The sequence below is a fragment of the Parasteatoda tepidariorum genome, chromosome 1 (assembly GCF_982258835.1).
Source record: "Parasteatoda tepidariorum strain Cologne lab strain chromosome 1, Ptep-v5.0, whole genome shotgun sequence".
NCBI classification, from domain to species: Eukaryota; Metazoa; Arthropoda; class Arachnida; order Araneae; family Theridiidae; genus Parasteatoda; species Parasteatoda tepidariorum.
In genome coordinates, this window is record NC_141755.1 from 37,357,865 (window position 1) to 37,502,043 (window position 144,179).

At 28.6% G+C, this 144,179-nt stretch overlaps 2 protein-coding genes and 2 long non-coding RNA genes across 12 annotated transcripts; 2 read left to right on the forward strand and 2 right to left on the reverse strand.

Moving 5' to 3' along the window:
- Positions 1-29,516: 29,516 nt before the first annotated feature.
- LOC107442766 (ferric reductase SjCytb561) lies at positions 29,517-60,997 on the reverse strand. 9 transcript variants are annotated; one of them, XM_087161886.1, is made up of 6 exons: positions 60,712-60,997; positions 37,312-37,350; positions 36,129-36,377; positions 34,470-34,672; positions 32,974-33,128; positions 29,517-29,792 (listed from the first exon to the last, which is right to left on the reverse strand). In XM_087161886.1, the coding sequence occupies exons 1-6, from the start codon at positions 60,725-60,727 to the stop codon at positions 29,639-29,641; spliced, it is 816 nt and encodes a 271-aa protein (XP_087018012.1). In that variant the 5' UTR covers positions 60,728-60,997; the 3' UTR covers positions 29,517-29,638. The 9 variants fall into 9 exon arrangements, with proteins under 9 accessions (XP_087018012.1, XP_015911889.3, XP_071036100.2 ...); XM_016056403.4 differs by lacking the exon at positions 60,712-60,997 and adding an exon at positions 51,744-51,915; XM_071179999.2 differs by lacking the exon at positions 60,712-60,997 and adding an exon at positions 49,147-49,189.
- Positions 60,998-68,009: 7,012 nt separating this feature from the next.
- Positions 68,010-72,459, forward strand: LOC147816388 (uncharacterized). Its single transcript, XR_015433282.1, has 3 exons — positions 68,010-68,259; positions 70,464-70,605; positions 72,277-72,459. It is a non-coding gene; the product is annotated as an uncharacterized LOC147816388 (long non-coding RNA).
- Positions 72,460-76,335: 3,876 nt separating this feature from the next.
- On the reverse strand, positions 76,336-79,804 carry LOC147816389 (uncharacterized). The gene is made up of 2 exons (XR_015433285.1): positions 79,727-79,804; positions 76,336-76,856 (listed from the first exon to the last, which is right to left on the reverse strand). It is a non-coding gene; the product is annotated as an uncharacterized LOC147816389 (long non-coding RNA).
- Positions 79,805-82,977: 3,173 nt separating this feature from the next.
- Nt5c (5' nucleotidase C) lies at positions 82,978-115,190 on the forward strand. Its single transcript, XM_087161919.1, has 14 exons — positions 82,978-83,300; positions 86,350-86,525; positions 87,032-87,106; positions 88,862-88,917; positions 99,750-99,840; positions 100,131-100,259; positions 102,226-102,283; positions 106,971-107,073; positions 107,612-107,713; positions 108,600-108,684; positions 108,871-109,011; positions 109,970-110,056; positions 110,137-110,195; positions 111,894-115,190. The coding sequence occupies exons 1-14, from the start codon at positions 83,114-83,116 to the stop codon at positions 112,096-112,098; spliced, it is 1,554 nt and encodes a 517-aa protein (XP_087018045.1). The 5' UTR covers positions 82,978-83,113; the 3' UTR covers positions 112,099-115,190.
- Positions 115,191-144,179: the final 28,989 nt, after the last annotated feature.

Sequence of the window (144,179 nt, forward strand, 5' to 3'; positions counted from 1 at the left end):
CGATAAACGTTAGATTTGATTAGTAGAAAATCATTTTCGCGCTTTTTTATTGAATAAAAACTAAAACTGCTTCTTTTAAAAAAAATAAAAATTGCATTGAAGGTGATTCGAAATATTTAAAATACATTTCCCTTTTAATTTATAAATCAATTATTTTTTCATAGGCTCAGAAAAAAACTGGTTTTTACGATGAATCATGCTATGGGTATCTTTCTTCCTATTAGGGTACATATTTGCTGCAACCTTAATAACGAGCTAAAGTAATAATAATAATAAATATGAGATTACAAAGCTTAAATAGCTTAATAAGAGCTGCATTTCATTTTAAGTTCAAACATAAAATCATAGCATCAAATTTAAGAGGTACGATAATATGGTTTGATTACGCATCATATAACGGATACTTGAACAATATTATGGTTTAAAATTCTCTAAAATTTCTATTCGAGTGGATCAAGCTAGTTTTGAAACTTCTCACTTCTCAAAAAAGACCGATTTCACAGATTTAATTTCATTTTATAGACAGCGTTAAACAGCTGACCCAATTCTGAGTTTACGAGAAGCACTGTTGAGCTCCGTTACCTTGTAATTTTGAATCCAACTCAGAAGACAAGGGAATTTCTGGATCAAGCATTTGGGCAAACTGGCTTAAATGGAGAACTTTTTGATAACATTAATCCGCGTTTACGATACCTGGGTAGAGAAACCAAGAAAACCTCCCACAGTTAGCCCTACGGCAAGAGGATTCTAACCTATAATCCGCCTACCACTGAAGATATTTTACGCCAGCGCTATGGTCGGTGCGAAACAGGAGCAAAATTTTTATCAATCAGCCACAGCAGGGATTCGAACTTGGGTTACCTCATTGGAAGGCGAACGCTCTATCCCCTGACCACTGCGTCTCGATTTCACTTTTTTTTTTTTTTGTTATTTTTTGAAAACGTTACGTAGAAGCTATTTCAATCATCATTTTTTTCTTCCAATTTTGAAAAAAAGTTTTATAGAACTCGCTATATTCATTTAAAACTTTTTCTATAAATAAAATGTACATGTAACTTGTATTCTCTCCTTCAAATAATTTCATTTTAATTAACTAATAATTATAGTAATCAAAAGAATTCGTTCGAAATTTTAAACTCTATCCAGATAAGAATTCCTTATTATAAATTCATTTTGTCATAACAAATACTAATATTGTCGCTTTATTTTTGAATGAAAAGACAGAATTTTCGGATATCAGTAGCTCTAAAACAAGTCGATATCAAAGGATTGTTTGTGTTTCTGTCAGATTTTCTAAAACTGAAACTTCATACGATTCTTTAAACAAAAATATTTTTGTCGCGGAATACTTTTACATTCAAAGGAATAAAATGCTCTAAGCAAAACTTTTACTTCTAATAGTTTAAGATTTCTTAATATACGTTGAACTTCAAAAGGAACAGTTATGAATAATAGAATAGACTTTCATAAATCTATATTTTGGCATTATGTAGTTCTTGAAATACGTTACAGAATCCAACCTGTAATGCAAATCTGAACTCAAAAGAATCGTTTTATTTTTGAATTGTTGAATGAAGTCAGAAATTATTTTGTGTCCTCATTCCTTACTTTGCCTAGCAAAGGTTTTAGAAATAAAACATTTTACTCAGAAATATGATAAGCCGGGGAGTGACATTTGTTTCCGGAAAATCTAAAAATATTTATATTAGTTTCATTATTACTTCAATTATTACTTGCACGATGTTCCATAATAACCAATCTTAATATATAGGAAAGAATGGGATTAGACCAGGTAGCAGGATGAGAACCCGGAATCGATTGCATCAAAAATTAGTACTGGTTTTTAGCAGACAGGCTCTGAATTACTCTTTATTAGTCGAAAGTATCATCAGTTGAGATAAAGTGGCTCAGTATATCTAAAAAAACATAGCTTATTTAACTAAAAAAGTCAAATGAAAATTTTGTTGAGTGAATAGAATTGTAAAGCGAGGAGTGACCAACAATGTCAACCTTCATCTATGAAAAAGTACCCCGCCATAGAATCAAGTTAACATGTCTTATATACTAGTGAACTAAAATTATATTTTTGTAGTGGTAGATACACTACAGTACTCTCCCACCAGAATTATATATGTGATAGAATTCGTTGAACCAATACCACTAGTTGATTCTCTGCTGTTTTGTGAGAAACCGGGAGAGCTGTATTAAGATCACTGTACTTTTTGAGTGCTGAACTTGACAGCTGTATTAAGTTCACTGTTGTGGTCGCTCCTGTGCTCCCATTAGCAGACGAGTGAATACATTGTACGTTGTGTAGGATCGAGACTGAGTAGCAACAGCGCGAGGAGGTGGATAATGCCACAGTCAAAAGTTCTCAAGTCAACTGTTCAATGTGAACCCTCCATCGAAGTAGGCGTGTAGTGGGCGTTTCTACCAAGGTAGGCGTGTTCACATCACGTCCGGGTCACCAATGTGGGGACAGTAAATATCGACAATTTCAACCTTCATCTATGAAAAGGTTCGGAAAATTCTAAACTGCAATGAAAAATGGAATTCTAGGACTTTTAGCAAAGGGCTGTTATATGTGTTCGACTTTTTCTTCTTAAATTCTTAATCGTGGTATAAATTCATGTTTCCAGTTCATTTGGTTCCTCCTTGATCATTATAAAATTTCGTCATTTGGAGTTTTTTTTTCCTTGAGTGCGATGCGTTTCAGACACATTGTACTGCTGAAATGAAGAAATGCTGGGGGAAAAACTGTTGGTACAGTGAAACTAAAAAGGAATATCAATGTTATGTAGTGAGCAGAAGAAATAACTTTCCAAAGGAAAAATTATTTCTGATCGCTGAAAACTTAATTTCTAATTTCGATACAATATACCGATATTCTTTTCAATGACGCTCCGTTGGTAAACATTTTAGTTGGAATACATTGTAACTATTGATAAAATTTATATTTTAATGGAATCACGATTAAAACCAAACAATTTGATTGTATTAGTATTTTGAGTCAGAAGCACAAGACGAATCGAACCTCACTTTGATAAGATTCAATCCTGTGTTGCCTCATTGGGAAGTTAGTGTTTGATTCCCTTAACTATTCTGGCTTAATTACAAAAAATATTTTTTTAAATTCATTAAATATCTTGCTTGAACTAAATTAAAAACATAACAACTTGACTTATATCTATACTTCGGTTTCCTTAGTCGTAAAACAATATAAGATCCAAATCTGCTATCGCTGGAATTAAATATTGAAGTTTTTGATTAAATAACCAGTGTTCTATTTTCAGAAGCACTCTGACTCTAATACATATAGTATTATCTAAAATGAAATTAATAATAATTTAATGTTTTGCTTGAACTAAGTTAAAAACATAACAACTTGGCTTAGGCCATATCTGTCAACATTGGAATTAAATCATGAATTTCTTGAATAAATTACCAATGTTCTATTTCCAGATCCATCCTAGCTCTAATACATGTAATATTATTTAAAATGAAACTGATAATAATTTAGTATTTGACTTGAACTAAATTAAAAACATAGCAACTTGACTCATGCCAGTGCTTTGGTTGAGTCATAAAATAGCATAGGAAATCTGTCATCGTTGGAAATAAGTACGAAGCATAGGAAGTATGCTGAAGTAGGTGAAGAAATTAAGTATCAGAAAGAAAATAATTGATTTTGGCATAATTTATTGAGATTTTTTTTAAATTTGAAGAAACTGAATTAAATCAAATTTTCGAACGTGATAAAATCAACTATGTTTACAACAACATCCAGAACGAGTTCAAAGTTTCGAAAAGATTTTGAAAGTTAATTTTCTTAATGGATATTGCAAAGAAAGGCCCTCAAGTCCCCACTCTTTTGCATCATATTTTTATAATGTCCAATTTTTCTGCATCATATTTAATTAATGTTCAGATTGTTTCACTTACCATAAATGGTTTCGCACTAAATTACATAAAGGCACATCTTTATGAAATCAATTTAGAAGTAAAGCTATGTAATTAAATCAGATTAATTCATCATTATCCACATCATCACTATACACATAATTATCCATTCATCATTATCCACATCATCACTATACACATAATTATCCATTCATCATTATCCACATTATCCACGTCATTACTATTCATCAGTATCCACCACGTATTTGTACTTCCAGCTATCTCCCAATCTCTTAATAACATTTTTTTATTTTATTTTCGAACTATTGTTTCAACTGAATGAGATCTTCCATCGGACCCCGTGTAGCCACATCGATCTTAAGTCACCTTGTCTGGAGAAAAAAAATATATTGGTCTAAACTGTAACTATTGCATATAAAGGATTTTTTAAGGAACCCTTTTAGAATTTTCATTCTAAAATAACGGTAAAATTAATCTTCAGCAGCCTACCCACATATCCAATTAACCGTAGAACTTAGAAAGTAATTTTTTTTACCTTTACAGTTTTGAAACCGTTTACAACTAGCGTTGTTAACAAATATGAATGCAGAACTATACGATTTTGTACTCATTTACAACTAACGTGGTTAATAAGATATTTAACTGAGCATTGGAGCTAGGCATTTCATCAGTTAACGGGCATTTGAGCTAAGTTGTGGTTGAGTTGTGTTTTCTCAAATGAACCATAGAATGTTGTTCAATTAGTATATCTGGTTGTTTCACCTATCGCAAGAGATGGGAAATACTATACCTTTCGTGATAAAAAGGTTTATGGTTCTGCGATCTATGCGTGAATATTTTAATTACCATAATCACAAGTTGAAGATTGTAATGACACTGGAAAATCTTCACGTGTTGAAAAGAATGGGGGAAATTTTGTGGTGTTATCGCTGGGGATTGGCAGAATATCCCTCTCGGCTATGACATGTACCCAACTGCAGGAAACTAAAATTTGAATACCATCTTATTCATGGTTATTTAACTGTTTTGTTTGAAATGTTTAATAAATTATTATTTAAATATTTTTCCGAGAAATTTCCAACTCTGAACTAAATTGAAAATTCAACAATGTTTGACGTTAGTCGCAAATATTAAATTTCGCTAACATCCATTCCTATTAAACTAAACCACCCTTCATAATAAAGATTCAGTAAAGGTTTTGCTTGAGGGCTGTTTTCGAATGACGAATCTAGTATTCTCCCTGCGAAATACTTCCTTGAATCCAGTTTGTGATTACAGTGAATTTATATGTCAGACATCATGTATTTGAAATAAATCAAATGATTGGGTAAAAAATGTTCGTGTATTGAATAGAACGAAAATATGTCACTGTGTTCTGTTGACTTTTATTACAATTGAAGCCAGAAGTATAAAAGGCAGTATTTTTCCATGAAAAATGTATTTTCCAATATTTTCTTTATCACTCAAAGGTTAAAACAGCAACTTTTCTACTTATTTTCATCTTTCTATAAAAAATTGAGTTTTACTTTATTCGATCAGAACTTATTATTAATCACAAACGTGTCTAAACTTATATAATAAAACATTAAAGAAATTATTGTAATTTTAATATTTTTTTTTCAATTAATCTTAAAAAATGTATTATGTTTTTTTTAAATGCAAGATCTATTTTTATATATTTGAATAGATAAGTTACTTTTGCATATGTTATGCAGCAAAATATCTTGATCATGTTTTAACATATTTTTGATAATTTGTGTTACTTTTAACCGATTATTAATGTCTTTATTTCTTCCTGAAGCGCTGCGACGATTGTTCTAAAAAATTATTTTAATAAAATCTTTTATTTGTTTTTTAAAACATCTAGAAATCAAAATTTTAAGACATCTAGAAATTTTCTTATATTTAAGAAATTAAAACAAAGCTGTTTTCGTTATTTGCCTGACAGGAAGTAGATAAGTTAAAAAGATTTTTAAAAAATTCTATGTTGAATTATGAGCCAGTCTTACAGTTTCATCCTGCTGGAAAAAATTGTTCTTATACTTTACTTAATAATGATTAGATGTAAAGCTAAAAAGTTGGATCCTTCAATATTATGTTTATTAGCTACTGATGTTGAAACTCTAGTCTACCTGGCCACAACTTCACTGCAAAAAATTAATATTCATTTATCACGAAACTTTCTTTGTTTTGACTAAACCATTTAACGCTATATACTTTGAGCAGAACTTTCCTCAATGTGACGAAATAACTATCGTCACTTTTTCAAGGTAATAAATTTCACCAAAATTAAAGAAATTTTTCGTCAATCTATTTTTTTCCAGAAAAAAAATATATGGTGCCTAACGTATTTATTAATCACAGAGTGAGTTCCATATGCGTGGAACAACTCAACAAGGACAGATAGATCCGAGGGATAAATTACACTCATGCCCGTAGCGGGATTCAAACCTGGTACGTTCATATTCACCTCGTTCATATTTCATATTTACCTGGTACGATATTTGGCCACCATAAGGGTCTAGTCTTTATTCTAGTTTCGTCTTTAATCTTCGACAATATACTACGATTAGCCTTCGGGTTGGGGAAACATTTTCGTCACATATTTGAGTGTTCACATTTCAGCACAAATCACGCGATTTCATGTCGAAATGATTCGCAACTGCTCAAGGATTGCTGAATCGTCGAAAGTGAGAGTTTTATTTCTGATAGTGCTGTTATCATAATCGGTTAAAGTTACAAGCTTTATAAATAAGACGTTTATCATAATATTTAATTTTTGTTACGTTTGCGTTATCTATCAACAAATCTCAAAATATTTACGGAAATAAATAAAACAAAATGTTTAATATTTTACTTAAACAAATATTACTTATAAAAAGCACGAATAATTACGTTAGGGAGTAGAAATATTTACGTGATTCTGAGACATGAACATATGATTTTGTAACGCATTTATTATTTTAATTAATATTTTTTAGTAAGATGCTTTTCAATAGGAAAAATATACGAATGAAAAAAAGAGATAGTAAAAAATAGGGGGGGGGAGAATATTTAAATCTTTTCTACAATTAAATAAATGATTTTTAATAAACGGTTTTTAAAGAAAAAGAGGAAAAATATTAGTCACAAATTAAAATATTTTATTTATTAAAATTCAGGTAAAATTTTATAGAGTGTTCCGTGTCTGAACTAATATTTTAAAATTATTGCAATAAAAAAATTTATACAAGTTTGGTGTCTTAAGAAATCTTTAAGAAAATTTTTTTAATTTGCCTTATTATTTGTGAAGAAAGCAATTTAATGGTTGGAAAAACTTGGAGGTATTTTTAATAATCACTTTTCAACTTCTCTCTATTTTTCCCCGACAGTCAAACATATTTTGATGTTTTCAGTCCCTACATTCTTGATAGAAATTCATAAGGTTTTGATAGCATTTTGTTTTTTCCTCGCATAGATATTAATGCGTGACTTCTAATGAATATACTTTTTTCCAGAAAGATTTTTAAAAATAAGGGAAGATGGGATAAGAGCTAGTATACTAGCTCTTATCCCATCTTAGCTATAGCTAAGAATCGAAAATCAGTTGGAGCTAAATTGTTCGACCCTGAAACCGTGAGATTCAATCAAGATAAATTCAGTTTCTTAGTAGTCGTGTATATTATATCATTATTTAAAATGTCATAACTGTACTACTTTTTACATAATTTTTTTTTCTCGCAAATGTCAAATCACTCGATCTTTGTCCTGTAAGAACGGGTGCATATGTAAACTTTATAGGAAGTTCAGAAATGCTAGAATCTCAGTGAAAATGTCACAGAACATTTTTATTTCAGAAGTAAAGTTAAGAAAACTATGTACAAAATGCACATAGGAAGTAATTGAAGATCAAGAGCAATCCTTTTTTTACAGAAATAGCAACCGGATTGCCATTTGTTGCAGTTTGAAAATTACTATGCTCTGACAAATCAATAATGTGAAAAATCGGTTCTGCTCAAGAGTTATTACTCAGTGAATATGGGTCGTACTGTGAAAAACAAATTCTACCATTCCGCATGCGAAATAATTTTTATGGACAAAACAGCTTTTTGCTTTACAGACATAAACTTTATGGACATAGTTTAGGACATAATGCTTTGGTTTTATGAATATATATTCCTTAACGATATAAATCATTTTTTTCTAGTAGTTTTCAGTTATCTTCTTCCCCTGCTCCTCTGCAGCTTTCCATTATGACTCAAACAAACTTTCTCCTTCTTTTAAGCTCTAAATAACGTCATTATAATCCAGACAATCAAAATCAGGTTAATTTTTATCGTCTTCATCAAAAGGAAACATATATTTTTGATTTACGTTTTTTTTTTTTTTAATAAATCTGTTTTTGAAGTTATACTTCTTATGCGACTTCCAACAAGGTTGCGTTAAACGTTTAACGCTACATTTTTATTGGCCGGGAAATCACGTGGTAGGATCCAGTTTTCCCTCATTCATTTCCATATTGTTTTGGTTCTCACTAGCATAAAAATAATAAAAGTCATAAAAGTATTCGCGATCGCAACGCTCGAGTACGCCGTCTAGCGGGAGCCTGTAAATATCGGACATTAATTTATCACGTTTTCATTTAGTTCCATCAAAGTCATTGACTGAATCAGACGCCATTTTTTAGCAGCAAATAGGAAACAAAATTTCCCTAAGGAAAAGGCCGAAGAACTTGAAAAAAATCTCCAGAATATTAGTAAATCTTTCAGGAACAGAACACGCCAAACATTTGAAGAAAAATTCTTCAATAATTTTTAATTTCTATTATCAACAAACTTGCAACTGATGACTTTCGATTTCGGATACTGTTACAGATGTGTGTATTAAGGTAAAATGCATTTCTTCTGTCTTCAATTCATTACGAATTAAAGTGAAGTCAACAATTCTTTCGTCATTCCAGTGAATAAATATGAATTCAGAACATACAGAATTGTAATAGTTATAGAATAGTATATATTTCTGTATCCATATAATTCGGAAAACAACAATAAAAAATTATCCAAGTTACTTGAAATAGTGCCATTTCTGCTGATTCTTAATTAATTTAATTCGTTTTCTTGGTAAGTTTTTTTTAATTTTGTAAGAATAAGTTCAACTAGAATTCAGCTGTTCTGTTTTTAGCTACATATTCAAATTCATATCAATTATAAAATTTTGCTGCGTAGTATGTTATCTAAAAGTAATGAAGGTATAAACTATGTATCTATTATTTGAGAATAAAGTTTTCAAACAAGGAACTTATCATTTTGGAATTCTCCGGGAATCATAAATCAGGTAAGTGCAATGATTTTTACAATAAAAAATTTGCTTGTAAATATTTTTTTTTCATTTGATGATGGTTCTCTACACTACAGAATGGGTTTTTACGTCTGATTAAGAACTATAAGAATAATAAAAAAAGAAACAATATGAAAGTTTTTATTTCAATGTAAAGAATTCTTAAAATCGTTTTATCCTAAGAATTCTTTATTTTCCGTTTTTTAGTTTATAATTTTTTGATAAAAATTGTTCTCAAAATACTTTTTTTGAAAAATTAAATGGTATAACATTATGTGTTTATGTATACTTCTTGTATATTCCAATTTTTGAAGTAATATGATTCAGAAAAGTATGGAATAAAAATTCGGTACTAACGTATTAACGCCACCGCCGCTACAGATTTGGCGGTTTTTAAGAGCCGCTAATCTACACTTAAAATTTTTGCGACAATTCATAAAATAAAACACTTTATTTAAAATCAAAATAGTTAATCGGATTTCGGTGGAAAATGAGCCGATATAGAGTTTAGCATAGATTCAAAACAATCATATCGCCATATGAACTCTGATGAATAAGATTCCAAATGAAATAACATTTCCAAAGCGTACGTTTACCAAGATAAAGTTTTATGTTGTGGGAATTGGTAAATTTTCGTTTTTCCGGTAAAATATTTCCCTCCTGAAAAAATAAAATTGCATCTTGTTTTGTTTTTGGCAAATCCCAAAGACGAATATTCGTAGCACTAAAAATGGCGACAAAAAAGAATTGTCTTTTTTTTTTTGTTTTTGTTTCGTCAGCATTTTTTATTTTACGTTTCTTAGTTTCTAAATAATGATTTTTATTGAAACTTGAAATTTTTTGATAAAAATTGTTGTCAAAAAACTGTTTACAAAATTAAATTTCATAAAATTATGAGGCTTATGTATACTTTTTGTTCATTTTAATTTTTGAACTAATATGATTCTTAAAACTATAGCATGTAAGGTTTAAATGGGCCTTTCATGTTATATCATTAAATTTAGTAATACTATTTCTCGGGCATTAGGTTTTAACTCTTATAAGAATATACATATTTTTTTCTGTTAATGTACAAATATTTTTCCGATGTGTTTTGGATGTTCCTTCTCTAATAAAAGGAGATACCATTTTGTTTTCGGTTGTACAAGAAAGAAGATCAAGCATTTTTCTTTTTTAAATTTAATAAGCCACATTAAAGAAGGAACGTTGCAATGCTACACGCTACATTAACGACGTCTCCAGAGTAACTGAATGACGGTTCATATAGAAATCGCAGGTAAGCGTCTCATACAACAACGCCCCCTATAGTTCGTTGCGATCGTGAATTGTTTTTCTATAAATATTTTTTTAGTTTGATTTGATGCACATATAATTTAATAGGATAGTATTTTTTATTTTCAAATTTAGTGGATAACAATTGTAAAAAATGAGTGAAAACCATCCCACGGACAATGCGACAGATTTAAGGTTATGTCAAGGTACGTCTCTTGTGAATATCAATTGATTGTTAGGTTTTCTCTTTTGAAATTACATTATGACGCATTCACATGCATTATTAATACAAATACATTTTCCATGGCGAGACTATGAGGCAACCACAAGCACTTCCACTGGTTCAAGAGGTCCACGAGGGAAAAATGCACAATATTACCGTTATTACAGAGCACTGAAGTGAGCGGAACAGGAAAAAGAGTCGTTGAATAGAACTAGTGATCCTTCTATGACTGCTGATTCTTCTACAATTAACATCACAGGTTACGAAGCTTAACTTCTTCCGCGCGGAGGGACTCTACGCACTATTTTTTTTTATATTGGTTCTTCATACACTTCTCTTTTTGATCCTTTTGTTTTAAGCTTTTTCTTCTTTTTTTTGCCACAGCAAAATGACTTTCTCTTCCCTGCTAGAACATTTTTCTAAATCTTCTTTCTCCTGATATTCGGTTTTATAAAAGGAGGGTTGTACCCTGTCATACCCCAATTTGCCGTGCGCCATCTTACCTCGAGAATAGATGTTATTGTAACGAAATTGAACCATGCTACTACTGGACTAAACCATCATTGTTTCTCAAGGTATGAATCTTTAGTAAAAGTACAATAATCTGAACCAAATAAAGTTTTTATGACTGTAATGACCAAAAAGGAAAGTTTAAAAACAAAAGAAAATTAGAAAGTGAAACAAACAAAAACCATATTATCAATATAAACACTATGAATTTTACAGCAACAACACAAATGAAGACTCTCTTTCAACTGATAAAGGTGGCATTGTATTAATTTTTTTAATTATCCATAAAATTACAACTTATGTATAATATTTATAGTTATAGGGTTTTTTTAAATTATTTTATAACAGTAAACATGCAAACGCCTCACTCCCATCATTTTAAAACCATTGCATAATCAATTTAAAACCCGTTTTTATATCTTTACTTTCTGGCTTATAAATTATTCAAAAAACAATAGAATCATCACAAATAAGCTTATGAATAATAACCATAAAAAGCTTACTTTAAAAAAGCAAAAAAACTTCAATCAGTTCTGTCAGTGTTTTTATGTTTTATGACTTGCAGTAGGATTTGCTTGATGATTGCGAATAAATAATTTATTTTTGTTCCATTTTTTTTTTTTTTTTTGCAGCTAAAGGCATTTCTACAGCTGAAGTTAAAGAAATTACCTTTTGCAACTTACATGGAAATAATTATTCTAGCAACTTGTTTTTTTTTTTTTAAAATCGAAGTGTATTGTCCAACCGTTACAGCTTGTTTCATAGCGTAGTGATACCGCTCTGCCAAGAAGGTTTTAGAAATCTCAGTTTTCTTTAAACTTTTCTTTAATGATTCAACAATGTTTTCAAAATTTATGTTTTAATGTTCATGTTTTCAAACAAGATTCTCACAGCGGGGAAATATTTAATTCTATGAAAACAGAATTACCTTTTAGGAGTAAAATTAAACACTGGTAACCTGTAATAATATTAAAAGTAAAATTGTCGAAAAGGAAGTAGCATAAAGCCGTCACACTTCCTCACTCTTAGAAAATTCCTTTCTCTTAACAAATAAATATCGAAAGAACATTTTTCGCAATTTATATATATCTATATTTAACGACTTACAACTTTCTTAACGAAACTAATTTTCCTAGTTAAAAAGTCTCGGAACAGTAGTAACTGGTCTTTGCAAACCAACCACACAAACCGTGTTGCTTCATTTTATTTTCTGTTCTTTTTTTGTGTTTGTAACAATTATTGATCAAATTTTTTTTCTTTTTGTTACAGCTTTTAAATGATTTATTAAACTTAATTTAACGACAAAATATATGTACTGAGGTTTTATTAGGATATAAGTCGAATATTATATCTTAGAAATTGCTTTCTAAGCAAAGTTCAGAATGATGTTTTAGCACTGATTCTTAAAGAGGCCCATTTTTAATGTACTGCTACTGCTTTCTTGGTTTCCCTTTTAATTCATTTTAAACACTACACCAATTATGAATCTATAAATCATTTATTACCGCAGTAGTTATTTAGGTACATATATATATATATATATATATATATATATATATATATATATATATATATATATATATATATAGATAGATAGATAGATAGATAGATAGATAGATAGATAGATAGATAGATAGATAGATAGATAGATAGATAGATAGATAGATAGATAGATAGATAGATAGATAGATTAATAACAACAATAAAGAGAGAATGAAGAATAAAAGAAAAGAGAAAATTACAAAGAAAAACTCGAAGTTTAAGATTTATGAAGTCTTATTGATTGCGCATGAGCTGCAAAGAAACATTGAGAAACATAAATTACATGAGAAGAAATAATCTTGTACTCAACTCACGCGATGACATCTTCAAAAATATGTCAAATTAATTGTAGCTCTGTACTTCTGTCATAATACTTATTCTACAGTCTATTTGTGCTTTAATTTGATATTTTGGTAATCTAGTAACTTAGTTGCGGAAATATTTTTTAATCATTTTTGCAAAATGTTCGTAAATATATGACGTCCATTCCTACGCTTTATGGCTATATTAATACAATATTAGAAAGCACTACTTCTAGGGGTATATTTATTCAAAGATTATATCTTTCCGTTGTTTTATTTTCTAACTTTAATTATTTTTTTTAAATTTTTAATAATTTCTATTTCTTTTACTCTTATTTCTTTAATTTCAATTCACACACAAAAATTTGTAAACATTTAAAAAAAAACTTAAAGGTACATGCCAAATAAAATTAATGAAAGTTTAAAGTTCGTAGTTGTTGTTGTTCCTATTACGCCTTGAACAAGCAAAGCTAGCCAGCCATTTGCCTTTGCGAATTAAGTCAGGAAGGTGTGCCTTTCGTTTGAAAAGAGACCACTGTAAAGGTGAAAATACATCCTAACTCAGAACCCCACGGAGCGATGGCGGATTCACTTATTCGTGAGACCACTTCCTCAATTTAGACATGGATGAAGGAGAAGGAAACTTTCTCCAGATCCCTGTACCACACGTATATGGCATGCGCTCAGTGGTTCTTAGCAGAGTCGAGGATCAAACTCCGGTTCCTGAAGACTGGAGTTCAATTCTTTAACCACTGGGCTACCACGGCGCTTTAAGAATCATTCAGTAATTAGATCGAAAAATTTACATGAACCCTTTTAAATATGAGCCAACGATGACTAAGTCAAGATAATTACTTAGTAATAAGCGGAACTTAACAAGCCTAACTTGCTACGTTCGAAAATCTTCAATCATCTTTAGGTTTTGCATTCTTTATCTTAATGTCAGGATGAAAAAATAAGTTTAATAATAACAATAATACTATTCGATGTAAAAGTTTTGAATCTATAGTATATATTTAATATTCTCAAATAACTATCTCTCTTTTCGAGATACTACGCTGTTTTGATACGACATATTAAAACTTTTACAGTATATGTTTATTAACCCTTCTTTTTACTTTCAACAGTGAAACTTGCTATTGAAGCTTCCACCTCTTCCCGACTTGCTAGAGCACTCAAAACTATGAAGGATTTTATACCAAGTGGTACATAGAGTTTCAGTCGTTTCCTGACAGTAACAAACCGAATTTTTTGTGATACTATCACCAACAAAATTGAAATTCATTCAAAATTGTGTTTGCTTACCTTCTAACTAGTATACTGTAACTCTAGTTTGAGCTGGAACCAAATACTGGTCAACAGTCCAAATTCAATCGTTTTTAGACTGCAATAAATAGAATTTAATTTCCATTTTAACAACAAATAGAACTTATCACCTTTCCATATTTCGATCATTTTTCAAGTAGCTTAAGAATTAATTGTTCAAATCTAGCTCTGCCTCTAATGAGGCCGAACTGCTCACTTCACCACCAAAGAAAAATTATAGTCAATCAAAATTTCGACAATTTTCGACATGCTGGAGAGCTCGAATTTCAACTGAATCTTTTTATCTGATTGCAATAAAAGCATAATTTCCAAAATATTGTAAACAAAATTCATTATTAAAGTCTCCAGCCTCTGTGCTTGATTGCACTAAATGTCATAATAGCTCTCAAAATATTTCCAATCTAGATTGTTCAATGGTGCAAATTATCTATTTTCCACCAAGACTATCCACCAAAAGACAATACGTGAATATTGTACCAATCGCTACCATGATAAAATTCTTGTTCACAGGCATCATTTTCCAGGCTGTCAAACAAACTGGCTTCTTAACTACAGACAAAAGTTTGTCTTCCAAAACTGTTGTACGGGATTTTTTCAAATGCATTGAAACCCAAACTTTTTCATAAATATCAACTGAATTTTCATATACTAAGGTTGCTGAAACTGTGATGATTAGAAAAGAAGTCAAAACAGGAAAAAACAGCATAAATGATGATAAAAACATAAACAATGTTCCATCATGAATATATGCAGTCATACCACAGAATGATACTACAGCACAATCTAGCATCGAGATCATCATCAAAAGTGATACATTCGAATCTATCATCAAGCCATCAGTTATAATGCATGTGTATAATGATATTATTTCCTCTTTATTACAATGATCTACAGGACTCAATTTACTCTTTACTTTTTCTAAAGCAAGGATAAGATGGCGGCTGACTGTATAGTAAAAAGCTGCAAACATGACTTGGTTAGAAAAAAACATTGGATCTATAATACAATTAATAACATGGATTGTGACTTTATAAACCGGTTGGTGCATTTTCATTCCAAATGTATAAACATCTTCATGTAATTCATTAAAAAAGATGCTTAAAAAGTTTAATGCGAATATATTACCAAAACAAATTAGTAGCCAAACCTTCAGGAGTAATGTCTCCAAGTTTCTGTATGACAGTTCGTAAAGCTCAAAGCGATGCATCAAGTATTTGGCAAGCCTATAAAGTTTGTGAAAACGAATACAAAGTAACCACCTCATAAAAAATGCGATCAAAGATATTAATAAAATGTTATTACCGTATGAATCATTGTGTTTTTTTTTATAAACTAAAATGGTGGTAAGAAAATATATTGTTGAAAGTATGTTTAATAGTAATAAAATCCAATAATACTTCAGGGGTTCTTTGGTTCGATTGAAAACATCAAATATTCCATAAAGCTTAAATAGTTTCAATATTTCCAAGCAAGAATTATTCCTTTTTCTAACTTTCACTTTTGTGGCCATGGTGGTTAAAGTAAATAAAATTTTTAACACATATAGTAAATCTTAGTATGTATTTTGAAGAAGAATTACTACAACTCACAAAAACCAAGTTTATGAACTTCAAACCCTCATAACTTGGCCAATCTATGCATCTTAACTTCAATTATATATCTACTACATTATAGCTTCTTAGCACAAAAAAGTGATAACGTGATTTCATTTCTGAGAAAGCAATTAAAAATAATTTTAATTATGCGTGAAAATGTTCGTATTTCAAATCTTATCATATTGTGGAAATAATTTTATTAGTATTGTGATAGCGTATCGATAGTTATAAAATATTTATTTAAACTCGATATCTGGAATAAGAGTAGCATAACTATAGCAACTATAAAGCAATATTTCAAACAAGGCTGATACATGAAATAAATTAATTGCAAGTACATGTTATTTTCAAATTGATTTGTTTACTAGTTACAACTCTTTTTTTCTGAATGAAAATAAATTTTAAAATTACATTGTCTTAATTTAATGTAATCTATTTCTCTTATACCTTCATGTATAATTCATAAGAATAAATTGCAAACAAAATTGGCTATGTTTTTTAAGAAAAAAATTCTATTATTTCATTCTATTAAAATCTGATAATTTGGGAAATAATAATACCTCCGTTACAGAAGTATTATTATTTTACAAATTATCAAATTATAAAGAATTTTTGACTATAATACCAACTTTACGTTGGAAGAGGATAATTTCAAAGCCAAACTTTTTCACAATAACTTTCCAACTAATTTTGTTAATAGTCTTTTGGTTCAATTTCAAATTATATTATGATGTGAACGTGGACTTGGATTTAGTTTGGTTATGCATTGATTACAGATTTAAAATAAAATTTCGGTTTTGTATTTCCATTATCTTTGAGCTCATATGTTTTTATTGCTTGTGTAGAGTCCAGCCAATGAAAACAAGGCTTACAGCTTTTGCTGTTTGCCACGTTGTTGTTACGAAACCCTATACTTGTATGTATGTAATTTTGTTGTTAATTATATAATATATATATATATATATATATATACATATATATATATATATATATATATATATATATATATATATATATATATATATATATATATATATATATATATATATATATATGTAGTAGTAGTAGCAGTATAAATATATATATATATATATATATATATATATATATATATATATATATATATATATATATATATATATATATATATATAAAATATATATATATATATATATATATATATATATATATATATATATATATATATATATATATATATATATATATATATATATACATATATTTATACTGCTACTACTACTACTGGCAATTAAAGTTGCTTCAGCAGTGAAGGAATGCTGATTACAGTATGATATTTATTATGTAAATACATGATGGTAGAAAAAGCAGAAAGTTAAATTTACAAGAAATTAGGCAGTATATTTCCTCAAAAATTATCACCTCTCTGGCATAAATAACAGCCTTTCTCCACCATAATAAGTAATCAAACCAAGATTTTACATCATTTTTGGGAATCTCGTTCAACACCATTTAAAAACTGAGCTGCATTTCATTGAAAATAGTAATCGGTGAGGAGTGATGAGTCGGCTGCTTGGCAATCATTAACCAAGGAATATACATAGGGGAAGAAGCTTAACTTTTATTGACATAATGTAAGCCAGTCCCCTAAGGTCAGGTGTGGTCCCTGTGTATAAAGGAAAAAACGACATTTAGGAGCACAACAACTGAGGTTCTTGAAACGGATTTGCATCCTCTTCTCCTCCAAACCAATAGTGGGATTGGGATGAAGAAGAAAAATTTTCACTTTGCACTGCTGATAAACAGTACTTTACTGTTAATTAAGATATTTCTCTGAAAATACTTTTATATCATCCATGTTAATTAAATCAGCTAACGCATTTTGACATAGAAAGAAAGAATAAAATGGCACTTGGCGGGAAGCAACGTACCCAACCTTGCATATAAAGTTGTCCAACAACCGGGTGACAGCTTCTTTTGCGCATGCGCTGGATCTTATTTCAACTGACGCTTTACTAAATCCGACTATGTTGCTCACCCTGTAAGTAGTTTTCCTAATATAGAATACCACACCGAGCAGTTCCTCGCTTTTATTTCGTATTCGAGGATCTGAACTTCTTCTTTCTACATTCTTTGCATTAACTACCCGTTTCCAGTTGCTCAGATATCAGAAAAACGTGCTTGTACCGGTAACAAGTTGACATATCAAGACAATACGGGCAATCTGTAGGCGTGCACAAACTTGCTCTTAAATTGTCACGTTAACGTAACGATACAGGTCTAAACGTTCCTGAAATGTAACAGATGACATTAGAAATATGAGGATACCATTTGGACAATGTCAAATGCAAGTTGATAGCATGCGCTCTTTATCTTGCCACCAAATAAGGATGTAGCAATCGTGGCTCTTAACGCAAACGTGATATTGGTCAATAAAAGTGCCGCCATTCATAGATCCAGGTTAGAGTGATTTTGCTTATGATGCAGCGTCGAGGATAGCAGAAGCCTTCATTTTCTACACTAGCGGTTTGTACTACTGCAATCGTTGTCAAACTTTAGAAGCACAATCTTGCTTTGCAAATGACTACATTTCCATACTCCTAAATGTGGTTGTGCGATACCTATTAACCAGGTGGGGAGGATGTCTTCCTTCCTGTCTATTTGAGATAAGGAAGAGCATTTAAATCTAGTCCGATGTTCCGAATGACCACCATTAACCTATCGGTTCAATATTCTGTGGACATTTAAATGATATTAGCCAACATGAGCGTTATTAAACTAGCACGATAAACCATGACCCCAGTAGTCTATAATCTTTTTTTAACGGAAGTCAAACCTGTACTGGTAGGCTTTTCTTCTGCTTACCGTCTGCGCTACAACTATTTTTAAGCGAAAAATAACGTTCAACTGCAAAATAAGTATGAAAAAATTGCTGTTGAACCTCAGCTTTCGGATACGTTATAGTTGTCACCACTACCACCTACTTTACATGAAAGTACTGAAGATCTAATCATTTGCATAACGTATTTTTTTTCATCTGCTATGAAAATTTTAAGAGTGAAGCGTGGCATCTTCCTGGTGTAACTTTTTAATGTCCCCTAAGAGTTCTTTTAAAACGAAACAAAAGACGATTACCATGCTAATTTCAATACTTAAAATTCAATTAAATCATTAAGGAATATATTTTTGTCTTAAAACATTTAATACTTTTTTCCCAATTATTCCAATTAAATTTAAATTACTTAGTATTCAGGGATTTATTTAAATAAATAATTCCAGCTTAACAGAAAAGTTTGAATTAATCGGACAATCTAGGGCGCAGTTTTTTATTTTCATTCAAGAAAGCCTCAATAAAAATATAAAAAAATAATGACTTTTATGAAGAATCAATTGATGATTAGAAGACTCCTTGAAATATAAATCAAAGGACTTTCTGTTAAAAGTCTTTCTTTGATATCGAAAGTATCTTCCCAATACACTATCGTCTACCCCACAGTATAGTACTGTTACCAGAAATAAAATCAGAAGAGCCCTGAGATCAAAAGAATACAGTGAGAGCTCTTCAATTCCAAGAAAACAAAAGAAGACGCTCACAAGAGTATGTCATTAAAATTTAATGATTGGACTTCCCAATTAATCTCATTTTACGTTGTAGGACGAAAAGAAAAATAATAACTACAAAGATGTAGAATTGTGCATAATAACCTCTTTTTAATCATAAAAATGCTGGTTTTGGAATACCCTTAATGCGTAAGATGAGTACTGTAGAATGTTTTAATAGGATTATTGTAAGTTGTGTGTGCTTTGAGATCAACAGGCCAAAGTTTTGATAAAAGTGAGTGAAGTTAAAATAAAAATATATATGTATAACTTTCAGTCATACTTGATTTTCGATAACCTATCCGCTTTGTGTGGGGAGCTTTTTATGAAAGAAATTAAAGACATATACATTCGAGTTGTTTTTCGTAAATTTATATTTGATTCAGTGTAAATATTTTCAAGTCTGAGTTTCTTGAATTAGTACGACAATGAGCCGATTTTTATCGATCAGGTGGGAGGTTTTAGAAAAGATAACGAAGGTTATGCTTTAGCCTTTCATTTTTGTTTATTAAAGTCAGTTTAAATAACTTTAACTAACGCAACACACCACACGTGAATTTTTCAATCATGCAGGGACTTCTTAAATGTTCATCTTGTTTTGCTAGAATTCATTCAATAAAAGCAAAACGCTGTAAATCATCTTCCTCATCTTTGTTGGTTAAAAAATATTAAAAATTATCCTTAACTAAAATAATTTAAGTAATAAATTAAAATGATGGTTATAAAACGATTGTTAATTATTTTTAACCATAAAGATATTGATCGAAAATGTATCACACTCTCAAAAATGAATCTCTCCTTTTTGATGATTCAAATATCCTTGAGTTGTTTTCAATTACTATTCGCAACCATTTCATTGTAAAATTATGTGCTTTTCGACGAAACGTGAACTGTCAAATACTTGAAGAAACTGCTTCCTCAGTCGAGTTTCAAATTAATGCATTGTGCAACTTTATATGTAGGTAAATAATTTCAATTGTTGGTAATACTATTCCCTCTTGGGTGAATAATATTGCAATGTTGCGTTAAATTTTAACAGAAAACTATGTGGGTAGATATACGTCAATAAAAAACTCACCGTAGCATTCTTTTCATAAAATATGTTCTTTAACTTTTTTTTATCTAACTTAAATATCTTTTATTCTATAAAATAGGTAAATACAGGTTCCAATATATTCTTCAACTTTTTTTCATCTAACTTAAAATCCCTTTGTTCTGTAAAATAGGAAAATACAGGTTCTTATACGTTCTTAAATATTCTTTATCTAACTTAAAATCCCTTTGTCCCGTAAAGTATGCAAATACAAGTTCTTATATGCTCTTCAACTTTTTTATCCAACTTAAAAAAACCCTTGTCCTGCAAAATAAATAAATACAAGCTCCAATATGTTCTTCAATTTTTTTTTTAAACTTAAAAACTATTTGTCCTTATCATCATATTTATCTCATTTCATATTGCATCCCCTAATAAATTTTGCTTAAACAATATGCATTAAGCCTAATTCTTATACACATACAATGAAACTCTTATACTGAAGCAAGTAAAGATTGTATACTTTCTTTGATATTGAATAATGTTCATTCAGGCATTTTTAAGAAAACCGGGTCCTGTGAAAACGAATCAAAACTTAAAAACTATTTGTCCTTATCATCATATTTATCTCATTTAATATTGCATCCCTTAATAAATTTTGCTTAAACAATATGCATTAAACCTAATTCTTATACACATACAATGAAACTCTTATACTGAAGCAAGTAAAGATTGTATACTTTCTTTGATATTGAATAATGTTCATTAAGGCATTTTTAAGAAAACCGGGTGCTGTGAAAACGAATCAATTTTCTTTAAATTAGAGTAGCCATTTTTTCATATCCACTATCTTCTTCAAAGCTAATTATTCTCTATGCAACTTTAAATCTTGTAATACTATGAAACATGAATATATCTCCAAAGAAAAGAGAAATTTATTTTATTTATTTTTCGTGTGGTTCAGATATTACTGTTTTTATAATCGAATTACACCAAGAAGTTTCCGTCATTAGTATTTATCACATAAAATTTTCAAAATGAGGCTAATGGATTTATAACATAAATAAAGACATATTGATTTAAAAGCGTGTGAAAACGAATAAATTTTCGTAAAATTAGAGTAGCCATTTTTCCATATCCACTATCTTCTTCAAAGCTAATTATTCTCTAAGCAACTTCAAATCTTGTAATACTATGAAGCATCAATGTATCTCGAAAGAAAAAGAAAAATTTATTTTATTTACTTTTCGTGTGGTTCAGATATTAATGTTTTTATAATCTAATTACACCATAAAGTTTGTGTCATTAGTATTTATCACATAAAATGTTCAAAATGAGGCTAATGGATTAATAAAATAAATAAAGACATATTGATTTAAAAAAGTGTGAAAACGAATAAATTTTTGTAAAATTAGAGTAGCCATTTTTCCATATCCATTATCTTCTTCCAAGCTAATTATTCTCTAAGAAACTTAGAATCTTGTTACGCTATGAAGCAATGTATCTCAAACGAAAAACAGCAAAATATTTTATTTTTCATGTATTTCAAATATTAATATTTTTACAATCTCAATATACCATGAAATTAGTGTTCATTAGTATAAATGACGCAAATGGATTTATAAAATAAATAAAAACATATTGATTTGAAAGATAAACATGCATCTTTGTATCATTAACAGTTACACAAAAAGATAAATAGATGCATTATAAGCATGACATATTCGTTTTAATGTAATTGCTTTATAAATTATTCATATATTTCTCTAATCACGCCACCTTACGCGAAAATCATAGAAATAGCAAACTGAACTCAATAAATAAATTAAAGAGAAACGCAATAGCTTATAAACTTTTACGTTATTAGTGCTATCTATCAAAAGTCTGCTATTCAAAAAACATTGTATATTCAAGCAGTTTAGCTGGTTTATTAAGTAATTAATTCATGTTTTTAATCTTTCGTGAAAGATGGTAAACGAAAAAAAGGTATAAATGAATATCGGGCAGGTTTTGAATTTCAGTTAAATCTAAATGTGTCCGAATAGCCAAATATTTAATTATAAATGTGTGATGAAACGAATGTCAATCTTGGATTTACAAGCATTCACTTTAAACAAAAAATTTTTAAAAATTTAAATACTATATCAATGACAGTATTAATAAAAATTAAATCAAATAATATTTGTTTCCTAAAGAATTTTGTCTTAAGACTAGAAATAAGAAAAGTTTAGAAAAGTATGAGTGGGTGGACGGAGCAGAATGGCTCTTAAAAATTTCTTTAAGGTATCCGAACACGTTCGGAGGATTTTTTAAAAAATATTAAGTTTCAGAACACTTTAATTATGTTTTTATATTTATTATATGTAAAAACTAATATTAAATAAGAGAAATTAGACATTTATATTATATTTTGTTTTTAAAAGCTAAATAACAAGAAAAAAATGATGTTTTTTTCATAAAACTTGTGAAAGGATATACTTCACCAAAATTATTGTATCAAAAAAGTGTTATTATCAAAATAAAGAGCTGAATTTTGTCTAGTGATTTGACTACAATCATAAAAATATTTGGAAAATTAAATTTTTTATAGAGAATTGAAAACTTTTTATGAGATTTTTGTCAAATTTTTTACGCCGTATTTCGCATTTTAGACCAATAATAAAAAACTATTAAGTATTTTTAATCAATTGTAGCACAAGCACTAGAAAACATTATACATAATACACATACAAATTTTTATTGAAATATATCAACCACTTTTTTAATAATGAATTTTGAAAGTTACTATTTTTGCGTGAAATTACATTCTGAGAAAAAGGCATTTAAAGTATAAATTATATCATTTCTATTTTAAAAATGCTTCAATACTTCTAAAATTCTCCCGATTTGTATGTGATACCTTCCTTTTTCTCAATTTTACAAATTTTTTGTTTTTTTGCAACCCTATTTTTTTCTGACAATTTTTACATTAGTTAATCAATGGCGTTGAGACTCATACACACGCTCAAAATCAAGTTCTGTAAAACCTTTTAAAGTTTTATAGCCACGGCTGACTCTAACTATGTCGAGTATGCTTTTCAGTCCCAGAAAACCTTTATTAAACTGAATAACAGCCAAATACACACCAAATTGTAATGTTTGCAATTCAACGAACACCTCCTTAGGGACAAATTTCCAAATAATGCCATTAAAGCTACTAATATAAATGATAAATTGAGAGGTTCATTTCTAACAACATTAAAATAATAATTATTTAAATTAAAGAAAGATAATTATCCCAAAATAAAGATAAATATAACTGTTTTTGTCCCACTTCCGGTTTCGGAATGCTATTTTCGGTTTTATTTTTTAGTCATCGACTAATATTCTTTTAATCATAACTTTTGTTCTAATTGACGCACAGTTAAAATTTAAACTATTTTGAAAACTAGAATAAACGGAGATTCGTAATATAAAATGAAAAAAATTTGTCATTTTAGGCTAAAATTCACTTTTTCAACGTGTACGGATACCTTAATACTGTTAGTAATATTTTTCAGACAAATCAAAATGCTGCAAACAAACAAACAAAATTTTTATTGATAATAAAGTCACGTTGTGGCTGAAAGGTCTTAAGAGATTTTCATGGTCTTCCTCTTTATGTAATTAACATGCACTGTAAAAAATTGATACTCAAATTTTGCGAAATTTTCTTCGCTCCTGATGAAACCGCTTCCTGGTATATCCTCCGCGCGAACATTTCGTCAAAGTAAAAAAATATTTCGTTTTTTGTTATTCTGGTTTCGTCAAATTAAGAATTAATTTCGTAAATGTAAGGTGGTGAAAGAGCGATGAGCTTTCAAGTTGAGAAAACATTTTCGTCACACATTTGAAAATTCGTGTTTCGTCAAAAAATATGTGATTTCCAAAATTAACGGTTCTATAATTAATAAATGGTTCCATAATAAACGAAATACAATTCATGAATTTGTGAATAGTCGGAAGTGTGAGTTTTATTTCCGAGATTGAAGAGGGCAGTAATTGACAATATACTTGTGCTCGTGCTTAGAGCCAAATCATTGCGAAAATCGCATGGATGAGATTATCACAAGTTTATTTCGTCAATGATATTCATTTCAGTGTCAAATAAAAGTGGGAAAAGTTGTAGTATTGTGATGCTTGGGTAACCAAGAAGGATTTTAAAAGCATCAGTGCCATTAATCTTCAAGAATTGTGATTATGATTGTGACAAATCTTTTCTTACTCATTAATATTCAAGAAGCTACTCATGATCAAGTGTTTTCAAATGATATTTATCCTCCTTCTAAAATGTGTTTTGAGAAATCTAATAAAGTAAAGTCACCAGAAAGGGCAAAAATGAAGTTACGTACTAAGTACCAGTTTACGGGAAAATTTATAGCAAGACAAAATCAAAAAAAGGTGCATGCATTATTATATCACTTTATTCATCAAAACTGGTTATAAAAAAGTAACAGTAACATCTCCAGTGCTTATTTTTGTAAATTGCACACTGCTAAAAAAAAAGATCACCTAATCATAATGTTCAGGTACTTTTCGGTTGGCTAGGCGAAAATCTCGCTAACTATTTTTTTGGCGACTTTTATCTTTATTTTTTAAAAATTTATATATATGGGTCATTCTCACGAAAACTGTCATTTTTTAGTTCATAAAAACCCAAAAAAGTAAGTGAATAAAAAGCTCTGAAACTTTTTATATTAATAGAAATATGTAATGGCATTAAAAAGAAAGTATATATCCTATAAATTATACTTAATATTTAAATAAATTAATTAATTGCACTGTTTAAAAAGTGAGGGAATGACGCTAATAGTGAGAGAATGATATTTTATTTTAATATATGCTTTTCTCTAAGTTACAGCTACCTCAAGTTTGAAAATGATAACATACTAAGTATATCTAACATTTATTATAATTTAGTTTTATATACTCAAAAGTTTTTAAAGGTTTGAGAAATAAAATTGGCTGGCACGATTGAACAAAAAAAATTTAATAATATACTCATCTTGAATCATTCCCTCACTTCAGGATCATTCCCTCACTTTATACACTAGTGAGGGAATGACAAATTTATTAAAATTTAAGAATAACAGTTACGCCTAATTAATTTCTGAAATCAATCACATACAATTATATTCATACAAGAAAGCAACATATAACTATCCACTTTCTCGATGAAGTTGTATTTTATTTTACTCTAAAAAACGACATGAGGGAATGACAAATGTAAAAAAATTTTCCAGGTTTGATTCATTCAAATTTATTCCACAGCGAAGCTTCTTTAAGTTGAAGATGGAAACATACTGCAATTTTGTTCTATGATGCCAGTTGTTAACTGCTGAAGTTTTTATTAAAATATTTTTATTCTAAGATGATTGCAGGTGATAAGAACATTGTTGTGAGGGAATGACGCGAAACACTGGGGACAAAGTTTAAAATAGTGCTGTGTTAATATTTTTATCGGAAATCTAAATTTAAAATTAATTTTCGGAATTCTATGTTTCAATATTCTGAAATAAAATACACGAATTTGTAAATTTTTTTATTTTTATTTCAGAAACAATTTTTTTTTTAAATTAACAGTGGGGACAAGTGAGGGAATGGCATATTGGTATATTTCAATTACCTAAAATAAATAAAAAATAAAAATTGATAATTTTAGTTTCATTCTTTTGTTAGCCTGCATTCTGAAGGTCACTTTCCCCGAAATTTTTTTTTTCGTAAGTTGTAAAACAAACATAAAATATACTGGGGACATGAAAATGACTGTTTTTGTGAGAATGACCCATATATATATATATATATATATATATATATATATATATATATATATATATATATATATATATATATATATATATATATATATATATATATATACAACAAAAGAATGAAAATAAAATTATCAATTTTTATTTTTTATTTATTTTAGGTAATTAAAATATACCAATATGTCATTCCCTCACTTGTCCCCACTGTTAATTTTTAAAAAAAATTGTTTCTGAAATAAAAATAAAAAAATTTACAAATTCGTGTTTTTTATTTCAGAATATTGAAATATAGAATTCCGAAAATCAATTTTAAATTTAGATTTCTGATAAAAAATATTAACACAGCACTATTTTAAACTTTGTGCCCAGTGTTTCGCGTCATTCCCTCACAACAATGTTCTTATCACCTGCAATCATCTTAGAATAAAAATATTTTAATAAAAACTATATATATATATATATATATATATATATATATATAATAAATAAATACAGAAAATACGAAGGAAGTTAAGAAAAACAATAAGTTTCGTTTATTGCGCTCAAGCAGCAAGTAAACAGAACTCATTAGATAAGTTCAAAATGAAGAATAAAACAAAGAAAAATTATAGACATATAAAAAAAGGGGGGGGATAATAAGTAAAAAAATAACAAACATCAGTTCTTTTTGAAAAAAAAAAGAAAAAAGGATTAAATTTTATTTAAAAAACCGGAAAAAATACCAGAAAAAAAAAGATATGTTTAAAGATATGTTAAAAGATTGTTTAAAGATATCAAATAGATTCTCTTTACCTTTAGGTATGCTAACAGAATGGAAATGGGGAGTTTATTATCACTTTAAAAACCTTATTTTCAATAATAAGGATAATTTAAATAAGAATAACAATTCAACAATTTTTTCCTAATATTGTTCAATCAATTAAGCAACTTCCAAAAAATTTTGTAATTACTCCCATAGACAAAGCTAATTATGCTATATTCAATAAAAAAATTTATGCTGAACTTTTACGGAATCAAATAATAGTAAAATAGAATAGGAATGCGGAATTAAAAAATAGTAAAAATTTTGAACTTAGTAATTTCAATAATAATATTGTCATTAAAATATTTTTAGCTTTTTTGCAAGAGATTAAAAATTAATATTAGCAATATACAATTTCCTTACTTAATTATCAGTACTAAATTTCATAAAATTCCAGTAAAATTTAAAACTATCACATGTGGGTCTAATACTTATTTAACTAAACCTGGCACCGTTTTCTCTAACTACTTAAATAAGATTATTAACAATATTACTAAAGAAGGTTTCTCTTGGATTATCACTAATAATCAACCGATTTTAGATTTCATTAAACATAATAAAATTAATTCCTTCTAGACATAATAAAATTAATTACGACTTTTGATTTCCAGGATCTTTTCAATAGCATTCCCCTTTCTAAACTAAAAGATGTCCTTTTGAATTATTACTATGATTTTAAAAATATCCTTTGTTGCGATTTTGTTTATTGGGAAACTCTAATTAATTTTTGTCTTTATAGTAATTATCTTTACACTAGAAAGGATATTTTTCTTCAAATTAATGGAATACCACAAGGATCTAATTATTCATCTCTCTTAGCTAACTTATTTTCGCATTATTATGAAAAAAATTATCTACTCTTAGTATTAAATTTGTTTTTAGATATACTGATGACTTAATTATCTTTAATTTCCAAGATTTTACTCTTTTATTGAATGATATATACCCTGAGGAATTAATCTTACTTCGTAATCATGATGATAATATTAATTTAAATTTTTTGGATTTGGGTATTATAAAAGTTGAAAATATCTGCTTTGTTGATTTATGCGATAAAAGAAATGATTTTAATTTTAATATTAATAAACTAATTACTTGGAATTCTAATGTTTCTAGGAGCATCTATTTAAATACCACTTTTAATGAAATGAACAGAATTAAAAGAATTTGTAGTAATATTTATTTATCCGAAAAACAAATCGGCAAACTCTTTCAAAATTTGACAAAAAAACAATGGATACCCAACTAAAGTAATAAAATTTTATATAAAATCATTGAAATAATCGAATATTTTTGTGGATAATTTTTATAATTTTCCCGTGTGCAAATCCATTTCGGGTAAATCCATTGCCAAAATTATTTACTAAATAATTTCTTTGTTAATTTGTATAATTTTTCCATGTGCAAATCTATTTCGGGCAAATCCGTGGTTAAAATTATTTACGAAAAATTCCTTTACTAAATAATTTCCTTTGTTTATCTATACAATTTTTCCATGTGCAAATCCGTGGGTAAAATTGTTTGCTAAAAATTTCTTTATTAATTTATAAAATTTTTCCATGTCCAAATCCATTTCGGGCAAATCCGTGGCTAAAATTATGTACTAAAATTTTTTTCTTTGTTAATTTTTTCATGTGCAAATCCATTTCGTTGATAACTAACAAATCAATGCACAGAATAACAAATCACTTCAGCAGTGCAGTAAGAATGACACTTTAAAACCCTCTTGTTACACTCAATTTGCGCTTTTGTTTTCATATTTTGTAATCTGGCAATCTTTCTGCGAAAACATTTTTAAATCATTCTTGAAAAATTTCCCGTCCATGTAAGTTGATCTGACTTCGCTACTCGCTTTATAGTCCATTTTTATACTGTTTTTTCTTTTTCTTTTATTTTATTTTCTGTTTTTACATGTTATTTTTACTTATTTTTATTTTTTGTGTTCTTTTTTATCTGCTGTAATTTTTATAAAAAAAATTTTTGAGTGCTCCTCACAATATTGTATTAATATATTTTGCTTTGGCTTTATTGATACAATATCAGGTAGCACTCTGTTTTGCGGATATAATTGTGTGGGCTGATGAAAAGATTATATCTTTTTTTCCGGTTTTTTGAATAAAATTTCATCCTTTTTTTTTCTTTTTTTTTAAACTGTTGTTTGTTATTCTTTTACTTATTATTCCCCCCCTTTTTTTTCATATGTCTACAATTTTTCTTTGTTTTATTCTTCATTTTGAACTTATATATATATTTATAATGGTTTTGCAAATTGATATTTTGTATTTCATCAAAAAAAAATAAAGTACTTATAAAAAAAGGAAATAGTTTATTTCAAATAAAAAAAATGTTGTACAAATATTTCTTGCAACCTTAACAATGAAACACGCATAGCTTTGATGAGTTTTAAGATGACTTTGTTTTAACTTGTTCAGTTTGTTGTGAAATTGGGTACTTCATTTGGAAGAGGTTTTCTTTTGTAAGTACTATGCGTTGCCAAGAATACAATCAAAAGCGAAAATACAAGAATCAATAAACCAATTAAGTTTCCAATAATGCCTTGAGCATGAAGTTTCGAATAGCCCCTGTAAAAACAAAATGTATCAAAATTTTATTAGTTTATCATACGAAAATTTTTCGTCTTGTAACATTTAATTTGCTCATTATATTAATCTGTACTGAAACAAAAAAACAACAGTTTAAATATTTCAGAATTGTTCAAAATCATTGATTAAAATATATTTTAAAAAACTATGACAATATTGATAATCGATATTGTAATCAAGACCTTACAAATTATAAATACGTTTGTTAACTTACCCACGATAGAGGCTAAAATTATTCTGGGATTTAGAATCAAGTGAGTACTTGCACTTCAAGAAGAAATTCACGGATACCCACTCATGTGAACAGTGACGTCAGTGCCAGCTGATCGTTTATAAGCGTATTAAAGTTGAGCTAAGTTTCTCCATATAAGTTAGAATGTTAATTAATGTGAAGTTAATTAAATACAGTGCGTATCGCACATCGAATTCCTTGAAATATAATTCTTTCTCGCCTACGTCATTTACTTAACTTAGATTTATTAATGGTTCATATATTTTATTGTAGCCATGATATATTTTTGGTTTGTGTAGATGGCAACTCCGATGCATAATTAATTTGTTTATATTCTATATGACTTCGTGTCTGTCTTTGTGTTAAGTAAAAAATATATAGTGAAAAAATTGAAATATTTGTGAAAAAATCTTTTTGAAAACATATAAAATGTGCCACTCAAGAAATTAATACTAGGCGGGCTCAGCTTTCTCGAAATAGAATGGAAATAACAGTTGCTAACGTAAACAAATGCCACGCTTCAGCAACCAATCAGAATCGAGATACCCAAACTACTTCACTTGCAGGCATCTCATTAAATCAATTTTTAAATTTAGGCCAATTTAAAATACCTTTTAATTTTTTTAACGTTTAAATCACTAGTACTTTGGATTCCAACTCGATTGCAAGTGTACTTAAAATTTCGAACATGCTAGCAAAAAGCGTTACTTTATTCCTCTTATAACAAACATAAACAAATAACTTTCAGTTTCCAGCAAAAATTAAAGTAGCTAATTTTAATTTCACTATCTCAATTATTGACAATGATACGTTATTTCCTTATCGATTTCAAAATTCTACAATTCACGTGATATTTTTAAGACAATTTTAGACTCCATTTTTCCTGTAATTGAGTAAAAACTTTTCCATGTACAATTTTCCTATTAACAATGGAGTGTGATAAGGTTATGTAATTTTCTACCCTGAAGCACAGCAGTTGATAGAAAAGTTAAGCCAGTCCAATGTCTTGGTCAGGTTGTAATTTTCTCAGTTTAGTGAATAATTTAAACTTATAAAAAGTTGTTCGTGTGAATTCATATATTTAAATGAAAATCGTTATATAACTTTCGATACGAATTGATTAAAATAAAATAAAATATTTTCACTAAAAATCAAGCAATCAATCTATCAAACAAATCTATCACTAAAATATTTTTAGCAAATCGCTAGGAAACCTACTAGGATCCGCTATTCATCTACTCATGAATGATGAAAAAATAGAGAAAATTTTAAAACAGTTTTGATTCAATAACTGAAATTTTATAGCCATTGTTGAATAGCCGACACAATTACGAGTTTATGACTTTCAATGTTCAACTCCATATCCTAGTAATTCTCAACCCAATCCAGGAGACAAGGGAACTCCTGAATCAAGTATTGGGAGTAATTTGTCTTCATGGAGGCCTTTTTGATTAATCCGCATTTGCGTTATATGGAGAAGAAAACCACGAAAATCCCTCAGTTAGTCCGACTGCAAGGAGACTCACATCCATGCTCTGTTTATCACAGAGGATTTTTTACGTCGGTGCAAGCGGGGCGCGGAATTCGTTTCGACCTGCCATTGCTGGGATTTCAACCTGCGTTACCTCATTGAGAGTCGAACGCTCTATCTCCTGAGCCACCACACCACGGCTTATCACTAATTGAAATTACCAAAATTTTTTAAAATGTGTATTTCAAATTTATAAAAAGCGTATTATAAATAAAAAAACTAACAAAAATTTTATAATAATCTACAATCATTTTAAGATAAATTACCATATCAATCAACACTAATAATTATGATTTAAGAGCTTTGGACACCAGGTAGCCGACTAGTTTCGACAACTTTATTTTTTAAATAGTAATATAAAATTTTAAGAAACTTGCTTATTTATTATGTGTAAAAACGTATAAAACTAGGTAAAAAAATTCTGATTTTTATTATTATTACATTAAATAGCCATTTTTATGTAAAAATAAGGTATTTTTTAGCATATACGCTAAACACTGTAAAAACATTTCTATCACCTAATACAAAAAATCCATTGAGGATTTTATTTAGAAAACTATCAACTATGTTTTGGACTATTATCTAAAAAGCAAGTTCATATACTACTTATTAGGGGTCAATGTAGTTAAAAAAAAAAAGCAAACTTTTAAAAATTTCCGCACTTGCCTTTACGAGAAAAAAATGCATAAAAAATTAAATTCTACTGTTTTCCCTTAGTCTGTTGTTCAAAACATGTGCGCTATAATCATAAACATTCATGAAAAATCGTAAACAGTTATTTTGAAAGCAACATGAGATATCGTATTTAAGGTGATGTAAAATGTTAAAAAATTTGATTTTGATATAAACGCATTTAAAACTTATAATCACCAGTTTTATCACCTTACACAAAAACTACTATAACTTTCTGAATAATAAGAGTGCAAACAAAAGTAAAGTATTTTTAGAAAGCTAAGAGTATAGGAATCCTAAATTTATAATAAACTCATTTTCAAAATGTTTGCCCAAACTCGTATTTTTAAGCTAGTCAGATACCAAAGCCTCTAATCACACACTTTGATTGCCCCAGAAATGTCATATTTGTTCTGATGAAATTTATTATCGGTAAAAGAAAAACTAACCTCTACAATCAAAGAATACAATGACACTCAAAAATACTCACAAAAAGAGACATCATCATAGATTGTCAGTTTTTACCGCAAGCATTTTAGGACTTGTTTTGTTGCCACTTTTGAATCTATTACGGGAAATGCTTAACGAAACTGAAACACCAGAACTAACTAACAGTTTACCGTTTTCTGGACATGTGATAATGTCCGAAACTTCTAACTTTTTTTCCCTGATTGAAACACCCATGGACAAAAAGAACTTTCAAATAATAAAACATTGCTACTTACGAGGTCCAAAGTAGTTTTTCTGTAAGACCCATTCCAGCAGCTGCAACAGACATAACGAAAATTCCCACTCCGAAAAACAAATGAAAAGGCATAATTTTTGCACGCCAGTTAGCTGGTAATCCAGGATACAAAAATACCACGAAGCCTCCAATGTACTGAAAATAGAGATTTAAATGACATTAAGAAATATGGACATTAAATGTTACATTATAGCTCTTAGACTATGTTGATATTTGATAATTTTAGTGAAATATAAAAATAAGTTGTATCCCTTCTACCAAATATCAGGAAAGTGACCGTTAATATAAAAAAAAAACTATTTAAGAAAAAAGATTTGCTAAGTTCTGCTTAAAAAAATAAGTTAGTTTTTTTTTTTTTTTTTTCCAAATTTTAATATTAGGAATAGGTGGCGCTGCTGACAGGAAAGCCGAAAAGCTATGTTTTATGCTGCATGCCCAACCACTCCAACTGAAATATTTGCCCTCAGATTACACATGTAGTTTCTGCAAATGGTGTTCATTTTGAAAACATTGTTTTATATTTTTAATCATCTATCAGTGTCATTTGTTCAGTAATTTTAAGCTAGATTGTTAACCTCTATTTACATGTCTTATAACAATAGAAAAAAGGACTGCTTTGTTGAATAAGGATGATGAGTATCAGTAATGCTTGTATAGACATTAAATTTTCTTTACAAGAAACATAATTGCATAAATAAAAATAGAATAAAAATAGAAATCTTTGTAACTTGCAAAAATCTACAGCTACAGGTTCAAGATATTTGTTAAGTGAAGAAGTTGTGTGGTCAAATTGAAAAAAGAAACTGATTTTTACCATATCATACAATTTTAAAGTAATTGTTTCCTTCCAAATCCTATCTTTTAAATTGCCTTCTTATAAAAAATGATGGATATTTTCTCTATAATAAATTATTCCTTCACATTTCAAGTCTGAAATGTATTAAAATTAGATTTTACGAATTACGTTGTTTACAAGCTATTTTTAGAGCTAAATTTTGTGCGCGAAAATGTTTTTATCATTAAGCCATAAAGTTATAAAAAATGAGATTAGAAAATATCTGATGAATCTTGGAATGCTATTGGTTGATGATTAATTGGTTGATTATTTTGCTCTTTTGACGCAGGAATGCAATCTGCATAGATACTAGTATATATATGTTGCATATTAATTTTATATTTTACTATGCAAGTAAAATAATTTCTAGAATAAGTAGAAACCTGAAATGCATAAAAGAATAATAATTGAATAACTAAATTTCGATTTATTTATTTTTAATTTCACGAGCATTTATGAACAGTTTGGCGAGCTTCGTTTAGAAGAAGAATAATGGCACCATATCTTCTGGCTCGTAAGAAAACGTAGTAGTACTATAAAATATCAGAAAGGACGCATCCAGGACATATTTAAGTATATTTTACAAATGAGAAATAAAATAAAACATGATTGATGTCCAATTCAAAATTGCCATATTTTACCTGAAGGCAAAAAGCTCCAAAGGCCAGAATGCCTATCCAGCTGTGGAGAGAATACAAGTCATCCATTTTTAATCTTCGGTGATTTTCAAAAACAGCAACTAAGGCGAGAGAGGAGAAAACAATTGCCAAGATGTGAAGAGCTGCGTGAATGATCTTTAGTAATGGTTTAGGCAGAAATCTCAAGACTCTGTATACAATAATAGCTGGAATAAAGAAGATATTTCATCACATCAAAAGTTATGATATTGAAACATTAGTGTTAATTTAAGGCGTTATTGTGAAAGAATCAAATCCCAAATGAGAAGAATTTTAAAAATAAATAATTGGTGGCAAATTTAAAAGTAAGATACTACGAAATGCTATTATTAAGGATTAGTATAGTGGATAGTATCTCATTTTAAATACCACTTCAATTTTTAAAAAAATCAACACAATTTTCAAAATAAAATTATTATTAGGTAGTGATGGCATATACAGCCATTTTGATTTAATAATAAAATGCTTTGTAAAATAGTCTTATTTATCTGTGTGGTAGTTTATGAGATAGGTGATAATTATGACACAAAGTTAAGATATATAAAGCATGGCTATTAATTTCCTGAACTGATTTTCCTGAAAATATATGTGAATTAATTACCCATTTAATATGTTTCAAAATAACATACATCTGTTACTGTAGTCTTGGCTGTGAGAGTTTGAAAAACAGTCCATTTTTCGAATGCTACTCAATTTTGATGTGCTTAATGTTTCCAACATCCTTAAAGTTCATTTAGTTAGAAATTTATTTTAGTTTTTGGAACAAAAAGTTAAAGGATTTATCCGAAGAGTTTGATGAATAATCTATCTCAACAAGCTCAGGAACCAAAACCTTTTCTAAGTGAACTAGGTTTAGGGATATTACCTGATTAAAAACTATGTTTAAGAATATTACCTGATTAAAAACTATGTTTAAGAATATTACCTGATTAAAAACTATGTTAAAGAATATTACCTGATTAAAAACTATGTTTAAGAATATTACCTGATTAAAAACTATGTTTAGGAATATTACCTGATTAAAAACTATGCGCAAGAACGTTGAAGTAATTAAGAAAGTCGGAATGTCAGAATTAATAAGCTTCCCAAACAAGGACTTTTCTTAAAACTTTTACATCCAAATACAGAAGTGCATTTAGTAGGTGGAAGTTATTTCAAAAAATAATAATAAGTGTCCAAACATTTTTAATGGGTGTGTAATTCACGTAATACTTTTTAGGAATTATTAAATTCTTGAGTCCTGGAAATTATTAGATGCATTTCATATCGATATTAATATTTTAATAATAAAGGCTTATTAAAAAGGTGTGTTTATATTAGAAACATGAATTATCATCACCACTAGCGAACGAGTCAATTTGACAACTCTTGATGACAAATGGACCTCTTTTGAATCGTAACATTTTTATGATTATAAGTAATGCAGAATAAATCGTGTATTATTTGGGTATCTTGTGTTAATTGTGGTATCTGTAATACACTCGCACAAACTGAAGTATTTATACCTGATACGCCACTAATTATTGACATCATTCTCAAGCAAATTTTACTGAAGAAAATTTATATGGGGAGAATGAAAAACTTCAATAAAATCTTAACTATAAAGAATAATATGAAACATACCATCTCCATAACAGATGACTAATCCAAGAACCATGAACAGTGGGTGATAATTAAAGATTAATTTCGGATCTGTTGCAACAAAACCACCATATTTGTTACCCCACACTACCAATAGGACGATGAGTGCTACGCCAATGATTTGCGAAATCGCTACTGTAGCCCAAAAGATGATTCCGTATGCATTGTCTTCTTCTAATGAATGACTCCGCCTTGGACTCGCAGATTCCGAATAAGATTTCTGCTTTTCATCTGAAAACAATTTTAAAAATTTTAAAGATATGAAACACTTTGATAACCTTGAAATTGCAGGTTTTTTCCGTAAATTTTAAGTTTGCATAAAAACTGATTAAAAAGCTTTGTAGAAGAACACCTTGAATGAAATTTTAAAGAGCTCTTAAATTTCAGGTACTTTAAATGAATGGTTGTTAGAATAGAAAATTAGTTTCTTTTGACAAGTTTTTAGATAATGTAGTTCTAAATGTAAAGAAACTGTTTTTTAAGCGGATATTTTTCCGTTTGTATTCATTTTAAAGTAGCATTCATCAAATTAATCAAATTGTCACCTAAAACTGACCCTAAGCCCTGCCATTCAGAAAACAATTCTTATTTCTGCAAGTGACAGTACAGTACAGTGACAATACAGTCTAAAGCAAACTAACCTCTTTTTCCCGTTATTTTTCTTTTTTTCTTTTTTGAGGTTTTAAAAAATGTAATTACACTCTTATGCTTAAAACATGTAATTATAAATTTATATTAACCTTTGTAATACGTGGATAAATACGTAGCCGGTAGCATTGTTTTAAAGATACACCAGTTGGTGTTAGTTTTGTAAAAAATAAACTTAAATGACACCAACTTAGCATCTAACCATTCATTTTCGCTGAGTTAGTCAAAAACCTTGTTTTTTGGTTACATAAGAGACGTGATGAAGGTTTGCACCTGTTTGTTGCTTGTAACTTAGTTTTTAAATAACGCAAAATCGCCACTTGCTTGTATTTCATGGAATTCTTTTCTTTGTACAAATGAATGCAAATTATTTGCGAGAAAAGTATGCAATTTCTGTAGTCAATAAACTTCAATAAAATAAGTTACTAAAAATGCAATTTACATTTTTCAAAAACAAAAAAAAAAAAAAAAATAGGTAGGAAGGGAAAGGGTACAGAAGAGTAAGAAAGTATCTTACCTTCTCCCTTAGGATTATCTTCAATGATGCGAAATGCTCCTATGAAACAAATAAACTAAATTTATTCTTGCTTTTTCAAATTTCTCCACACAGTTCAAAACACGGTTATGGAGGATTTAATATTTGATAGTTTAAAACGGATTAACTAACTTTCAAACTTCAAATAACCTAAATGTTTTTAAAAATTAAAAAAGACCTTTTTAACCACAAATGTTAAAGGAATGTAGCAAATTTAATCTTTCAACAAACTTGTAACATCTAACTTGCTCCCAAATGAATAAATAATCAGTTAATCTTTGATCTGAAGGTTGAAAAGTTATTTTTTTTTCCTCTATATGATACACTCGTAAATTTACCGTAACTTGAATCATCACACAGGAGTTAAACTTCTGAAAATTAATCTTTTTCTTTTTATTAAATTTGGTTTAATAATGGTTGGTTAATCTAGAGACTGAAATATGAGATTTAAAGTTTCAATTGAAATTTTTTGTTACAAGGAGACTTACTTCGATCAAAATACATCTTGCTCAAAATTGCATTCTCTTACTAGAAGCCTTTTAAAATATTTAATTAAAAAGCATTAACGTACTAACTAATTTTGTAGCTAACGTAAGATTTATTTAATGAAAGTAAACTAATCTAATAAGTTTCATTTATTTATTCTTCATGAGATGTTACTGTTTTAGAGTAATACAAGTATAACTTTTAATCTAACGGACGTATTTCTCCATCTACATAATTAGAAGATTATGTTTTCTTCTTAACTATAAATAAGAAGCAAAAAAGTATTTAATCCAAGTTAAGACAATTTTATGAAACGGTAATTTGTAAAAATATTTATGCCAATACTTTAAATAGGAGAGAATTTTAAAGCTAGCTGTTATTTTTACTTTATTTGGATATGATCATAGACGAAAATTTGCATTTATTAGAAACTTTATTTTGCATAACTAAAAGTTCTTTTTATTTAAAGATAATTTCGCAGAAAAATAATTTATAATAAATAATTACATTATTTTGTTGTAATTGCGAAACAACCCTTTCAAAGTATAACCTTCTGTCCTGAACAATATTTATTATTACTAGCCATGGTGACCAGCTTCTTCCTTTATGTCATGAGTGTCGTTTTAATTAATATGGCATTTCAATAATTAATTTTAAAAAATTCAATGGGCACCTGGATTTTTAAATTTAACTCTAAATACTGAAGAAACCCTTGAAAGTTCGTTCACAGAGGATTCTGTGGCTAACATCTTAGCGTTTTGCAACCTCTGCGCAAGAGCAGAATAGAGCGGCATAGACTTTTGAAAGTTTTTAAAAATATATACTGCTCCTGCGCTGTAAACGCTATTGAGATACAAACTGTAAACCGTCTTAAAAAAATTTTAAATTGCAAAGAAAAGAGAAAAGTTAAATGGCATAGCTAGATGTTAGGCATAGCAGTGACGGAACTCGTTCAAAAGTTTAAAAATAATTATTTTACATGAATTTAATATTTTTAAACAGACTACAAATAAAAATTACTCTATTAAAAAGTTTAAATAAGAAATAGATAGTAAAATAATTGACCATATTTATACAAGACTATTTCATACTTCGTCACCAAGTAACGAGATTATTTAGTATATAGCTCATTATGTTATTTAGTATATAACTTATAATATTGTTCAGTAAATAAATTATTACATTATTTAGTATATAACTTATAATGTAATTTAGTATATAACTTATAATATTGTTTAGTATATAACTTACATTGTTATTTAGTATATAACTTATACTGTAATTTAGTATATAACTAATAATGTAATTTAGTATGAAACTTATAATATTGTTTTGCATATAACTTATAATGTTATTTAGTATATAAGTTACTATGTTATGTAGTAGGATAACTTATATGCATGATACTTTGATTGAGTACTACTTCACAAATCTTTTTAAATTTATCTTAGCAGCTTTAAAATCATATTGTGATATTCTTGTTTGCACAATCGTGTAATGCCACCATATTTTAATTCTTCAATTCTGCACCATATTTTAACTTTACTTCAAAAATACTTATGGCAAAATATGTTATCAATAATTGTATTTCAATCTGTAAGAATTAATAAAAATTTATTTTCTAGGTCCAGGTAAATTTCTAACGAAATACCAGAAATTTTTAACCGTATCTTATCTATTTACCATCTCATTTTATCGTTTTAAAAGTATTTACAGATCCCACGCATTTATCAAACTCAAGTGTTGCCAATTGCGATAAGGAAATAACTACAATTTTAAAGGCGTGTAAAACAAACATATAAATGGATTTTTTTTTTTTTTAATCCTTCAGATCACCCGTAAAATGATATAAAAATTTCTTCCTTCATATCAACAGAAAAACAATAGGAAAGAGGGGCTAGTGTGAATATTTTTAAAAATTTGTTTAAAAAAAACATATTAAATTCAATTTTTAACACATTAAATATATTTTAACAATACTTTAGAATCTTTCCTGCATTCTGGTTTATATTTGGAATGATAGTTGTATTTTGACACTTGTGACTGTTATATTTAGAATGAAGTTGCCTCCTTTTTTCATAATAATGCTTTAAAAAAAGGTTGTATGTCTACATTAACCCTACTGGGCAAACTATGGAGCTAGTCTTAACTAACTTGATAACTTGTTAAGTAGTCATTTATTTCAAATCAGAAAGGTATATCTAAAGCAAAAATAGAATTAACTTCAATCTAAGCTTTATTGGAAAATAAAAATTGGCATTTTTAGTTAAAATAAAGTTGTAATAGAGCACGTCAATATACTAAGACATTTCCAACGCAAATCAATATATTTGGAAACCATTATTCAATTTGGTTTATTTAATAAATATTTTGAAGTAGCTAACTTATAAATATACTGAAGTAGCTGTACTGAAGTAGTTTAATGCATGCTTGTCCACATTAGTCCCAACACCATGGTTCTGCACTAGCTCCACCTTGACATATGTTTGTTTATGCTTAAAGCTGATTAATGGAAATTATGCGGAACAAAAGTTAAAATTAAAATAGGTAAAAAACATTATCATTTATCACATATTTTTACCTTTAGTTTAATTTCTGAATTTAAAATATGATAATAAAAGATTAAAGAGAAAATTTATAAGTTACTTTTGCACCTTAAAAGCCTTCTTTTACTATTTTTTAATTAAGTATTCATAGCGTGATAGTGCAACTGCACATGAAAGTGTTTACCAGTGTTGCGAATTTACGATATCTCACACAGGAGATTCGACCAATAAATAAAAAGTCATTCAAAATGTCACCTTTAAGCCCATGACTACACTAGCTCCCATTTCCTCAACTTACGAATATATTTTGAACAGGACATTAATACAAGAAAATTCGATTAAAAGAGGAGTAATTTTTTTCATTGTGATTTTTTCCCGTGTATGCTTGTGAATTTTGTGAAAATGCAGGCTCATGGTTATGTTAAAAAGACCAAATTGCATTTAAAGTGCATTGACTGCATAAATTGGTGTAATTTCAAGTTATATTGTAAGCAAAAAACAGAACATTAAAATTAGACGAAGAAAAAAAACCTGGGTTATACTATTACGTGAAAATGTATATTATATTTACACAAAGATTTTGCATTTTTAAAAAATTATTCAATTTTTTAATTTAAATTATTTTGTTATTTTTTGTCTGGGGTGTATGATTTTTGTACAACTTTTAACGAATGAAAAAGAAACATTTATTATTATTGTGACTGTGTATATGTATTTTTTATTTTACAGGATTTGTAATGAAGATGCCTGGCAAACAAACCAATATTTTTAAAAGATATCATTAAAATAAATTAATTTGTGTGAATCTTTCATGTTTCAAAATTGCCTATTTTCAAGAGAGAAAAAAAATTAAGGATCTTACTGCAAACATATCAACTCTCCCTTCCTATTTAAAGTGCGAGTATTTTATCGTAAAATTCAGTTTAGCATTTTACAAAGATAAGTAGAATATAATTTATAATTCAGAAAAAAACTTTGCAATAAAAAATTAATTTGACTACTTTGGCTAGAGACAGTTTAAGTAAAACGTACAATTTTTTTTAAATGTTTTAAAGGGGATAAAACAAGAGTTATTTGCATCAGATGAAAAGTGTTCGAGTAGTCGTACTCGTACATTCTTGATAGTTAAAACTAGTCCGATTTTTATTGGTTTAAATTGGACGTAAATGATCTCCAATGGACTCCAATATACATACCAATATACAATACACATTTGCTCAATCCCTACACTAAACTACTATATATCTAAGTAATATTTAAAAGTTTAAAAAGAATAAAAAAAGACACTTACGAATCTCTTGCATGGGTAACATTTATAATAGAATTGAGTGCTTTTTTAAAAAAAAAAAAATTATGATTCAGCTAAACGCAGGAAAATTCCATAAATTACATTACCTCAACATTAAAATGAGCTCCGCGTAAATTTACAGATAATTAGCAAGATAAAATTCATCAAGCAAGATAAAATTCATATGACATGAATCTGATATTGAACTTGCGATTCCAATAGCCTCCCATGAAAAGATTAGATTAGAAAACAAAAATTTCCAAAATCATGTACTTTCTAAACTTATCTATCTATTTTTATTTATAATTTTTATTAGAGTATAATTAAAACACTTTTTCAATCGAAAACGAAAAAAATAAATAAATAAAGGGATGCAATACAACAAGGATTAGCAAAATGGCCGATATCGACCTCTGGGATTCGATGTAGTTAGGGGTTGATTAGGAGTCGATGAATAAATACAAATTAAATACAAATAAAATTTAATAAGAGAATTATAAAGAATTATAAAAATTTTTGGGTGTCGATGATCAAAAAAGTTTGACTATTCCTCCCGTTAATCATTGTTTCTCAATTACTCAAATTCGTTTATCCAAACATAATTACATACAAAAATTAACTTTTAGTAAATATTTAATTTTTTTTTATTATTTTTTTCTAATAATAGTCGAAAAATTTGAATTGTGGAACACACCATTTTTTACACCATTTTAAATAATATTTTAATAATGTTTCTAATACATGTAATGAATGAAAATTTTAATGTACTGAATAATGTGCATCATTTTAAATAACGTTTAATTTACTTGGCAAAATACAAAATTTGAGCGAAATCCGTCGAAAAGTTCCTGAGAAATTGTATTTTAAAAAAGGTCTTATTTTTTTAAAAAAGGTCTTATTTTTTAAAATTCGACTCTTATACCGATTTCCCTCAAATTTTGTATTTTGTCATATTAAATTACATTTGTTAAAGAGATGCAAAAAATTGTTTACCAGAATATTTACGCAGAAAGTATAGCATTAACGGGTTCATACCTTGGACCTTTCTCATGGCTAAACTATTGGGACCACTTTTGCGAGATTACGGGAGATTGCTCCCTTCTATAATTTGGGTCTGAAATAATATATGCTTATTCAGAGAAAGTACGTTTTTGTGACTGAGTTCGTAACTTCAAATGTCGTCTACACAAATTAATTAGCATATTTGAGGTCCATCCTCGAACCATAAAGATTGAGTCCAAATACGAGAAGATCCGATCATTCGACCAAAAGTTATTCATGGTGGTCCGTTTATTCTATTTGTTTATTTATAATGCGCATTATACACATGATAATATAAAAACTGCATTTACTGTAAAAATTTATGAAGGCAGTAAAAGTCAATATGCCTCGAGCACCCAAAAACAGAGGAAGATTCATTTCGAACATTAATTAATTATAAAAATTTTGTGTATGTCATACTTAAATGAGAATAATAAAAGCTTAGAAAACAATTTAGTTCCAGTTATTTAATAAAATAAAATTTTATGTAAAGATTTAATACAACTTCACTAAAAAAAATCGAACTATTTAAAAAAAATTTAATATTGTTGAAATTTAATTTTGTCAGAAAAAAATATCCTGATCGAAAGCAAGGGTAATACCTCTATAAATATTCTACATCAAAAGGAACATAAAGAATACTTTAAACAAAACAATGTCTAAATTATTGTTTACCAAGTAAAACTTAAGTTTCTATTTCATTTATAATGCCTAAATAATAAAAATAACAGCTTTAAAATTCACATATTCTAATTCTTTTTGCCAACTCAATTTTTTTCATTGAATTTTAAATACGTTTTCTATAACCATGGGGATAATTCTGTAGTCTGATTTATTAAAATTTGCTAATTAAAATTAAAAACTAATTATTATATGTTATTAATTAATAATAATGCATTAATTGAATTTATCATTCAAATTAATGTCATTAATTATTATTAATTATTTTTATTATTTATCTATTATCAATTGTTATAATTTGTTAATTAAATTTATAAATTAAATTAATTTTTATATTAAAAGCATTATGTTCTCACAAATTTTGCTAATAACCATGGAAAAACAAATATTTTATTATGGAACGAAAAACTATAGTTGAAAAAGAAAGAACGATGTTTACGTAAAATTTTCTCCTAATATCTAGTGGCGACATCTAGCGATTCGTTTTGCAGGCATATAAACACATTTCCTTGGTCATTGTGAGTTCTCCAAAAGACAATGCTCCACCAAGAAGCTCGTTTCCTTAGAGTGAAAATTTTTATCAAATTACATCGTATTAATTAAGTGAAAAAATAGAAAAAATTCGAGACCTCAATATTATAACTGTTTTTTAAGACTACAGCCGGTTATGTTGATAAAATGGCTTCAGCTTACTTTTTGAAGTTTTCCCTTTCCTTTGCACAATTTTCTTTTCCATTAAGATAAATTTCAAGAAAAAACAAGCTTGCTGAAGTACCCAAAATAGTCCAATTTAAAATTAATTTCAATAATAATTAAGAGACCTTTACTCCATTCACAGACTTAACTCAATGGCGATGACGTCAGCTTTAAAAACAAGGAAGTTACGTTTTTATTTGATTTTGATGAAAGACGAAACGGGGTTGCCAGCAACAAAAAAAAATCGCCAAATCAAACTCTCAAAAAATTGCAATATTTAATTTAGTAATCAAAAGTCGTTATTTTCCAATAATTTTTATTTTATAACATTAAATGGAAAAAATAAATTAGGAATAACTAAAAAATCATTCTGTTAAAAAATTCATTTTTATGTCTGCCTAGACGCTTTAACTGTTAATAACAACTATTAATTAGGTTGTTTTATTTAAAATATTTACAGCAGCTGTTAATAACATCCGTTGTAAATCTTGAGGAAGAGGGATTGCTTAAATCTTTATTTGAAAGTATTTCTCAGCTTCTCAAAATCCTTTTTGTCAAATTGATAGTCAAAAATTTATATTTTTTCTAATTTGGAAATTTCTTCTTAACAATAAATTTCTCAAATTATAATTTACATTTACGAATTTCTTTATTTATAATCTCTTAGAAATTCCACCCCAAGTATTTTTTCGGCTTCTAGATATAACTAGTTTTATAATAATATTTTATCCTAACTATTGTAAAGATATTTGTGTATTCAGTGTGCTTCAATCTAAAATAAATTCAATCTATGTTTAGTTTTATTATACCGTTTAAGAAAAAAAAAAGAATGAACAAAATGAGAAATGAGAGGGGAACTCAGTTTTAAAAAATAACCACTCTTATCAGAATATTTATTTGAGTAACCGGTACTCCATATTCGGCTCGCAAGCTTTGCGTTTGATGTGTACGTTCTTAAGTTGTTGTTTTTTTATTCGATATTTTCCGAGACAAGGTGAGCACACATTTCAGTGTGCTTAATAAAAGTAGTAATGAAGTAAAAGCTGAATCAATACTTTTTATGATACTCTATGATGATAATGATGAAAGACACTTGGAAAATATCATATGAATTTATATGGCTTTGCAACTTTATTCTCACTATATAAGAACGAAATCAAACTTACATTCAAAACTAGTTTATTAAAAAAAAAAAAATTAAGTATATGACCCCTGTTTTAACATTCATTGTACTCTAGCTTTACTCCCATTTTGCGTACGGGATGAAAAAAAGAGTTAATAACCAATAAATCAGTGCTAAATAATACTTAAATCATGCAAGAAACTGAAAGTCATAAGCCAGCATAACAGCATTTCATAAACATTTTAATTCAGTATTATGAATTATTCATTCAGAGAAGCTTATCAAACAGAAAAACATTCTTATTGAATTAAATTATAATTTAGTAACTAACTGTAAAATGGTCTTCACAGCAGTATAATGCAGTAGTTGCGATTTTTTTTTTTTTTTTTTCCATCGCGTTTGATGGCTTTGCACCAAATTTGTCTAATTCTCTTTATGGTACACTAAAAAATAATTTATTTAGCTTGTTTAACGTAGCACTACTGCAACATGGTACAATGCAACACTTGTAGTTTTTGCTTAGCCATTTTTCAAAATTCATACTCGGCTCACGTGCTTTCGCCGTTTCGAAACTTGATGGGAGTCTTGGTTGTACTATACTGTGACGTCATCAGAGCGGATGGGAAACATAGCAGCGATTTCGGGGGCGGGGCTAATCGAGCGATTTTAACCATTAATAACAAAATAACTAGTTATCGCACTGGTCTGAAATTGGTGTCTATCTTCATAAAATGGCATGATGTTTCATTTTAAAAACAGAAAAAAAAGCATGCAGGTTCCTAATTAATAGAAGTAAAATAATTCCAATGCGAAAAAAATTAATCCAAAAATCTTTCAATGACTCCAAAAAGAATAACAAGTTCATGGTGCGGTAAAGGTAATGGTGCACTTGCGCCAAAAATGACAATAACACTGTTAAAAATTCTGAGCCACCTTGAACCAAAAATTGGTATTCATTTGCTGGCTACATAAAATGGAGCTCAATTATACGATATTTTGGTATTTTTACTTGCTTCAAATATCAATAGAAGGTTTTGGAGAAATAAAGCACCTATTTTCAATTTCCTTGTTATTTTTTTTCTTTCATAAAGTCTGAGGAAGGTTGCACCATTATTAGGTATTTTTAAAGAGCTCAAATGCAGACCAAGGTTGTTGCTATTTACCGTAACAAAGCCATTAACCGTAAGCAGGTTATTTTATGACATATCTCTAACCATTTTATAACCCAATCAAATTTAAAAAGAGAACATAAAAGAAATGAACTTCAATTAATGCAAATAAAACATTTAAACCGCATCAAAACAAATAATCCTACCTAACTAAGTTGATACTTGAAACAACATTCATTAGTCGACCCGATACACCAAGGCCGAGTTGTAAATGAAACATGTCATCGTAAATAAATGGTTAGATAGGAGGACATGTTATGTCCTGGTGTGGTAATGTCTGTTGAAGTGCAAGAATTTAAAGCCAATGTACTGGCTGCTGTGGGAATCTATTGTAAATGGCCAAAAAAAAAGAGACGAAATATTCTACCAGAAGGAAAACGCGGTGAAAAGAACTGATCCTCCTGTACTAGTTGATAACAGAGGACTTAATAAGTTTGCAGTTATGTGTGAATCAAAAGTACCTGAATTTAAACTGCTGTTTGTAGAAAATGCAACACCATGAAAGAATCATCAGAATCAAATGAAATTTAATGCAGAAACGACTTGTACTGATACAAATAAATGATGAAATTTTCAAAACAAAAGAAACAAATTAAGCGTCCGAAATCAGTATTTGGTGCAGCCACCACGCGCTGCAATAAGTGCTGCTATACGACGTGGCATGGAGTCAAACAGATGTTGAATATCTGCTTGAGGAAGAGAATTCCATATCGCTTGTATGCGCAACCAAAGTTCGTCTTTGGAAACTGCAGGACGCGGATCACGAGTGAGACGCCGACCAACCATATCCCACACGTGCTCAATAGGCGACATATCCGGCGAATAAGCAGGCCAAGGAAGAAGTTGCATGCGTTGTGCTGAACAGAAGTCTCTAACAGTCCGCGCAACATGTGGGCGTGCATTATCCTGCTGAAAGATAGCTCCAGGGATGCCTTGAAGGAAAGGAACGACTTCGGGCTGTAGCACTTCACGGACGTATCTGTTGCTATTGAGATTACCCTCAATTCGTATCAAATTGGATCGTCCATGATACGAAATCGCACCCCAGACCATAACTCCGGGTGTTCGACCACTATGTCGTTCAATAATACACTCAGGAAGGCAGCGTTGACCGGCATAACGTCTAACACGAACACGGCCATCATGGGTCCACAAATTGAAGCGTGATTCATCTGAAAAGACAACTTGGTGCCAATCAGCTCGCCAGTCTCTGTGCTCAAGAGCCCACTGCCGACGCAGCCGTCGATGATCCGCCGTGAGGGGAATCCTGTATAATGGCACCCTTGCACGCAATCCACGGCGCAGCAGACGACGACGAATTGACGAAGCCGACAATTGTACACCTGTAGCAGTAGACCAATGTGCTGCCAGCTGCCTGGAGGAAGCTGTGCGATCATTCACCGCCATGCGGAGCAGGTGTCGATCATCGCGCTCTGACGTCACCTTCTGTCGTCCAGTGCCTGTTTTTCGAGTTGTTCGGTGCTCGTCGGTCCACTGCTTCCAAACTCGCATCACTGTGGAACTGTTCCGCTGCATACGAGCTGCTATTGCGCGATAGGAAAATCCTCCTTCTCGAAGGCCGATTATCCTCCCTCGTTCAAACTCCGTAAGTTGCTTGAATTTCTTATTCTTCCGTCGTGGAGGCATACTCAGGTCTCACTAAACGTTTGCCACTAACAAATAATCATAGACTATTTTCAACGTCCCGCTACAGCACTTTATTTATACGCTTTCAGCATCAATTCAGAGGGCGCTGCGCGCGCCACGCACGCGCGATGGCTCTGAAACTTTATTAATTTGCATAATATCCTATAATTGACATTTGCTGCGAATTTCATTTGATTCTGATGATTCCTTCATGGTGTTGCATTTTCTACAAACAGCAGTTTACTTCATGTACACTTTTTCTCCTTGCACTATACTGTTTAAATAACTTAGTTTGCATTTGTACATTATTGGAATAAAAGTTTGATAGAAAGGGAATTTCGTAACGTAAGTTACTGTAACGTAAGTTACCCACTTAAAAAATTATATTTAATTTAACTTTTGAAATAAAATTTTAAATCTAGCCATAATAAATATTTAAACATATCAGAAAAATGATACATATAATCTTAATCATGAAACTTTTGTATAAGAACAGAATTTTGCCTTCAAGCATATTGCAAATTTATGCCATTCCTATTTCGGTAACGTAAGTTACCACACTAATTTTAGATTTTTACACTGTTTAAATTGAAAAATATTAATTATTTTAATTAGATTCCTTTTGGTTTTGATTGTAATTTTAAGAAATCACTTTATTTTAATATGTGTATTAGTATTATTTGTTTGCTAAGTTCTCAGTGCAATAAAATTTGTGTGAATGTAACGTAAGTTACCGTGGAATAGCCCCTATTCGATAAGAAGTGAGTGACTATTATTAAAAGTCTAATCCATAAAAATTAGCTATCTTTTATTAATAGAGTCATTGGCCAGAAAAGTAAAGGCATATTAATAATTGCCTATTAGATAAAATGTAAGCGTTTGTTATTAAAAACAGCTCAAGCATGACAAATTAAACTTACATTATTAAATGTTTTTTATATAAAAATTATTAAGCCCCTATTAGTCCAAAACATTAGATGAATATTATAAAATGCCTTTTAGATTTTCAAAAAAATATGTATTCTTAGAAGTTAAATAAAAATTAGACACCAATTATTTAATGCCTGATAGAAAAAAATTAGACGACTATCTTTAAATTTGTAATAGAAAATATATAATCACAATAATTAATATACATACTTCGAAATTTCATAATTTTATTTTCCATTTCAGAGAACTGGTTCCAGACCTGTATTGTTTGGGGAATCAAAATATTCGAAACGATCAGAATGAATGTTTTTAGAAAACTGGTGTGGAAGGGTAAATTATTGATGAACTTGCGTGCTATTATTCTCTTGCATTCTGTTGCATGTGATTCAATTCTTGTATTATTCTCTTGCATGTGATTTAAATTAAGCGGCACACGCTATAGTATGACATAAATCGTATAGCTTTAAACCCTAATAAGTTCATAAAAGTATGTGATCCATCGATTAAACTGGACACAGTGTTCTTCTTTCAAGTGTTTTTTTTTTTCAGAGTTCTTTGACCAAGAAAAATAAATAAGCCACAGATTAAGCACCTTAAGCTCGAAACAATTGTTTAATTTTAAAGCACATAAATTAATGTACCATACAGAAAATATTTATTTGGGATTTAGAACGGACTAATACCTTAAATAAAGTATAGCAAAAAATAAAATTAAATAATACAAAAGAAAAAATAAATAAAAAAAAAAAAACGAAGATCAATTAAGCACTAATAGTTGCAGTTCTATTAACAAAAAATTTCCTCTGTGTCTGAATACCAAATGAGGTAATAACTGGTGTGACCACAAAACAACTTAAGCTTAAATATTCTATTTAAAAAAATCGCCTCAAATTGACGGAATTAAAATGAATTAACGACGAAATGAAATAAAAATAAAAATGAATCGCCAAATTGACGAAAGTAAAATGAATAACAACGGGGTGAAAAAATAAAGGTACTTCAAAGCCATCTATTAAGTACCTTTCTCTTGAAGTAGAGATTGATTTTGTGCTGTATATACTATCATACTGTGAAAAAACATTAGGACTTAAAACTGGACCTATATTTCATGTATTTTTTTAAGAAAACACCAAACTGGCGAAATTTTCAGACATAAATGAAAATAATTCAAATCAATCTCAATTTTTGCAAATTGTTATGAGTCTAGATAATGAAGTGAATGACTTTTCAAATGCTAAAAACTAAGATCACAAAGTTTTCGTTTTCACAAAATTACACGTTCTCTACAAATTGCGTTTTTTATAATTAGAACAGAGACCATAAGCTGAAGATAATGAAAACTTAAAACTGTTACAAATTCACTTATATTTAATAATAATATTTACTCTGAAATACTAGTTGAAATATTTATAGAAACATAATTACGAGAAGAGGCGACTCAAAGGATAGAGCGTTCGCCTCATAAAGATGTTTCCTAAGTTCAAATCCCAGCGGTGGCTGGTTGATACGAACTATATTACTGCTTCGCACAGTCCACATGGCACAGTCCCTTGCACCGTCCTCAGTCATAGACGGTGCAAGGGTTAAAATCCCCTTACCGTCGGGCTAATTTTTTTCCTTTTTCCCTCATCATGTAACGCAAATACGGGTTAGTTCCACGAAAGCTAGCTTGTTCCAATTCTGGTCCAGGTGTTTCCCTTGTCTTCTTGCTTGAGTTCAAAATTACAAGGCTACGGAGTTGAACATAGATAACTGTAAACCCAAATATGGATCAGCTGTTTAACGCTGGTTATAAAATAAAATAAAAAACATTCAAGTATTAAAGTATCCAGTACCTTATGCTTTTGTAAGATTATTTTATACACAAAATGTAAAGCTCTCCATCAAGTTTAATTATTTTTGAAATTCACAATCGATTTTTTAAAAAAAGGAAATTTTATTGACAGACGCAAGCGCTTGTCCCTTACCAGAAAAATTAAAGAAATCAAAAAAAAAAACAAATCCTTATAAAATATTTGAACGACCCACAATAACATTATCGTTATATAATTTATTCAATTCTTTCTAAAATTATCAATGTTAAGTCACACATCAAAACAATCAGTCGCAAAAAAAAGAAAGTTTGATACAAAACAACTGATAAGCATTTGAAGGTTTTGTCTCATTTGATTTCATTGTTTATTGAAAATAAATAACAATCAGTTTCTTAGGTATAAAAAAGATCCCAACCTCTTATCACTAGATTCCGTGATAAAAAAAACAAAAACTTTGTTATGATAATAATAAAAGACAAAAACCAAGTTAATAATCACAAATTGAAAAGTTGAGCTTCAATTTTTCTCTTTCTAACATCTATGATGGATTTCAAATTTAGAACTTTCGATAATTTTAACCTTTATTTTACACAAAGTAATGTAGTGGTTATATATATATATATATATATATATATATATATATATATATATATATATATATATATATATATATATATATATATATATATATATATATATATATATATATATATATATATATATATTGCTGATTCACGTGGTCGTACGTAGCGTGTTAACATTAAAACTTTGAGACGTGTTTGTTACCACGCTGAAACAATTTTCGGACCAGATTTGATAGAATACCTGAAAGTGACGTTTCACGAGTGTGTCGAACCAGATTGGCTAATGCCCACGTGATGTATCTTACAGGCATCCAATCATAAGCCTTAATATAAGTCATTATTGGTGTTATTATTTTAATTAAAAAATAGACCTTTATAAAGGTGAAAAATATTGGTAAAGGTTACTCACCTTTCATTGCTTATGAGGTTTTCAATTAGACCAAAGTTGAAAAACTAATTAACCAACAAATCTATATTTCTTTTTTTACATTCTAAAAGAAGGCAGAAGGAAGCAAAAAGAAGAACAGAAGAAGAAGCCTAGACAGGATGCCTTAACATTGCATTGAAGCTTGAACAATTACAGAAATTATCTAGCCTATACACCTGTCGCAAATAAATCTTTTGTTTAAGCAAGGCTTTCGGGAAAAAACTTTTCGAGAAATTAAACTAAGAAATAAATGATTCAATGTAATCATGATAAGTTTTTTCTTACATTCAATTATTGCGAATAATTTTGCCAAGATTTCCATCGCATTAAATTTTTTACTTCATTGTTCTTAACAATATAGGTTTCTTATTAAGTCATTAAAAAAAAACAATTTTCAAAAATGAATTAAACGATATGGTGAAATATTTTTCATGTACTATGAATTTCAATAAAAATAGTTAGGAGGAAAGAAACAATGTTCTTGGAAATTATTTCTTCTCACAAATTAAGGATTTCAATGAAAATTATTTTAAGACAAATTAAACAATGTGGTGAATTTACTAGTTAAACATGAATTTGTATTGGTGAATTTACTAGTTAAAAGAGAATTCAGCAATGCAATAAAATTACTTTCATTAAAAAATTTCAAAGCAATATTTTTTATATGTATTTTTATTTTAACATTCTGATATTTAAATTATCACTGCACTAAGGAGGGTTCTGTGTATGAAACTTTTAATTTTTGAATAATGCTCTGTTACGTAGCCCTTATAGCTTCATGTGAGAGTTAAAGTATTTTTGTAAATATAAAGTAAATTGTGTGTCAAGCAATGCCACGTGATTGGTTGGTTTTAACCAAATCTGAATTCATTGACCAAAACTGTTTTGCTCATTGTTTTTCTACGCAGTTACTTGCAAGGTATATTCCTCAACAGTTACTCCGGAGACGCATAACAACGCTTTTATTCATTCAATTGGATGCCTGCAAGTGACGTCATCGTAGATGAATCGTGGTATTTGTCGATTCAAAAGTCAATCGCAGGAGACCATACACGCGTTACGTCACTTTCTAGTATAAAATAAATTCCGATTTAATTCACACGATTAGGCAGAATCATTTCACTTTTTCTCGATTCACAATTACGCCTGCACTTAAAAAATCTCTCTCCCAAAAAATAACTGAAACTAAGTGACGTTTCATTTAACCTATTTAACTGATTATAGTTTTGGGGGAAATAACTTTTAAATCAAATTCGTAAAAGCATAAATCATATATTTTAACATAAATTTTTCTACCACTGAAAGAGTTTGTCTCTCAAAGCGGATGACATCTTTGAAACTATAGCAAAAAGATTAATTTATAATGTAAAGAAAATTAGCATCAAAAGCATGTCCTTGTAAGCTGAAAAACGAGAACCAGTTTGGAATTATTTCAAACCTCTCCATAGCGCGTGGAAATGCGTTTTACCCTGATTTGTCCCTCTCGGTGCCTGTGGTTTTTCCTTCTCTGTTTTTCATATTTTTTTCTGTTAGCTACTGAAGCTTTTCCAGTTGTCGCTCGAACCTTAATTCTTTCATTTTTTGTTGGTAACTTTACGTTTTATATTTCAAAATACACCTTTGCTTCTTCTCATTCACGTCTGGCAAGTTTTGATAATGGGCGCCTTTTTTTAACGCTTGAAATATATCGACTGTTATCTCCTATTTGTTTATTTTTGAAGCAAATGAAGTTTCTAATCAGGTATGTCCACCACACTTTTAAAATATGATTTGGTTTATAAAAAAATTCATTGAAAAAAACTGTCGAGGTTTAAGGTCTGGTGCAGTTTTCATTTATTAATTTATCGATTAAAAATTTCAAATATTTTAGTATATTGTAAAACATATGCGAGTATAAAAGAGACATTGCATGTTAATAAATAAATGTTTATAGATTTCAAAAAAAAAATTTCTTGGATAGCATAATTGAACTTGGATATGTATGAAACATCATTTTAGAGAAAATAATGCATAAAAAAATCTTAATATTTTGTGACACACTTCAGTAGATGACGTGGCACAAAGGAAAATACTTCATTACAATCATGTCAAGAAAATTATTGCTCTTTCGTGACGAACTGAATATAGTCAAACAATTCTCATTTACATATGCGAAGTATTCTTTTTTTATTATTATTATTCATAGAATCGTGAAAATCACAAAATAAATTCTATTTTATTGTTTGTTTTTTGTAAGAAACTTTTTTTGAGCTTTTAAAGAAACCGAGTGAGGGTTGAACTGAAAAACAGTTCTTTGAGAAGTTATGAGTCAATTCCATAAAGAAGACATTTTTATCATTTTTCCATTAAATATTTTTTCAATTGTTAACATTTAGCGATTAATATTATGAAAGACTAGAGTTCAGACATTGCATTTCAAATATCATTGTTTGTATTTTTATCGAAAAAATACAACATATTTTTTAAGTTTTATTATTTTAATGTTAAAATTTTTATCATAAAAACAAGAAACGACCAGAAAAATTTTCAAGTTTGCGATCAAAATATTTAACTTGCTTGTTTGGAGTAGATTTTTGAAAAATAATTATTACTTCAGAAGAATGAACTGTTAATAAAATGCTTCGCTCAAGTGATATTTCAAACGGATACATAAACTAATGGAAGAAATTGGTGAATGGAAACAATCAACGGACTCAACGGTAAGTAATAAAGAGCAATGCTTCTTTTATTTTCTAACCTTTTTCATTGATTTTGATACATTTCAAGAGTTTATATTAGAATACAGAGCTTGAAAGAGAAGTGTTTCCAGACATGGAAGATTATAATTGTGTATATAGGTTAATTCTGTGAGTTGTTTGTTCCAAACGTAGTGTCGAATTACCAATGAACTGTATATTAATCGGATCATTATCAGGGATGCCAACTGCTTCGGAGACACCAAAATAATTTTTGAAAAAAACGGTAAATAACTAAGAAGTTAATTTTGAAAATATTTGACTATTTTTGCTTGCTTTTTAAAAGGTATAGCATGACATAAGTACTATAAAGTGGTGAATTATATAAGCCAACGAATTATTTAGAAATAGTGGCGAATAAAAATCTACTAAATTGGATTTATTAAACTTAAGAATCACAATTGATAAACTACCACTTTAAAATATATCTTTGTTGTCCGCAGCAAGTTGGCATTTCTGCATTATACTTAAAGATTGAATCAATTGTTTATACATTAAAGGTTTCACGGGATGTATATGTAGCAAGTTTTTAAGAATTTCATTTTAAAAAGAGTATCAGTATACATACAAAACTAGACTAAGATACCAAAGTATCCAAAGAACAAGCAGAGCAAGCTCATGAGGCCCTCTATTTTCATTTTAAATATTAGAAAATATTATAAAATTGTTGTTATAAACTCTGACTAATTACTTTTAGCTTTCAATTCTTTAAACGTTATAGATGTAACAAGCAACATATATTATTAATTATGTGTGGTTAATGTGAGCTATACCAAAAAGTTGAGTCTTTGAGATTTTAAGAATAAAAGAATTATAGCAAGACAACGTTTTGTGTCTCATAAAATATTATCTTATATTACTTAAGTTCAGTTTATAATGCAAATAATGCAAATCACTGGAATATTATGTTTCGAACTACTCTCGATTAATTATTTATTATTTATGCTTGTTTATTATCATGCTCGCGGCTAAAAGAAAAAAGAAGAAAATAAAGAAAGATAAGAAGAGACCCTAATTTTTTTAATATGGAAATTGAAGAAAATCAAATTAGCCAATTAAGAGGCAAACAAATATTAGCCTTTTTATTGACTGGCAGAAAAAAAACAATACAAGTTATTATAATGGATTATACATCAATAAACCATTAATTTAATTGCTACTATTTTCATTCGGTTAATTTTTACGCCTTGAAATAAAAAAAATTTAAAAGTACAACGTAGTAATAAAATCATAAGAAAGCACATGACTTTTGTTTCAATTCTAGAGATAACTCTTAGTAAAAAATTTCAAAACGGAAATAAGATCAATGTTATCGATGAAAATGAAAATCATCCTAAATAAAGAGGAAAAATTAAGGTGATAAATCTATTCAATTTTGTTAGTTTAAACTGGTTGTAACAATATAAGCGATATATTTAACTCTTAGCATCGATAAATAAAATTTTAAAATAAATGATAACGACCCTTACTACCGCACGTAAAACATTGTTAATTTAAAGTGTGTGTGATGGTTATCACTGTGAGGACAAAAGGTTAAAATGGTATCAAATTCATTTCTAGATAGTCACGTACAGTACACTTAAAATAATAAACAAATAAAAAAGACATTTTGAATAACTTTTGTTTGAATGATCGGATTTTCACGAACTAAGAGTAAATCTCAATGATTCAGATGGGTGACCTTAAATATGATAATTAGTCTGGTAACATTTTAAGTTGCAAAATCAGACATGAAACCGTACTTTCTCACCTTTACCGTACAAACCTTTTTATCGACAAGTATGGGTTTTTGACCATCAAAATATAACCGCAATCTAAAAAATATAGTTCATATAGTTTGCCAGAAAGCAGTAAAAGTTTGGTGTGTTTAACGCTAATTTCACCTTTTACGCAATTCGCTATATCTCTAGAACTAATGAAGCGAATTAAAAATATTTTGCACGCAATTATAAAAGTTGTTTATTGATAATTCCATAAAAATATAATTTTAATAATTTGTTTTATTACTTTAACTGATAATGGTCATAAATTTCTGAATCGTTAAGTGCATAAATTTTTCCACAATTTTGAACCAGGTAGTATTAAAACAAAAAAAAATGCAAAATTTGAACGAAATCGGTCGAATAGCTCCTGAGTAATAGAATTTAAAAAAAAAAAAAAAAAAAAAAAACGGGCTTTTAAACATTAATTTCTCAAAAACTGAAAGGGCGAAAATCTAAATCCGTCCAAAATAAGAAGAATGTTTATTCAAAGAGAGTATCTAATTCAGTAAATTAAAAGATTGTCTGTACTAAGAAATTAGCATCTTTATAGTCACCTACTTGAATCATAAAAATTTACTCATAGTTCATGAGAATCTGATTGATAAAAAAAATTAGTTAGGGTGATATCTAGTTTTCTCGTGCTGATTTAAAAACAAATCTTATACAAAATATAACCGGAAGATTACTTAGTATTTATTAAACAACATCAAATGATAAGATTGTTCTCATGCCTTTAGACATTTTAATTTATTATTAGTTTACCGTTTCCTTGTCTATTAAATGTTTGAAGGTCTGTAAAACTAAAATAAAATACTTTCCAGGGAATAAAATACTTTCCAAATTAAATAAAAGCAAAAACAAATCCTGTATCAACCTTTATCACCCAATGTGAACCAGTGCGATAAAAACTACGAAAATGACAAAAGGTTAAATGGTATCAAATTTATTTCTTAAAAATCTCATGCATTAAAACGAATATTACTCAAGATAATACCGAAATATTTCTTTTTTATTTATTTAGTTCGTCAAATGATACAATTTTTCTTATATTTGTATCAAATTTCTACTTATTGTTCATTGAGTGTTTACTCAACTGTTAAATTTTTCATTAAATTAAAATTTGCATGATTATTTTATTTAAATGATTATTTTACTTGAATGACTATTTTATTTTAATTTCTTCCTGAGGTATTCAGTTTAAGAAGAATTTTTCGATTTTACTAATTATTTCATATTTTTACACGGCTTTACTTTTGCGTTGTTGACCCGAATTTTAATATTTTATCATGGCGATTCGAGCCATTTACCCCAAACAGTTTCGAATATTAAATTTGTTACACATAATTTGTTACATATAAGTTTGTACATAAGTTACATTTGTTAAATTTGTTACATATAACTATTATTTTGACTATTATTTAAATTAAATTCTTAGCATTATGGTACATTTATTAAGTATTCGCGACACATATTGTGTTTTTTTGTAATTTCTTACAAAAATAAAATTAACATTTGACTATATTAATCAAAAGTGTATTAAGAGAAGTCTTCATTAAGTTTAAAAAAACAATATCAATATAATTTACATTAGTTGTTTGTTAATTTTTTTTTAATTTAAAAAAAAAAATAAGCTGGCATTTTAGAATGGGGAAAACATTCAGTTTTTTCAATTCCTCCCTCTGAAAAAGACTTTAAGATTTTTAAAGATTAATTAATTATCGTCGAAATTACCTTTTAAAAGTATGGCTGTCATCGTTTAATTTGTTCCTGTTTTTCTTAGAAATTACTTTAAAAACATTATGCACAAAAAAAACAAGATAATAGCAAGATCTTAATCTCAAAAATTTGTAATCTAGTGGTGTTATGTGTCAATGAAACTTTTAAGGTATCCCTCTGGAAACAATACTGATGAACAGTATAATGTAAAACTGTCACACTTAAAAAGATTTAGCTTAACTCTATATTTTCGCAAGCCCTTCAATTTGAATATAGACTCGTTTCCTCCAAAAGAAGTTGAATTTAGCTTAGTTTGTTTCATAGATGCCAAAATTCAAATACTCTATTACATGAAATTTGCGTAGCAACCATATTGATATATACCTATTCAATGGGAGAGATGTTATAATAATAAAGTATAATAGTTGTTATTTTAAATTGGAAGTCTAAACATCGATTAAGTTGCATGAGAGCAATTTTGTTAAAGCTAAAGCGTATGGTTTAGAAAAATTGCATTGTAATTATTAATTACTTAGTTTTTTTTTCATTCATTCATGTATTTCTTTTGAAAAATATAGAGAATAATTACGAAATTTCTTCTTATAAAACGTTTTACTTTAATAAAGACTTCAGTAAAATAATTAAATATTTGAAAATAAAGAAGCTTTTAAAAGCAATATCAGAGAATTTTAAATTATTTTAGTACTGAATGTTTCTGAAATCAATACGAATAGATCACTAGAATAAGAACAAGGTGGGGAGTGGAACCAGGCATCATATCCCTAATATTAAATAAGGCAATGAACTATATAGCTCCGTATGTTTGCATACGAGGCGTTTGTTTCATATTCTGAATTCGAAATAGCTCCCACTGCTACTTTTTCGTGTTCCTTTCAACGTATGACACCACAGTTCCTGGCCATGTGGATTAATAATTTGAATTCATTTTACAAATTGCATTGAAGAGCTGATTCACTTAGGCTTACTGCTATTAATGCTCAACTCCATGGCATTGCAATTTTGAACGCAACTCGTAATTTGAAGGAAATTCCTGAATCAAGAATTGGGGAGAAAATTGTCTTTGTGAAGGATTTTTTGATGGAAATGACACACATTTGCGTTTCATGATGAGGAAAACCACGAAAATCTCCCACGGTTAGTCTGACGGGAAGGGGGCTCTAACCCATGATCCGTCTACCACTGAGAATACTTTACGTATGCACTGTTGACGGAGTGATCCAGGTGTAGGATTAAGCTTTGGGAAAATTCTTCTTCTAGTCTTCGTGGAATATTTTTTGATGGAACAAACCCGCATTTGCTTTATTTGGAGCGGAAAATGTATTATAAATAAATAACCATTTGTCTGAAGAAGAGTTCAAGAACATTTATCGTATGATCTTGGACCACGCATACATTGCTTTATAGGAAAGGCGTAGATCTTGGATTCCAGAAAATGGAAATTATCTGCATACCGTTATTTTCGATTGATATCTATTTCAAATAGCACGAAATTGTGCAGAGTTCTGGAGCAATAAAATGGTTGTTTCTTATGATAACAAACCTTTAAACGGAGTACCTTAAGAAAAATATTTGTTGTAATCCATGAGTGTAATCCATAACTGAAGATCCTAGTTAAACTTTGAAATTTACAAAAGTACAAGCAACCTGATATAGTCATAAAATGCAATAGTCTTGGGCTGGCTCGGACATCTATTCCGATGTGATAACACAAATCATGTTTCTGATCACTATCTGATTCGGTTTGCGATCTGATAATAAAAAAGCTCACTTTTAATAATCTCATGGGAAACAGAAAACGAGGAAGACCACCAACTTGGTGGCTTGGCTCGGTGGAGAAGGACATTCATATAGCATATAACGGAAACTTGATGAGCCTTGCTGCGAATAAGACCAAATAGCAAAGACTACTTGGGACAGCCTTGGCCTGTAATGGGTTGTAGTGCCTTGAAAGAAGAAGATGAATGTTTATTTAAATTTTGTTCGATTTTCGGCGATCACCCATTACGAAATACTTGATACTAATTCATTAGCAGTGTATTAAACGAAACTCAAAGAAAATCACCAAGTTTCGTCATGAATGCATCATATGATTCCTTATTTGAACTTAGAGGAATTTAATTTTTATTACTTAATTCACACTCATGAAACTACGCATACATAGAAAAAGATAGTAATGAAGTTATTTAGTTTAGAGTTATTGGAGCAAGAGCCAGTTATGGTTATTATCGCACCTACAATTAAGTTTGTAAATAACAATAAAAATGCAATTTAAAAACTAGATAAATTAATAAAAACCTATGTTTTTGAGATAAGAAAAAAGGTTGACAAAAAGATCATCTCCAATTAATAAAATTAATGATGTATTGAAGCTACCAATATGGCATTGTCTCAGAAATTTAAATTTTTTATACTGTATGAAAATGTAACTAATGAAATAAAATCAATTAATTAAGGTCAATAATTTAATAGCTCTAAATAAGTAAATAAGTTTTGTTATAACTTTCTTTATTAACTTAATGCTTTGAAAACTTGGTGACCGTTAAAACTTTTTATAATGTAACGCATTTGGCTTTCAATTTGGATGTAAAAAAAACGTTTCGCTTTCACATAATTGTTTTCCCGTAATAAGGCGTAAAATTTATGTTGATGTTGTATAACTACCCGATATAAATTCAATTGTAAACTATGGGTTAGTATTCAAAAATGTATATTTACCGTTTTTTGTGTCCATAGTAGCGGCAGGTTCGGCTTGCAGCTGGTACTTGTTGTTTGAATCTAAAAATGAACTATCTCATGCTAAACCGCGGTGTAACAACTCCAATTTATTGGTGGCAAAAATTTAATATTTTCAGCAAAACCACGAGAGCAAAATTAAGCATGTGTTTTAGTCGATAAAAAAAGGATTTGATTTTCTTCGGTCATATGAATCATGTGATATCTGTCAGCAGAAAGCTATTTTTAATTTTTATAGTAAAAGAACGAGAATGAATTATCTAAAAAGGGTAAGGATTTATCTACAGTTCTGCTTCATAATAGTGAAGGTATCTTATCTAAATTTTATCATGAAGTTATTACGAATCAAAAAGTTACATATCATGGTGTTTTACTCACAGGATGTAAATGTTTGTGAAACAATGAGTTATATTGACATTTTTTTTTTTTTTTTTGAAAAAAGAAGTCCTTCATAAGGTCTCATTTTAGTAACTGGAGATTTCTTATTCAACTGTGGGGATATGGTAATTAATTCAGTGATATTTAGGCCCCAAATTAAAATAGTTAAGAAAATAATAGTGAATAAAAGTTACGTGTGAAAAAGTGTAACTTAATAATGAAGAGAAAAAAGATAGCCAAAGTATACGTATAAGCTCAAAATAAATTTTTCGAGAATTTAAATATTCAGCTAAAAAAATTAACTATAATAATTAAATTTTTCTAAATATGCAGACCCGTAGTGACTCAGGGGATAAAGCGTTCACCTCCCAATGGAGTGACTGACGTTCGAATCCCAGTGATGGCTGGTTGATTGAAATTCTGCTCACGGCTCGCACCGACCATTAGCTATGTATTAAATTATCTATGTTTATATAAAAATGGCGTATGAAATGTAACCAAAAAATAATGCCTCACTTAACTTTAATAGTAAGTAAAATAATATCATACAAACTAATTCTGAAGAACAAATCATGTATGAGATAAGGGTTTGCCTCGCCTCCAAATGATGTGAACCCGGTTCGAATCCCAAGGGTGGCTGGTTGATAGAGAGGCTCCCTGCTCGTGACGACCACAGTCCTGTGACGTAAAATGCTCTCAGTGATTGACAGATCATGGGCTCGAATCTCCTTGCCATCAGGCTAATCAGGAGAGGCTTTTGTGGTTTTTCTCTCCGTGTAACGCAAGTGGAGATTAGTTCAATCTAAAATTCCTTCTCGACGCCCAATTTGGATCCTGGAGTTTTATTGTCGTCTGGGTTTTGTACAAAACTAAAAGGCTACGGAGTTGAATATCGATAGTCGTAAACTCAGAATTGGGTCGGAATATTAACGTCGGTTGTAAATTAAAATAAAATAGGTATATACAAGGTGTTCCGAACAGAGTATATAGTAATACAAAAGAGAGCACTTGATTAATATTTTCGTAATGAATATTTTGTAATAAATATAATGTCTAAAAAATTTGCAAATTAATTTCACAAATTAATATTTAAGCCAGAAAAAAGAAGAATTTCGAAATCCAACGAATCACTACAGAAGAAGACAAGACTGAAAACATCAAATCCTATTTAATTGTTGGAAGAAACATTGATGATTTGAAAGATGATTACTAGAAAAATCCCTAAGTTTCACCATGCCTCCAAACTGGTTTTGATGTTTATTATTCCACCTTACTCACTAAAAATTCATTCAGTCTCAGTAGGGTATTTTTACTGTTTAAATATTAATTTTTGCCCCCTATTGTATATGTGTACACTTTTTTTAAAATGATTCATTTATTTATTGATTTTCGGCTGGAATGCAGAATTGGGTGCCTCTTGTATCAGAACTAGTACCTTGAAATTTTTACTGCTCATAAAATCTTTCATTTTCTTACTGTTTCTATCCTTATTTATAATTATTTTAAATCTTACTTATTAGTCATTTTCCAGTTTTCTGAAAAAACATAAGAGAGGCCTCTAATAATAAATTTTTACCTATTTGTGGATGAATTATAAAATGTATATTAAGTGTAGTCATTACGGAACACCATATGTAACCTAAGGATATTATCACAGTATATTTTAAAGGATTAATTCTTGAAATGAATTATAAAATGTATATTAAGTGTGGTCATTGCAAGACACCCTACACTACCCTGCAATAATGGAAGAAACACTTACAAGGTGTACACACACTCAATAAATACTTAAAGGATTATTTTATAACTTTAGAGACATTTAGTTCATGCTATTTTTCATACTTAGCAATAAAATTCAAGATTCAGAGATTTAGGAGGTCTACAATAAATTACGAATGAATACAAGTATTTTTTATCAACATACAAGTATTATCCTTATGGAAAAATACAAGTATTATCTTTATGCCAAAAAATCAAGCAATAAGCTTGTAACTTATATCGATTAATTTATTTGCTATTTTAAATAGCTGCATAAAATTTCATAAACCTAGAATAAACATTTATAGAGATATGGAAAATTTTTGAAAGAAAAATTATTTTTTGCCATACTTGTTTTTTTCTCGTTATGACTTTGTATTTATTCAATAAAATTAAGCAAAATATTTTGTGCAATTTAAAATTAATTACCAATTTATTGATTTAAAAATTTCAAAAAATTCGTTAAAAATTGCTCAAGATATAAATATTTAAAGTAGTTTTCTAATATTGCGTATGCGCAGTTCTTCATAATTTTGTAGTGAATTGTATTTAGAAATTAATGAAAAAGTTCGGTTGGAACATCTTAAAAATTTAGAAAGTTTTTTCTTCAAAATTTAAAACTCAATTTTCTAAAAAGGTTTTGTATTTTTTAAGAGATAGCTCAAAACAATCAGAGGTTTTCCACAAATGTTGTTTTGTATAATAAGAAAAAATTTAATAGCGAATGATAATACCTTACAATAATCGTTTAGAAACCAAAATGTTATAGTATAGGAAAAGAAAACATACTTTTATGGGGGATGACCCCCCCACAATACCGGTCACATTTTTATTGTATCTGATTTAATTGTACAAAATGAAATTTGTGGAAAACCCCTTATCATTTTAAGCTTCCTCTTAAAAAAATACAGAAACTACTTTGAAAATTACTTGAAACTTTTTAAATCCTTAGGATATATATACAAATCAAACATTTTTCATTAATGCAATTCACTACAAAATTATGAAATAATTTTTTTGTAATTTTTTCTGCACTTGCGCAGTATAAAAGAATTACTTCAAATACTGATATTTTTCGGAATTCTTAACTTTCTTTCTTTAAATTTTAAATCAATAATTTTGTAATCTGTGCGCAAAGTGTAGTGTTGTCATCAGAAGGTTGCGTGTTCAAATCACGTCCGGGTCACCAGTTACAGGATAAATAATCAGACAGGAATGCAGGATAAATAATCAGAAGACATTTTTCAGAGCAACCATTTTTATTAATATTTTTTACCTGTTTTTTTCTCTCGTTGCCATTCGCAACTCTCTTAAAAATAAGATGAACAGACATGTGACAATGACATTCCTGCAAATCTCTTACTATATATAAAATTCTAATGATGGTGTCGCAGTTTTCCATTGTTGTCGGTGCATTTTTAGTGGCCAGAAAATCACGTGGTAGGATCCAGTTTCCCCACATTCATTTCCATATTGCTTAGGTTGTCATCAGCATAAAATTAACAAAAGTCGTAAAGGTATTGTTTTTCTTTAAATATTTTTGTATCCCTAATTTAAAGTTATTTTTCAGTACTGCTATTATTAGTGAAAATTTTAAATTATGGTTGTGAACTCATCAAATTTGTTTGAACAATATAATGTATTAAGAATATAAATGTTATTTTAAAAAAATGATGATTAAAAAAACACTTCTGTTCACCAAGAGATTTAAATGTTTATAATCCTAATAGATAGTAATATTTAGAGGTGGGAAGTAGAGGCGCAAGAGCGTAAGTAAACAGAAATCCTTTTAGTACATAGATGTTAAGTGAATATTTTTAATTTTAGTAGAAAAACTGTTTTCTGGCAAGAAAAAACAACTATTGCGAAGCAATCATCGGGGTTGGTGAGCGGTAGCGAACAGGGGGCTTTGCCCCCTAGTATGTATATAAAAATGCATGTATGTCCTTTATAGACTCCTAAACCATCAGAGAGAAAGCGATGAAATTTGCCATACAGATAGTTTCAAGCACGAGGAAGGTCACTGTCAACTTTAGAACATTTTGCGACAAATCGTTCTTGCAGGATGAGCGAAAAACGAAATGGAATTTTCTGATTGGTTAGGCGTTAGCCATTGTTTCAAAATTTAACGATTCAATTAACACATATTTTAAAGATAAAATCAGTGATAATTGCTAGCATATAGCTCAGTTTGAACAAAAAGTAGTTTATTGCAAGTATTTAATTATTTTATATTCACTATGTCAGATGAATTCAATGATCATTACGTGGTGAGTACGCGTGGTTTTCGTCATCAAATTTATACTTTGTCTGATGCTACGCGATTTTATTTTATTTATATTAATTCTTTTAAACATGTTTCTAAAAAAATACTTATTTGAAATCAACGGTAATGCTATAGAAAAAAAAAATATTTATGTATTCAAAAGCGAAAATTAATAGAAAAGTGGTACTAATTCGTTTACTAGAAACATGAAAACTCGACGCTAATGAGTCTTAATTACGCCAATGATGTTTAATTAATAAGAGTAATATATGCATATTGAAATAAAAGAAATAAATGCTCGTAGCACTTCACAATTCTCAATACTTAATAAAAGTAATAAACTATGCACTAGAAAGAAAAAGAAGTGGAGTAAAGGTATTTATTTGTCTAGAAGAACCGAAAGAAGTCGTCTTACTATCATTTACGACAATGGTGCTTAATTAATGTTGATAATATGCATTAATTGAAATAAAAAAAAAGTAATTTCTGTACTAAAAAGCAAAAATAAGGTGAAAAGCACTCTGGATAAACTTAAAAAATCTGCATATTATTATTGACACTAATGCTCAATTATTATTGATGATGTGTATTAATTGAAATAATATAAAATAAGCTATGTGTTTAAAAAGCCGAACCCATGGTAGAAAAATTAATGGGAAATTCGCTTAAAACATTAAAATATCGCCATTCACAGATGACGCTTAATTCAAATGTATTCCTGACTGTAATATGTACTACTGGTATTATGGTAATTGGTGATTTAGTATTGATAAGAATTCTTCAACAAGTTTTCCGTAGTTTCAGAATGTATTTTTTTCCAGTGGTAACTAAGATAGTGTATTAATATTTTTTAATGAATTAGAATTAAAATAACTTTTCTCCATCACTACTTTTAATTATTTTAACAGTAAATTAAAGGTCAGGTTGAAAAATGATCATGCTCCAAAACCCTTATCAAGATCCATTTTTTTTTTAATTAATGCAGCTTTAGTTGGCGACCACTGACAAATACGTATAAACTCAAATGTTGAAGGATTATGTAATAGGTACCAAATATACTTACATAGGCATAAAATATCTATCTATATTATATAAAACGCTTATACGTACGTATGTATCAATAAAACCGATGATATTTCTTTTCTCGCGTTGGCAACAGTTTTCATTTTTAATTGATAGGCTTCGGCACGCAAGAGCACGTAGTGATCATCATATGGCTAATCTACATTATGTAAAACGCTAATACGTTTTAATTGATAGGCTTCGGCGTGCAAAAGTACGTAGTGAGCATCATATGTCTAATCGGGTGAATTCTCACAAAATTATCTTCATCGAAGCCGATGCTTTACATCCGGCTTTCAGTACTATTTCATATTGTTTTACAACAAATGGTTTTAGCCCTCTGGTGGGAAAGACTTTAAAACAAAACTTACAACAGTTACTTTTCTCAACAACTGAAATTTAGAATAGTGTGATTAAGAAAAATATGTGAACTGTTTACAATTTCCAATTAATATTGAAATGCACAGGTTTAGAATTTTCTACAGTGAAAAGTTTTCGTAACTTCAGTGTTCAAAAAAGTATACAAAAGCTAGACGTTAAGAACTTATCCAATGAGCAAGCAAAGCGAGCATCGGATTGCGAAGCAATCCGAAACGAACTGCGAAAGCAGTTCCGGGGGATGGCGAGCGCCAGCGAGCAGGGGGCGAAGCCTCCTAGTATTGATATATTTGGTAATTATTAAAACTGCACCAATCAGTTTTAATACCTATACTTAGGAATTAAGTGTTTATGAATGACATGGTATGACTTATGAATGACATGACATGGTTTATGAATGACATGACAAGTAATTATGAATGACATGGTATGAATTACAAACAAAGAGCTCTTCTTACATCAAAAACGTAAGGCCACCAAAGATTACAACATATAACGTTAAGTAAAATGAAAAATTTATTTTCGCTATACTTAGTGGAAGAACCAGATAAGAACCATTTTCAGAAAGAAAAAAGAACACAAGCATCCGAATTATTTTATTATGAATTTACAATAAGGTGGGACTAATAATTCTTTGCTTCACTTTATTTACCTCTGCCTAATCTATGTGAATCTATCTAGTCTATAAAAATGAATGTGAGTGCGCGCGTGTAACATAAAAAGTTTCGAAACACTTTCAGATTAAAAATAGGGAAAATAGCTAGGTCAGTCAAATTTTAAAAACTGATTTACCTTATACCATTTTAGCGGACCATCGGCACGATTTTAGCGGACCATCGGTCAAAATTCGGGTTTTATACTGCATTCCTAATTTTTACTTAATTTATCACACTCTTACTGTTTAAAATTTTATCTTGTTATACACCATGTTTTTAACTCGACTCTTATACAGTCTTGTTTTTAATCATTTTCGCTGTAAAATTTACAACTGGGTCCCTTTTGACCCAGTTGGTTTTAACTCACGGTTTTAACTATACTGGTTTTAGCGCTATATTTACCTTTTAGCTTGTTCTTTTTAGATTGTTTCAATTTTACATTTCCCAAGTAGCACAGGGATATTGTAACAGCTTTGGTCTACATCAACCGACATTGTCAATATTGGCGAAAACCGAAATTGTGTGTACGATATTGTACAATTCCCGTCGATTTCACATTAAAAATCTGTTTGTAAAATTTTCATTTAAAACTTTATTGTGTTCTTAAATCAAAATTAATCATTTAAAAGACAAAAAATGACGTCAAATTGTTATAATTCCAAAAAATAAATTTAAAATATAAATTTAGAGATATCCGAACAAAAACGGACAATATTTGATATCAATATTGTAATCGTGTTTTTGTCACGGCATCGATCGTTTTCACTTAAATACTGAAATCTGTGATATTCACCACTCGGAACCGTAACCCGTTAAGATGCTGTTTATCAGTTTCCGCTACACCTGCCGTTTATTTATCTTTGTCTTCTTATATTTAAATCTAATTTCGTCTCATAAGATTTATATCTTAGCGCATAATGTAAGTGGAATTAAAATGATTTCGATTTAGCGAGCCCGAAAACTCAAACCAGCTGAAGATGAAGGAGAATTAATGCACCTTGTTGAAGTGAGCGAATTCTCTGATCTTGGCAGGTATGTTCTGTTTTTAATATGTATAATTATATTATTGCGAGAATTACATTGATTTCCTCCTTTTTCATGTCCAGACTGCTTAACTATTTAATTATATCACATTATTCAATTCTCATATTCACAAACAGTGGCGAAATTTTATAGTATGTTTGGAGGTGTTAAGCCTTCTGACATGCTTATGTTTATATTTTTTCACATCTGCAACTTGTACGTTCGATGAAAAATATTTTTTAATACTTAAACTAATTAAAAATTTAAGAGCCAGGCAAGCTAACAAATAGATCATATTTGCATATTTTTTAATTATTAATTTGTCATGGTAGATTGAAATGTTTTTTTTTTCGAAATTTTAAATTGATGATTTAGTATGTCTACTAGATTGATTTAATATGTCTACTGAAGATTTAATAAGATCTCTAATATTGCTGCTAGTAAGAAGTTTTTTTCTCAACCGTACAAGTTTGCAGCTATATATATATATATGTTTAATTATTATTATGTTTAATGTATTAAATTAATATATATATATATGTAATGTTTAAATTACAAAAATAAGAATTGAATCATGAAAATTTTATATGTCTACATCTTACTTACCAAACCGAATAGCTCATTAATCAAGTAATGAATAATTTCGGACGGGGTTTTGATATGTGTATATATATTTGCTAGAATTACGCCAATTTCCTCTTCTTCTTTTTTTTTAGTCCAAGTTTGTTAACTATTAAATTATATCACATTATTCAATTCTGATATTCCCAAAGATCTTGTTTACTTTTATTGGTTCTGTGCACTATAACAATTTGTCTGCTCCTCTCGGACTAAAAAAATGTCTAAAAGACTTGAAAAATGACGAAAATTACCTTTATTTATTTTTTGACAGAAATTTACCAGTTATATTTTAATCATGCCTTTAAATAATAACTTTTTGACATGCTCAATATACGCTGATAGTAGCGTAAATTGATGTATTTTTTCTGTTGTATTTTCGTCAGTTATTGATGTTGATTTTCACGTTGATTTTAAATATCCCAATAAACAACCTGAAAATTTGGAATCTTGTATTTGAGTATTTACTTTCTAAGTCAATAATTGTGTTGAATTTTATCAGTTATTGCTGCTGAATTCTCCATAGTTTTTAAATCTGATATTTTTTATACGATATTTTTATACAACAGCCTAATCTAGAAACGAAACACTCATTGGAGGCGACCGATTCGTGTGAATTTTCGTCAATCTTTTTTTTTTTTTTTTTTGTCAAGTACTACCTCGTATTTAATGATTTGCAATTTTTTTTTATTGTGATTATTAGTTACAAAAGGTGAAGGAAATAATTTCTGTGTCCCCCGCCTCCCAACAAAATGCAGAAATGTTACATGTAATGTTATAATCAAAATTACACATTCAATTTAAAAAAAGTTATATGTAGTTTTTTTTTTTTTTTTTTTTTTAAATTAGCTTTTGTTATTTTAAATTAGCAGCATACATGTTTATCATTATGAAAGGTATCTTGCAGAAGGATATTAGTGCTAGAGAGTTTTGTCGCAGATAGCTCGAAAAAATTCTGCCTCAGGGATTCAGAGTATAACAGCTTTGGGTATACCTATCATTTCAATTAATGTTATTATATTGCCTTTTTAAATTTATTGTTCTGATTTTGTCGGAGAAAATAGTAACTTCGGTAAGTCATGACAGCTTCTTGGAATTATTGATGGAAAGTCAGGGATTTGAAAATCTTAAATGTCGCAGATACCCCGTACATAATGAAAAGCAATCCATAGCTGAATGTGTCCCAACTTTGCATCATATTTTAACTTATGTGATTCTTAAGTCAAATATGACTGTGATAAGTGTTTTGATGGTATAGGTATTTCTCCGCACACAATTTATTCTTAGAATTTGTGATAATTGGATTTGTAAACATACAATCTGATACTGCAATGTTTAATATATTTATTCAAAGGCAATTGCTTTGAAAGCTTCTCATATACAAAGTAAAGAACTAATGCAAGAACTGTTTTAGTGAAAAGTGACTGAAGTCATAAATAATATATTATAAAAATGAAAAATTTAGATAATTCCTTCCTTCAGCAATCCCATGCCCGTGTTACTTGTATGGTCTTAATTGAGGATAAATTATGAGATACATTTTGTAATGTTTATAAAAGCATATATATATATATTTTTTTTTTTCCTTCTTTCAGATATGCTATTTTGAAACCATCTGTAAAGGCTATCTATGCTCTTTTACTTCAGCACCATCTTGGAATTGGCGATGACGTATTGTAAATTAGAATGAAAAGGGAAACAGTGAAAGCCTCTCAGCTGTTACAAATGCCATCTTGGGTAATTTTATAGACATAGAATTTTAAAATTTGTAATAAGACTTTACTTTTTCATTATCTTGCACTGAAATGGATCAGTTATTCCTTAAATTAATTACCCTGGTCCTTCCTGTTTTATTTTGCTTAGTTTGTATTCTAAACTCTAATACTTTTACATTTTACAGCATTGTATGTTTCAAAGTACAAAAGTTAGCCACTCTTAAAGTTTTGTAATGTTTTTCATGGCGTCTTTTCTCAACTACTAGCCATCAGGTTTTGTTGATTTAAATCATAATTTAATACATGATTTAAATCAAATGATTTTTTTTTAAAAAAATCATTGATTTTGAAAATTAAACGGTGTTTTAAATTATTGATACTTTATTGTTTTCTTTTCTTAGTTTTAAAATTTATTTTAAATAAATTGCTGCATTAATTAATTTTAGTTATTGAAATTACTTTCTTTCTTGGTGTGTGTTAAATTCCAACACATTTGAAATTACATTTATAACAATCTTTTTGATTCTTGAGATTGATTGGATAGCATTAAATGTGTACAGATTAAAGTACACATTTAATGCTGTCTTAATATAGACTTGCATAGCTGTAGAAAGTAATTAATAAATATGATTTTTTTCAAAAAAAAATTCAAATAATGTTAATTTAAATTCTTCCTTTTGATTGAAAAAGCATGAAATTAAAATCTACATTATATTTTATTAGTGGAAAATGTATATTTCTAAAGCTTGAGGTTATATTAGAAGGAAATTACCCTAATATGTCAAAAATAGAAGGGAAAAAAGGGGGGCTGATGAATTCAGATGTTTTTTTCCTGATATAGTGTCATTCTTCCCTTTCAAAGTCTATTTGAGGCAGTAGAGTTATTAACTGGTAACTGGAATTTTTTCTCTCATAATATGTTTATACTATCTTTGACGTTATCATATTTTCTATTATCAATAAGTACATAGATTTTTTTAAATTTTTTTTAGCTTAACTTATTTATTTTGATATAAGATTAAAAATGAATATTTTAATATAAAAATATATAGATTAAATATTTATTTATTGATGAATGACTACATTTATAAACACAGTCTGTTGCATTTATTTTGTCTTATTAAAGATCAAGAGAAAAAAATCTCACTTTTTAATTAAAATTATGGTTTGCTAATTGAAACTTTGTTTTAATAGTTAAGGAACAGGGATCTGTGTCCAAGTCAAATTTATTACCACTTAGCGGTACCTTTACAAAATACTTCACTCTATCTGAATCAGCACTGTGGTAAGCACATGTTAGATGTGGAATTTGTATTGACTAGCCGGGTTCCTATCCCAGCCAATACTGGGATTGGAACCCGGCATCGAAAGGTGACCAAATAATTTTTAAAAATTATTCAAAGAAATTTTTTTCCCATCTATTATATTATAAAATATAATATTTTCCATATGTTATAAACTTACTCGTAAAGGGCTCCCATATAAAAACAGGCCCAGTGCTCCTGAAAACATAAAAACTGCTCTGATTGTATACAAAAGAATTATCAACCTAGGGATTAGCATAAACGCTGCTAGTAGTACTTGAGTTATACTTATGTCTACTTTAGTTCATGTAATGTTTTCAATATAACTATTTGTCTTTTAATTTAAAAATATTAAAATTAACCACAGTTCATGTGTTATTTTTTTTCAGCTACTACCTTCAGACTGTTTAAAGAAACTTGCAGACTAGAAAAAGCTGAAAAATTTGAAGTTCTTGCCACCGTCAACGACCGGGAAGGCAGGAAGACTAAGTTTGCCTCTACTGACGCAGTTTTGTTTTAGAAACAATTGGTTGTATTAAAGAAAACAATAAATTATAGAAATTAGTATATTATTCTTTACTGTTTAATAAAAATTATATTTCATTTACTCATTTGACAACCGTTCATGCCCTAATAGATATTTTGGCTACACTTTAATGGACAAAGGCTATAAGTAAATAAATCGCAGCTTATTCTACCATGCTTACCCTTTTTTAAATCAGAAATCTGAGGAAGTGACTCCTGTTATTTTATTATGACAACATCAGTGTAAATATTGCTTTTTTTTTTTATCTTTTTAATCAGATTTCTTAAAATCGAACATGATGCTGTGAAGATAAGGAATTTTGTTTTCCATGCATACTATTTTAGTAAAATACAGATTATATAATACTAAAACGTCACAGCAAAAGGTTTATAGTTTTAAATTAAACATATTGTAATTTTAATCTACATAGTAAAATATAGATGCTGTAAAAATTATTGCACAAATCACTTAAAATATTAAAATTATTTCACAGTATAAATGACTGCTTGTACCCTGAAAAAGAGAAAAAATATCTTAACAAAACTATTTACTTTCTAGTTTATTTTCTAGAATAATAATAAAATATACCTGCCTACCGAAACTTATTAAATATTAATAACTAAGCTGCAGATTTTAAAATTCTATAAAATTTGGTAATAACAAATAATTTAATTTTAAACAAGCTAGAACGGTTTTGTTATCAGCTTTTTCCAGGTTACAAGCAGGCATGAATAATTTCAAAAACTAATTTTTATTTTCTAAAATAACGTAATTTTGGCGATAGTCGGCATTCCGCAGCATTTGTTTTTTGAATATCGTGTTGACGATGTCGGGCGGCATAGTACAACGTTTGTAAATGCAGAGAGATGTCGATCGACGTTCCCCAACGTTTTTACAATATTGAATATACGTTATAAAAGGGGTCCGTTTTTATATAGTACAATATTTCGTTACGATATTGTACAATGTTCAAAGCTAAGTTTTTACGATATCGTTTTTGTGAATTGTGCTACTTGGGTTGTCTTCGTTAATCCTTTTACGGTTTTACCTTTTAAACATCTGCATCACGCTTTTGGTCAGTCCCAGCTCAGAAGTAGGGGTCCGAGCAACATTTGTATTTACCCGTTTGTAACATGGGCACGTGCCTGGATTTTATTTGTTTCAAATCAAGGTTGAATTCCTGTGTTCTGTCAGCCTAATACTCATTCGGGTCCCTTTTTGGAGTTGTAAAGGGTTGGTTTGTATAAGGATCTGTTGACCTGTTAATAAGGGTCCGTTGACCTAATCCAACCACCCAGTAATACTTTTATGCCCTTTTATTGTTAATTCTTATTCTTTTGTTCAAACTGTGTAATAAGTTTTCTGTTCATGGCCTGTTGCCATCAATTGTTTTGTAATATTTTTGTGTTTTTTAATTAGATGGCACGGGGGGGGGGGGCTTCGCCGGGTGCCTCGGCTGGCGCATGTGCCTGTTGCTCCTCTCTTTCGCGGCGACGAGTCCATACACTCCATTTCCCGCATACCCACATTTGGGGGGATCGGGATAAATTCCACCTTACCTTATACCATATTGAATTTGAAAGCTTTGTTTCGGATTTCAATTAGTGATTGATTTTGTTAAACGGGTTGTAATGTTTAATCTGAGAAGACTGATCATCTTTTCTGATTATAAAAGCAATTGGTCCTCACACATTTTTTCCTGAAATCCTGGTAAAGGATTGCAATAAAAATGCCTGTGAAGAAAAAAGTATAAATAAATATAGAGAAAGTAGAAAGAAACGAAAATTAATGAAAGAAAGAAGAAAAAAAATTTGGACATAAAATAAATGAATGAATGAGAATAACAAGAATGTAAGCAAAGTGAATTTGAAGAAAAATAGAACAAGAAATAGACTTAAAAGTAAAGATTTAAATAGCAAAACTGCCCAAGTAGCACATAACATTAGATAATATCAGAAAATCCGCAAAATCTAACGTTATATTACACAACTTGTAATATTAGAAAGATATAAAAGGTCGCTGTTTGCTCAGCCTTATATAATATTAGATTCTATGCAAACTAATATTATCTAGCGTTCGCCATAATATTATTTTGCATTAGTTTTGATGCTATATAATATTAGATTTTGTATTTTCTGATATTATTTTGCTTTGCTTTTTATTTTTTTGGAGTAAGCAAGAGGAAGATAGTAGAATAATTCGGCGATATAATTTTACTTAATTTTCTGTATTGTTGTGAAGCACTAAAACATAGAACAATAGTTTTATGTCATACCATGCATTATTTACTTATCAATACAGAAATACTAAATAAAGTTATATTAGCAAATTCTGCTACCTTCCATTTTTCTCCTCTTTACTCCAAAGTATATCTTATGTTCAGTTGATTTTTTTTAATATTTCAAACTTAATTAGGAAATATTTTGTTGCAACTTTTATTGATATTTTTTTTTTCATTTCTTCATACAATGGGTATTAAAGCAAATTTTATATCATTAATAATTTTCAAGTCCCAATTTAAAATGTACTCTTAATTTTTTTTTTTTTTTTTTTTTAAAAAAGAGCCTATTTTATCAAAAGCTCAATTGAATTTGTTAGTTTGCAATATATTTTAAAATTTGTAATTTAAGCCATTTGTAATTTTACAATTATCAATCATCATTTATATTCTGAAATTGTAAATTAAGAAAACCACACTACATAATTGCTAAGTTAAATTTACATTTAAATTGAGTTGAAAATTTACCTGAATTTTTTTTTTCTACTAGTATATAACTAAGTTATTCATTTCCAAAAATATTAAAATAAAATTATATCTCAAATTTTTAAATTGTTATTTTTTGTAATAACTGACACAATAAAGAAAATTGAAAATTATTCAAATTACTTACTTGCATAAATTATTTCACTTCTATCATTGAAATTAAACAGAGAAATACTTACGTAACTTTATCCTTTTACAATCTGAAATTTTACTTACGAAACACAAGAAACAAAACCTAAGGGCACCTGTAGAAATATTATCAGGGAGTGGAAACAAAAAGAACTTATATGAATTTTAATTAAAAAAAATTTGCAATTATTTTTTGTAATGTAAAAATAATTTTACATTGGGACATCAGAAATTTTTAACGATTCAATAATTAGTTAAAGGTACTATGTTCTTTTATTTACTTGAAGTTTAGATAACATTTATATGTCAAGACCAAAAAAAAAAATTAATAAATATTGTATTTTATCAGAATTAAATTTTCACAAACATTTAATTGCATACAAGAATGAGACGAAAAAACATAACATACTTTTTTACTATAAGTTGCTTTTGTATTGATCCAAATTTGACTGCCATCAGTTACTTTTTCAAAACCCTGCTATCACAAAATTTTTCTTTAAAATCAACTAATTCCTTGTTTGTATTTCGCTGATAAGAGTTTATGCTTCATGAACATAGTAAAAACAAACATAACATTATAGGCAAATGTCTTGAATGAGACTTTAAGAAAAAAAAAAAAAAGAAGATGCAATTCTACATGTTTTCACAAAGAATATACAAGACCTTAAAGATGAAAGTTTGAGCAATATTCTTTTAGGAATTTTAATCATGATATAAATGTTATTCAGTCAAAAGAACTTTTCACGATTATAATTATTTTACAATAATATGATTTTAAACATGATAAAAATAAAAAAGCATAAATTCTTGTCTCAAATTTCAAATAAATAATTATGTGAAAATTTCCAAAATTAAAATAATAAACTCAATGTTGATGATGAAAATCCTCAAGAGTTTCAGTTACACTTTAAAATCAGCATTAAAAAAAATTGCTTCCGATATCATACCGAAAGATTGAAAAAAAAAAAATTTTAAATATTCAACTGTTACAGTAATTAAGAAAAAAGAAATCCATAATAAATATAACTATTTCACAGCATAATACTTTTATTTAAAAACAAAACACACTGTAATATAAATTTCATCCAATTGTAAATGTAATACATTACCTTTATTGTTCAAAATTAAAGTCGACAACTTTGTGGTAAAACAAAAGTTAAAAATACTTAATTGTTATTAATAAAATCATTTTCTTTTCATAACTTTAAACTGTTTGATACAGTTTGAGTTCTAATTATTAGTCTATATTTGCTTGAAAATATATTTCCAAGTGGTCGTTAAATGCTTTTATGAAAAATTCAGCAACAGTTTTTGTATGCACCACAAAAAAACAGGGATGAACTTCACAAGTTTCTCTCTTTCTCCAAACTTCAACATGACAGCATCTTTCTTCAACATGATGACTTAAATGGTAGATTTAAAGTGGTCCTTGCTGAATAATCACTGTTAAAATCATTCGTAGTAAGGATCGAACTTAATATTCCATCAGAGTGTGCCATTTCCATTTGTAGTGTCTTGATAGTAGATTTCCTTGAAGATGAAAAGCTATACTGAAATTTAAAAAGAAAATACATCAGATTTTGCAATGGAAAAAAAAAATTATAACTATTAAACATTGAATATTTATTTGATACTTTAATTATTTAATTTGAAAATGTTTTTCAGAAATTGTAATATCCTTTACAATGAAATTAAATGGTTTAATTGCGGTATCGATACCAGCGTAAAAAAAATTTCTTTAGTGTCACACAAAAAATAACAGTGTGAGAAGGAGATCAACAAAAAGAATTTAGCTCATAAGCACTCCCAAGCAAACTATCATATATTTAAAAAATAAAAAAAAATCAAATTGCAAAACCTTTCAACTTCTTTTATTAGAACAGAAAATAACTACTCGCTATGTGGCAAATCAACAAAAAGAGTGCCGAAAAATATTAAATAAACAAATGCTTATTTTAAAAATCGTATAAGTACATAAATGTAAAAAGATACTATGAGAATTCAAAATCATCAATTTATGGTTGAAAAACACGGGTAGAATGAGAATTCTTTAACAATTCACATATTTCAAAGTTGTAATATATATATTAATTATATTTTGCCCTCCCCATTAATATGTTTACATAACGTTCTTTAAAAGTCAATATGCATAATATTTATATTTTATTGTTTAGTTAAATTTTTAATCTCAGATCTCATAAGCATTAATAGAAATTTATTTAAAAACTTCATTAAACAATAATTATTTATTAGACTAATTATTATTGTAATAATTATTTAATAAATATTTATAACTAAAAGAAACATTACAGAATAGGACAAACTCGAAAGGTATAACTCCGGGCAAACATATACATATTTTTTAAAAAAAAATTGCAAGTTTAAAATCTATTTGGCGATTGCAGTTGGCGGGACAGATCACGATACTGAAATATCCCCAAGAAATTTAAATAAAAATGTTTAATTCTTTTTTTTACAATAATTTAAGGCCTGGTTTCTTAGCCTGTCGTCCTAAACGTCGGCGTCAGCTGGAAATCAGCGCTAACCTCTGATTGGTTTATTTGTGAGTTTGATAGTATACGTCATCGAACGCTTATCTTGAACTTCAATTGCCGTCCAACTCAACTGCAGTTGGATTACAGCGTGACGTTAACCACAGAAGCAATGGTGGACAACATCCAACAGCACATTGAAATCAGCCAAGATTTTGATTTTGACATTAAACATAGCTTCTTCATTAAACATAGCACTCTTCATTTAGCTCAGCTATAATGTGTTTTTTCTTGAACAAAGTCATTATTTGTTCTCTAAAACACTGGTCGACAATAACAAAATCAATACAAATTCAAAATAAATATTTGTTTACGTTATTAACGCATGCGCAATGAGAGATAATGTCTGCGTTGGACCGACTGCTCACGCTGAGCTAACAAAAAAGTATTTTTTTGGCGTCAGATCTACGTCAACTTTCCGCTGACGCCCAGATAAGGCGTTAGTTCTAAGAAACCAGGCCTTGAGCTAACAAACCAGTATTTTGTTGGCGTCAGCGTGACGTTGACGTCCCGCTGACGCCCAGATAAGGCGCTTGTCCTAAGAAACCAGACCTTAAGACATGAAATTTTAATATAGTAACAATATTGTTTGTATTGAATGTTAAACATTCTAGAATGTAATGGTTTAAACTGTGCTAAAAGTAGCAGATCATTAATTTTCTAATTGTTTTAACTTGGCTAATTTGTTTACAGACAACTATTTTTATCTTTTTCATTGTTGCAGAAAAACTTTGTCAGGGTTAAATTACTTAGCAAACATTGTTTTACAAGCATATTTTGAACCAATTACATTACTTATTATTTATATTTAAAAAAGTGGTGAAAAGTGTTAAATAAACAATTGCTTATTTTCTTCCATTGTATAATTTAAAATCTGATTAATGTAAAGGAACATCAATGTAAAAAGATACTATGAGAATTTAAAATCATCAATTCATGGTTGAAAAAATCATATAGAAGGAGAATTCTCTAACAATTCACATAATTCAAAGTTGTAAATATATAAAATATAGTTCGCCCCTTCCCCCAAATATTTTGACATAGCATTCTTTAAAAGTCAGTATACCCAACATTTTACCCAACATTTGTCAAATATTTTTTTCTTATAGTTTAACTAAATTTTTACAGCATTAGATTGTTTCTAACAGGAATTTATTTAAAAAATATAATTTAATCAAAGCTCTACATTCACCATAATCACCATTTTGAATAGACCATATTATTGTTCATTTTTTAATCATTTACAAATTAATATAAATAATGATACATCAAAAACATACAGATTAGCCTATATTCAAATAAAAATCAGTCTATATTTAAAGAAAAATGCTTAATTGATTGTTGTACAATATTTTAATCATAAAATTTTAATATGCTAGTAATATTGTTTGTATTAAACATTCTACAATATAATGGTTTTAACTGCGCTAAAAGTAGCAGATTATATATAGATATATATTTCTTACTTAACACGGCTAATTTATTTACAGACCATTACTTTTGCCTTTTTCATTTTTGCAGAAAAACAGTGCTTATTACTTACAGATAGACAATACGTTTCAACAAAGAAGTCAACAACTACGAATGAACAATAATAATCACAATATAAAATATTTACTGACCTTATTGAATACATGATCAATAAATTAATTCTTAAATGTTTTAATTTAGCGGTAAAGTTTATTAAGTAGGTACACTGAATGTTTCTACAACATCTACAATCTCAAACATATCGTGCTTTAAATTACTTTTCTACCTGATTTTTAACTCAAGGAAAAAACATTACCTACATAACTACGATACTAATTTATCATGTAACTATCATTGACATTTATAAAGTTTACAAAAAACTACTAAATTATAAATACCTTAAATAGTAGAAACGAAAGCTCATGAGCGGAAACAAGATCGCCATCTTGTCGACTTGTAAACAAGCAGAAGGAGCAGCAGACAACTCAACAGAAACAGTTGAAAAAGTTTTTCGAGTTTAATCGTTCGCAAACTACCACTCATATTATCTGCCATAAAATAGCATTGGCTGAAAATGATATTTTAAGTAATATTTAATTTATCGTTTTCTTTCATAAATAAATGTTTATTTATTAATAATATGGGATAACCTTTCGCAAAAATGTCGCGCTGGACCAAAAGTAATGAAATAGATGATAATTTTGAAAGTCCGAATGTTAGATCGAATACTTTTTAATTTTATATAATATTAGCTCTAATATTAGAAGATGGGATTCAATAGTATTGCGTTTTCTAGCACGGCAGTATTATATTGCATCTTTCTAATATTAGATCATATCTTTTTGCTACCTGGGTGAAAATAATCTAGATTTTTCAAATATTCTTGAGACTAAATGTGATAAGGGTGTGTTACATAGTCAAAATCATGTTGACGGATAGCCTGGTCGGTAGGGGGATCAAAACCTCTGGGGGTACTGGATTGGAGATCGATCGTTCTCTGATTCAGGTCAAAATTACGATCTGTGGATTAATGAGTCCGCCTTATAAACAGGTGCGACGTACAATGTGGCGAATTCAAATTATTGGCCATAGATGGCGCCACTGAAAAACAAGAATCTCACACTCTGCCTTAAATCTGATCGGTTTCACCAAGCAGGGTTGCCCGTGTGGCAAGTGGCATTAGAACCAACTAACCAACGGAATTATGCAAATTCAAGATAATGAAAAAAATTACCAACTTCCGGAAATTTATGGGGATTTTTCAGATACTTTTGCTATAAGATAAATATGATTTAGGGACCATAAGAATTGAAACTCAAATGGTAAGATTAACATTAGACTTACCAGTGTCATTTTTTTCTCTCTCGTTGAAATAAAAAACTAAATTCTTAAACTTCAGAATATCGACCACTGTTTCCTTTTTTTAAATCTTGTTTTCAAGCGAAGTGTACGATACTGTCGATTTCAAAGCCCCGAGTCACGTTTTCAAATGTTTGAGCCAGTGGTGGAAGCAGCCTGTCGAGGCTTAGGCTCATCGCAACGCTAAGGCGTCGGAAGGCTTTGACATTTAGAAAGGTGGACCCTGTTTTTAAATGGCCTCAGAAAATCGAGTGATCTGGACCCATTGGAAAACGGCTTGGATGTCCATGGGACAGGTGAAGGGGGGATTGGGCGGTACTTTTGACATTTGAAAAAGTGGGCGATTTTTGTCGAATCCTGTTTTGACTGGCATCGCATGGCATCAGGAAACATGGACCCATGGGCTGCTGCCACATCCATTGGAAAAGCGTTGCTTTGAAAAAGCGATGAAGGACGATTTGCTCTGGAATCGTGCAAAATTTTTTGAAAAAACCTGGCTTTGTGAAACACGGAAGAGCTGTGAAAGAGGTTGGGATGCATGGACATCCATGGAGTTGGGGAGGCTCTGAAATCCTTGGGGGTGGCTCGTAGATTTGGGTGGGACAGGGGCTTTTTATTATTTCATCTTTTAACACAATATTTCACGTAATTCACATGATTTTATCTATGTTTTATAAAAAGATATGATTAGAAAATGGATGTCAGAAAACAACAGGTTACTTATTTCTTAAACTTTGTTACAAAGAAAAACTTTTTTTCTCTCGGCTGGTGAGTTGGGTCGAGCAAAAATTTTGACTAGTCGAAATTTAATTTTTTTGAAATGCAACTTTTGGTGTCGGCTTTCTTGGCATCATAAAAAAACATATATGTATGTATTTTTTTAAGCTGAGCGTTTGAGGCAAATCTCGACGCTCTCGGTTCATCATCAGAATGTCCTTGAGTCAATGACCTTTGTATCCAATTCATCTCGCAAACTGCTTACCGGACCTTTAATACATTTGGCATGAAATGGCTGCGAAGGATTGTGGCCGACTGGTTTTCGAAAGATTATGTGACAGAAGCATTGGTGTGTCGCCTGGCAAGCGAAATACGCAATTGCCTCTTCACGGTACCATTCGAACAGCAGTATTACATCCCTCCCGACACCTACTCGATTTGCTTGGAGGCGATGGTTGACATCCCTCATCGAACGAATCGCCAGCACGTTTCATCAGCAATGTCTGGACAATTGAATGCGCCAGCGTCAATCGACGTGTCCCCTGTGAAGACAAGCCATCGTGCAACACGACTTTATGTCAGAGGGACATTTTTAAAAAAAAATAGGACTTAAGCCCTATTTTAAGTCCTACTAAATAGGATTTAAGTCCTATTTTAAGTCCTACTGAATAGGACTTAAGTCCTATTTTAAGTCCTACTAAAATATCACCGTGTTATATTGAACTGGATTTGGAAAAAAAATCTCTGCTATAAATTTTTAGCCTTTTATTACTCTCTGGCATTAAATCCAACTCAGAAGACGTGGATGCCTAGTAGTCATATTTTATTTAAGAATTTCATGCTAGAGCTTTTATACACAATTTCACTGTTGTCGTTCTAGCCATAAGGGTAACTCGTGATATTTTTTTATATCACAAATTCGTGTTCGAGATTTAACTCGTTACAAATATTTTTAATACTTTCAATTAAACAAATTTTTAATTTCAAAATATCCTCAATTGTTTTTATATTTGATGCTGGATTTTAATTTTTGCCTAAAAGTCATTCGAAAAAATATTTGCTTTTTGTTAATATTTGTTAAAATTATTTTACCGTAATACACACATCTGTAACAGCATTGAATTCGGATGTTATGTTGTTAGTAATATTACCAACAACATAATTATAAAGAAATTGTTCTTCAAGTGCTTGGCCTATTCTGTTTCAATGTTTGACATGTTCTGGTTAGTTTTTTCAAGTTCTTCTACCTTTTCCTTATGCAAATTTTGCTTCTTATTTGCTGCTAAGAAAATATCGTCCGTCATTGCCAAAGGTTATGGTGGAGCTAATGCCCGATATTTTCAGGCTCCCGCTAGAGGACGTACTCAAGTGTTGCGATCGCGAATAATACACAGCGTTTGGTGCTATTTACACTGTACAACACGTGTGCGAATGTTTCGAAACTGATTGTGAAATACTCGCAAGCGTGCATTATAATGCAGTGAGAATGCTCCATTTAAAGTTTGAGAGAATGATAAAACTACTCGGCCAGGGAAACCCCATTATTTTTTTTCATCTATTTACTCTATCATTTGGCAACGTTTAATTTTTTGTTTACTAAATTACTGTTTTCAGTCCTCTTGTACTTATATTGTGGACCTGAAAACATATAGCTAATTTTACTTTAATAGCTATTAGGATCCCTATTATTCACTTATTTATAGTTCACAATGTTCTGCAGACCGCTCATACGGTTCTGCTTTTCCTTAAGCAGCATGCCTACATGCTATTCTGCTAAAAATATTTTTAATCGCGTTCCCAGTCTAAATTTCCTACTTCCTAGCAGAAATTCCAGTGATAAAGCAAACAAGGATACTTTGTTGGAAAAGTACTATGTTGCTAAACAAGCTTATGAGGGTATTCTTTTTAATATCCGTATTTTGTGACTTATTGCGAAAAATTTCCTTTATCGAAGTAGCTTGAAAATTCTGTATGAAAGTCATCAATAAATTAATGTTAAATATGAATGCAGCAGAATATTGTTTGTTTATTGGTCCTGCCTTTTATAAATTAGTAATTAGAAAGTTCTTTGTGTCTAAAAAACACTTTTCATGAATAAAGTTGTAAATAAATCAGCTACTATTCGATTAGCTGGGCGCTAGTAAAAAGTCGCCAAAAAATGTACCTACACCTCCACCAAATTCTTTTTTAATTATTTATTTATTATTACTTTTTGAAATGCATAGACATATTTTCATTCTATTTTAGAGCCACAGCCGATCCAATTCTGAATTTACTAGTATTAATGTTCCTCTCTGTAGCCTTTTAATTTTAAACCAAACCTAGAAGACAAAGGATCTCCTGGATCCAGCATTGGGACAAACTATCCTTCACGGAGGAGTACTAATCCGAATTTGCGTTACATGGAGAGGTAAACCTCTCACGGTTAGCATGACAGCAAGGGGATTCTAACCCATGATCTGTCTACACTGATGTTTTACAACAGCATGAGATAGGAACTAGGGGTCTGTGCAGGCCAAGTTTACTACTGTTTAGCAGTACCTTCACAAATTCAACTTCAGGAAAAACAGTAGTTTCACAAAATACTTTAAGAAAAAGTTTTATTTTTGTATCCCGTACGAAACGATAAAACCATATTTTTACCATATATTCTGTTGATTTTTAATATAATTTTTAATTTTCACAAATTATGTCTTAAATTTTCACAAAATGAGTACGTCTCAGAAAAACCTAGACAGATTCTTGGGAACAGAAATCATAATGACCAGTCACCACTTGGCTAATCGTTAAGTAGATACCATAAGTCTTTTAAGTTTATACTGCAGGCAGTTAATAAGTTGTATAGGTTTTAAAGATTTTAATTTGACATTGATATAAAACTTAAATTTTTTTATTATGAGCCCTGGTTTGTGAATTTATGAATATTATGATTTTTTTAAATATAAATCTATATTAAATTCTTAAATATTTAGATATAATGGCTTTCTTTAAAGGGTAACTAAAAATTTTACTCCTCAAGTTTGTTCCATCTGGTGATATTTTTTTCTGTGTCTAAGCTACCACTACATTGTTGTTGCCAACTTGGTGACCATTTTGGCACAGAATCCTAAATCTCTCATACATCAGTAAACATATGTTAGGTTTTAGTAGGTAAATCACAACTACTCTTAAATTCTACTGTGTACATGTTTTTTATTTTAGTTTTCAATTTCTATTTTCTTTCCTTTTCGTTTAAACAAAAATCATATTTTGGTTTCTATTTATAAGTAGTATGATACTTTTTGTTTAGCTGGGTGCTAGAGAAAAAATGTGAAAAAAATATAGACCTTTGCCAGTTTTTTTTTATAAATTTTTTCATTTATTTTTTAAAAACATAAAAATTGAATTAAATAAATAAAAATGCAAAATAAAAAAAATTTAAAGCAGAATTTTTTTTTATCCTACTTACATGATAAGTACTTTATTATGATATGCATTTAATTTTTATTTCCTCTTAAAAATGGTGCATATCTTTTTTTTTATTAAAAATATTTCAGTCTTCAGAACTTTTGCAGCTTTTACTATTAACAATATGCCCATATTGTCATATTTAGATAAGAGAATGGTAAATAAATTATTTTAATCTTCTCTGCGAGTGCAATGCTTGGAAAGCTTCATAAATGTTTATATCTGTAATTCAATTCTAAAATTTGAAATCAAACTTGACCTTTGTTGTTGTTTTAATTTTTTATTAATGTATAATGTTAAGACATATCAAGTTATATGCTCTTGGTGATTTGTTTCTCTATTTCGAAAATCATTCAGTGTATGGGATCTAATTTCAGAACTAAATGGTATACTCTCATCCTTTCCTAGAAATCTTTAAAAAGAGTCTCACTGTTATGCAATAAACCAATCTATGATGCTTTCTTATGTTTGTAATAGCTTTCACATCTTAACTGCAAGAATTTGATGAAATCTAATTTTATTTGCTTCAATTTTAATTAAAGTCAAATCTTCTGAAGCATAATCAATTATTTAATCCATCTTAATAGATTTCTTATGCATCTCGTTAAATTGACCAGTGTTCTTCCTAAACAATTTTAGAAGGTCGGACCATCTCATCTGCGCTTTGATCCATATAAATGCACCCTCATTGCCTTTTTTGTAAAAATAAGCCGCCATCCCTTAAGAGAACTGACTTTATACTCATTCCATTTAAAAATGAACTTACTGTTTAAATAATAATTACATGGATTACGTGGATTTGGCAACATTGGCGATGTTTGGGAAGGCAATAATGTTTGGAATCTGTAATTGCAGATTTTGCTAGACATTTATTTTTTAAATAGTTGAGTTTTAATTTTCCTCTCTTTTAGTGCCACTGCCCAGTGTACATTTATCTGGTATACCCTACACTGATTGTTTTTAGATGTGAAGTGCCACTACCCGATATACATTTGCCAGGTACACCAACTTTGATATGCAATGATGATAAGCGCTAAGGCATCATTTCAGTGTTGGTGACATTTTCCCAAAATTCTGCCAAGCATATAATGTATTAAGGGATTTTACCAATTTTGATAATTATGAAGCTTCGGGAAATTTTTCATTTATATATCAAGCAAATCAATTTTCTGGAAAATGTTGGTTTTTTCCACTTTTAAATATTAACAACTTAAGGATACACTTGCAATCATTACAAATCTTTTTCCGTGCCCTACAAAATTTAGAAGATTTTTTATTTTTCTTATAGGAAATACCATCCTATACTTTATAAAGAACAAACATGATTGTTAACTTTTTTTAACAAATCTTAGATTTTTTTAAAGCAGTGCTTTAGTCTGTGTGTCCTTGACTTTTTACTAGTTAATATGTAATACTTTTTAAATTAGTGATTTCTGAAGAATTTTAATTAAGTGATTTTTAGCGTGACATCACTTAATAAAATTATTTTTTCTTTCAGCTGATTTACCACCACCTGATGTGAACCCACTTGGAGTGTTTGCTAACAACGAGTTAGATTTGTCAGATATTGAAGTATATGGCTTTGATTATGACTATACCCTTGCTGTATACAAGGAATCACTCCACTATTTAATATATGATTTGGGTAGAGATTGGCTAATAAACAAGTTTAAAGTAAATATGGTTTCTACTTTTTTAATGATTTTATATTTGTTTCAATCAGATTATGATTAGTTTTAACTTTTGCTTTAATAATTGTTTCTATCTAATTCATAAACCTGTATAGCTGGTTTTAATTTTGTTTTTTCAATTTAATATATATATATATATATATATGTGCAGTGGAACCCCGTGTTTACCTTTTTTGTTGGACACAAAGCGGGAAAATTTAAAATCAGTAGAAAAAAATGTAAGCATATTTTTTAAACATTGACAGAAGATCAACTGTTAGAAAAATGTGTAATCTTTATTTGTTTTTAGATACAATTTGACATAAAACTATCAATGTCTTAAATATTTCATCCTTTGCTCTATAGCTTTAAAAACTGCTCTAGATTTTTTAATGACACTGTACTGCTTTTCCAAAAACATACAAGTCTCCATGGTAGTCTTTTTTTTTTCTGAGTATTTGCTTTCTATGTTTACAGGAAAAAAACTTTCTTAAAATTTATTTTTTGCAGTATCCTCAAGAAATTAGACAATTGGACTATCAACCAGGTTTTGCCATTAGGGGTCTCCATTATGATATGCAAAAGGTATATTTGTTAATTTTTTTATTAGCAATTTGATTTTAAAATAAAATCTTTATAAATTTTGTTTTTAACAACCTAACTCTGAAATGTATGATTTTCCTTGCATATTAAGTGAATAGAAATATTTTTGTAAACATATACCATAATGGATTTCTTGATTTATTAATATCTTTCTTTCAATTTAAATAAATAGACACTTTCTTAAACATTTTTAGGTAACTTTAATTTTTATTTCTTCATTTTATTTTTAATTTTAGTAGCCTGTCAGATTATTTAAATAAGAAAGAGATATCAGAATTTGAATTGATCATGGATGAATTGTTTTGCTTTTAATTTTTGAAGTGAATCTATGCAATTGTTATATAACTTAAAGTAAATTGTATAAAGCAATGTAGGTCTATGACAGTCTTTTTATTGGCAGAGAGTTTACAGAGATTAAGCTTTCATAGTTTTGAAACCTAGGGCATAATGTTGGTAATGTGAAAAGTCTTGGGCACCATCCCTCTGTAGATCCTAGATAAGCTGGTACTCTCATTGTTTTGAAGCTGTATGGGATTCATTGGAGACAGCACCAGTTCATCGTAACCATAGTGCAGACCCATAACTAATGTGCCATCTTTGTTCAAAATTTGTATAGGCTTTTCTAGTTCTTATAAGTTCATTATTGTATCTAAAGTACATGTTCTCTCGATTGAAAAATATTTTAATAAACATGTTAGTTTATGCCAGATATCCTCTTAACTTTTTCAATCATGAAGTAGCAATTCAGTGTTGAAATTCAAGGTGAAGCATTAAATTTTGTCTTGAAACTATATATTATATTTAGTAAATTTAGTAGCAAAAGAACATTAACTAAGCAAGATCATTTTGGCATTAGATGATTGTTATAATTTTCCTATTTCCCATTACAACTAGCAAAAATCATACATAAGTAAAAATAGAAAAGTCAATTTAAGATCCACAATTTGTTAGTTTACTATTTTAGCACTTGTTACATTTGTTACAAATTTTATCAAAACAATTAACAAATTTAATGAACCTTTTGACGTAAATTTCTTTTATTGAATAACGAATGTACTCTTTTGAGCATGAAAAGTCTTGCAGCCCAATACAAATAAGAAGTATCTCCCGGAGTGGAGAGCGTCTTGAAATAACCTTATACAAATTGCAGTCAGGAGAATCAGCAAGTTTAATATGGTGCAAGTGGGCCTGAAGGTAGGGAAAGATATAAACAAAGGCTGTGACAGATTTAACTTTATCCAGGGTGCACCACAAGGAAACATGTTACACTTCACCCTTAAATGTGAAACTGATACAAAATGTTGACTTTTTTTTTGTATATTTAATGCTTTACCAAACAACTTGTTAAACAACGGACACTCACATTTTTTTAACACATATTATCATATTTGAATATTGCGTGTGACTTTTTTATAATTATGAACTTTTTTCCTATAATTTTTTTCAAAAGTGCTAAAAACGTTTCAGTTTATTATATAACATCTTTCAACAGGCATATTTGTATCTATGTTATACAAGTTAAAACGTTGTTTTAAAATGTGTTGATTAAATACATAAATTTTATACTTATTTTGTATTAAAAAAATTTCTAAACCCTTCTTCTATTGCTTAAGACTTTAAAAGTAACATATTCAAAATCAAACAGGTAAAATGCAACGCAAATGAATTTTTATATAGCTATGTTTATTCGTGAGATATAACTTAAAATTTTTATCTTATTAAATTTTTAATTTTTAGGGACTGCTAATGAAAATTGATTCCTTTCATCAAATTCAATTTGAGAGTGTATATAGGTAAGAATCGATTTTAGTAAATTATTAATGTATAAAATTAAGCTATTATTTTAATGTATCAATTGGTGTATACAATTAAGTTAATAACTTTTATGACTGTAATGAATTCTAATACATTGTATTGATTCACTTATACATACATAATAAAATGAGATGGGTGTTTGTGAATCCAGTATATTTTAGATAAAGAAAAATTCTTATATGTTCAATGTGGATGTTTACCAGAGATGTTACAGTGTTCAATTTTTTTTATTATATTTTTTTAAGTGAAAAACTTTATTAAGATTTTTGTTTCCTTTTTTTTTTTTAATTTTCTGATTATTTAAGACTGATGTATTCAAATTTATGTATTGGAATTTTTATTTTTTTCAACCATAAAGTTCACATTTTTGCCTCTCATTTTTTCTCTCCAGAGTTTAGAATTTTAGGAAAAATAGTTTTGAAAACTCACTTTTTTTATTTATTTTTTTAACCCAAAAAGTTTTAGTTATGTTATCCGAGAATTAATGATAGATATAAACATGAAATTTCTATTTAAAATTATAAACTTTTTTCACTTTTTATTTACTAGATGACCCTTAAGAACAGGGGAAAAGGGTGATTTTTAAATCTAAATATTGGGAAATTTAGTTAAAACCTTCAAAAAGTTTGAAAAAAATGAATTAATTTGAGTTTAGGGTGACAAAAGCATTAAAACCTGTTACAAAGTTGCTCAGATGTGTTAGCAAAACCAGGGTTTACACTAGCATTTCTTAAAGCAGTATAACAATAAATTTAGGAATGCTGAAAGGGAGAAAAAGCAGTAAAATAATTGCTGTGCAGGGATTCCAATTGGTTCTCTTTTCCCTTGAAGTTCTTTTTTTAGAGTAAAGTTTGTTTTAGTCCTCTTTTAAATGTTTTAGTCCTCTATGTCCTCTTTTGAATCATAATTTTAAAGAAGTGTTTTAATTACACTATAATTGTGATGCACTCTATATTATCCTCTCTCTTCATCATTCATCAATTGAAAGTCAGTGATATTGTTAGTGCGCTGTTGCTTTCATAGATTAGTACCACAATTATTGAACCTGGAGATCATTAACCAACTTTGATTTTATTTATGAGTTTAAGACTCTGACTAATCTTCATCACTTTGAAAGTTTTGTATATCTTTTATTTGTTTGATTTAATAAAGATAAGATAGCACATCTTCAGAATTCTGCTTTTTTTTTCTTTCCTCAACAGAGCTTCATTGTAAGATTTAATTAATTATTCTAAAATTGCAAATATTTAATAGGTTTAACTTTATAGACGATCCATTAAGTGTACAAAAGGGATTGAAGTATGTGATATAATTTATCCTAATTGTTGTTTCTGCATTTTGAATACTCTTGAATTTTTTTTTTGAATATATATATATATATATATATAAACTTGATAAATAAAATTTCCCACTTTAAGGGTGAATTATGGGTCAACTACTTAACTGTTTTTGAAGAAGAAAACACATCTAGCACGATTGGGATTTTGTTTTAACACTCTAAATTAATCTCTTTGTACTGTTTATTTAAAATCACTTTGATCACACTAACAATATATTTGTTATAAAAATTTCAAAATGGTAATCTGAGGGGTCATTCATAAATTGATCTGTTTATTTTAGTTTAAATATTTAGCTACATTTAAAATTTAAAAAAACTTTGATTAGAATTATTCAGGTTAGATTATAAAATATTAAGTAAATTACATTTATAAGAAATATAAATTTATTTATTTTTTATTTACCATATTAATTCTTTTAAATTGTAATTTTTATTTTTATATGTGTAATATGAAATATATATTTCAATAGTTTTATGTAACAGCACAAAATTCAGCTATTATTTATTTTTAAACTTATGGTTGTCTTTTTAATGTACAAAGTATTAAGGTGCACAACCTTTTTGAGTGAAGGGCCACTTTCACAGCAGACTGACTAACGAAGGGCTGCATATGTATTTAGACATGTTGACGGCAAATATAGTAATATTTATTTAAGCATTAGTTATATATTGTAAAATTTCTAAAGTTTAAACAAGTGTCTTAAAAAAAATAAAACCATTATAGTCCAAAATAAAATTCAATACTTATTTAGAAATGCAATTTATTATTTCTTTCAATTGATTATTAGATTTTTATATAGTAAGCATTATTATGTATATATATATATATATGTAACATAAAAAGCTTCTATTAATCTTTTTATGTTAGTTTCTTTGCTATAAAACAACTCCTACTTTATTACTAATTAATTATTCTATTCGAAATTCTTTCTCACACTTTTAAAAGCCACATCCTGTTCTTAAATCTATTTTTGGCTCAACTATGCATTTAATTAAGAGCAGGATATATTTCCCTTTGCTCTGTGTGGGAAACGCTCGATCTCTTTCATAAACCAATAGTAATCCTTGGGACTTCCCTTTTCCCCTCAAATATAATAAAATAGAGGGAAATTCCTTTGCTACTTTCCCTAAGATAAAAACTTAAGCACACAGTTTTTGAGTGCGATTTTGAGCTCTGCCTTTGTTAGAAAATGTCTTAAATATACTATGTGAAGCTAATAAAATATTTTTTGCCTTCCAACTGCTATCTGCGTGGCCTAACAACACTCACCATGACTGCTACCCTTTCAAGCCTTGCAGGATAAATTTTGCAGTTGGTTTGTCATTTTTTTTTTCACTGGCTCCATTAAAAAAATGCTTTTTTCAAATAAGTAAAAAATATATAAATATAAAAGGAAAGAAAATAATTGAATGAAGTTTTGGGAGATGCCGGCGTTGCTCGTGAAACAGATATTATCCTGACTAAAAGAATATGATGCCATTAAATTAAAAGAAGAGAATTTCGGAACTTTCCTTCATAATGGGTCCAGACGTTGCCTCTACCGTTGTACCGGAATCGCCGTTAGAGAATTGATGTCATCGCTGTTTTGTTTCATTTTCGCCTACCGTGTGTTACCATCAACAATTAGCTTCTTGCGGATTTACAGCAAGTGCTTGCTGTGTTGCCCTACTTGCTTGCTGCTTGTCGGTCTCATTGAGGGTTGATAAAGGTTCAGCATATGATCGAATTGATTTCGTTTTTTGGCGATTTTCTCGAGTGTTCTTCTGTGTTTCCTTGAACGGAAGATGACCAAAAATGTGATCTCAAGTGGTGGATATGATTCCGCTCGCGTGTGCGCGTGATTCATCAAATATAAGAAGTGATTTATTGGAAATTAAATACAGATGTGATTGGTATTTACTCTCAAAATTTTCTATACCAGTTTAAGTTTTTAAACATGAATACTTTTGAATCATTTACGCTCATATCTTGAAATAGGAAGGAACATATAATTTTATGTTTATTGTTCCAAATATTTTTTCCAGTAATTTTATATTTATCTATTGATATTTATATTTTGATAATAGTTCCATTTATTGATGCTATTATTCAATGGTTTATAATATTATTTGTTTAAATTAAATAATGATATTAAAATTTAGTGCTATCACATATTTATTTTTTCACTTATGATTCAATATGATTATAGTTTTAATTATTATTTAAGAAATCACTTTTTATATTGCATTATATATCAGAGTGTATATTGTATTGATTGTAGAAGTAAAATTTAAATTTTTATTTTATTATGGTGTTTAAAAAAGCAAAATATGTGCTATTCATAAATTTAAATTTTTTTCCTTCTAAATGTTATATTTAGTTAATGAAATTTATTTTGGTTATTTGAATGCCCTTACGGAGTGGCAAAAACTAAAAATTTAACATGGATGAAAACGCTAAAAGCAATGCAGAAAATTCTGTAAATGAAGTAAATGATAATTTACAAAAATTAAGTATAGATCAAAATTTACAGGATAAACCAGACATACTAATCTTTAAGCCTGACATTGGTGTTCAATTCACAGCCTGGCTCAAACATTTCGAAAAACTAACTATCGATGCTAAATTCAATGACGATTGGAAATTTAAAAATTTTCAAAAATTCATTAAAGGTTCAGCTTTGAAATTGTATATTAATAACTGCCTTAATTGTAAGACATATCAAGAAATAGTTTAAATTTTTCAAGAACATTATTTTTCACCTCCCTTTGGCTTCAACGATTTTCAAAATTTAAAATTTTCTGGGCAAGCTAAAGACCTAAATTCATATTTTACTGAAAAGGTAGAGTTAGGTCGAAAAATAAATTTAAGTAATGATCATATAATTGAGGGTCTATCTATAGGTTTGTCTCCCCAAATTAAAACACTTTTGGTTTTAAAAGAACCCAAAACCCCAATTGAATGGCTCACAATTGTTTCAAAAATAATACATGATGTACCCACGGTCTTACCCCAAACTGAAACTAAAAAATTACCAGAATCCAAATTTAATGGGTATAGGCCACAATATCAAGGCTGGATACCAAGGCGGCCATTCTTTAACAATTCGGGTAATCCAAACTATAATCCTCGACAAAATCAAAATTTTTCCCGGCCAAGTCAAAGTCATAACCAACAATCCCAATTTAGACCTAGAATTCAAAATGAAAAGTTTCATAAAAATAAACAACAAACTAGTCATTTCGCCCAGGCTTCCCAGGAGTTGCCTCCTAAGCCATGTAAATACTGTGATACGCTTGGTATAACCAATGCTTATCATTGGGGCCAAAATTGTATAAACAAACGTAATATTTTTACAGCTGAGAATCAAACTCAGTCTGAACAAGAAAGTGACCAACTTCAAAATTGACAATGAATGGTATCCGGATACACTCAAAATACATTCAAAATAAAAATTAAAAAAGTAACAACTACCCGATGGTGACTAAGAAAACTATCTTGTTAAATACTAACGCAGGTGGTACTTTAAAAATAAACCCAACAAATATTTTCAAAAAGTTATGTGTCCAAAAAGAAAGAAAAAAAAGATAAATGAAAACAAACAAAAAGTAATTTGCAAATTAACCTAACTTGCACTTCAAATTAAAAATAAGGAAAATAGCTAGGTCAGTCAAATTTTAAAAAACTGATATACCTAATACCATATTGAATTTGAAAGCTTTGTTTTGGATTTCAATTAATAATGAATTGTGTTAAACGGGTTGTAATGTAAATTCTGAGAAGACTGATCACCTTTTCTGATTGTAAAAGCAATTTGTTCTCACACACATTTTTTTTTTCCTGAAATCCTGGTTAATGTTTGCAGTAAAAAAACCAAAAAAGAAAGCAGATAGAAAAGAAGAAGAAAAATTCAAATCTAAGAAAAACAAAAAGAAAGGACGAAAATAAAAATTTGGGCATAAAAGAAAAAGAATAGTAAAAAGAAAAGTGTTAACAAAGTGAGTTTAAAGGAAAATAAAATAAAAAATAGAATTAAAAATAAGGATTTTAGCAAAACTGAAAATAATTTTGAATTTTCAAGTGTTCTTGAGACTGATTGTGATAATGTGGGGCCGCATTGTCAAAATCATGTTGACGGAATTATGCAAATTCAAGATAATGAAAAAAATTTCCAGCTTCAGGAATTTTAAGAAATTTTTCAGATATTTTTGCTAAAAATAAATAGTATATAGAGACAATAAAAGTTGAACCTCAAAGGGTAAAATAACCATCAAATTTACCAGTGTCAATTTTTTTTGTTTCATGAAAATAAAATTAAAAACACCGAATATGACAACATTACACATAGTTCAATGGAACATGTGGACCCCTTTTTTTTCTGGAAGATCCGACCTTTCAAATTATTTTCTTCAAGTTCAACGTTTACCCAAATCTAGTAGGATATGGGGCGATGGTAAATTTTGTCTGTGGTGAAAACCAAAAAAATAAATACTTATGCATCTTGTTGAATCTAGGATCTTCCAGTACATCATTGTTGAGACTAGGGACTGTTTTCCTCCTTTTGGGGAATACAGTCCCTAATCCAGCAAAACAATTTCCCCTAATAACACTGAAGTCTTAAACTTCAGATTAAAGACCAAGTGTCAAACTTTTTATTCTCTCATTGAAATAAAAATACTGAAGTCTTAAACTTCAGATTAAAGACCATTGTGTCAAACTTTTTTACATTTTATATTGAAATTTTTTTGATAAAAAGTGTCAATTTGTATTTTTATATCTCATATCACTTGCATTTTCATACTTTTTTTATCTTTCATGTTGTTGAATATGAATATTTACATCTTTTAGAAAAATTTTATGGATTTTCTTGTTTTAAGTGAAAAGTTTATTTTAATTGTGTTAGTATGAGGAATAACTTTATTTACTGTGATTATCAAGAAGGACTAAAGAAACTTAATCACAAAAAATTATTGAAAATGGAGATCTAACACTTCATTTTGATAGTAGCGCTACTTCAAATTTTTTTTTCTTCCTCTAACACTGTATGAAAATTTTTTTTACTTAGGGTGCAAATGTGTTTGTTTTTTTATAATTCATGTTACTTTATATCTTGTTGATATTACAAATATTATTATTATTATTATTATTATTATTTTAATTGTGTCATAAGGAAAGTTTTGCAAAGGGATAATTTTAAAATTTCTTTTGATATTAGTTAACATTTTTCGGCGAGGGGGGATGTAACATAAAAAGCTTCTATTAATCTTTTTATGTTAGTTTCTTTGCTATAAAGCAACTCCTACTTTATTACTAATTAATTATTCTATTCGAAATTCTTTCTCACACTTTTAAAAGCCACATCCTGTTCTTAAATCTATTTTTGGCTCAACTATGCATTTAATTAAGAGCAGGATATATTTCCCTTTGCTCTGTGTGGGAAACGCTCGATCTCTTTCATAAACCAATAGTAATCCTTGAGACTTCCCTTTTCCCCTCAAATATAATAAAATAGAGGGAAATTCCTTTGCTACTTTCCCTAAGATAAAAACTTAAGCACACAGTTTTTGAGTGCGATTTTGAGCTCTGCCTTTGTTAGAAAATGTTTTAAATATACTATGTGAAGCTAATAAAATATTTTTTGCCTTCCAACTGCTATCTGCGTGGCCTAACAACACTCACCATGACTGCTACCCTTTCAAGCCTTGCAGGATAAATTTTGCAGTTGGTTTGGCACTTTTTTTTTTCACTGGCTCCATTAAAAAAATGCTTTTTTCAATTAAGTAAAAAATATATAAATATAAAAGGAAAGAAAATAATCGAATGAAGTTTTGGGAGATGCCGGCGTTGCTCTTGAAACAGATATTATCCTGACTAAAAGAATATGATGCCATTAAATTAAAAGAAGAGAATTTCGGGACTTTCCTTCATAATGGGTCCAGACGTTGCCTCTACCGTTGTACCGGAATCGCCGTTAGAGAATTGATGTCATCGCTGTTTTGTTTCATTTTCGCCTACCGTGTGTTACCATCAACAATTAGCTTCTTGCGGATTTACAGCAAGTGCTTGCTGTGTTGCCCTACTTGCTTGCTGCTTGTCGGTCTCATTGAGGGTTGATAAAGGTTCAGCATATGATCGAATTGATTTCGTTTTTTGGCGATTTTCTCGAGTGTTCTTCTGTGTTTCCTTGAACGGAAGATAACCAAAAATGTGATCTCAAGTGGTGGATATGATTCCGCTCGCGTGTGCGCGTGATTCATCAAATATAAGAAGTGATTTATTGGAAATTAAATACAGATGTGATTGGTATTTACTCTCAAAATTTTCTATACCAGTTTAAGTTTTTAAACATGAATACTTTTGAATCATTTACGCTCATATCTTGAAATAGGAACATATAATTTTATGTTTATTGTTCCAAATATTTTTTCCAGTAATTTTATATTTATCTATTGATATTTATATTTTGATAATAGTTCCATTTATTGATGCTATTATTCAATGGTTTATAATATTATTTGTTTAAATTAAATAATGATATTAAAATTTAGTGCTATCACATATTTATTTTTTCACTTATGATTCAATATGATTATAGTTTTAATTATTATTTAGGAAATCACTTTTTATATTGCATTATATATCAGAGTGTATATTGTATTGATTGTAGAAGTAAAATTTAAATTTTTATTTTATTATGGTGTTTAAAAAAGCAAAATATGTGCTATTCATAAATTTAAATTTTTTCCTTCTAAATGTTATATTTAGTTAATGAAATTTATTTTGGTTATTTGAATGCCCTTACGGAGTGGCAAAAACTAAAATTTTAACATGGATGAAAACGCTAAAAGCAATGCAGAAAATTCTGTAAATGAAGTAAATGATAATTTACAAAAATTAAGTATAGATCAAAATTTACAGGATAAACCAGACCCACTAATCTTTAAGCCTGACATTGGTGTTCAATTCACAGCCTGGCTCAAACATTTAGAAAAACTAACTATCGATGCTAAATTAAATGACGATTGGAAATTTAAAAATTTTCAAAAATTCATTAAAGGTTCAGCTTTGAAATTGTATATTAATAACTGCCTTAATTGTAAGACATATCAAGAAATAGTTTAAATTTTTCAAGAACATTATTTTTCACCTCCCTTTGGCTTCAACGATTTTCAAAATTTAAAATTTTCTGGGCAAGCTAAAGACCTAAATTCATATTTTACTGAAAAGGTAGAGTTTTTGTACTTCTTTTCTTTTAAGGAAAAAAAATCTTCAGATAAGTCAATTTCGTCATTTTTTCAACACTTATATGAATTGAAAAGTTTTTTTTTTTTTTTTTCAATTACTGTTTAAAACACAGCTTTTTGATGAAACATCTCATACTATTTATTTATTGTCATTTTTTCCCTGTACTGTAATATAAATAACCTGTAACATAGAAAAAATTTTATTTTCAGTGTTAAAGTTTTGTTTTAGGAACTAAGAACAATTGTTTTTTCTTTTGAATTAACTTTTTACAGGCATTTTTTAATGAATGTTTCTAATAAACTATATTTTATCATTATTATTATAATTTTTGCTGCAGCATTTTTCTGCAGCTATCATTTGATTTTTTAAACTAACAATTTGATACTTGCTAATTGACAAAATCTCGCCCTGACCGAAAATATCCAATATTTTTTCCAAATATCTTGGTCTTATTATAATATTCTTCTAAAAAAAATTTTTTTTCAACTTTAATGACAAGTTTAAATGTTCTGAATTATGTTTTAATTCTAAGAGAAATACATAGCTAAGAAACTTTACATAAAATCAGTCTGAAAAAGTCAAGACATTTTTTTTTTCTCTGAATGTTTGTAGTCTCTGATTTAAAATGGAAACATCTAAAATTATTTGAACGTAATTTTCTACATTTTTTTAAGTTTAAGGAAAATGAATTATTTTACTTCCCAAAAGCAATCATCACTTAGCTTTGAAGAGCCATTTTTACTCCCATGACGCCATGGAACAGAGGAGCATCTTTAATTTTGTTCCTTTCTTGATATCATGACACCAAGAAATGCCAGAAGACTATAATTGAAATTATTTTCTTTTATTTTTCTTAATGGGGTAATGAGATTTTTATTAATTAAGTTTCTTCAACTAGTTTTCTCCCCAATTAAATGGAAATTTATTTTCTTTTTTTTATATCAAATCCTTTTTAAATGTCATTAATTAAATATATTTCTGTTTTGTTATTAATAGTAAATTCAGATATGCACATTCTATCATTCTTTTGCCTTTACCTTCTAATCACTTTCAATTGTCCATACTGAAGTTGTCCCCTGAACTATGTTAAATATTAATAAAAATATGAAAGGAAAAAAAAGAAATGGAAAAAATTATTTTTAAGCCAGGTTTAATATTAAGTTGCTGAACTAGTTTTGCTTTTTTCAGAGTTTGATTTAATCATAAGCATTCCAGTAATTTGTTAAAATATTAATAAATTTTTGCTTTCTGAATAATAATAAATGTAAATGAAAATTTTTACTTTTCTATTCTTTACTCTTTCTCTATAAGTTTGTTTTTGAAATTTACTTGTTAATATTGTAACTATATCTGCCTTAACAATAAGTTTCCATTAAACTTATATATATATATATATATATATATATATATATATATATATATATATATATATATATTGTAAAATGTTTTTATTGTCTGAATCCAGGTATAAAAGAAATCTTATTACATTGGTTGGTCATACATACTATTTGCAAGTAAAATCTCAATACCAGAGTTGGCAAAAGTCATGTTTTTTTTTTACTTAAATCAGATTTATTTAATTTGAATTAGATTATTTGTTTTATTAAAATCTAATTTTTTCAGATGAAAACCACTGGAACTATGGGTTATAGTATATCTATAGTATAGTTCTATAGTATTTGGATTTATTTTATTTGTGTGTATTTCAAAATCAATTATACAATATCAAGGAGTATTTGACTAAATTATTAAATTTGTATTCTATATTGATACCAAATTGTAATATTTTTAATTTGTTCTTTTTACAATATTATTTTTATTTTGAGTAAATAATTTTATTTTATCATCTTTGTTTAAGCAGTGAGTTTTTGTGGGGGAATAAGCATGTCACTGCAGATAGCTAGTTCTATAATATATCATTGTACAATTATTTCAGTGGTGTGTATTCTAACTGATGTTTCAAAATCAGTTTCATAATTAAAGGAAGTTGGTGCATAAGTTATATTTGTATCCTATTTTTTGTCGCATTTTAATATTTTTGATCTATTCTTATTTGTTAAATCTATGCTTATTTTGTTTTTATCTTGAGTTAAAACTTTGTTTTATCAGCAGATTTTTATTAAGAAAATTCTCTAGTACTTGATTTTTTCTGTAATTATTTCATATTTAATAAGATTTTTATATTTTTAATGTATTAATTCTAGATAATTTCGTGCATTATATTAACATACTTTTTTTTTCTTCAGAGGAATGACTCCTTTAAGTAAGGAAGAAGTAATATCCGTTTATAAAGGGTCATATATTCCTCAAGAATTGATTAGAGGTTCTTCTTCTGAGGTGAGGTTCAAGAACTAAATATTCATGTAAACAAAATAATTGTTTTCAATATTAATGAGCAGTGTAATGAACTTAAAAAGCTTTATAAAAAAATTTAAATCAGAAAAAGTTTTTAGCATTTAATCAATCATTTATTAAAAAGTTGCCTGATTTGTACCCAAAATTTTGTTATTTTGATTGGAATAGACAAGTTTGATTGTATACCTCAATGTGCATTATTTACTCTACTGTAACCTAAATAAGTTTTTTTTTTCCTAAGTGTCATCATAATATTTATTTATATATTTTAGAGTACAAGAATGAAGCAGTTAAATGACTTGTTTTCTGTTCCCGAGATTTGTCTCATATCAAACGTAACAGAGTACTTTGAAAAAAATGGTATAGCTTACCATCCAGAAATTTTGTCCTACGACATTCAGGTAAGTGGTGTATTCAGATCTGCTAAAGGATTTAACCTTTTATTCTTGTGAAATCTCGTTAATAAAAAGCATAAAACATCTGTGAATTTTTAAAAAATCTTTAAAATATGTAGATATTGATGTTTTTATGAAAAAAAATTCTTTACAATAATTGTTATAAATGATATAATATTTGAAATACATCAAATTTTAGCGGGGCACTACATTTTTATTTGACATGCCAGGCATGTTAGTCATAAAAAATATATGCCCTAATAAAACTTTTATTTGCCCAAATACTTTTTTCGAATATTTATTAATGAAAACATATAATTAAACTATGTAAAGAAACGCATTGAAATCCTAAATTACCAGAAAAGGTTACAAAAAAAAAAGGCAAAATACAAATATTTTTAGCAGATACGAATTTTATACAAATTGTGCATGTAAAAAAAGTTCACCTGATTCTGTCTTAGTCAAATTTTATTAAACATATAGTGATATTAAATTAAAAGTTTTACAACACCCCCACTCTGTCTTTTTGCTTTAACATTTCTATTTAAAATTTCATAATTATTATTTTTTATTGCCAATGGTTGGAGTAAAAGATGTTTGATAAAATAAAAATGATTTGCAGATTAAAACAATAAAATCTAACTTTTTATGTAGTTATTACCAAAATTTAATTAGACACTTAATTTAATTGATATTTTAAGAATATATTTACGTGCCCTCCTGGATATGTAAGTGTAAAAAATACATGCTTAATCAGAATTTTTAAGTATTTTAAACATGTTAAATGATAAAATTTTGGACCCTGTTAGGAAGCACATAATTAAAGTTTATAAAACTTTTTTTTTTTAAATATTCTTGATTGTAAAAATTTTGATAATTTGAAATATATATATATATATATATATAAGTTTAGATATTGTTGGTATATCTTATATATATTAGTGTGATCCAAAAAAGTAATAAATTGTCTTTAAAAAAATCAAGATTACAAAGTATCAGCAAAATTGAAAAATATATTTAGAGCTTGCTTCAATCACTTGAATATCATTAAATGAAGGTTATCTAATATTTGTAAGTTTTTGCAAAGAAACATGACTTGCTATTGGAGCACAAAAGTTTGTATACATTAACTCCCTCTATTTATAATACTATCTCCTTTTCAAATACCAACTAGCCAGCTACACTTTGTTTTTATGTTAATTTGAGAATAGTGCTTTGTTCAATCACTGACTTAAGTGAAGTTATAATAAAATTATTTTCACTAAAGAATCAAAGTAAGCAAATTTACTGCTAAAATGTGAAATTTTATTATACAATTTTGTTTAAGAAGTTCAACAACATTATATTGGGTAAAAATCTGACATCAGCTGGCAATATGGATGGAAATATGGAAATTTTCATGTCAATTTTCCCAATATATAAGAATAATAACATGGAAACTTTTCCTTTTAATATCTTTTACAGAGCTTTCTTTTTGTCTTGCATGCATTGTTTTACCTATATGTGCCTAGCAGTTATTTAAAAGGAGGGTTACTTTTTCAACAAAAAAAAGTGGTAGTATCAGTGGTTAATTTCTGGGATTTTTGGAGTGTGCTTTAGGAGTTTCTGCAAATGACAGGCATTTTTATCAATAGAGTTGAAATCTAGTATTGGAGACAAATGGTATAACACAGAGCCTGAACTTTGTCAAAAACTAGAACATTAAAAATAATTCGAAAAAATAGCTCTTACAGGAGTTTCTAAATTTATGTCTATTTTAAGTTCTATTTTTTATGTTGGCCTTAAATTTTTTGCTCAAGCTAAAATACTAGATTAATACATACCTCTTTTTTCTGATTGAATTGATTTTCCTGGTATTGTTCATAAACAATTTATTTTTCTTATTACATTTTTCTCTTTCTTGCAATTTCTGCTAATTTCAGCGTACTATTCTGTTAAAATGCTAATAGATTATAATTTATTCATATTATAGAATGCAGTTCAGAGCATACACCCAGTAATGCACAAGATGTTGGATGAAACTACTATTGGTTAGTATGTTATATAAGTTCAGTATGTTTAAAAATCATATGCAGGCTCTTATTTGTTTTTTATTGCTTTCATAGAATATTTTGATATCATGCTCGTTTGCCTGAATGCGAACTACTGCAATTATTTTTTTAATTTCTGTGAGGATTTAGGTTTTTAAATAGAATTTTGTAAAACGTTTGTAAACTCTACCAAAGTTTAATTTTTATTTTTGTAAATTTTCTGTTTCTTTTCATTTTTAAGCTATGATCAATAATTTTTTCTAAATATATTTACAATTTAGTAAGAAACTAATTTTTTTTTTCACAATAACTCTTTTAGTTGGTTTGCTACTAAGTTTATTTTCCCCAAATGAATAGACTCATTATTTTTAATAACTCTGACAATTTAGATAATTAGTATTTTTTTCATACAAGAACTCATTAATTTGTTTACTAACAAAGTTTACTTTGTTTACTAACTCATCTTATTGTTTACTATAAGAGTTAACAACAAGATTAGTTTATAAGAATATAACTTAAAAGAAAGAAATTTATAAGAATGTAATTTATGGAATACAAACTTTTTTATTTTGCATTTTCTTATTACTGTAGAAAAATAATACTGTTTTAAAAGGAAAATAGCTTTACCTCTCTGAAATAACATTATTATAGGCTGTATTATTTCTTGTTTTTATCTGCCATGTTATATAATGTGTGGATGTGGAGTGGTAGATATAAGGGTCCTTGGACCTCCTACCCTATAATCAGCAAACACTATAAGGGTCCTTTGACCTATTTTATATAATTTGTTTGTTTGGTCGCATTTTGTATCATTGTCCCTTGTGGCGATCTTTGATTGAAGTTGTAATCATGTATCAATCCAGTTGTATGATCTTGATGTAATCTTGACGTAAACCCTAAACAAATAGGGTGGGTCGTGTCACTATTCAAATTATTATAGTCTAGCATTATATTTCTTTAGTTTATCCTCTGTATTTAAATATGGAGCAAAACTTTTAAAAATGTATCAGACTATGTAATGAAGCACTGAAAATAATTTGTATTGCTCAATCAGATTTTAAAGCATCAAATTTTTACTAACTTTGCTCAGTTAATTTAATACCACATATTAAAGAAAAGTAATTATTAATTTGCATTACTACAAATGAACAGTTTTTCTATTATATTTAATAACCATTCCATGTTACTGAAAGCTAGTCAACAGAAAAATTGTAATTGCTTATTTATTTTTTTAAAAAATATTTTCATTAAAAAAAATTTTTTTGAGGCTGTTATTTCTTTATAAAAACATAAATAAAAAATTATTATTTACATTTTATTTTATTTATGCAGATAAAAGATGGTCTAATTGGTTGACTTGTTACCAAAAGATAGATCTTTTAATTATCACTGTGGGACTTAAATGAATCATCTTGGAGTAGGGCTTTAATGCCCAGTATAATCTTTCTCATAGTGTTACCATATCTGTTATATGGTAAACAAACATGAAAGGGCCTCTCCCAATCTACACTAGGCTAGTGTGTGGAAGTTTGTGCCAATATTTCTCCCATTAATAAATTTTTTTTTAAAATAATAACTTTTATTATTATTCATTATTATTAATAATACAGAAATTTATGAGTGTAGGTATTAAAATAAATTTTCGTATTGAAACAATTTCTAATGTGTAAGAATATGTTTAAAAATGTTGAGAATATCTATGTTAAAAATTTTGTGTTATCAATTAAATATTTACAAAAATCATTAATCATTAGTCAAAGTTCTAAACAAAATTAATTTTTATATACTATTAAGGTTTATCTAAACTGTGTTTTACTATATATAAAAGGAAAAGAAATATGTCTGTTGTAATTTCTTAATTAAAAAATATCACATGCGATTTACTGAAATTCACACAGATGTTTATATAGAGAAATAGAAGATAATAAGATAATCCTTGAACATCCTCAAACTGTAGTTAACCTTCTTTCAATTCTTTTTCAGGTATATTCCTTTCAAAGCAAACAAATGTTACTTTGGAGTTCATATAATTGCATGTTCTAAAAAAATATTTTCAAGGAAGGCTAACTTGAATTTCTTCATTCATTGGAACTACAATTTAAAAGAGGAAACATAATTTTTATTAAAGCAATGACGCATAATAAATGTAACTAAAGTTGTTCTAATGTTTAAATAATGCATTTAATTACAAAATATAATTCATGTTGCAAAATTACACTATTCAACACTAGCGATACACTATTAAACACAAAAATGTGGCTCTTTTCTATCTTGTAATTATTACTTTTTAAAATAAGCTTTTTTTTTTATATAAAACATTAAAACATTCTTTAACATATAAAACATTCTTTTTCTAGTAAATAGTCAAGTAATTTAAATAAAGAGGATCAAATGGTATTTTAATAAAATATTTAAAGGTAAAAATAGAACCTTATCTATGTGATCTGTTGAAAGCATTGTAACAATAAGGAAACACCCAACCCTTTTTGCCATTTCTGTCATAACCTCGATTTTTAAATGGAAAAATTATTTATGCCTTTTCAGTACGCAGTAGCTTTTTAGTAAACTTTTTTTAAATTTATATATAACCAATGAATTGCTAAAAATTAATAATCAGCATATTAAGTGGTATAAATTATAAAAATTGACATTAGTTACAGCACTTAATTTTTTCTTCTTGAAGACAAACAATATACAACTAGATTATTTTGACAACTCAATTTATCTGGCTGCATTTCATATCTTATTGTTGAAAGAGAGTTAATTTTCTAGTTCAGACTAGTAGCCTGTGCAAATGAGTAAACTCCTATAAAATGACCAGAAATTATGACCAACTAAGACTTAGGATAAGAATTTAGGAGATTTTTTCCCTTTTCATACATTCGAAAAAGATTCAAGGTGTTTTATTTTATGGTAATGTCAAAGAAAATATTAGTTTAAATATTTTCTTCGACACTTTTTGTAAATCATATGGCTAAATTTTGGTTGCTATGTTTTAATGTATTGTTCATTGGTCCCCAACCTTTTTATCACTGCGGACCTGTCAACGTTTCATAATTTTACCATGACCCGCTGGGTGGATTGTTTATATTTCAGATTATTTTGGTTTATTAATTTTATTTAAACATAGGCATGTTAAATACAGATAAATAAATAAAATACAGTTACACCAAAAAAATAAATATGAAGTAATTTAACATTTTAACTTAGAATGTTAAATCAGTGAGTCATGATCGAGAGAGAAGACGAAGTTCTTCATTAGTTCCAATGTAAATTTCGCTCCGCACTTTCGTGTATTGTATTTACAGTTATGATGAGTGATTTTTTTTTTTATTAAAACTAATTGAAGGAGAAAATAGTTGCGGTGTTTTTTTTTTTTTTTTTTTACTTTTTTTTTTTTTACTTTTTAAAACATTAAAAAATTAATGTCACTACCTTCGGGGGTCCATTTTCTTTTAAATAAATAAAATTTTAATAGAACACAAATATTTTTAATTTGGGCTATAAACCTTGGAATTTAAATTCAGTTTCAATGAAATGGGTGGCTCGGTACCATTTGATCCACTGACTGGGGGTTGGGGAACACTGTCTTAAAGAACAAGTTTTTTTTTCCGGAAAAAACTGGCAAAAAATAATAGTTTTTTTAAAAAAATTTTTACAGAAAATGAATATATAAGTATACTGTAGGTTATTTTTTGCAATTTCAGTTGGGGGGGGGGGGGGTTGGCTAGGTAGCAGGGCTTGATGTAAAAGTTATGAAACAAAAATTATTGTACAAGCAAAGTTTAAGTAATTTGGTTGCAGGTTTATTTTGAATTTTTCAAAATATTAAAATCAAATTAACTCAAGAGATCATCACTTTCATGGCTGAAACTTTCTGACAAATTAGTATATTAAGAATCGTCAGAGTCACTCATTATAAGATAATTTTTTCAGAACAAGTTACAAAAACACTTAGTCAAAATTAATTTATGATTAACTGTTTACATTTATGATTTTTTATGCAAGGAAAATTCTGCTTAGTGGTGCCATCTAAGGAAAATTAGTTATAATCTAGCCTATCCATTTTAACTAGAATCGATCTCTGATGGGCATCAGAAATAAAATAATGCAAGATACATGATTGCCCATGTGCATCACGGGCATGTGCGAATTTGCCGTTAACTTTTGCTTGTATCAGACAAAGGCAAATGTGTTAAGAGGTTTAAATAACATTGTATCTTCGGAATAATGGGAGGGTTGCTATATTGGACAATTTTACTATTAAGTGTAGACTTCATAGCTTTTTAAATCTTTGTTATTAAAGCAAAATAATTTTTCTGTCATAAGTTTATTCTTTGTAATGCTGGCTCCTAAATGAAACGTAAGATACTGGTATTTTTAATTTTCTTGTAAAGAAGGGGAGGGCAATGAATTAATATTTTATATTGAAAACTTAAAATACTAGTTAACTTAAATGAATCTAATTTTAAAAAATGTCTTTCTTTTAGTTAATTAGAAAATTTTAATATACTTTCAAGAGTGTTTAATGAGCTTTTAGCTAATTAAGTTTCTTACACACTAACTATGACTATTAATTAATCATGTTGATTTTTAATAGCTCTTTTATGTTTGTATCTCTTTCTTTTACTTAATTGTTGAGTTATATTTTAAATTCAATCTCTTACTTTCTCTATTTTTCAATTAGATCAGTACCTTGAGAAACATCCTGCTATGCCATCCTTTTTGTATAGGTTGAGAGATGCTGGAAAGAAAATGTTTTTGATTACTAACAGCCCATTCAAGTTTGTGTAAGTTTTCCTTCAATTCATTTGTTATTTATATGTGATTAATATTGTTTAGATGCTTTTTAAAAATTGAATCGAGTTCATGTACTCTTTCAATCATTATAATACATCAATTATAAATAATATACTGAGGGAAATCTCAATTATATTTTGAAGTTTATCTCTTACTTACCTGTAACTAAAAAGTAGCATTTCTATTTTCAACAATTAAAAAGAAAAACCACTACCCATGTATTAAGATATACTTTCATCAAAGATCTGTTTATACAGATTTCCATTGGTTCACATAAATGATATTAACAGTTAATTTTTTAGTTAAAGAAAAAAATTCCCACTTTATATTTTTTATGATTATTATATTTATTTAAATTCAATTTACTATTTATATTTATAATTGGATTTTAATCTGTAATTAATTAGATTTTTTTTCAAATTAATTTTATGACAAATGTTTACATTTTGTAAGCTTAAGAAATTTATTTTTTGTTTGAATTTATTTTAACGTACTCATGACAAGACTTAAAACTAAGGTATCTTACAGTGATAATGGTATGAAGTACATGATAGGTCCTAAGTGGGCAGACCTGTTTGATGTCATTGTTGTACAGGCCAGAAAACCTAGATTCTTTACAGGTCAAACCAGGTGAGTCAATTTTTCCTACAGGTAATTTAAGTTCTTGTTATGCTAAAGAGTAGTTTAATTGATATAAGAACTGATAGATATAATTACTGATAATATGTTAAATCGATTGATATAAAACTGAATTTTTAATAGTTTTGTAAAAAAAAAAGAGTTTTTTTAGTTTAACTATTACTAAAAAAAGGAATTATTTAATTAAAATATAATGTAAGTTTCTTCTTTTAAAATGTTCTGATGTATTTACTAGCATATTATTTTTCATATTTTGTTCATAAATATTTTAAATATATAAAGTGGTACATTTTAAATATATTTAAATTTTGAAATAATTTGATTTTAATAAAATGAATAAATTGTTTAAAGGTGGGTAATAAAAAGCCCTGCTACTAGTCAGTCAAAAAGACTTTTGGTTCATTCAAAAGACATTTGATTTAGGCCATTGTTAATTTAATCATGAATCTGATCCATTACTTGGATCATTTATTATCTGTACTGTATTACATGGATGTTTTTGAAGGAGTGACATTGGTTGTTAGCAAGAAAATTCCTCTTAGTATGTTTCTCTTAATTACCTCTTTTAAAAAACTAATTCCTATTACAGACCTTTGGATTTGTTGCCAAAGTTTTCCCCTCTTAAAAATTAGTTGTGTGAATAATCCACAGAAGTATTCGAATTTGGAATCAAAGTTACTAAATTTTCATGACAGAAGTCACCCATAGTTAGAAAATTATCTAGGCTACTTGTAAATAAATATTAAGTTCAATAAAAATTGCATTAGTGTAAAAGTTTTTGCAACAAAACTTACTTATGAAATTTTTATTTCCTTAACTATTAATCTTATTTATAGCATATTTTGTTAAGTATTATTAATTTTGCATCATTTAACAGACCCTTTAGGATTTACGATGTACCTTCCAATAGTCAACTCTGGGAAAGAGTGCAATCTCTAGAAAAAGGAAAAGTTTATATTGAGGTAAGATTGCTAATTATTTCAAAGCTCTTTCAACATTTGTCTTTTTTTAAGTATATGTAATAAAAAAAATTATCACAGAAAGAGAACATGAGTTTTTTTTACCTCTTTTTGACAAAATGTTCAAATATATTTTATGGCATTTTATTATGTATTCTTCAATGTTGAGTGTTAATCATTTTTATTTAGGGCAATTTAAAGGAATTACAGCGGATGACTGGCTGGTATGGTAATTCAGTATTGTACTTTGGGGATCAAATTTATTCTGATCTCGCAGATCTAACACTTCATCATGGCTGGAGAACAGGAGCTATCATCTATGAATTAAATGTAAGACTAATTTACTTTTTTTACCATGTAAATACCACATTAAACGATTTCGTTCTAGAAGCAAAGCTAGCTTTTAAGCATTACCAAGCATACAACTGCCTGTTTACGTATTTTCTGGGTTGTGGTAGCCCAGTTGTTTAGCACGATTCTGGAAGAGAGACTGGGGTTCGACCCTCAAGTCTGCTAAGAACCATTGAGTACATGTGATATACCTGCTTGTAAAATCTGTAGAATAGGAAGGCTTGTGGTCATTTGTTGAGCAGTACTGAGGGTGCAGGGATCTGGAAAAAATTTCCTTCTCCTTCAGATCTATGTCTACATTGAGAAAGTGGCCTGAGGAATAGTGGTGCTGCCCTATATCATTGGGGTTTGGAACTAAGACATGCTTTCACCTTTGCAGTGCTGTCTTGTCAAACGAAATGTTTTTTATTATTGGTATTCAAAATTACATCCTTATTTGTTGTTTCATTGTGAAATTTTCACATAACTGTAGATTAGATTTTGCTGGAGATATTTTATTAATTGTTTAAATGTATTAATAAAACATCTACATTTCTATTCAAATAAGAAAAGGATATAGTTTGTGCTCTATAAGAATAAAGCAAAACAACACGAATGAAACACACACTTTTGTATAGTTATTTGAGCTCTATTCATGTTGCTTCGCTTTAATCTAAATTTCTTATTTAACTCAAATTTTTATGCGTTGAGAGAAAATATTCTTGAAGAATAAGATATAAAAATATTCCTTTAAACATTTTATATTTAAAGTAATATGTTAAAAGTAATTTCTAACAACAAATTCAGAAGTAATAAATTTTCTATCATATGGATGTGTTCTGAATTTGCATACATCAGTTGTATAGAAGTTGAACAAGCCTATTGAAGTTCTAAATAATTTTGAAATTGTTCTAAATATTGTTATTTTACATTTATCCTGAAATATTTTTTATGTTAGAAAGAAATTCAGATATTGAATTCTGAAGAATTTCGCCATGATGTTGGCTGGCTCCAAACTCTACAACATTTAATCGAAGAAATGCAGGTTAGAAAAAATCTTTATTTTTTAAATTATTAAGCACATGGCTAAGTTACATATTTATATTGCATACTTTTTAATTTTAGGATTATGAAGAAGCTAATGATATAATTGAACAGCTTTTAACGGAGCGTGATGATCTAAGGTATTTTAATTTCTATAAAAGTATTGAGTGTAATTCAAATGCTGCTATCCAATGATTTCAATTATACATAAACATATATAATAATTATAAGTACATATATACGTTTATAAGTTTGTACAGTATTTAAGAATAAGTAAATATTTAAGAAAATTGCAATTTGTGCTGAATTCTAGAGCCTATTATATCTTTTTAAATAAAATTTAGTCTTGTCTATGCTATGTTTTTATAAAGAAAATATATTGATTACGAAATAAAAGTTGCTTTAAGTAAATAATATTTTTTAGCTGTCGTATATATATATTATGAAATAACAGTTTTGTGACTGCTAATTCAATTTTCTTCTATCCATTTTTTTCTCCACAAAAGTAAATCAATCCTACTTCAAAATGTCTATTTCAAAATAAACTTTTTCTAAAAATTTGATTATTATTTATTGACTATTAATTATTATTATTATTTATTGACTATTTATTTATTTCGATTTTCAATATTTATTTGTATCAATTTCTCAATTTTTTGTTTTAGTTTTATGGTTGCCAAAACTACTTGCCAAAAATTAACTCTCATACACTTCTCAAAATGTATAAAAACTAATCAAATAAAGTTTTAAATCCATAGAGTGCTAATGATTAAAACCAAGCGGTCACTATTTGAAATTTTAAATATTGCTTATCAGGGATTTCTCCACTTATTATTTGTACTGTGATAAGATTTTTCAATGAAACTCTCAAGTTTCGATTGTCAGTTTTGCTATTGAATTCTTTCGTATTTATATTAATTTTTATTTAGTATTATTTTTTATATAAAACATATTTTCCTTACATTACTAAGATTTTTACTAATATTATTTAAGAATTAATGTTATAATATTTCATTATTCTAAGATAATTTAAATATTTTTCAAATGCTATTTTTTCTAACCTGTGAATCTTTTTGTGTAATGATGTATAAAATCCTCTTGTTAAAAGTTTAAAGCAAAGAATGTTATTATTTTTGATACTTATCACCCCATTGAACATTAATTAATCAAAGAATACTAATTGATAAAGTTACTGGGCTCACAGTAACCTTCTCAAATGTTTTACAAACACTCTCCTTCAAATTTTTTATTTTGATTGTTTGATTGTTTAACTTTTTTTTTTTTTTTTGCTCTAAATCTTTGTTTTCTAATTTTTCACACAAAACATCTTTGAACTAGCTTTTTGAACTAATTACTTCAAAGTACAGAGCTCCCAATCCCCATAGAGTTTTCAACCCCCAGCTGAGTTTGATGTTGGGTCTGAATTTGATATGCAATAGTTTAGCGTCGAAATCAGTAATATCCGAATATAGATGTTTAAACTATTGGAACATTTCTTATGTCTTAATTTTCTGATATTGAACTTTTAATGAAATGTGATAAAGACAGTACAGTTAAACTTTCTTTAAAACTAATACTAGCTTCTTTTAGCAATTAACATCTTTCAATTTTTGATTTTCTACGATTTTGTTGACCCAAAAGTTCTTTACTTCTGTTAACAATTTGAAAATTATTTATATTTTTTGTGAAAATAGTAGCAAACAAACATCTTAACCTGGCTAATGCTTTAGAACTGAAATTTCACGTCCTGTATTAATTGCCTTTCAAACATATTTCAGAGTTGTTATATTGTTAAAACATTTTTCCCCCAAATAAAGTTGCAATTTTTGTTTTTGCAGACTTCATACAAAATCCATGTTTAACAAGCAGTTTGGCAGTATTTTCAGGACTCACCACAATCCAACCTATTTTTCTAGACGTCTTTTTAGATACTCTGATATATACATGTCTCATGTCACTAATCTATTGAATTATTCAATGAATCACATATTTTATCCAAGAAGAGGAGCTTTGCCTCATGAGTGCAAAATACCATTTATGTGAGATAAAGCTGCCAAGTGATACCATCAGCACATGTGTGATAATAATTATGTTGATTTAGGATTATTTCTAGTGCTGCAGCAGTGATATTTCTTAGTAATTCTAGTTAATTATGTAGTATTATTCAATCTGTTTTGAGTTCATAAGTCTAGTTGCTTTAGAACAAGATGTGGCGACCTATTTCAACTTGCAGGCCAACTGTAGGTAATAAAATAATTACAATAGGTATTGAAATTTTCTTTTTATTTTCATCTGGTATTCACATCTTAATGTATATCTTTAGAATCCTTGAAAGAAATTCTGTAAAAACAAAATACTTGTTAGGGATTGCAGATTAATAAAGTGCAAAATGCCATTTAAATATAAAAGACAAAACGCTATCAAAATATAACAAACGACGACTGCGAAATGTTGGAATAAAAATATCGAATCATATTTGATTTCTGTATGAAACTGTGGGAAAGGTGTTATTTGAAACACTTCCAAGTTTCATTAGGCAAACAAACTAGTTTTAATAATTTTAATCTCAACTTCAACATTTGTAATTTCACAGATTTTGGTTCATATTAAATGATAATTGACAACCCTTAATGTGTATACATTTTTTAATTTTATTTTTGACAAGGTTTCTGAAAATATATATTAAGGGTAATAATTGCAGAACACCATGCATATAAATATATTGGATTGTCCTGAAAGTTTGCACCTATTTTGGATGAAATTTGAAAGGCAACACATTTCAGTTATTGTGTACATTTACAATAACAAATTAGTACACGAATGCAATACATTATGGTGTACAAATATAGTATCACTCTTTTACATCTTTCACGCAACTTGAAAATTTTATACTTATCCTGAAACCTTTGGGGTTTTTTGGGCATTAACCTTAGTTTTTTCGTATTCAAAGTGTTGAAGTTTCTACCATTAAGGGGATTTTATAATGATTAGAATATCTTGTGAAATGTTGTGATTATAATAGATGTTAAACATCTCCTACGATCTCTAACAACTTTTGTCCCATCTTTTAAACATACATAAAATGGCAAAAATTCTTCTGACTTGCTATTTCGGGAGTTTTTTGTTCACTTGCTGTTTTTAATCAGGCTAATTCAAGGCCATACTTTTCAAATTCTGTCTGCATTTTGGCCTACAAATTCTATCTTATGTTTTATAAAATCCTTTTAATTTGTTAAGATAGGTGCATAGGCCACCTAACAGAATTCAGCATGAACTTTCCGGACTATCCAATTAAGAAAGGCTGCTATTAAACACATCATTAATTGAAGTGTGTGTTTATTATTTTGCCATTTTCCCATTGCCTTTTAATTTTGTTTATTTTCTTTTTTAAAATTAATTTTAATTACTAGTCCTTTTTTTTTAAGTTTAAATTTCTATGACTATCATTTAAGGCAATTGTGAAAATGTATTAATCTTTTCAACTGCATCTTCATTTTTAACTAAATAACAAATTTTAATAAGAAATCTCAAACTTTTGAGTGTCATAAAAAGAACAAAGAGTTTTAATTAAAAAAATGTAGTCTTTCAGTTTGTTGCATTTAAAATAGGTTGTTTAATGTTATTTTTATTAAGTAAATCTTCAAACGATGAAAAATAAAGTGTTAAAAAATAAAAATAATTTTAATTTGAATAACATGTTTGGTCTGCTAGTTATAGGTTGTTAATGCCTTCTTTAGAAAAAGTGAATCTCTTGCATTGTGAAATCTGTGTTTGCAATTGTTTAATGTGTATGTGAAATTTAATGGACTATATAAAATGAATCACTGGAATCAGTTTGAATCTTAATAGATAATTTTTAGAATGTTTTCATTTACCAACCTAAAATTGTACATTTTTTTTTTTTTTCTGTAAATTTAGTGTTCAATTATATAAGTAACTTTATTGTATGTTGTTTTTCAAGTAATATTATCAGTAAAAGATTATTTGTTATAAAATATTTATTAATCATGTAATTAGTGAAAATCATAATATTTGAATACATATAATACTGAATTTTGCTTGTTGTTAATTTCTTTAATTTTTATCTTAGTTTCTTTTTTTTTCAAGAAAAAGAGCAAAGTTTTATGTTAAAAATTAGTCACTAATCACATCAATCATTATTAATTATAATTAATATCCTAGTCAAAAATTGATACTTTTATATTGGTTTTTATTGTTAAGAATGTTTTATTTCTCGAACGAATATTTTTTAAACAAGCCAGAGTAAATTTCCTTTGTCACTGAAAATTTTCAATTCACTGCTCTATAGTATTTCTTTTCTTATTCTTTATTTTTCTCCTTTTGGCAATGGTCTGAGATACAAAACAAAGCTTTTTGATGGATTCTTGTATACATTTTAAATTGTCTATAACATAAGCTGTTTTAATTCTACCATATCATGCAGGAATATATAATTAAAAAAATGTATTTTGAATGTAAAAATTTATGAGAATTTACATATTTTAAAATTCAAATTTAGTATTGATGAGTTTGTCATTTATATGTTAAAAAGTTGCTACCATCAGTTTTAATTGTTGTTGATTTTGCAGCTACCAAATGTATTTTTTTGGTTTGCTATTTAGCAATGTTGTGATATTTTAAAAAAATTCATTTAACTGTTTATTTTTAACTTTGTGCCAATTTTTCCACAATCAATCTCAAATTAATTGTTAATTTTGTGTATCTATTATAATACTTTTTTTAACATGTTGAATCTTTTAAAATTGTGTTTTGAAGTTTGTTTGTCAAACCTTAACATAATACATCATTTATTAGAAACATTTTATGTGTCTATACTTTATATATTTTTTACATTGAACAGTTAACAGCAATTTTATATATAAATTCTTGTTTACTACACATACTTTTGTTTCTTTTCTATTTTACAAAGAAACAGTTTAATAAGTTTAAAAAATGTCATTTCAAACAACAAAGCCTCCTTTAATTGACACACTCAAATCCGAGAAAATATTCCATGTAAGGAAAGAGCGTGCTAATTTAGAAATCTAATTCTGTAAACTCCTCGTTCACAGATAGTGTTCTGTGGAACCCTCGAGTTCCAAAAAAATTAAGGGCTTGGGATTTTTTTTAAACAATTTTTTTTTTGCATTTTTGAAATGTTAATTACATTTATATCCTATCAATAATCCTTTTTCACTTCGTATTTTGGGTGCCTCTATTAAATTATTTAAAGTGCAAAGGGAGAAGAAATGACAATTTTTTTTAATATTATTTTTTCCTAGTGACAATAAATTGAATAAATTATTTAAAAAAAAAAATATTTAAAAAAATCTCAGTAATATTTCTCATCACTATTTTCCAATCTCAATAATATTTCCCATCAACAATATTTCAACTCAAAATAAAAATAACTACATTTGTTAATAAACACATATATTTCACAATTAACCATTATTAATGTTTATTGCAATTTTTAATTTTCATTTTAGCATAAATCATAATTTTGCCTATTTTATTCATTTTCAGATTATGTAAATAAAGTTAAAACAAATTCATAACTAGACTAGATTTAGTTCCAGGATTGCAAGTTTAATTGTCGAACATAAAAAATTGATATAATTTAAGATTATTAATGATAAAGTGATGAAAAACTTTTATTTTTCTATTTCAATATTTTCAAAATAAAGTAGTATTTTACTTGTTAATATGTTCACAATTCTCCTTATATACTTAGTTTATAAGTTTAAGGTTATATCAAAAGATGGTTTGCCATTTAAAGTTCCATAGGCAAAAAAAAATTAGGAACTGCTAGTGTAAACAATTATAACTGCATTTATATGATGTCATACATAATTAAAAATAAGAATAACATCAATGTTTATTTGAAGTTAACAAAATCATAATGTTTAATACTCAATGAAAATTATAAAAGTGCAATGCATACATTACTGATTCAATTCAAAAACTAGGTTTTGCATCGCTGCAGCAGAGGAGAAAGATGTAAAAAAGTTTGTTTTGAATTGTTTTGGCCCTTAAGATACTCATTTAAAATTTTACCTTTAATATCATAATTTTTAGTGTTAATAAGTTTCTAAGGTCCTCAATAACTTCCAGAACTAATGTCTGAAGTTTTATTACTGAGTTACTAATAAATGGTTCTGAAGTTAAAAGCATATTGCAAAATGCCTCCTTGAAAAATTATAGGTGCTACTAAGACTGTTACGATATCTCCTTATATGGTATCTGGCCTGATTCAGCTTTTGAAAAAAGTTGTTGTATAACCCAATATACAATGAAAACAATATACAATAAGATAAAGAATTCACAATCATGCTATCAATCATTTGTAAATTTCCCTGCTAAAACTTTTTACCTATAGGCTCATACAGCTCTTAGAAAATTTCAAAAGTGGTGTTAATATTCGAATAAAAGAGTTACAGATTTCATTTTATCAGGTTTCACTTTAAAGTTCAAAATGCTATATTCGAGGTTCTACGACTAAAATTAGTTATTTGGAAATATTAAGCATAGTGGTGAATACAAATTCATACAAATACATTTTGATTTTCCTAATTTTGCTGCTACTTTTTAAATTTTATTAGGAGTGTAAGAATCCTGTACACTCTTTGCTTTTTTATTTTGTCCATAAAAAAAAAAACTCATGTAAAAGTTATGCTTAAAAAATTACACATTTTTGTTACATAACTGTAGAATATCTGCTTTGAAGAGCTTTAAAAAATAATTTTTTATGAGCAAATTACTGTCTTGTTTGAGTAAATTACTGAAATGTTATATAGTTAGAGCAATTTTATGTAGATACATGTATGATACATATTTTAATTTCGCTTCATTTTAAATAAATTTATTTTGTATATAAAAATGTCAGATCTTTTAAATAACACCAAATTGTTTTTAACCACGATAAAACATCTGTGTCATGAATCAAGATTACGATTCATCGATTAAATGCATTCTAAGATTATGATTTGAATTCTAATCTTATATTAATCATAAATTTCATCTACTTAGTTTTATTTGTTTCAATATTTTGAAATCACTTGTACTATTACAAAATGCATTAGGAATGTTCTGAAATTGTTAATTTTAATAAATAGGTGCTCCGCAAGAAACTGAAGGTATAATTAATTTGTTAAATGATTGAAATTCTGTAAATTATGAGAAATATTGTCTACATATAGTTATAATGCATATAAATTTTTTTAATCCCAATTTTTTTTTTACTCCCTCTCGCATTTTGTATGACGCTCATTTCAAAATTTCTTACGTAAAGAAATTTATTTTTTAAGTATTGATCAATTTAACTAATTGTCATAATTGAAAGCTATAGGTTGTGTATTAACTGAACAAAATTCTGTAAATAATATAGCTGTTCTATCTTGTTAACTGTTCTAATAGATGCATATTATTTCTAATTTATGTAAAGTTGTCGATTAAAAATTGTTTGTTTAAAATAAGAAATATTTAACAGTGCATAGTTTTTGGATGAACTTGAGATTATTTTTTTCCTGTCATGAAACTGTGATACAACGATGACCCTCCATTTTATAATTTTATTTACACCAGACATAACTGAAAAATGATGTATTGTATTTGTACAACTGTACTATATAATCCTGAAAATGATCTACTAAAGAAAGTTATTTATATCAGCATTTGTAGTAAAGCATTTTGCAACTACTGTACCTGATGTGCAGGTTATAACTTATTACTTTGTGGGTGTTTAAAAATAAGATTTTTGAACTGGTTTTTGTGAAGTATACAAAATTGACAGCATAAATAATTATTTGTATAGTTCGTTTTATATTTATATTAGTTCTATTAATAAATGTGTTTAACTTTTTTACTTGTTGCTTTTTTTACTTTAATACACATAAACAGGGCTTCCACGAGTCAGGAATTACAGAAAAATCCTGGAATCGTTAGGGAATTTTAACACTAAAAAACAAGGAATAGTCAAAGACAGCTGCAATTTTTTTTACAAAAAACCTGGAAAATTCATGTATAATACCAGGAGAATAACCAGTCTTAGAATTGTCAGTAACAATAGTCAGTTACTGAGATTCCAGTTAAATAATTCCAATATCTATTAGAATTAATTTTATAAAATTCTATTTTTTAGTGAAACCTTTCCATGTTTCCATTGTTATTCTAATATGTTTTTGCTAATAAAATCTAATGTTTGACATTACAAATAAAAAAAAGTCGACATTTTCTGATGAAAAATTGCAAGATATTGATAAAATATGGTATGGATTTCCAAAATGTAGATCCAAATTTAGTTTTCTAATCCTAATTTTGTACTATACTATTTTCTAAAGCTGGTTATGTTCAATAGGACTAATGCACTTTTTTTAAATTTATTTTTTTTCTTCGAGTCCAGTTGAAATTAAGTCTACAATTTAAGAGGCCTTTTCTTTTGTGACCTCATTGGTCAGAGAAATGTGAATGAGGGGGATATATGTATATTTTTAAATTTCGCAGGTGGCTCTCGAATTCTGACGAAAAAATATCTTTAGTCAGATCATTGGTTTGAATCCCGTAGCCGTCGGTCTAACCCTGGAAGGTTTTTCTCTTTATGTAACGCAAATGCGGTTAGTGCCATCAAAAAGTCGTCCACGAAGGCTAGTTTGTTCCAATGCTTGATGCAAGAGTTCTCTTGTCTTTTGGGTCGAGAAAATATATAGTTGACGTAATTCCTAAATTTCGAAAGATTTCTTCTAGCAAGTTTTCTAATACAATTCTGCATTCGAAAAAATAATTTAATTTTAGACCTATGTTTGTTTTTGAAAAGTATATTTCATTTTGCATGTTTTAAGTTAAAATGATTTTTCGACAGAATAAATTTTAAAAACTCGAAAATTAAACAGTATTAAATTACCTAACTTAAATTAGAGTACATATAACTGTTATAAGTTTGGAAAAATATCCATCGCAGTTCTTAAAGTTATTTTTCCTAATATAATAAAACGCTTTTATGGGTGGCGTTCTGTCAAATCTTACTCTATTATTAAAAGTTTATCAAGATGAGAAAAAAAAAACTTTTAATCTGTATTCTAACATGGTGATAATTTTACCCTTTGTAGTTGTTTACTCTCGGTTACCAAAGCTTTTTTTTACCACCAAAGCTATCACAGCAAGGAATCAGGCTATCTTACAGAAGATTCTGTTCGTATAGTCGCTAGGCTTTGGGAATGAATGACTTTCAAAATAGTATTTGACAAATCTTGTTTTTAGCGTTCTTCCACCTTTTCTGTATTTTACATATTCACGCTACATAGGCAAGAACAGTAGTGCTGCGAATTTATATTGTATTTTGGAATGAAAGTTTTAAAGTAGAGAAAAAAAAATTTATTTTAAGTTTTGTGAAAAAAAATCACTAAGCGATCATTAAAAAAATAAATCTCCAAAACAGATTTTAATTATATGTGAGATGGAAAGAATTTTGATTCATCTTGGTGGAAAGTATCAAACTAAGTTATTTGATTCATCTTGGTGAAAAATATCAAACATAAGTAATTTGAGCCGCGATGGCTCAGGGGATAGAGCGTTCGCCTTGAAATGAGGCGAATTCCGCATCCGGCTTGAACCGGCCACAGTCTGACCTGAAATATCCTCAGTGGTAGACGGATCATGGGTTAGAGTCCCCTTGCCGTCAGGCTAACCGTGAGAGGTTCTCGTGGTATTCTCTTCATGTAACGCAAATGCGGGTTAGTTCCATCAAAAAGTCTTCCACGAAAACAAATTTCTCCCAATACTCGATCCAGGAGTTTCCTTGTCTTCTGGATTGGGTTCAAAATTACAAGTCTGCGGAGTTGAACATTAGTAGTCGTAAACCCATAAAATTGGATCGACTGTTCAACGACGGTTATTAAAAAAAAAAAGTTTTTTCTATATATTTCAGTTTCTTTTCTAAATGTTTTTTTTTAAATTTAAAAATGGCAACATATTAAAAGTATTGGTAATTACCAGTAGCTTATCAATCGTGTTATATAAAATATTTACTGAAAATACTTTTTAAAAAAAAAAGAAAAATACTCAAAATCTTGATGGAGAAATAATCAAATTTTAGTTTTAGAAGAAATCATTATTTTTAAGAAATTGTAAAAATTTAAGCAATGAAGAAATAAAAAATCTCTTTTTACATTAATTAAAACTCAGAAACATTAAAGTATCAGATTTAAAATGGAGAAATTATTCCCGTATTATTCATTTTTAAACTGTGGTAATAAATACCAAAATACTTTTCGTAACAAAATAAATTTAAAAGTACCATTATTTCAATGTATTAATAATTCTTTCTTTTATATTGTGTGATCCTGCTTATTATGTTCGAAAAATTAATTAGATTAAATTAAATATGATCAAGAGAGTTAAGATATAAGATCAAGAGTTAAGATATAAGATCATACCTAAAAACACTGTATATTGTCCTTACTAACTCTTGTGTGAGTATTACTTAAAAACTTCATTCGTTTCAAAAGTATGCAAATTAAAATTACAAGTCGACGTGTTTCAAGTCAGGGCTAAAGAGAATACAAGGGCTAGTTCACTCCGCTCTTAGAGCTGAAGCTACGATTTCCCTCCTCATGACGTCACTGTGTCCACAGATCTCGGAGATCGCAAGCAAAGACATGATAACTTTGCATCTTTCTCTTTGTAAAAATAAGTTAGACTTTTTCTGGTTATTAGCTTTCAAACTTTACGTAATTAACACATTATTTCCGTTCATAAACATAGTTCAAAAAAAACTTTCTTGGTTATTATATTAAAAAAATACCATTTTAAACTTATAAAAATGTTTTGCTAGTTGGTGAAAATGACACGATAAATACTTTATTTTAAAAAGTTCAGTTTTAACTTTAACTATTAAGAAAAATGAAGGCATATATCGACACTTTTTTTATCTACATATTCTTTTATAAAGATAAGTTAAGTTAAATTTAGAATCCCTGATTTTAAAACATGTCGTAAATAGCAATTTGTTCATACTTAATCATTAGGAAACATCAACTTTAAACGCTAATTACTGAAACAAAATAATAATTTAGGTTCATAATGACATTAGAAATTTTACTATTGTTTATAGACATTTAAATTTACGATGATATAATTTATATATATATTTAAATTGAAGAGAATATAATTTTTTTAAAAAATCATAAATATTTAGAATAACTACATTAAAAAATATGTTATGAAATTAGGAGAATTTCAACTATATACTATATATTTTATTTATACTTTTTACTTACATTTTAATTTTCTTTGACTTTATCTATTTTTTAATTCTTTTCACCTGCCTTTCTTTATGAAGTAACGAGGCGGTTTCTATTTAGATAATGAATTTTTATAAGAGTTCTTTACGACAGAATAAACGTATTGCTGTTTTATATTAACTGTGTCATTTCGGAATCCATTCTTTACATAGTTGTTCATTTACTTTAGGGAACACGCGAAAAATTATACTTTTTCCTTTTGTTTTTATATCAGAATTTTTGCAAGTTGCAATCGCGCAAACTGGCATTTCGATAATAGTTTTAAATTCTTGTAAATTCACTGCAAAAACTGAGGAAAGTCATTATAGAAAATAACAAATGTCTTAGAATATCTCGCAAAAAGAAATGATCCAATATTAGTTAGAGCTAGTAAGGCCAAACGCTCCGTTCTTGAAGTAAAAGTGCGAGCTTTGCGCCAAAGTGACGTCACTAGAGTGACGTCGGAGAATCGGCGCGGCGAGAGATACTTCAAAGGAGTGAACCAGCCCTTCTATTCTCTTTAGCCCTGGTTTCAAGTGCTCAAAAACATACACTTATTTTCAAAACTTGCCAGATATGAATAAGAAGGAAAATAGATTTGAAATATAAAACGTAAAGTTTTCAACGAAAAATAAAGGTGATAAACAAAAATAGAAAAATCACAGTAGCCGAGAGAGAAAAAACATAACAAGGAAAACCGCAGTGGCCAAGAGAGGCAAAATCAGGGTAAAATGCATTTCCACGTTCTATGAAGAGGTAGTTAGGAACTAACGTCGTTAACAAGGAAATCAGCATTTATATGAGTCCAAGATGAGCTGAGCTGAAAATAATTTTGGCATTATCGAAAAGGAATTTATGCCCGAGATTCCAAAAATATGCAGCAATTGATGATTTCTCAAATTCTTGATAACGGGCATATCTATTGTGTTCTTTAAGTCTTAATTTTAAGGAAGATGATTAATTTGAAATCGCTTTTGATTGATTTTATTGCAATAATCCAAAGTGTGTATTTTAATCATTATTTAGAATACAACTTATCAATAAATGTCATCGAATGTTAAACTTAATTAACTTCTCCTTTTATTAATCGAATGAAAGAATTGCACACTTTATTTAATAGAAAGTATTAAAAAAATCAGTAATAAAGAAATGATGAAATGTCATTCACTCAATGATTTGTTCCTATGTAAACATATTTGCACACGATTGAATTCCTAAAAATTCTGATACAATTCATTACTTTTATTTATTTGAAGAAAAAAATTATTTGAACAGATAATATTTAGGAATTGATAAGCTCCATTTATATTTATGGTTCCATTGTTTTATTAAAAACACATTACAGAGTTTATTTACCTTTCTACTAGGAAACGCATGGTTATGTTGCCATAAAATAGTCTAGTTAAACAAATATGAGGTTACAGCACGAAATGGCGTGATACTCGCGTGGTAGACATTTTTAGGAGAAAAAAGGATTCTGGGTAATATGAACTGTTAAATTACGATGCAATTTGAATCGAATGTTATTATTATTTTTGTTCAACGTATACAACTTTTGTTTAAACATGTATTTTAATTCAGACATTCTGCCTCAATCCATTGTCTAATATTTTTTTTTAACTTTTATCTGATTATTATTATTATTGTAAATAATTTTTCTTTATTCAGTTATTTTAATTTTTGAAAGGCAATAATTGTATTTTTCAATCCAACAAAGCATGACAAAACATACATTGATACTTAAAATGCGTTTAAAAAAAATCGCCTTCTTTTAAATTAGAATAAACAAGAGTGTGATAGCAAAACATTATTCTGTCGATCGTTAGAAAATCAACGTAGTCGGGGGAAAAAAACTAAAAATTGAAAGTTCTATTTATTTAAACTTTTTGATTGTGTGTGTGTGTTTTTTTTTTCTTTCTTCAGAAATCAATTGTTTTTCAATCAGTTTTCTGGAAATTTATTCTGGCGTTGATATTATTAGGGCTTGGAAGATAATAGTTGTCAAGCCGTTTTTCTCGAAATCTATCGCGAAACACTTTTTATTTTTTATTTTATCTGTTTGTCAGTTAACCGTGGTGTCTCAGGGGATAGAGTCTCCCCCTCCCAATGAGGTGACCAAGGTTTGAATCCCAGCGATGGTTGGTCGATTGATAGAATTTTGTTCCTGTTTCGCACCTATCACAGTACTGACGTAAAACATCCTCAGTGGTAGACATCGGTTAAAATCAACACCTCATAGAAGAAGAAGGCCTCAGCACGGATCAATTTAGTAGTCCGATGTGACGAAGTCAACTGCGCAGTAGATGAAAAATAAGAAAGATGTCATTACGTTCGGGGTACTAAGCCAAAGAATATAGAGTGAATATACCTCCATATTTTTTGACTAAGTTGCGCAGTGGTTGAAAATATGAAATATGTCATTAAGTTTGGACTACTAAAGGATATTTATGGTAACCCGTGCAGAGGCCTGCTCTTTTCTAGGAGGTGATGTTAGAATCCCTTTGTCGTCGTGCTAACACCGTGGGAGATTTTCGTGGTTTTCCTCTCAATTGATTGGTTCCATTAAAAAGTCCTCCACGGATTTGGTCTGCCCCATCGCTTGATCCAGGTTTTCCCTTGTCTTTTGGGCTAAGTTCAAAATCGCAAGTCTACGGAATTAAACATTGATAGTCTTAAACTCAGAATCGGCTCGGCTGTTCAACACCTGTTATAGAATAAAATTGCTCGACAGTATACAAGATGGTTATTTGAACACATTTTATTATATTTTAAAAATAAAACAAAATGAGATACGCTCTTCTTTATTATTTTCTTGGAGAAAAAAAAAGTCTGTTATATACAACACAATTTTAAGTATTATACAACTACCACATGAGCTGAAACTGCCCTCGATAATTTTAGGCTGCCCGGCATATCTGTCTATCTCTTGAAAATTTTATTTTGAAATAGAAAAGCCTTTTCGACCAGAACTACTTCAATTTTAATGTTTTTCGTTCTTTTTTTTTAATTCAAATTTATTTAAGTGAAATTATATTAACATATCATTTAAAAATTTATTCGTTTTTTTTAATATATATATTTCTTATGAGAATAATAAACTTACTTAGAAAAGCAAATCTTTTTTTTTTTTTTAACTTTTGCCAGTGTCGTCTTCTGCTGATAAAAACATTGCTTCTGACTGCGCTGTTTCAAAATTCCATAACATTTTTAATTTTCTCACTCCTACAAAAATATGTATGTGATATTTTTGTTCGTAATTGAATTAGAACATTTGTAAATTTTTTTGCATAATTTTCTCTTTTTAAATATTATTTTGTATTGGATTTTTTCTCACTAAATTTGTTTTCTTTCTTTCTTCAGTTCTAAATCTGAATTAAAACAGCTATGGCCATCTTGCGTGTTTAGTGCCCTTATTTTATTCCTTCTTATTTTATTTAATTCATTCTCATTTTATTTTATTCCTTCTTATTTCATTCTACCCTTATTTATTTTATGTCTTTCATAACCTTCCTGTGTAATGCTTGGTAATGAGTCACGTAACTTTTACAACATGTTAAAAAGAGAGGAGGGGGGTTAAGTCTGCTAGCTTCGAAAAAGTTGATAAACATGAAAAATGCAATTAATTGCAGAGGAATCAGTTATATTTGAGTTAAACCGGTTTTTCAGATATACAGGATGTTCCGTATCCACTGCACTTAATTTGAAGGTGTTTTTATTAATCGTTTTTGAACATCTGCTCCGTACTGCAGACAAAAAAGTTTTTTTCTTCTTTAGTAGTTTTTTTTTTATTTCCAATGGCAGGCCAATTTAAAAGAACAAAAAGGATAAAATAACAAGAAAAACAAGGCAAAAAGAAATAAATAGAATTGAATGCATAGTGACATGCTTAGCCCATACGGGCCCTAGCTTCCCAGTAGCGTCCACACACAGTAGTGGAGATGAGCGCAGGACAGACGGAAATATGGGGCAAGTCCATGTCCTCCCCAAGGCGACAGAGCTTGCATTTAGGAGAGTCAAAAATGTTTATGCTAAAAAGGTGTTTGGCCAGACAGTCATGGCCCGTTACAAGTCTAAAGAGAGCGACTGCCGTAAACCTGGGCTGATTTGGGATAGTTAAAATACAGTAGTAATTCATTAGATTTTTATTAACATTTCTGTTTTGCCCTCGTCTGGATGTAATTTGCAACCCTTAATGAGTATACAATTATGAATTCGTTTAAGCCTGTGGATTCTAAAATTATATGTTAAGAGTGGTGATAATGAACACCATTAAAGAAACAGACAAAAAGCTTAAACTGTGTATTAAGGTGGTTGAGACAAAAAACTTGCATAGGTTTTGGCATGAACGAATATGGTTTTAGTTTCAAGATAATAAGCGCAATGTCAAATTTTTTGATGAGTTTTGCCGATTGTATAGCGTATTTTTGACTTCCAATTAGGTACCTGCAAGCAACGTCACTCGTGGGTGTTGGACCTGATAGGCTGTTGAATAGTGTATTTGTTTATGCCATGATTTAGCAGCCAATCATGTCTCCCTCCCCACGTGAAGTCACCGCCAAGTGCTTAATCTGATCCAGAAATTGATTCAGCCTAATAATAAACGAAACCTTATAGCAGCAACGTTAGCACGCCTTCTTCTTTGAGCACAATCATCTGATTTCAGTGGTCTTCTTCTTCTCGAGTTGCACGTACCCATTCATCCCCTTCATTGATCAATATTTTATAAAATCCGAGCATATTGTCACAAAACTGAAGATATTCTTTTCACGCGTTGGCAACAAAAACTAAAGCTCATTTAGCTATAAATTAGGCAGAAATGATATGTTAAAAGTTAACTATTCATTCAAACAAACTGTTCTTGATTTTTGGTTTTAATTATGCTTATTAATTTTAGCACGGTAATATGTAATTTAGAGCTATATTTTAGTTTTATGATGCTTAATAATTAACCCTCGAGAGAGATGCATTATATGAATGGAGATTGGTCAGATTACGTTGCTCTGTGATTCTAAATCTAACTTCTGTATACTTCCTCCATTTTTATCTATGTTTTTTTTTTTTTTTTCTTTCTTTTCCATTTTCTTTCTTTCTTTTTTTTTACATTTTCCTTGATATTTATGCATTTTAAAACATTTTCTTTTGTATTTCTATGCATTTATATTTTGGTATTTATTTCTTTTGGTATTATGCATTTGGCATTTATTATTTGGTTTTTTTTCTCTTTTATTTCATGTGGTATTATACGCGTTTTGCGAACATTTTTATACATTTTGTTAGAACAAGGAAAAGTGTTACGTATCCAAACACTTAAATCTATAATCGTATATATTAGGAGAAGTATATGAATTATTTGTTTCAAATGGAATTTCCAAGTAGTATTGAAATGTAAACAAATCAAATAGCAATGTATTTAAATTGGGTGACATGTTTACAAATTAAAGATTTTATAGGATGTATATGTAACATGTTTTTAGAACTTCATTTTAAAAAGAGCTACAGTATACATATAAAGCTAGAGATCCTTTAATATAATCCATAAATAAGTATCCATTAATCGAGGGAATAAATAACTATCCATTAATCCATTAAGCGATAGAAAGAAACTGCTAGTTTTTGAACGCCCTCTGGGCCCTTATTGTATTAAAATTGTTGGAAAAGAGCAATTTTATTCACAAGGCAAGTTATTAAAATATATTTCCAACTTAATAAGTATATACGAAGTCGTAAAGCAAGCTAATTTGTTTAAAAACCAATAATACGAACGGCCCTTAAATTTCAATTTATTTAAATTCTAAAAGAATATCGAAAGTTTCATTGACACCCCAGTAACAGGATTTCATTATTTTGATTCTTATCTGTTGAACATCCGATTTTTATTATCTCTGAACCATCGAATGATTGAGACTATCAGATTATGAATAACATAAGATATTAAAATGTGAGGATAGGGTATATTTGTAACCTTAGTAACAAATTATGAAAACGAGCCGCTTGTGAAATATTTGCACAAGTTTATGTTATGACTCTTTCAGAAAGATCTGAATAGAATGTTTCACTTCTTTAATCTCAACTGAAAAATTGAGAAATTATTCTCTGGCAAGAGTGAAGTGGGGTAAATGAAAAAAAAAAAAAAAAAAAGGAAAACAATGACGTATTCGTATTGCGAAAGTGATTTTTTTTAAAATGATAGTATAGCACAGGTCGGTAACCTATTTCTTTTCCAAAAGCATTAAAAAAACTATTGCATAGGTACAAAGAAATATATTCGTTTTATATTTTATTTTATAACCGACATTAAACAGCTGACCCAATTTTGAGTTTATGACTATAAGAGTTCAACTAATTAGCCTTGTAATTTTGAATCCAACGCAGAAGACAAGCGAATTCATGGATCAAGCGTTTGGAGAAACTAGCCTTCATGGAGGACTTCTTGATAGAACTAACCCGCATTTGCGTTACATGGAGAGGGAAAGCACGAAAATCTCTCATAGCTAGCTCGATAGCAAAGGGACTCTAACTTATAATCCGCCACAGAGAATATTTTATGTCAGCCCGGTGTAGAATTCTGATCGACCAGCCAACGCTGGGATTCAAACCTGGGTCACCTCATTGAGAGGCGAACACTCTAAACGTCCTGATGAGGTTATTATGTAAATGATGTACATGTTACTGTGAATGACCGAAATCGGTGGTTGTTGACTTTCACCGGCGAATGTTGACAATCACATAGTCGCTTTGGTGAATGTCTGAAATATTTATTACAACCGATTTCATATTAATTTGTTCGTGGATATAATTACATTTATTCGATATTTTAATACTTACTGACGATAGATTAGAAGAAACATCAGAGTTTGGAGTATTGGGCAAATGTATACCGGGCAGTGGCCCTCGACCTTAAAAAAACATCAGAGTAGGGTATCGGGCAAATGTATACAGGGCAATGGTTTTTTAAGGTCAAGTGCCATTGCCCGGTATACCCTACACTGATGTGCTTTTAAGGGTCACTGCCCGGTATACCCTACACTGATGTTTTTTTAACCTCAAGGGCCACTGCCCGGTATACATTTGCCCGTTATACCCTACCCTGATGTTTTTGTAAAAGTATAAGCGCAATCTCCTCACTCTCCAAAAAGTCGTCGATGATGGCAGCTTTATGAGGACGTGCATGGTCGTCCATAAAATCGAAAGAACGACCAACTGCTGAAGCGTGCAGTTTTGCTATGGGGTCTAGAACTTCATTCCGATACCATACAGTAGTTACAGAATCCTGTCTGTCGATGTGCAGTCAATGCGATATCTCATTAAAATTCCTTCACAGACCATGATGCTTCCACCGTGATGTTCGAAGATGTTCTGTGGCCTTCTGCGTGTTCCGAAAACATAAGGTTGCCTCATTCAGGCTTAGACATATTCACATGTTAGTGGCACAACTTTAATTATGCCCTTCTGGATTAGACGAACAAAGGAATACTAACTCGTGATACCCGGGAGTACGGTCTTTTCTGTAGAACCTTCGGTGGACAGTAGTGGCAGATATCATGATACCAATGGCTGCTGTAACCATAGATGTCACTCGTGTGGAGATTGCTCTTTGATTCCGCTTGGCTATAAAGCTGTTTCTCGAAGCTCTGTCGACAAGAAAAATTTTAAAAAAGGCATAGTTTAAGTGCTTTACACTTGAAGTAATGCGATGATTTTAAACAATAAACGTATATGATCTTGCCGTGAAGAATTATTGTGATATGACGAAATGACGGACGCTGAAGAAAAAAAACAACATATGTGATAGATTGTTCTACTTCAATGCAAGCTAGCGTTCAGAATATTCGATTCGTTTTCTGGAAGCAATAGAAAAAAAGTTTAGCATGAAAAAAATTAAAGGTTGTTCTAAACACCCTTTATCCGTGCTTAAATGCAACTCCTGTAAACCTTCACAAAGCCATATCTTCTTATACTACTGCTTGAGTTGCATATTTCTTGGCAATTGATTGTTATCTGAGATATTTGCATATTTCCTTCTACCTTTGCAACAAGTTGCAGTTTCTCTAATTTAGATTGGCTTCCAGAAATTTTTCTCTCTTTCCATTTGGATGTGAGTGCAACAATACTTTAGAACATAATGCATGCGTAGATTAAAATTAATTATTAGAACACGCATTTAGAGATATACTCATTCTCTGAAATAGGGGAGGGTGGCCTAAAGCGGGTAGGTTAACAATAAACACTCAGAAGTTGTAGTTTTTGGGCTTTTATCGCAGCGTTTTTGATTTTATTTCTTAAGAGAGATCTTGAACTTTAAAATAAAAAATGATTATTGCGTTATTTTAAATTTTATGATTATTTATTATCAAAAATAAAAAACATTGAAAAAACCCGCTTTGCCCTACAAGGGGGCCTAAAGCGGGTAAGCCGTTTGGGCAAAGCGGGTAAGCACCATAGATTTTACAAATACAAGCGCATATTAATTTTCTTAAGCATTAATAATGAGACCTTAATCACACGTATAATAAACGTTAAAAATAACATTTAAATAACAATTTTAGACTTATTTTATCAGTCTCAAATTATGATTTGTTATTCTTGACATAGTTCGCAAAAATAAGACCCTCTTCCTGAATAAGTTGTGCAAGCTTCATGAGCCCAGTCTTTACAATCTCCACGTTCAATCCAAAACCCATCATTACAAAAATACGGAAAAGTTAGTATAAAAATGTATCGAGGCAAAGCGGGTATCTACTCGTTTTGCCCTACCCGCTTTGCCCAAAAGCATATTTTTTACTAAAATAATTATAACCTTAAATAAAAAAAAATTTAAAAAAAATTTAACATCGTAGTTTATAGGGGAATAATGTTAGAATAATATAATAATATCGACAATAAAAAAAATAAGCCTGCTTTCGAATAGCCACAAGTTGCATACCTTGAGTTTTTTTAATAAACTTATACATTTTTTTATTTTGTGATTGGTTACGCCATGTCGCTTTACTTCTGCTCCGCTGAGACTGATTGAAACTCGTAAGCATTCGGGTAATCACGGCATACTTGATATCGGCGCTTGCACTCCATGCGGCGGGATACGATTGCCTACCCGCTTTAGGCGACCTACCCGCTTTAGGCTACCCTCCCCTACGCATTTTAGGCTGGGTCCATTTTTTTTTAAACATGCATTTTAAGCTCTTCTTAAATACGCATTTTCTGATTTGTCCAAAATAAAAGGCTCACTGACGAGCTATTTGTGGACCGATTTGAAAGCATTTTTTTTTTGACAAAAATTAGGAAACATAAAAATAGCTGAAAATTAATGGATAAATGAATAGTATTATTCGAAATGAGCACGAACAGCCATTGTACAATACGGAAGTGCTCCTTTGCGGTGTACGGTGAAATTTTGGCTTTGGTTTACAATGCTATTCTTAATCCTGATGATGTGCTCTACAAGTTTTTGACCACTGTGCGGTGTATAAAGTGATGAGACAAATACTGCCGGTCAATTGAAAAAGCAATATAAGTGATTCATAATAGTTTTCGGGAAAATAGAGTAGATAGATGTATTCTTCCTTATGCTAATGCTATGAACGCTAAAATAGAATTTCAAAAAACTGATAAACAAAATTTTCTTTTAATAAACATAAAAATAAATGAAAAATAATCACAATAGGTAGCGTATCGTATAAAATAGCCATTACGAGACCTGTTTTTTTTAAGTAAGGGCCGTTTGAAAATAAAATCCAAACGAAAGAAAATTTTCATGAAGTAAATTTATTTCCAGACTCTACTAATTTTTTTTTCTTCTAAAATAGTTGCCAAGTTTGATTAAACCCTTATCATACCTTACAACTAGATTTAGAATACTCTCTTCATAGTAACTTGTCACCTGCTCCGAAAACCAAGAGGTCACGACCGTCTTCACGTCTTCGTCGTTGTTGTTCTGGTTGCCGCCAAAATGATGTTTGAAACATAAGAAAAAATGAAAATCACTTAGCGCAAGGTCTGGGCTGTATTGAGGGATGGTCCAAAACTTCCCAGGTAAAAAAAGTTCTACGTAGCTCAGGACTGAGCTGTGGGGAGAATCATTGGAATGGAGTAGCAAAATTTATAAATTTAAGCATATTTTTTATATTTTTTTCATTATTTTGTATTAATTTAGGTTAAAATAGTGAAAAATATTATATTTGGCATTTTAATAAATTTATAAATACAGACAGCATGAGAATATGAAGTACAGAATGAAATACAGAATTGATATGAAATACAGCATGAAACACAGATGTCTTTTTCAGCGTTAAAGGTAAAAATGTCCTAACCGGACTCAATTCCCAACAATAATTTTTCAAAATTGCACTTATTTGCAGTTATTTAAATCTAACACAAACAGTCATTCATTATTGAAATTTCTTTAATTTATAAAATCAATTATTGATAAATTTTTGAATACGAATGGGAAAGAAAAGTAAAACTACTTTTCTTTTGTGTGGATTTTGTATTTCAATACAAATATAGTTCCGATAATCTAACAGATTCTTTTGGTAACTATTAGACTATTTTTTTATGATTAAAAATTATCAAAATATCTTTTTGCTTGAAATTTAGAGCTTTAGAGAAAAAAATGTATATAAAAGGGACACCGGTATCCTATCTGCATCAAAGTGTTAAGTATCAAAAAGAGAAATCAACCTCATAAGTTGTCGGGGAAATTTAAGAAACTTGAATCTAAAACTTATACGTTTGTGTTCCAGTTCAAGGATATATTTTTATTAAGATTCCAGAAGAGATTATTTTCTCAAAGATAAAGGCTTTGTTGAGAAATTCTCACAATTTTTCTTTTACTCTGTACGTCATTTAAAAGACGTTTATGATAATACATAGATTAAAATTAAATTATTTTCTCTTAATAGAATTAATGATTAAAAGTTATCCATTTTTTGGTATTATTTCTCATCATTTTCGCTTAAACTTTTTTGATTTAGATGCCTTTCTGAACATTGACTTCTTCAGAGCTTTGCGTCGTATGCAAAAGTTTTTAAGCATATCGAATTATAATATCGTTCAAATCCGCCTCAACCTTAATATGGTGTTAAATTCTACAAAAGTTGACATAAAATATGGTACAAATTAACTCTTTATTTATGTAGTAGCTAATTTGCTGCTGAACTGATTTTTCTAAAAGTTTCTCCTCGACGGGCAGCGAATAAATAACAGAACAGGGACAAATTATTTCAGAAGATTAATTAATAAATATTCAGTATCTTTATAATAAGTACAAGTTAAGTAAAAAAAAGACTAAACTTTTTTTGTAACTTCCAACACTGAAAGGTATAAAAATTTATTTATAAAACTAAATTTTTATTTTGAAAAATTGATTAAATTATAGATATTATATCAATTGAATTACTCAAATAAAAAAAAACTTCTCATCTCGCAACGTGTTTTTGGATACTCTGGGATGTTTCAAGAATTATATAAATCTAGGATAGCTCATATGAAAGAAAATCGGTATCAATTTGTAGAAAATTGTTAGAGCAAGCAATATTTAGTTCTATAAATTTATTACAATTCATTAATAATTTTCATGATACATTTTTTTTAAGAAAAGAATAAATGAAACTGTTTGTCACAAAAATTTAACAAGTCGTTGCTTTAGGTAGTTAAAAAACGACATGATTTAAACAAAATTTCCAGAAGGCTGAAATTTGAACTAAATGTAGCAATCTGCAGAAAAATGAACATCTAAGACGATTTGAATAAAAACTTGTAGTATTATTCTTAATCGATAATGTATCGATTAAGCTAGATGATTATAAATCATTTCTTGTATGTTGGATGGCAACAGTCTGGATGAAAAATGGAACAGCTATGGTGAATAAATATTTGCTAACCTTCTGAATAAGTCTATCTTGTATTAAAGTGATAAAACAACACTTCAATTGTGACCCGGACGTGATAAGAACTTGCCAATATTGATGGGTAATGCACATTAAACAGTTGATTTGCTTTAATGCTCAAAGAAAAAAACATCCAGTGAAGTAAATAGTCTCATAAACAATAAACAAAATTTCAATGTCAAAATTTCAATGGTCAATAAACAAAAAAATAGAGAAAAAAATAATGAGCGAAATGCTATAAAGAAGAAAAAAAAATAATAATGAGAGAAATTATATGAAAAAAATGAAGAAAAAAATTATGAGCGAAATGCTATAAAGAAGAAGAAAAAAATAATAATGAGAGAAATGATATGAAAAAATGAAGAAAAAATATAATGAGCGAAATGGTATAAAGAAGAAAAAAAATAATAATGAGAGAAATGATCTGAAAAAAATGAAGAAAAAAATAATGAGCGAAATGCTATAAAGAAGGAAAAAAATAATAATGAGAGAAATGATATGAAAAAAAGAAGAAAAAATATAATGAGCGAAATACTATAAAGAAAAAAAAATAATAATGAGAGAAATGATATGAAAAAATGAAGAAGAAATATAATGAGCAAAATTGATATAAATAAATAAATGAACAGCATGAATCAAAGTGGTATTCATTCATCGAATTCTATCACAGGTAAAATTCTGGAAGGGGAGTAATGTAGCGTAACTACCACTATAAATATTGAATACCTATTCACTAATATATAAGACATGTTAACTTGATTCCATCTTGAGGTACCTTTTGATAGATGAAGGTTGACATAGTCTAAACTTAAATCCCCCCCACACACACTCACAGTGGACTGAAGTACTTCCAGTAGTCCTTTTAGGAATCCGTACTGCAGTAAAGGAGGATATCAACGCATCGTGTGCCGAACTGGTATACGGAACAACTCTTCAACTTCCAAGCGAAATGCTAGAAACATCTATCATTCCACAATGTGATGACATTTTTGTTGATCGTCTTAGAAACACCATGCGTGAATTGAATCCAATTGCAACATCTGCGCATGGACGAACTACATTTTACGTTAATCCCTCACTAAGCACTTATTCTCACGTGTTTTTAAGAGTGGATTGTGTAAAACTTATGTCTACCCTATACAGGTCCACATAAGGTTTTGAAACGGTCAGCTAAAAACCTTACAATTCAACTAAATGGTAGGCAATCTACTGTGTCCATAAACTGTGTAAAGCCAGCATATTTGATTCCTACTACAGAGAAGGTTGAATCAAACTTACGGGTTGTAATACCTGGAAATTCCAAATCCTTACGTTCAGAAAAAAATCATTCTCCCAAGGAACCAGACAAAATTGTGACTAATTTTGGAAGACATGTACACTTTCCAGCAAAACTGGCAACTTATACTTGTTATTAACTAAGCAAGGTTTTTTAGTATAAAATATTATTTATTAATGATGTAAATAGTCCAATATTCAAAATTTTATGTTAAATATTATGTCGTTTCAGAGTGAAATTCTCTGTCACTGGGGGGACTCTCTGTAGTATTATTCTTAATCGATAATGAATCGATTAAGCAAGATGATTATAAATCATTTCTTGTATGTTGGATGGCAACAGTCTGGATGAAAAATAGAACAGCTATAGTGAATAAATATTTGCTAACCTTCTGAATGAGTCTATCTTGCATTAAAGTGATAAAACAACACTTCAAACTATACAAGTTATAAATTACGAAATATTGAAATGTTACAAAATTCTATCTATCTTTCCAAATTAAAAGTCGTTCTGTATTAAGAAATATGTTTCATTTATTATTTATTAATAAATTAATCAAATTTGCTTTGATTTTAAAAGTTGTGTTCGATAAAAGATATTTATTGTCAAAATGTACGTAAACTTTCCTTATACTCCTGGCCCCCAAAATGCCATAAGAAAATTGCAATACCCTTTTTTCTTTTCAGATTTGAGCCCCCGTAAGCAAATGCTCTTTATTTGATTATTAATAATATCTATGAAAAGGAAAAAGACATGAGAATACGATGTGAGAAAATAACTTTAACTCTATTTAAATATAATTCCTTATAGAAAATTGAATTAAAATATATTTATCAAATAGTTGACAGAAATTGTTTTAATAGCATAACTTAGCTCACCTACGGATAGCAAAAATACTTTTTTTAAAAAATCAATTACTGTTAATAGAAGTATGAGTTTAAAGACATTAACTTGTTCATATTTACCAGATACTACTAAGTGATGTATCAACAGATTATTTATTTTGACGACAGATATTATATTTTACAGCCGTTGAAAAAGTTATGCGTCTCAAAATATTGAACTTTATTTATATCAGCCTTTTTAAAATCAAAATACCCATTTGTTTTGACCTTTAAGACATCTCTAGAAGCAATTAAATTATAAAATGTATCAAACGGATTATTTGATCATCGTATACGATATTTTGCGACGTTGTTGATAAACATCGTTAGCATCAGTTTTCAATCAATTATTTAAGTATAAAGTTTTGAATTTTTTCCAGTATTAAATATCGTCTTTTACCTTTTTTTTCCACCACCACCACCATTTTTTTTTTGTTAACATATCTTATTATTAACTTTGTTATTTAAAAATTTATGTAATTTTAATGAATTGACATCTCTGTTCCCATAAGCAAGTTCTTAGAAAAACATGATTTTGGGTTTATTTAACATAAAAAAAAAACAAGTATAGATTCAAGAAACGGTTCTCGATTTAATAAATTAAAAAATAAACTAAAAAAAAAAACGAAAATGCACTTTTTGTTGCAAAACATAAAGCATTTTTTTAACAAGTCACAAATATCTTTTGAAATAACCTATTAAATCAAATTATTTTAATCAAAATTACATTTGTTATTAAGAAATATTTGAATTTTAAATAACATAGGGTAAGGTGCATATTATATGTGATAGTTCCCTAACATTCGACAGACACCCTTTTGTTGCTTAAGGAGATGGTGGGCTCGACCAAATACATTTAAACTATTTTTCAACTATTATTAAAAAAAAAAACTTTTTTTTTTAAATAATTGAAACATTTTTAAATGTAAAGTATACAAATTGCACCAAACTTAGCACCAAATTCTAGTTAAAGATTTACCGAGTTCTTTTACAGCGTAGTTTATGAATTATTCCATTTTAAAAAGTCGTTACATTTATAAATTTCATTTCTTAAGAACTGCTCGACCAACTTCGTTTAAACATTGTACACTGTAAGAAAACTCGGTAAATCTTTGACCAGTATTTCGTACAATATCTCATTATTCCAATGTTTAGTTAAACGAAACACCATTTTATTTTAGTTAAGTATGATCCAGAAATACTTCCATGGTGCAACTGAATTAATTCCGAAATTCGGTAAAAGACTTAAAACTTTGACTGTGGCTGTAAATTGGACGATATTTGTTTATAACACCATGTTTTCTTTACAACTAGATCTCGGTGTATCGGGACGACTGCTCGTTGCTACATGTTGTTTCAAGTATCAAGTTATTTAGGTGGGATAAATGTTTTATTTGTATTAATTAAAATTCATTTCTTTTAAGTAAACTTTTTAAATTGGGTTGGCGGTATAAAATGATCAGAGGTATGCATAAAATAACCTACTTACGGTTAATAGTTTTGTTACGGTAAATAGTAACTTTGGCGCTTTTTCAGCGCTTTAAAAATATCTAATAATGGTGCAACCTTCCTCAGCTTTAAAAAAAAAAAAGAATGAATGAAAATAGGTGTTTTATTTCTTCAAAACACCTACTTTTAGAGCAACCTTCTATTGATATTTGAGGCTAGTGAACATACCAAAATATGATAAAAGTTGAGCTCCATTTTATGTAGCCAACAAATGAATACCAATCATTGGTGCAACATGGCTTAGAATATTTAATAGTGTAATTTGCCATTTAAAATTACATGCTTTATGATGATATAAAAATTTGAATATTTTAAAATTCAATTATTTTCTATTAAATAAAATAATAATTAAAAATCATTTTTGTTACAGAGAACTAGTTAATTAGCATATTTTAGGTTAGAAATTCAAATCATTAAGGTTTAGTCTAATTAAGTGAGAATCTGATTATTAAAATCACAAGCTATTCAAGTAACGTCAAATTACGTATGTTAATGAGAAAAAAATCTAATAATTTACGTTATTAGACTTTTCTTACGTTAAATTTACGTTATTTAATTACGTTAAATGAAATAAATATTATTTCATGAGAAAAATAATGTAAATAAAAAAAAATTAGAACGTTTTAACAATTTAAATTATTAATTTTTTCTCACGTTGAATTTACTATACTTAATTACGTTAAATGAGAAAAATATTACTTTATGAAGAAAGTAATGTTAATGAGAAAAATAAAGGAAACTTAAATAATTCACGTTATTAAAGCTTTCTCACGTTAAATTTACAATATTTAAATACATTAAACGAAAAAAAAATATTCTTATATGAAGAAAGTAATGTTAATGCGAAAAAAAAATAGAAAAATTTAATGATTCGCTTTATTAAATTTTTCTCAATTTAAATTTAAGTTATTTAATTTCGTTAAATGAGAATAATGGTTTTTAGATTAAATAGGTGGAAGCATTATATGCATTAGTTTTTCATAAGCATAATGATTACACTGTATTTCAGTAAAAAAATATAAAAGAATAATTCGTAGATACTCTCTTTAAGGAAAAGAATAACAATTAAAATTATGTACTAATGAATTATTAGTGTGGAAAAAAACTGTTGCAAAGTTAAAACATTAATAGTTTTTGATATTAATTTAAAATTATTCTTCACTTTACTCCACTCCACTTAAAAAAATATAGATGAACTTTTCTTTTTTCTACATATTAATACAGATTTAAATAGAACTTTGAAATTACGGTCACAAATTAACTTTACAAATTCTTTTAAGTATATTTCACAAGCTGTTTTTTAACAAATTTATTGAACAAAAGCATTCTCTACCATCAGCATTTCTAAACATTCCTTTAGTATGTTGAGATATATATTTTTTTTAAAAATTCACAGACATAAATATATGTTTATTAAATGTTATTGGTCTGTGATAACATACTTATTAGTTTTAAAACTTGAGTGTCAGCCAAATTATGAGTTTATTGAATAACAACTACAAACTAATGGTTGATCTTCCTTTAACGAACCAATTATGAGAATAAAAACGTTGACATTGCCGTTATATCAGCTTTTTTAAATTCTCAATTATTTGTCTTCAAACAGTTATTTTGACCTTCAAACTGTCTAGAACCAGTATTGTTGCAAAAGAGGCTTGACCGATATGATCAATTAACATTTAAGGTATGCTGACAACACATGTGATATTGAAATACACATATTTTAAAGTCTGCAAAAGGATATCCATTACACCAATTATAAAGGTAATAATGTCAGAGATCAAATAACAGTTGATTCGCTTCTCTGAAAATGCAATTTTGGAGATAAGATTCAAGTTCTTTACAAATAATGACCATAAAGGGTTGATGACCCGAGACGATTTGTAAAGGCCGTATTTCATTCATTGATAAAGAATTTAATGCGGGGAAAACCTGTATTCTACTATAATTTTTTTAATGTAATTTTGATGCAATACGATAACACTGTCAGAAGATTAAGATTTAGGATTTATTAGATTTATTAAGTAATTATGTAATCATGATACATTTATGAGCTATTTATTTTTTTAGATACTTGAATTTTGAATCATATTATCTAGCAAAAAAGAAAAAAAAATAGCAATTATTCTATTCTAGACTTATGTAAATAATTTAGGTTTTAGACTCAGTGATCTAGGGAACACAAACGAACATTTACTATCTTACTGTACTCGCATCAAAGGCGAAACGTTATTTAAAAAGTTCAAAACACGTTTAAGAAAATTTGAATTCAATATTGCATATGGATTTAGTGGTCAATAAGGATTTCAACGAGATTGGTTGAAGTTAGAAGTGCAATTATCGCCTTACCCATCTTTTAAATTTTGAAGAAAATGCATTTTATTTTTTAAATTTAATTTGATTTTTTTAAAAATAAAAATAGCATAGAAGTGACCATTTTTTTATATCAAGTCATAAACGCATTTATTTAAATAATACTAAATACTTAAAAAATAGTTTTTTTAAAAAATTATTGTTGAGTATAGATGTTTATGATTTCAGAAAAATTGGGAGAAATAAGAAATTAAATTATGGATATTTTTCTTTTTTAACTGTGTTTTTTTTTCGTAATTTAATTTAGTTTATTTTTCATTACAAAAGTTGACACTGTAAGAAATTTCATACGTACCATCATTATTAAAAATTTCGCAGGCAGTTGGACCAGGATAAGTGTTAAACCTTAATGGGATACAAAATTGAACCATAATGTCATCAAAATTAATTCTTTTTATCATCGTGAACTAAAATATTGTGATTCAACTTAACAATCGATAAAAAAAAGTCGCTTATGGTGACCTGAGGTTATGAGTTCGATCCTAGTCGCAAACTAAACCTAAAAAACTGGTGTAAATAAGTAGCAAGACGAACTATGAGTCTGTCATGGCTAAAGTCCTTTCGTTGGTAGTGTTCTTAAAGTTTGAAGATAGAGGTGCCAGCTCAGGTGCTGCGAATGAGCTCAAATCTATCTTGCCTGAAAGTTTTCTCGTTGGTTGTGATATGTAAGTTTGGAGAGGGATACCAGCTCAGGTGCTATGACCAGGGTCAAAATTTCAATGCATTACTATCAGGAAGCTGAAAAACGGGGCTAGGTGTTTGACTTTGTGCGGGTGATGCGTGGTATTTTCGTCTATAATATTGAATTAAATATGATTTTTTTTTTCATTTCTCGAATTTCATACCTTTTATTTCATTTTCTTCAAATTTTATACTATTGCTGAACTTTTATGAATATCGTAGGCTGATTGGAAAATTCGGCTCTCTGCAAAGAACCGACTGTAATGTGTTATTACAAGGCTCATTATCATAAGCCTCAATTTTATTTATAATTTTTTTCTGGAATATCCCCGACTTAAGGTTTCTTACAGTTGTAGAAATTGAGGGTCGTGGACAAATGTCCAACTGACTTTACTTATTTGATAGTTATTACATCATAACAATTTATTTTTTAAATACAAAATAATTGGATTAGCAACTATAGAATTTGGCTTAAACACAATTATTTTCCAATTTATTAAATTGAACGGAAGTAGCAACATATTTGTAAGGTATTAGCACGTTGAAATTTTGTCTGATTTATCAATGCATCCTTAAAAGATATTGAATCATCTTATTTTTAAAATGCATCAGAAAAAGAAATTCTGTACCAGAAAATCTCAAATATTAAGTTTGCAGAACCTGAAAATATTTTTTTCATTATAAATAGAAAATATAAAAATCCTGCTCGAGAATAAAAGTTTTCGGTTTTATTTGTAGATAATGCAAACAAATTAATAATATAATCATGATATTCCTTTACAAATGAGAAATAGGCTATTTATGAAAACAGCATTTATAAATGACTTCGTTTTTCCAGTAATTAAATTTTATATGGTGTCGCCATCTATGTATTCAAATAAGAAATATTTCTCTATGAGTGATATCACTTACAAAAATATTTCTGATTTAGTTTCTGATAACTAAACCGAAATTCCAGTTACGATCAAAACATGCGCATTTTTTACTGAAAAAGAAAATAAAAGAAATATGAGTGATAATCATTAGAGTTTCTGAGATAACTTAATTATTTATTCAATCTACATTTAAGGGTTATAAATTGTTCACATATGACGTATGTGAATTACATCAGAATTATTTCACAAAAACAACGAAATGTTTAGTTTCTTTATTTGTTGTAAGAATTCTGTGGTTTTTCTAAAAAGTATAACGTCGCAAACACAATGAAAATCCTCCTCATTCAATATGATCTTAATATTAAATTTCAAATTGAAATTAATCTTTATTTAAAAACGTTATTTTAAGATGTTATGCGCATTAAAAAAAAACTGATAATAATCTCAAATTTAGATTCTTATGAGTTTTTTAAAGTTTTAATTAAATGCAATGAGGAAATATTAAAAAAGATTAAATTCTAAGACTATTTACGATGATCAAAAGATGTTCCCATATGTTTGATGTATTGTCCTGTTAAAAAAATATATAAATTGAAGTTTATATAAAAGTAAACTAATGCATAAATAATTAAGGCGATTATTTGCGCTTAGAAATAAAAAAAAAATTCATTCATAGTTGAAATGGAAAAAAGTTTCGAAGGTTCAACGACATGTTTCGAATGCCTCAAACACAACGCTTGTCTTAATGACAACACGTGAATCTTGCCGTTTAATTTCATTTAAACTATGAAGCAAAAAAGATTTTTTCAAGGATATTTTTTTGGATTATTTGTTTCAATTATTGGTACAATGCATGTTATTCTATTCTAGGCAACAGAAGTTCAAAAAGGGACTTAGCCATTTCTAAACACGCGTTGTTATCAATGTCCGGAATAAACGGCTTACCGGCGTATTGCATACCTGTGAGGAGCTTGATTTTACGCAGTTGCTATTATCAAAGAATATTAAAGTAGTCAATAATCGCTTAAAAATTCAGATCGGAAAAGAAATATGAAAAGCTTCATTGAACTTTATTTAACGGAGGAATTACACCCTTGTGCAAATTAATTGAAACAAACTCAATAAATTCAGAAAACTAAGAGAAAATGCTATTTTATTTAAATTTATACAAACTCAAAAATTTTTAGTACATAATATGATCTCCACGACACTTTATTAACATTTGGACACGATTCGGCATGGATTCCACTAATTTGCTACAGTCATTTATAATATTTGTGTCCTTGTACCACACATGAATTAACGCCGTGATTAGCTTCTCCATAGTTGTACAGTTCATATTTAATAGGCGATTCTTGCATATGGCCCAGAGATTCTCAATTGGGTTGATATCCGGAGTTTTCCCTGGCCATTCCAATGTCTCAATTTGATTCTCAAACATGAATTTCTTGACAATTTTGGACGTATGGCAAGGAGCTAAATCCTGTTGAAAAATCCCTGTTCCATCAGGGTATCGTTTCTTCAACTCTGGAACAACTTTTTTACCCAGAATAGTAATGTACTGCTCAGAACGCATCATACCGTCAGTAGGCTGCAAAGGTCCAACCCAATTGTAACCGAAACAACCCCAAAGCATTTTCTTTAAAAAACACGAAAAATAAGTTTGTTTCAATTAATTTGCACAAGGCTGTATGTAAACAAACAAGAAAACGCATTGTATTAAACGAATATTCACAAACCTTTCGATGCGAATGATAACTTTACTTTTTCTTTTATTTTCCTATTTTCTCCTATATGATTAAAATTTATGATTTCATGTATTATTATTAATACATTCTTATTAATTACTACAACGAAAGTAGTTGGGTGGATTTTAAGTTTGAGCTATATTAACTACGTTCATTTCTCGTCACTAACATTTATTAGTTTATGTTTCTTCTTTTGTTCTTCAAACACCTGATAACATAATTAATTCAATTTTTAATCTTTTTAGTCGCGTAAGGAAAATAAATTTTACACGACAAAGGCAGCTTGAGACGATTTTCAAACTCTCAAAAATGCTTCAAATTGGAACAGTTTAAAAGCCCCTGCTGGATAGTATAGTGAATATTTTAGGAAGCATGTTACCATAAATATATGACATAGTAATCACGAATTTTAAAATTTCTGAATTCGTTTAGTATTAACTTGAGAAAGATATTTCAACATTCAATTTGTGTAACAAATGAAAATGAACAAGCAATTTTTTCCCTTGGTTCGTAGTTTTATGACCAGCAGCTTCTAGTATTATCTTTGTTAGAAAATACTGTTAGCTTTTAAAAAAATAAAAATAAAAAATTTTTTAAAAATTAAAAGTTTTGAAAAAAATTGCCGAATTAGGATTTGGTACGGGGTCCTAGTTTTATTCATACTCCTCTAACACTACAATTAGGTTTTTATTTTTTATTTTAAAACTTGACGAGCCGTAAACATGTTATGTTTTAACAAATCAGAAAAAGAAACATAAAGTGTATTGGATTTTTTTTAAGAGCAGTTTACGAAAACTAATGATAGCAGTTTAAAAACGTTTGTGTTTTTTTTGTTACCTTCTCCTCAAACATTGAAAACGAGACAAAAGGAAATAAAGGTAGTTAATATGTATCCTTTAGTAATAATTAATGAAAACTTAAATAGCCTTGAACTACTGATTAAATATTACATCATTGACAGATTGGCTGCATCATTGGCTCTTTTATCGTAAATCCCATTGCCTTAAGCTCAAGAAAAATATAATATCTACAATATGTCTAATTGCAATGTCTGTCATAACCTTCGCAGAACATAAGATACTTTTAAGCTGAAAAAGAACTGCGCATTGGTTATGGATTTGCTAGTAATATATTTTCAATTTTCCGTAATTAGTATAACCTCTGGCTTTTTCTATCCTTTGTTAGAGGAAATTGATTTTCAGTTTTTTAATTTGTCATAATTAGCTCGAGAATCAGGAAGAAAATGAAGACTCTTTAACTTTTTTTTTTGTGCATTTTTTGTTTCTAATCTTGTCACATTTTTGGTAAACGTGACATTTTAATAGGATAGTGGGCTTTAGGCGTTAAAATATATTTATCAACGACTACTAATAATTGATCTTTTCAATTCCGTAGCTTTGAACCTGACTCAAAGGACAAAGGATCTTCTGAATGAGACAAATTTACCAACGGTAAATTATTCTTTTAGAAAAAAGTAGCCCGTGTCTGTTTTTTTTTTTTTTTTTTTTCCCTAGGAAAAAACTACGAACTCAATATTGATTGGAATGGTAGCCTCTAAGCCATGATCCTTCTACCACATCGGTAATTAAAAACCCTTTTTAAAACTTATTTACATAA

Coding starts and splice junctions, on each gene's coding strand:
- LOC107442766 (XM_016056400.4), bottom strand. CDS start 44,107: ATGGAAAAGAAAATTGTGCAAAGGAAAGGGAAAACTTCAAAAA. Junction 36,378..37,311: donor AGATAATCCTAAGGGAGAAG/GTAAGATACTTT, acceptor AATTGTTTTCAG/ATGAAAAGCAGAAATCTTAT. Junction 33,129..34,469: donor TTGGAGCTTTTTGCCTTCAG/GTAAAATATGGC, acceptor CTCTATTTTCAG/TACATTGGAGGCTTCGTGGT.
- Nt5c (XM_087161919.1), top strand. CDS start 83,114: ATGTTCTGCAGACCGCTCATACGGTTCTGCTTTTCCTTAAGCAGCATG. Junction 109,012..109,969: donor CTATCATCTATGAATTAAAT/GTAAGACTAATT, acceptor TTTTTATGTTAG/AAAGAAATTCAGATATTGAA. Junction 110,057..110,136: donor ATTTAATCGAAGAAATGCAG/GTTAGAAAAAAT, acceptor TTTTAATTTTAG/GATTATGAAGAAGCTAATGA.